The 144,179-nt window shown below is 44.8% G+C and overlaps 1 protein-coding gene across 1 annotated transcript; it reads right to left on the bottom strand.

Annotated features, from left to right (window-relative positions):
• Nucleotides 1-38,677: 38,677 nt before the first annotated feature.
• foxo1a (forkhead box O1 a) lies at nucleotides 38,678-124,040 on the bottom strand. The gene is made up of 3 exons (XM_038819136.1): nucleotides 123,084-124,040; nucleotides 42,982-44,325; nucleotides 38,678-39,357 (listed from the first exon to the last, which is right to left on the bottom strand). Exons 1-2 carry the CDS (start codon nucleotides 123,648-123,650, stop codon nucleotides 42,994-42,996), a joined length of 1,899 nt encoding a protein of 632 aa, XP_038675064.1. The 5' UTR covers nucleotides 123,651-124,040; the 3' UTR covers nucleotides 38,678-39,357; nucleotides 42,982-42,993.
• Nucleotides 124,041-144,179: the final 20,139 nt, after the last annotated feature.

Here is a 144,179-nt window from a genome sequence, read left to right as displayed (position 1 = left end):
AAGAGAATGATGATGTTCCATAACTGGAAATTGAAAATGGGGAGGTTCCTATGAACAACTGAAGAGGAAAACGCAAACCAGGAAACATGGAGAATTGAACAGAGGATCCGACAGGCAGATCACTACTGCCTTAAATAATCTCCTTACATAACTCGGTGTCAAATGTTATTAGATATCATACCTGTAAAGCACCTTGAGATATTTTTACTCTGTCAAAGGCACTATAGCAAGTTATTGTTTACATATACTTTTAAAACAGGTCTTTCTAAACTGTGTGTATATTCTTGCTTCTAAACTTGAATCCGAGTCCTCATTACATGTGTTTACAGCAATCTCAAATATGTTATCAGAATTTAATTTATCAAAACACTTGTGAACGTTGAATATTTGACCAAAATCTCTCCTGAGCCTTTTCTTCTCCAAAATAAAAAACCCACGTTCTTCAACTCTCCACATAACCAAGTGCCTTCCGTTCAGTTCCGAAGAAGCGTCATATTGGACTCGAAATGTTGTGGTTGGATTTTCCATGCTACCCGTCGCATGTTTCACAGCAGCAGAGACAGCCCACCATTGGCCAGCGGCGGGATATTCTGTTTCCGCCATTGTCAACGTGGTATCCCGTTGAATTCACCCCTCACTGCCAGGAATTGGAAGTGAGCCTGGAAGATCCCGCTGGCGTGAATGGTCGGAAAATTCCTAGAGTTGTAGCTGGTACTCTAGGTGTGGTTCTACCAGTGCCATGTACAGGTTCATTTTCACATCTGGGGATTAGAGCTCCATCCCACTAAATATAGATCCCAAGATCTGGTTAGCTTTTCATATTCCTGCTAACTGCTGTATATTGGTTTTCCAGGAGCAGCTCTTTCTCCTGTGCTGTTACTCAGTAACAACAAAGGTTATATTCCCATGTGTTAAAAGCCCCACTGATGTTAAATGCAAGGGTATACCAACACCCAGAATGGTAACTTGGCACACCAGTTCTTAGTGGTGAATATTTTCAATTTGGTATACTGTGAAAAAAGATATGGAAACCAGGGAGGAACAGTCCAGTCATTTTGCAATCAATTAATAAAGAAAATGTATTAACTTAAAAGAAAAACACATGGCAAGAAGGACTATAATAGATCACAACAGAATACTAACTCTACTTATGGCTATACACACACAGCATCTAATGAAGTTACCCTTTTGTTCCCAACTATCTACATGTCCTGAACTCTAAGACGCACCTTTTCCCAAATAACATCCAGTATTATGTAACTCTACGAGCTAATTCCAGCAGATAGTTACCATACCCAGATTATTTGCCTATGTTGGTAAAACTGTCTCCAGTTTCACCGACAGTGTTATCTCCTCAGTTTGAGTTTTGGATTTTAACCAACCGTCCTTTGATTTCAAGGGGACTGTTCTCTGCAGCTTAGTGTGGTTGTGGTGTTGGCTGCCCACTACTGTGTGCCTTTCTCCTGTTATTGTGCTACGGATACATCATTCTTTCCCTTTGATGTTACCCTGTAAGCGCCAATTCCCTATTGTCTCCACGTTGAAGTCACCTCTTCTACACCCCATTGTTCTCCCTCAGTCACATGGGTGAAAACGTGCTTTCTTCACTAGTATGTTAATCTGCATATTAAAACACCCCTTCAGACAGCTGCCCTCATCAATTCCCCCTTTTACTTATCCTAATTTCACGTTTTTTGTCTTAATTTTCCCCAATTTGTAGCACATGGGTTATTTGTCTTTCATCCATTTATTAGGTAGAAATTTGGGTGCACCCATTTCTAGATACTTGGAGGGGACGGAGGGGGGGGGGGGGGGGGGGGGGTGCGGACATAGTGACATCAATGCCCCTGAAGAGTGAGGCCTGAAACACCTCAATAGTGAGGCCTTAATTATCTTGTTTTTTTATGAAGCCAATGTGACATGAATGCACAGCTGGTCTTTCATATTAATAATAAAACCTCTAGCATTCACAAAAAGAATTTGAAAGTATCCATTTGCTCCCTGTTCGAGATGCTGATATGCAGGTTTTTCCAACGGCCCAGACATCTCTCAACATTGGTGGCATATACGGTAAATTTTGTCATCCAGGTTGCCGATCTCACCATTTCTAATTTATGCCAAAAGTTCCTGTTTTTTAACTAAGATACGCTGCTATGCGCAGAAGCATAAATCAAGCAGCCGGAACCGCTCCAAGAGCTGAAGTGGCAGCAACTTCACCATTGGCGGGGGTTCTTAAGTTAACTTGAATCGACAATAATCTTCAATTATAGAATCCTTTTTTGACTGTGGAGATTATTGTCAGTTTCACTATTCTGTATAATCTATCAATTCAGGCCACTCCAAGTCACTGTATTTTAAATTAATAATTTAGGATCAAAATAATGATTGACTTTTATTTCAATAAGTTATCAGGTCATAAAATGAGCTATACAAATTAAAATTTGTAACTCATTGGAAAGTCCTGTCATTGTGCACAGTGCACACCAATCGTATGGGGTGCTGCTTTTCCTCTCTGAGGAGATGGGCTTGTAATGTTTGAGGTATCCATACATCAGTTTACCCAGAGCTGGTTAGAATTTCAGTGAGTAATAAATAATTTGAATCAAAGTGGCAGTGAGAGGAGAAAAGTCCAAAGATGTGCACGTTAGGTGGATTGGCCATGCTAAATTGCCCCTTAGTATCCAAAAAGGTAAGGTGGGGTTACTGAGTTACAGGGATACTGTAAGAACACTATTCACAACGCCCTATGTTGCTCTTGTTTGGCCCTTGTTTCACACTGTAACCAATCACTATTTGTTGATGTACCATTGTCAATGTACTTTGTTGATTATTCTTTGTCTACTATGTACGTACCATATATGTTCCCTTGGCCGCAGAAAAAAACTTTTCACTGTACTTCAGTACATGTGACATTAAATATCAATCAATCAATCAATTCTATGAAAAAACTCAAAGGCAGTTAACTGCCTTCCAACACTTTTCAGTGAGGAAAGGAACTGCTCAAAGGCCCCACATATGGGGAAGGCAAGTCCATATGATGCAAGTCATTTATTCCATAATTTATTCCTTATGTTGCACCACTCAGAAGGTTTCTCTGATGGAAAGGCATCATCCGGGCTACAGGAACAATTTTAGAGTAAAAGGAAAAGAGGGAGGAATTTCTGGAATGAGTTCAGGGAGACTTCCATGGCCAGGGTATTCTCAGTCCAACTGCTAGATGTAGTGCTGGAGAATGAAGTGGGCCAAGTAGACAATGTGTCTTTCGGGTAACACTTGGTTAAGTGTGTTCATTGTATCATGAGTTTTAGATTAGTAATGGAGAAAAGCAAGGAACAATCTAAAGTAAAACTTCTAAACTGGAAGAGGTCTTACGTCTTTGGAATGGGAGGGAATCGAGCCAGGGTAAAATGGGACCAAAGACTCACAGGAGAAGCTGCATGTGATCTTGAAAGAGATTATCCAGGTAAAGTTTAGGTACATTCCAATAAGGACAAAAGGTCAGGATATCAAAGCCAAGACACCTTGAATGACAACAGGTGGAGAACAACGATGAAACCAAAACCAAATGGTGTACAATGCAAGTCAGGTGAATTATTAAGTTGAGAACGAGGCCAAATACAATAAGATGTGAGGGGAAGTGAAGACGTAAATAAGACCTGTCCCACCACTTACTACCAGCTTACTATTACATCCCGTAGAAGATTTTTGGTTTTTCTTTTATGTTAACTGCCATTCTATCCTCACAATCTCTCATTGCCAGTCTTGTTTCCTGCTCATTTCCTCTCACAACTTAACATAATTTGCTTGGTTCTTGCATCGTAAACCTCATTTTTTGTTTTGTCCTTGAAACAAAATGGGCGGTATATTCTTAGCGACACAGGGCAAGGCTAGAACACATAATAAGTTCTTTGTATTTGTGTTTCTCAGGATAAGGATGCTGACAAAATATACACAGAAGTGGAGATGGTGAATGGTAGAGGTGAAAATTGGTAGGCAGGAAATACTGGAAAGGCTGACTATATTCAGACTGGGTAAGTTACCCGGTCCGATGGCTTGCATCCCAGATTGATAAAGGGAGAGAAATGGAGATAACAGAAGGACTTTCTATAATCTTTCAATCTCTATTAGATATGGAGAATGGCAAATATGACAGACACCCTTATTCAAGAAATGGTGTACCGACAGTTCTTGTAACTACAAGTCAAATATTTGAATTAATTTAGGAGATCCAGCACAGATTTCTAACAGGCAAGTCATGCTTGACCAATCTCATTGAATCTTTTGACAAAGTAACAGAGACGGGAATGGAAAGAATGTGGTCGATATAGATTTTAAGGAAGTGTTTGACAAAGTACCACGTAAAAGGCTGGTTAACATAGTTGAGGCTCATGGAATAAGGGGATTAGTATCAACTTGGATGAAACAGATTTGGCTTAAATTGAAGAACAGAAAATCGTGATAATTTGTTGTTTTTCATAAAGGAGGGTGGCACACAGTGATGTTCTCCGTATATATATATATATACACGCACACAAGTGACTTGGGTACAGGAATGCAAAATAACATTTCAAAGTTGGCTGATGATACCAAACTTGGAGGTGTGGCAAAGATGGAGGATAATACCTCGTGTCGCGTCTTTTCGTCTGACGTCACTTCGTCCAACGACACTTCGTCCACGTCTTTTGGTCCAACGTCTTTTTGTCCAATTATCCAATTACAAATTAACTCCGTATAAAACCATTTAATTGATAAAATGCAAGTACAATACAGCAAGTGAATTTAATTGCTAAAATGCAAGTAATTGATAAAATGCAAGTAAAATGCAAGTTGAAAAATGCAGTTAAAAAATCTAAAAATGCAGTTAAAAAATCTAAAAGTTTACTAATTACTTAAAATTCCCGAAGTTACTTAAAATTGATGTAAATTGTAAGCAACATTCCTCAAGAAATCATTTTTTGTTGTAGAATCATATTCAACGACCAATCTTTTGAGGCGTTCAGTTATTTTCTTATATCGCGTACATGAAGTCGACTGATCTCCCCGAAGAATTTGAGCCTTTTTGCCTATTATGAACCCTTCCTCTTCCTTCAGAGTTTTGATTAACCTCCAGATATTCAAATGAGCTCCACCCGCCGAACGCTTTATCGCAGAATGAAACCCCTCAGCAACATTATTTGTTCTCGGTAGATCTTGTAGAACACGCTGATTAACATTCCATACAGCTGTCGGGAATGTAGGTGTTTCTCTCCTTCGTCTGGCACCACGTCCTCTCACAATGCCTATGTAAGTCAAGTCGAAGTAAACGACGAATTCAGCAGGTATTTCTTCATCGTCTATCAAATCTTCATAAGCCTCTTCGACATCTTCAACGGGGAGGAAAGCTAATGCTGAAAAACATCGAATTTTAAGACAGAATTCAGAGTCTGTATTGTATTTTTCTTTGAGGCCTAAATCGGTAATTTTTCGAAACACAGATTGGCTCAAATGAAACAAACATGCCACGACAGATGAATTAAGGAATGATGAATTAATTGCCTTGTGAACTGCAACTTCGAAATCTGCCATGATATCAATCGGATCTGCATTAGGTTGCATAATTTTCAATTGGTCAAAAAATAATTCGTATGTCTGCTTTCTTTTATTCGGCAGTAATGCAAAGACCCGTGGAAAACTGCTTCCTTTAACTTGGTAAGAAGTCTTACAACACCAGGTTAAAGTCCAACAGGTTTGTTTCAAACACGAGCTTTCGGAGCACGGCTCCTTCTTCAGGTGAATGTAACTTGTACATGAATGTACTTTAACTTGTACATGAATGCAGAACAGTTGAAACCACTGTTATGGCACAATCTTGAATGTCCCATCGCATGCCCAATGACGATATGATGCTAAATCCTGAAGAGCACTTTCTGATGCGAATACTAGTAAGCGCTGTTGATCCTCGGCGCCCGAATAGTATCTCAGAAACTGTTCGCCATTGTCAAGTTTACAATATTTGTCAGGTATTTCAAAACCGTGTCTAGCCGCTGGATTAGCGGGAAATCCAGAATTTTTTTTTCGGCACCTTTGAATAGTCCTTGAGACGACGGGCAACCTAGGGAGTTGAGAGCAGGTATTTTGTGATAGCTGCGTAAACTTGGCCGCTAGTATGCTACGCGAACTTGCTGCTATGTTTTCCACTGCTTCATGCTTTATTTCGCAACTGCTTTTCTAGCATTTAACGAATCAACATCAGCTGGATGAAGGTGCTCATTAGAGAAATAAATAATTTTCGGCTCATTGTTTTCCGTTACCGTGTGAATCCGCACTGAACACAGCCTTCTTTTCTCACATCTCCAGTATTCTTTTCCTAGGTTTGGACTGCTCGAATGAAAATCGTAGATGTAGTTATTTCCATCAGCTACCTTCCTTTTGCTCTTCGTTGACACAATGAACTTTGCCATTTCGGGGTGGGCGAATTAAGAAAGGGAACGATAATATCTATCCTTTAACGAGGCTCGTTAAAGGAAAGAGAACGATAATAACTATCCTTTAACGAGGCTCGTTAAAGGAAAGAGACCGGTAATAAAAATCCTTTTTTGCATATTATACCTTGCTATGTTCATTAGAGAAGATTTCTATTTACAAAAAGTTAATGTGGGGAGTGGAGTGGAGTGCTAATAAGCAAGTTACAAAAAGTCAAGTTACAAAAAGTCTTTGACAAAAAAAATCATCGGACAAAAAGACGTTGACCAAAAGACGTGCGGACAAAAAGACGTTGGACCAAAAGACGTGGACGAAGTGTCGTTGGACGAAATGACGTCGGACGAAAAGACATAGCACCATAATACCTATAACTGCATCAGGACATAGATGACGAACAGACTAGTGGCAGGTGGTATGTATAGAAGCATGAGCAATACATTTTGGCAGAAGGGAATTGATAATATAGACTGAATGACATAATTCTAAAGAGTGTACAGGAACAGAGGGATCTAGGGGGTCATGCACTTAGACCTTTGAAGGTAGCAGGATTAGCAAAGCATGTGGGATCTTGGGTTTAAAATAGGGGTGTACAAAAGCTGGGATGTCATGGTGAACATTTATAAAGCTCTGGTTGGGCCACAACCAGCAACCCAGTTCCAGTGGCCACAATTTAGGTGGGATGCAAGGGTCCTTGAGAGAGTGCAGAGGATATTTACCACAATGGTTCTAGAGATTAAGGATTTTCGTGACAAGGTTGGTTGGAGAAGCTGGGATTGTTTTTGTTGGAGCAAAGGAGGGTGAGGGAGATTTAATAGAGGTGTACGAGATTGACAGGTTTAGATAAGGTAGATAAAGAAAAATAGTTCCCATTAGTTGATGGTACAAGGGCTAGACATGCAGGGGGGATATGACTTTTTACACTGACCGGTAATGACCTGGAACCCGTTGGCTAGGATGGTGATGGAAGCGGTGACAGTTATTTTGAAAGGAAGTTGAATGGACACTTGAGGGAACTAAACTTGTAGGCCTATGGTGATAGTGCAGGGGAATTGGATTTACCACATTGCTCTACGAGAGGCAATATGGACTCAATGGCCTTTTTTTGTGCTGCAACAATCCAATGGGTGAGATTTTCCAGTCTCATCCATGGCAGGGCTTGTTGCGAGTGAGAAAAGATCATTTGGCATTCCAGCCAAAACTCCATTACCTTTCAGCAGCACTGAATAACCTCAGCCAGGAATGAGGACAGAATATTTGGGCCTATGACTTTAACTTGCTGTCAGAATAACAGGAAGACTGTTATTTACATGCAAGTGTTGCAGAAACATCAGGTGAGCGGCAGATGCATGGTTAAATATCAAAATCCAAAGGCGAGCATCAAATATACCATTGTGAAAGCAGAAGTGCATTTTCCAGCTCAGTATTGAATTGCATTGAGCAATGTAAATTTGTTGTACTTGCACAGCAGATACAAACTAAAAAAAAGTAGACGTGATAGTCCCAGATGACCATAGGCTGCTTTCCCCTGGAGGGGGAGAGCTGACTGGTGGTGATTTAACCTGAGGATCACCAAACCTCAGGCGAGGGGAAACATTGAAAAGGCAGAGCCTTCATGAATAACCTCAGCCGGTACGGAAATTGAACCCGCTCTGTTGGCCTCACTCTGCATGTCAAGTCTTGTCCACTTCAGACTAAATACCCTGGCGCGAGAATTATTAACATGCTGCTGGTGAACCTCTCTGACAATGAAAATAATTTGTTTTCAAGTGTGATGTCTCATTCCTACAGGTTTCAATGGTCGGAGATTTTTAACTCATACAATATATTTTTTTAATAGTTTCGCTTTTCTTTTGTCCTCTTTTCCCCTCGCTCTCTTAATCTCATCTTTCTTTCTCTGCACTTATCCTGTCTTGAATTTACCCTCTCTAATATACATTTCCTTTCCAGCCCTTGCACAGTTCATTTCACAATCGTTCAATCTAATTCGTGAGGAGGTATAGCTACTGGCCCCGTTCACATGGGTCCCAGGTATCTGGTTTCCCTTGATGTGACCTTATCAGTTCTCACCTTCACCCACTTGTCACACAACACATTTGCTAACCTAAGCAGACAAGAGCAAGACTAACCAATGGCCGATGCCATTAGATGTACAACCACAGCAAATTTGGACTTGACATTTCCAGTGTGGTCATAGTTTAGAGATGTCACAGACTTATCTATTTGCTGCGTTAGTATCTGCACAATCCATCATCCATCATATCCGTCTCTGTACGATAACAAAGCTTTTGTATCTTTTCCACCAGCTTTAATCTATATTTTCTTGGTTCTGAGGCACTTACCCCTCCTTCCATTTTATTAATTTGGATCCTGCTCCACTGTTCTCAGTAACCTTTGTGCTATTCAGCACTCCAGCAACCAGAGATCACCACTGACTGGACCTTCTGATGTTCCCCCAATATGAATCGTCACTTTACCAACCAGAAGCAAATATGAAGCTATCCAGAGTCCGAAACCTGATACGGCTGTATATATTTCCTTTAATGTTTTAATGCACTGTCGAAGATTAAAAGTAAAAAGAATACAGTTCTTTACTTTCTGAGTACTTGTCTATTAGAGGGACATAGGTTTGCAGCATGGAAACACGCCCTTCGGCCCAACTTGTCCATGCCGTCCAGTTTTTACCACTAAGCTAATTCCAATTGCCCGCATTTGGCCCATATCCCTCTATACCTATCTTACCCATATAACTGTCTCAATGCTTATTAAAAGACAAAATTGTACCCGCTTCTGCTACTGCCTCTGGCAGCTCGTTCCAGCCACTCACCACCCTTTGTGTGAAAAATAGCCCTTTTGTATTTCTCCCCTCTCACCTTAAACCTATGCCCTCTAGTTTTAGACTCCCCTACCTTTGGGAAAAGGTGTTGACTATCTACCTTATATAAATCCTCATTATTTTGTAGACCTCTATACAATCACCACTAAGCTTCCAATGCTCCAGGGGGAAAAGTCCCAGTGTATCCAGCCTCTCCTTATAACTCAGACCATCAAGTCCTGGTAGCATCCCAGTAAATCTTTTCTACACTCTTTCTAGTTTAACAATATCCTTCCTATAATAGGGTGACCAGAACTGTACACAGTACTCCAAGTGTGGCCTTACTAATGTCTTGTACAACTTCAGCAACACGTTCCAATTCCTGTATTCAGTGTTCTGATCAATGAAACCAAGCATGCCGAATGCCTCCTTCACCACCCTGTCCACCTGTCACTCCACTTTGAAGGAGTTATGAACCTGTACTCCTAGATCTCTTTGTTCTATAACTCTCCCCAACACCTGACCAATAACTGAGTAGATCCTGCCCCGATTTGATCTACCAAAATGCATCACCTCAAATTTGTCTAGATTAAATTCCATCTGTCATTCATCGGCCCACTGCCCAATTGATCAAGATCACTTTGCAATCCTAGATAACTTTCTTCACTGTCCACAATGCCACCAATCTTGATGTCACCTGCAAGCTTACTAACCATGCCTCCTAAATTCTCATCCAAATCATTAATATAAATAACAAATAACAGTGGACCCAGCACTGATCCCTGAGACACACCACTGGTCACAGGGCTCCAGTTTGAAAAACAACCCGCTACAACCATCCTTTGTCTTCTGTTGTCAAGTCAATTTTGTATCCAAATTGGCTACCTCACCCTGGATCCCATGAGATTTAACCTTATGCAACAACCTACCATGCGGTACCTTGTCAAAGGCCTTGCTAAAGTCCATGTAGACAACTTCGACTGCACTGCCCCCATCTACCTTTTTGGTTACCCTTGAAAAAACTCAATCAATTTTGTGAGACATGATTTTCCACTCACAAAGCCATGCTGACTGTCCCTAATGAGTCCTTACCTCTCTAAATGCTTGCAGATCCTGTCTTTCAGAATACCTTCTACCAATTTACCCACCTCAGACATTGGGCTCACCAGTCTGTAGTTCCCAGGCTTTCCCCTGCGGCTCTTCTTAAACAAAGGCATAACATTTTCTACCCTCCAATCTTCAGACACTTCACCTGTGTCTGTCGACGATTCAAATATCTCTGCTAGGGGGCCTGCAATTTACTCTCTAGCATCCCACAATGTCCTTGTGTACATTCCATCAGGTCCCGGGAATTTATCTACCTTGATGCACTTTAAGACTTCCAGCACCGCCTTCTTTGTAATATGTACACTCCTCAAGACATCACTATTTATTTTCCCAAGTTCCCTAACATCCATGCCATTCTCAACAGTACATATCGATGAGAAAAATTCATTTAGGATCTCACTCATCTCTAGTGGATCCGCACATAGATGACCTTTTAGATCCTTAAGAGGCCCTACTCTCTCCCTAGTTACTCTTTTATCCTTTATGTATTTGTAGAAGGATTCTCCTTGGCCTTATCTGCCAAAGCATGTCCCATTTTACCCTCTTGATTTCTCTCTTAACTCTATTCTGACAACCTCAATACTCTTCAAGGGATCCACTTGATCCCAGCTGCCTACGCATGTCATATGAATCCTTTTTTTTTTGCGCCTTTCTGAGGTCCACCTTCTGGAAGCACTGACCACCTGATGGAAACCTTCCCCTCAGCAGTCAATCAGCGTGGCCGCTCTGCTGCACGCTTGCCTTCACTCGAACATGGAGGGTGTCTTGCTGAGGTCCACTTTCTGGAAGTACTGACCGCCTGATGCAAACCTTCCCCGCAACAGTGTTGGCCACTCTGCTGGATCATGTTACAAGTATTGCGCTGCATTACAGTGGGAAACGGAACTCTGTTAACTGGCATTTTTAAAAATAATTATTATTCAGATTTCACAAAATATCAATAACTGAAAATATTAACAAAAAAAATTAACAACTAAGAAAAACAAAAAAGAACAAACCCCCCCCCCCCCCCCCCCCCCCCCCCGGGCTGCTGCTGCTGCTGGCCTTTTTTCCCTACCGTTCTGCCAGGAAATCCAGGAAAGGCTGCCACCCGCCTGAAAACCCCCTGTACTGATCCCCTGAGGGCAAATTTCACCCTCTCCAATTTAATAAACCCCGCCATATCGTTGATCCCGGCCTCCACTCTTGGGGGCCTCGCATCCTTGCACTGAAGAAGAATCCTCCGCCGGGCTACTAGGGACGCAAAAGCTAGAACACCGGCTTCTTTCGCCTCCTGCCCTCCCGGCTCCACTGCAACCCCAAATATTGCGAGTCCCCAGCCTGGCCTGACCCTGGATCCTACCACCCTCGACACCGTGCTTGCTACCCCCTTCCAAACTTCCCCCAGCGCTGGACATGCCCAGAACATATGAACATGGTTCGCCGGGCTCCCCGAGCACCTAGTACACCTGTCTTCGCCCCCAAAGAACCTACTCATCCTTGTCCCGGTCATATGAGCCCTATGCAGCACCTTGAACTGTATGAGGCTAAGCCTCGCACATGAAGAGGAGGAGTTCACTCTTTCCAGAGCATCTGCCCACGTCCCCTCCTCACTCTCCTCACCCAGCTCCTCTTCCCATTTACCCTTCAGCTCCTCCACCGAGGCCTCGTCTACCTCCTGCATCACTTGGTACATGTCCGAAATCCTCCCCCCTCCAACCCACAACCCCGAGAGCACCCTGTCCTGGACCCCACGTGGGGGCAACAGAGGGAACCCCGCCACCTGCCGCCTGGCAAACGCCCTTACTTGCATATACCTAAAAATGTTCCCCGGGGGAGCCCAAAATTCTCCTCTAACTCACCTAGTCCCTCAACCTCCTAACACCTGCCCTGTGCCAACTCAGGAACCCGCCATCGATTCTCCCTGGAACAAACCGGTGGTTCCCCCGTATCGGGGACCCCATCGAGACCCCCACCTCCCCCCTGTGCCGTCTCCATTGCCCCCAAATTTTGAGGGTAGCCGCCACCACCGGGCTCGTGGTATACCTCGTTGGATGGTGCGGCAACGGCGCCGTTACAAGCACCTCCAGGCTCCTGTCCACACAGGACGCCATCTCCATCCTCTTCCATGCTGCCCCTTCCCCGTCCATTACCCACTTACGCACCATCGCTACGTTGGCAGCCCAATAGTACCCACAGAGGTTGGACAGCGCCAGCCCCCCCTATCCCTGCCCCGCTCCAAAAACACCCTTCTCACCCTCGGGGCCCCTTGCGCCCATACAAATCCCGTAATACTCCTGTTGACCCTCCTAAAAAAGGCCTTCGGGATAAGGATGGGGAGGCACTGGAACAGGAACAAAAACCTCGGGAGCACCGTCATCTTGACTGACTGCACCCTGCCCGCCAGCGACAGCGGCAACATGTCCCATCTTTTAAACTCCTCCATTTGCTCCACCAGCCTTGTAAGGTTAAGTTTGTGTAGGGCCCCCCAGCTCCTGGCCACCTGGACTCCCAGGTACCTGAAGCTCCTCTCCGCCCTTTTTAGTGGGAGCCTACCAATCCCCTCCTCCTGGTCCCCCGGGTGCACGACGAACAGCTCGCTCTTACCCAGGTTGAGCTTTTACCCTGAGAAGTCCCCAAATTCCCTGAGAATCTTCATCACCTCCGGCATTCCCCCCACTGGGTCCGCCACATATAGCAATAAGTCATCCGCATAAAGCGACACTCAGTGCTCCTCCCCACCCCGCACCAGTCCCCTCCAGTTCCTCGACTCCCGCAACGCCATGGCCAGGGGTTCGATCGCTAACGCAAAGAGCAAGGGGGACAAGTTACACCACTGTCTCGTCCCTCGGTATAACCGAAAATACTCCGATCTCCTCCTATTCGTGGCCACGCTCACCATCGGGGCCTCATATAACAACCTGACCCATCTGACAAACCCCTCCCTAAACCCAAACCTTTCCAGCACCTCCCACAAGTACCCTCACTCAACCCTATCAAAGGCCTTCTCCACATCTAGCGCCACCACTATCTCCACTTCCCCTCTACCGCCGGCATCATAATAACGTTCAAGAGCCTCCGTATATTGGTGTTCAGCTGTTTTCCCTTCACGAACCCCGTCTGGTCCTCGTGGATGACCCACGGCACACAGTCCTCTATCCTTGTGGCCAAGATCGTCGCCAACAGCTTGGCATCTACATTTAACAGCGAGATCGGCCTGTATGATCCACACTGCAGGGGGTCCTTGTCCCGCTTAAGGATCAAGGAAATCAGCACCCGGAACATAGTCAGGGGCAAAGCCCCCCCTCCCTTACCTCATTAAAGGTCCTAACCAACAGGTCTGCATACATTTTATAGAATTCGACCGGGAACCCATCCGGCCCCGGCGCCTTCCCCAATTGCATGCTCCCTATCCCTTTGACCAGCTCCTCCAGCTCAATCGGCGCCCCCAGTCCCTCCACCTGCCCCTCCTCCACCTTCGGGAATCTCAGCCAGTCCAAGAAGCGCCCCATTCCCCCTCCCCCCCCCCCCCCCCCCCCCCCCTCCGCTGGGGGTTCAGACCGATACAATTCCCCGTAAAAGTCCCTGAAGACCCCATTGATGTCTGCCCCCTTCGCACCACATTCCCTCCCCTATCCTTAACTCCACCAATCTTCCTGGCCGCATCCCGCTTACGGAGCTGGTGCGCCAGCATCCTACTCGCCTTCTCCCCATATTCATAAACCGCTCCCTGTGCCTTCCTCCACTGAGCTTCTGCCTTTCTGGTGGTCAGTAAGTCGAACTTGGCCTGAAGACTACGCCGCTCCCCCAGCAATCCCTCCTCTGGAGCCTCCGTGTATCTCCTATCCACCCTCAACAACTCCCCCACGAGCCTCTCCCTCTTTCTCTGCTCTCTCCTCTCCCTATGGGCTCAGATGGAGATCAACTCCCCTCTAATCACCGCCTTCAATGCCTCCCAGACCGTCCCCACTTGAACCTCCCCATTATCATTGGCCTCCAGGTACCTCTTGATACATCCTCGAACCCACCCACCCACCTCCTCATCTGCCAGCAGCCCCACCTCCAAGCGCCTGGTCTCTCTCCTCCCCCAGCTCGAGGTCCACCCAGTACGGGGCATGATCCGAAATGACTATCGCCGAATATTCGGCATCCTCCACCCTCGAAACCAGCCCCCTGCTCATAATAAAAAAATCGATCCGGGAATAGGCCTTATGCAAATGGGAGAAGAATGAAAACTCCCTGGCCCTTGGCCTCACAAACCTCCAAGGATCCACCCCTCCCATCTGGTCCATAAACACCCTCAACGCCTCCTACCCGTCCTGGACCTGGATCAATCCAATGGGGGATCCAGCACTGTATTGAAGTCCCCCCCCCCCCCCCCCCCCCATTATCAGGCCCCCCATCTCAAGATCTGGAATGCGGCCCAACATGCGCCGCATAAACCCTGCATCGTCCCAGTTCAGGGCGTATACGTTCACCAGTACCACCCGCTCCCCCTGCAGCTTGCCGCTCACCATCACATACCTCCAGCCGCTGTCCGCCACCACATTTGACGCCTCAAACGACACCCTCTTTCCCACCAGGATCGCCACCCCCCGGTTCTTTGCATCCAGCCCTGAATGAAATACTTGGCCTACCCATCCTTTCCTCAGTCTAACCTGGTCTGCCACCTTCAGGTGCGTCTCCTGAAGCACGGCCACGTCCGCCTTCAGCCCCTTCAGGTGCGTAAACACATGGGCCCATTTGACCAGCCCATTCAGTCCCCTCACATTCCAAGTTATCAGCCGGATCAGGGGGCTCCCTGCCCCCCTCCCCCACCGACTAGCCATAACCCTTCCCCTGGCCACCACTGGCCAGCGCCCCCCGCTCGGCCCATTCTCCACGGCGGCAAACCCCCATCCTGACCCCCCCTGCATACTCCAGCTCCTTCCTGGCCATTCCAGCAGCAACCCGGTACACCCCCCTATCCCCCCCCCCCCCCCAAAGCTAGGACCCCTCCTAGCCGCGTTACTCCCTCCATAGTACTCCCGTAAGCCAGCTGACTCCTGCTGACCCCAGCAACTCCCGCCACACCTCCTACCCCTCCCAGCATGGGGCTACCCCTCCTCTCCAGTGCCCACCAGCAGTCTCTCCACCTCCCCCTCCTGCTCTCACGCGGGGGGAAAAAAAAGCCCGCGCATCTCAGCTCCAACCCCGCCTCCTCTAAGGCAGCTCCCATTGTCGGCCCAAGACCCTCGCAGGGCCCCAGCCCCCTTCCCACCATCAGCTCCCCAATTTACCCCCCACCTTGAGCCCATCCACCGAACCCACTGTAGCCACCGAAGTTGGCCATTCCCTCAATACAAAATGGAGGAACGCAAAGCTTGCAGGTTAAAATGGACAATGTTAACAGCACAAGCAGGCTGCACCAAGCCAATGTGTATTCTGTCTGCTAAGAGAGCAGACAGCACCGAAACGAACATTCCGCATACTAATGAGGCAATCTCCGGGATAGTTAACATAGTAATGGAACGATCCCAGGGACAATGGACACAAATAGGGAAGTGATTGCAAAAGTGTATGGGAAACCAGACACCCCGGCACCAGCGGGGTTCGAAAACAAAGCACCTGAAGGCCCGCCCAGCAACTGAGGGACAGCCTCAGTATTGGGGGGATTCAAACAAATCGATTGGGAAGAGACCCAATCGATTCCCAGCAGGTAGAGGGACCACCCAAAAGGGCGCGAAGCCCTAGAACCTATAAAAGGCAGGTCCCAAACTCAGTTCGTTCTTCTTGACCAGCCCTCCTCTCTGTACCAGCCCTCTCGACCAGCCTTTTACCAAAGAAGACCTTGACTGAGAGAGAGGAGAGGTCTGGGACAGCAGCCGCCAGCAAGTAAGTGTCTCACAACAATCGCTACCAGAGATAGACACTCCTGACCCCTTTTTAACCTGTACCAACCTGAAGTCTGCGGACCAGTGCAGAGCAAGAGGCCTTGTCCCCTGATCCGGCAGTTCCCTTTAAGATAAGTATTGGTTTATTTAGTGGTAGGAATAGTTTAATCATCTTAGCGTGTGCATGGGTAGTATTATAATTGTATTATAATAAACTCAGTTGTTTGAACTTACTAATTGGTGTATGGTTTATTGCTTTGAACTTGACCTTGAAACTTGTGGCGGTATCTTAACGATACCTGGCGACTCCAGAGCTAAGTAACGAAACAGAGCCAAATTGAGTGTTAAGCACACTCACCCAGAACGAGCAACACCACGCAAAAAGACAGTGCCCCGCCCACCCTGAAAACAACACAGAACCAGCATTAAACAGAAAGCCCCCCCTCAGAAAATAACACAGTTACATACAGACCCCCGCACCCAACCCTCAGTTTGAGTCCAACTTCTCAGCCTGCACAAAGGCCCACACCTCCTCCGGGGACTCGAAGTAAAAGTGTCGGTCCTTGTAGGTGACCCACAAACGCGCCGGCTGCAAAGTGCCAAACTTCACTCCTTTGCTGTGTAGCACCGCCTTCGTCCAGTTGTACCCGGCCCTCCGCTTAGCCACCTCCGCACTTCAGTCCTGGTAGATCCGCACCACCGCGTTCTCCCACCTGCTGCTCCGCTCCTTCTTGGCCCACCTGAGCACACACTCCCCGTCAACGAACCGGTGGAACCGCACCAGCACCGCCCGTGGCAGCTCATTCGGCTTGGGCCTCCTTGCCAGTATTCTGTGGGCCCCCTCCAGCTCCAGGGGCCCCTGGAAGGACCCAGCTCCCATCAGCGAATTCAGCAGGACGACCACGTAGGCTCCCAGGTCCGACTCCTCCAGCCCCTCCGGGAGGCCCAGGATCCGCAAATTTTTGCGCCTCGACCGGTTTTCCATCTCCTCGAACCGCTCCTGCCACTTTTTGTGGAGCGCCTCATGCATCTCCACCTTTACCGCGAGGGCTGAGGCCTCATTCTCTCTTTCAGAGGCTTGTTGTCGGATCTCCCGGATTGCCACCCCCTGGGCTGTCTGAGTCTCCAGCAGCTTGTCAATGGAAGCCTTCAACGGCTCTAGCAGCTCCACTTTGAGCTCCCGAAAGCAGCGTTGGAGAGTCTCCTGCTGCTCCTGCGCCCACTGCCTCCATTCCTCTAGGTCTCCGCCGGCCGCCATCTTGTGCTTCTTCCCTCGCTTTTTCTTAGGCGCTGCCACCGCTCTCTTGCTTGCCCCACTCCTGGTCCAGGCCATACACCGATGGGAAACTGCTGCTGACTCCTTCCCACATCGGGAATCGTCGAATAAGTACCGCTGGGGGCCTTAAAAAGAGCCCAAAAGTCTGTTCCTGGCGGGAGCTGCCGAACGTGCAGCTTAGCTCCGCATAGCCGCAACCGGAAGTCGTTAACTGGCATTTTTGATGAACGCTGCAAATAAAAACTTTGTTGCTGCCTGATTCTTAGAATGGAAAATAACTAGTACAGGTACAAGAATTCAAATACTTACGAAGCATAATGTCCGCAGATGGAAGAAGATAGTGTTCCAAAATGGAACAAGGATATCAATGGGAAAGGCTGTATGTAGTAAGAATGATCAGTTGTTAATTAGAAAGTTGAATTCAATCAAGAAGCAGCTTACAAAGAGCTTTATCTGGAGCGTTGGCCAACACAGATGCAAAACTCGGGCCTTACAGAAAAAGGGGAACAATTTGCTAACTGCTTTTGAAATGAAGGGTTGGGGGCAAAAGATCAGCTGGACAGAAAAAGTAGCAAATGAAGAAATGCTGAGGAGTGTGAACAAATAAAGAAAAGTGCCGAGTGCAATAGAGGGGGATTGCAAGGAAGAAGAGGAAGATAATATCAATGCTGGATGGCTTGAAAATTGAAGGAAGTTGTTTGATAATGAGAAGACTGGCACAGGACAGAGAGTGTCATGGAGAAAACTCTGGGCTGAATTATACAGTGTGCTGTGGTCCCTGATCCTCCAACTCCCCCCTACCAGTTCAACAAAGCCAGAGGCTTGTTGGTCAATGGATGAATTGCTACCCTGGGTCATTTAACAGGCAATTGGCCTTCAGTAGGCTGGAGGTGGGATTTCTGCCCTCTCAGTCAGGAGGTCCCACCTCAGAGAGCTACCAACCCATCAAAGTCTAGAAGCTCTCAATTGACTGGTAGCATCACTGGGAGCTATGCCCACTGCTGCTGCTGCTGCATTCGGCTGATGAGGCAGTGAGCTGTGGTGGATTGGGACATTATACATTTTCAGGGATCGGCAGGGTGGGTTGGGAACAGGGTTTGAAGGGTCAAAGTGGAGGTTACACTTTGGAAGGTCGTCCAAAGAGATCAGGGGCCAGTTAAGGATGCCGCCCCATGCACACCCGTCCACCAATAGTTAATGCAAGGAAAGCCACCAGGTCTGATACATACTGCAGTGGCAGGATGAGGCCCATGAGTGGGCATTAATTGCTCACTTAAAGTCCTCAATTGGCCATCTGGCGAGTGGACCACTTGACACTGTTCCCACGGCTGGATTGAACATGACACCTGTCTGTGGGCGGCATTAAACTCAGCACTGAGCTAAGCAACTGCCTTCAGATAGAACACAGAGAACAGATTTCATCTGAATCGGACCCATCTGAATAATATCCTCTTGCCCCATAACTTATCCCAACCCTCCTTTTTACACTTTTAAAACCATAACCTAATGTGTCTAATTTGTCCTGCTCTAGCAGCAAGTCACACCATAAATAATCCCCCTCATGGTATCACACTTCAACCTGAAAACTAACACTTGAAACTTTCTCTGCAAGACCTCCTACTTTTTAGTACATGATTGAGTCACCACTTCAAACTTTCAGTCGCTGGCTTGACATAACTGTTTGCCAGTTGGATCAGTGCTACTGCCACTCCAGCTAACACTGGCTGACAACATATACTGCAAATCAAAGTGAAGTCTTTCCTACGTATGGCTAAAGTGATCCTAGGTATGTCCTGAGAAGTTAATATATATGATATCCTGAAAGCAGCAGCAGCTCCACTGTGGTTAGGAGATAGCGGGGGAATAAAGGCAAAATAGGCCCCTTATACTTGTGTATTATGTGTGAGGAACATGGGGCGCGATTCTCCGCTCTCACGCCGGTTCGGAGAATAGCGGGCCGCGCATATTTTCATGGCAACGCCGGTCCGACGCCCTCCCGCTATTCTCCGAACCCCGCACAAACTACACGTCGGCATTCCCGGCAAAGGCCTCGAAAGACCCCCCGACACGACCAGAAGCCCGACTTATTGGCCCCCCGCTATTCTCCGGCCCGGATGGGCCGAAGTCCCGACGTCCTCACGCCATGTTTTCACGCCGGCCAACACACCTGCTTTTGAAGTTCGTCAACCAGTCGTGCTGGCTGACGAGAGCTTCGAGTAGGTGAGCGCACCGCTCAGCGCACAGCTGTAGTCTGGCCACAACGGGGAAGGCATCCCTGAGAATGGGAGTGTGTCCAGAGCGGGGGGGAGTGGGGGAGACTGAGGGGGGAGTGGGGGAGACTGAGGGGGGAGTGGGAGAGACGGAGGGGGGAGTGGGGGAGACGGAGGGGGGAGTGGGGGAGATGGAGGGCGGAGTGGGGGAGACTGAGGGGGGAGTGGGGGAGACTGAGGGGGGAGTGGGAGAGACGGAGGGGGGAGTGGGGGAGAGGGAGGGGGGAGTGGGGGAGACTGAGGGGGGAGTGAGAGAGACGGAGGGGGGAGTGGGGGAGACGGAGGGGGGAGTGGGGGAGACTGAGGGGGGAGTGAGAGAGACGGAGGGGGGAGTGGGGGAGACGGAGGGGGGAGTGGGGGAGATGGAGGGCGGAGTGGGGGAGACTGAGGGGGGAGTGGGGGAGACTGAGGGGGGAGTGGGGGAGACAGAGGGCGGAGTGGGGGAGACAGAGGGCGGAGTGGGGGAGACTGAGGGGGGAGTGGGGGAGACGGAGGGGGGAGTGGGGGAGACGGAGGGGGGAGTGGGGGAGACGGAGGGGGGAGTGGAGGAGACGGAGGGGGGAGTGGGGGAGACTGAGGGGGGAGTGGGGGAGACGGAGGGGGGAGTGGAGGAGACGGAGGGGGGAGTGGGGGAGACTGAGGGGGGAGTGGGGGAGACGGAGGGGGGAGTGGAGGAGACGGAGGGGGGAGTGGAGGAGACGGAGGGGGGAGTGGAGGAGACGGAGGGGGGGGGGGAAGTAGGGAGAGAGTGAGCGAGTGACTCGTCCAACCCCGGTTACAAAATGTCTGCCACCATGCCATGGCGTGCCGGTCACGAGGACACGGCCGCTGGTTGCCCTGGGGCTTACGGCCACAGGCCACTGACGCACCGGTGAAGAGGACGTAGTTAACTGCCCGTTAGATGCAGAAAGTGACCAGGGGTTAGGCTGGCCGCGTGTCAGCAGCGCGACCAGGCCACCGGGACACACAGGTATCCCGTGGCAGGCGGCTGCCGAGGTGTCGACTAACCTCCGTCTAACATGTCCCGTTTCGCTGCCCCCACCACCCTTCTGTAGGTTAGCACAATGTCTGCGAACAGAACGGCTATGTTCTGCGCAGTGGTTGGGGCCGCTGCATTGCATTTGGCGATGCAGCAGCATCCACAGCCACAACCCGCAGTGGATGCAGGGCCAGCTGCAGCAGCAGAGGGAAGGGCCGAGGAGTTGCCAGTCGTCGAGCAGCGTGGGTGGGAGGAGGAGGAGGAGGAGGAGGGGGAGGAGGAGAGAGTGAGGGTGCAGCCACGGCGCCAGAGGCGACGACCAACGCCGAGGGTGTACCGTGTCCGGATCTCTTTCCTAACAACGACGGACATCACCTGCAGGAGGAGACACCGGCTGAGTAGGCGGACGGTGATACATATCTGTCACCTCGTGGCGCACCTCGCCCCACGTGGAATGGGGGGAGGACACGCGATCCCGGTTGCCATCAAGGTGACGGTCGCTCTTAACTTCTATGCGACCGGCTCCTTCCAGTCTCCGAGCGGGGACCTCTCCGGTCCGGGATCTCCAAGTCATCGGTCCACAGGTGCATCCGGGATGTGACCGACGCCCTCTATGCCATTGCGGACCGCTACATCACCTTTCCCGAGGACCGAGCAACTCAGGACTCACGAGCTCGTGGATTTGCCAGCGTGGCCGAGATACCGATGGTGCAGGGGGCAATCGATTGTGTTCACGTCCCCATGCGCCCGCCTGCAGGGGACAGGGAGGTGTTCACAAACAGGAGGGGTACATACTCCATGAATATCCAGGTGGTATGCGACCTCCACATGACGTTCATGAACGTCTGTGCAAGGTTCCCAGGGAGTGTGCATGACTCCTACATACTGGCGCAGTCATACATCCCTGCGATGTTTGAGGGACGTCCCCCCGGCTGAGGGCCTGGTTGCTAGGCGACAGGGGTTATCCGCTGAGGTCTTGGCTGATGACACCTATACGGAGGCCTCAGACCAATGCGGAAACCCGATACAACGAGGCCCATGCAGCAACCAGGGGTGTGGTGGAGCGCTGCCTTGGCCTCCTGAAGATGAGATTCAGGTGCCTGGACCGCTCCGGAGGGGCCCTGCAGTACCAGCCCGACAGGGTCGCTCGCATTGTTGTGGTCTGCTGTGCGCTGCACAACATCGCGATGCAGAGGGGAGATGACCTGCTGCAGGAGGCGGAGGGAGAAGCACAACAACACACAACTGTCACCACCACAACCCCCCCACCCCCTGTCAGTGTACACTGCTCCACTTCGACATCACCCTTACCACTGGGTCCAGACGGTATGGCACAACATCGATGGCTGTGTCAGCGGGTGTGATCAGTGCCATGTGGAATGATGACAGCCCGCTCTGCGATGAGCTGTGAGCTCAGAATCATTAGAGAGAGTCTGACCCATGGCAATAGCTGAACCATCCACCTTGGTGGCCGCTGAGTTCGTCACGGACACTCCATCACGTGCCCGCGTGGGCTAGCTGCGGGAGGGGGTGGGGGGAGGGACATGGACTGCACACCCAGCACCGAAGTTTCACCGCTCGTCAACCCCAGCGACACTCGGTCACCATCACGATTCCTGTGGCTGTGGAACAATCACACGGTATTACAAGTAAGGTGGAACAGTGCGTTTAATGTTAACAATAATTTACAGGTGCCCTAGCCCCTACAACTAAACTGTGCCTTCACCCGTGCCAACTTACTCAGTGTCTCTCTTTGTTGCCTTACGGGCCCTACCACTACGTCTAAGTGATTCCCCAGATGATACAGCAGGAGTGGAGGAGGACTGCTGCGAATCGCCCCCTTCGACTAGTTTTTCCTTCGGCAAGCGTTTCCTGGGGCGACCCAGCCTTGATGGGCCAGGCTGCTCTGCGGGCGTCTCGGGTGACGTTGTGCCACCCTGCTCTGCCTGCTGCCCACCCGATGCACCAGGGATGGGACGGGGGGAGGCCGAGAATTCCGGGACGTCCCGTGATGGAGTTAATGGGACGGACCCCGAAACCTCCTCCTCCCTCGGGGAGCCCGGTGGCCCGCGGGCCTCACTTTGGGACAGAGGTGCGAGCGGGGAGGTGCCCCATCGCACCACCGACACCTGGCGCTGCCAATCCTGGAGGCCTGCAACGGTATCCACCAGAGTCCAGGGAGTTAGACATTCCCGCCAGGGACTGTGCGATCTCAACCTGTGAGTGCACGACGCCATCCAGCACATGTGTCAGGCGGTTGATGCTCTCCGCGACTGACTGCTGGGACTGTGCCATGGCGTGCTGCGACTGGGCCATGACCTGCTGAGACTCGGCCAAGGCCCGCAGCGCGCCGGCAATGTTGTGTTGGCTCTGGCGCATTGCTGCCTGTGAGAGGGCAACCCTGTCCAGGGCCGAGGATGACGCGTACACATTAAGCCCAACGCCTTGCATAACCTGACCCATTGCCTCCACCGCGGATGCCACCCGTGCGGTGTCGGCCTGGGTTGCTGCCATGAGCGGCACCACTCCCTGCTCATGGACGCGGTTCGACTCCTCTAACAGCGTCTGCAGAGTCTGGAAGACAGCCCTCATTCCGTCATTGTGTCCCTGGGTTTCTTGATGCATCGGCTGTGTGGGTGGATTGAGAAACTCCAGGAACTCAGAAAACGTCTGGGAGCCAGCTGGATGCTGGGCATGGTCTGCCCTCCGCCAGTCCGGGCCCTCGACTGCTCCGACCTCCACCTGCTGTACCTGCTCAGCTGTGATGTGCGACCCAGACTGTGACCCAGGAGCCTCATCACTAAATAGGACAACCGGGGTGAGTGTCTCTGGGATGGTGGATGGTGTGGGAGATAGCTGTGCCGCAAGCTCGAGGTCGTCTTGGGTGGACTATGTCATCGGCCCGCTGAGAGGCCGCAGGGCGTTCGCGGGCCATTTCTCTCTCTCCCTCTCTCGCCGCCCTCTGGGCATCCTGCTCCACAGATTCGGTGGGGGAGAATGGGACTCCCCGCTGATCGGGCACCCTCTGTCGTGCGGCCCTGGGTGAGGTGGGGGCAGGTGCCTGTGTCCGTCTGGAGGCAGACGGCCCTGGTCGTTCGGCATCACGTCCTAGGGAAGAGAATGAAACGGGTTATTTAGAGATGCTCGGCCGGGCGCTGGACGGTCCCAGTGGGCAGGGTGTGTGAAGGGACAGAGGATGGGGGAGGTGTCCAAGTGGGCAGGGTGTGTGAAGGGACAGAGGATGGGGGAGGTGTTCCAGTAGGCAGGATGTGTGAAGGGACAGAGGATGGAGGAGGTGTTCCAGTGGGCAGGGTGTGTGAAGGGACAGAGGATGGGGGGAGGTGTCCAAGTGGGCAGGGTGTGTGAAGGGACGTGATGGGGAGGTGTTCCAGTGGGCAGAGTGTGAAGGGACAGAAGATGGGGGGGGGGGTGTTTGTCATGCAGGGTTGTCTCACTTGTTGCAGCTCCGCCAACCTCGCATTGCGCAATCTCCCGGGTGGCAGATCCCCCAACAAGGTCCAGTGCCCTCTGCTCAAACGTGGTGAGGGGGTGCAGGATGGTCGAACCCCTCCAGTCATGTTCCGCTCATGAGTGTTGTGAGCGGTCTTGTCCTGTTGGGGGAGGGGGCATAGGTAGATCATTACAATACGACAGGTATCAGCAGTCCGTTCAGATACTGGCACAGTTTGGGGGTCAAGTTGTAATAAGACCATTGCATCTCTCCACAGGGGCCAGAGCGCTGGGTCTGTGACTACTTTGTGAACCACCCTCAACTCACTCTGCCCCAATCCCCCTCCACCCCCCGTGCCGGGGGGGAGGTGGGTGATTAAGTAAAGGGGGGAGGGATGGTTGTGACCCGGGGGCACCCTCTTGGCACTTACCCTGGCAGCCCTGGTGAGGTCGTGCATCTTCTCCCGACATTGGTCTGCAGAGCAAGGGGTCTGCCCCACAGCACTAACGGCGGCAGCCACCTCACGCCAGGCCTGGCGCTCTGCGCTGGCAGGGTGGCGATACCCTCTACGCGGGCAGATGATGCCCCTCCTCTGCTCGATTGATTCGAGCAGCGTCTCCACGTCAGCCTCCACGAATTGCGGGGCTGCTCTCCTTTGCTCTGACATCCTGGCCTACAGTTTCTGTGCTCGCCCGCGCCTTTTTACGGCGTCGGGCGGCCTCACGTGGGCGTGTTCGTGTCGTCGCGCGTTCGGGCGTCATCGCGCACGTGATTGACACGGCCCCGTTCCTAGCCCATTTCCCGGACGTGAATACATCGGGAACGGGGCGGTGTCGGGCCGTCGCAAAAGTCGGCCGTTTTCACGGCCAACTTTGCAATTTTCCGCGGGTGCGGAGAATCGAGCCCATGATTCATCTTTCCACATTTCTGCTGTTCGACAGCATCGGCGCCTCACTGTTTTATTTTTTTTTGGTGCTGGCTTCCCTTTGGTCCTTTGCCTACTGCCACTACTTGTGTGAATTTTGGCAATTAGGCTATTCAGCCCCAGGGGTGGTGGTCAGCGTTGGGACCAAGCATGAATTCCTTACCTCACCCAAAAATCCAGGAACATTAGTAGCCACTTGACAGAAATCAAAAGCAAGGAAGCCAGGAATCATCTCCATAACGCGGGAAAATTATTATATCCCTAGCTTTGGCCGCTCCAGCTGAAACCTGCTATGGCAACACAGGCCAAGAGGTATTGAGCAGCAGTTATTCACTAGCTAAACCGGCGAGCTACCCCCCCCCCCCCCCCCCCCCGCCCCCCGCCGCTAACCCCCCCAACCACACACACACACATGCCCCTCGCTAACCCACCCCCGCCATTCAATCATGGCTGATATGTTTCTCATCCCCATTCTCCTGCCTTCTCCCCATAACCCCTGATCCCCTTATTAATTAAGAACTATTCTATCTTTGTCTTAAAGACACTCAGTGATTTGGCCTCCACAACGTTCTGCGGCAAAGAGTTCCACAGATTCATCACCGTCTCGCTGAAGAAATTCTTCATCATCTCCATTTTAAAGGATCGTTCCTTCAGTTTGAAGAAGTGCCCTCAGGTTCTAGTTTTCCTACAAGTGGAATTATCCTCTCCATGTCCCCTCTATCTACGTCTCTCAGTATCCTGTAAGTTTCAATAAGATTGCCTGCTCATCCTTCAACACTCCAAGGAGTCTAGACCCAGAGTCCTCAACCGCTCCTCATATGACAAGCTCTTCATTCCACGGATCATTCTTGTGATCCTCCCCTGGACCCTTTCCAAGGCCAGTGTATCCTACCTTAGATACAGGGCCCAAAACTGCTCACAATGCTCCAAATGGGGTCTGACCAGAGCCTTACACAGCCTCAGAAGTACATCCCAGCCCTTGTAGTTTAGCCCTCTCGACATGAATGCTAACATCGCATTTGCCTTCCTAACTGCCAACTGAACTGCACGTTAACCTAAAGAGAATCTTGAACTAGGACTCCCAAGTCCCTTTGTCCTTCTGATTTCCTAAGCCTTTCCCCATTTAGAAAATAGTCTATGCCTCCCTTCTTCCTAACAAAGTGCGTAACCACAACTTTTCGACATTGTATTCCATCTGCCACTTCATTGCCCACTCCCCTAGCCTGTCCAAAACCTTCTGCAGCCCCCTGCTTCCTCAATACTACCTGCCCCTCTGCATATCTTTGTATCATCCTTGTATCAGGGTTGTCAGAGAATAATTAACATTTCTATTTCATCTATATCTAAGTTTTATAAAGCCTCACCATACATTAGATCATTTCGCCTTCATGGCCGGCACAGACATGATAGTCTGAAGGGTCCTTTTCTGCGTTGTAAAACCCGATGACAATCAGTCATATCTTCTATGAAATTTGGAAAAAATAGCCTGAATTTTCGCTCCTGTGTCAGGAGCGCTGAGTCAGTACATTTCCTGGCCAGATGAAAGTGCGCGACACGTTGGGATTTTCTTCCTAGGATGGGGGAAGAGGGGGTTTTCTGAGAGTCAGGCTTGGCCATCCCAGAATGAGTGCAGCGGTTTCCAGTTGTGTAGGCAGGCTGGGCAGAAGGTAATAATTTGTGCACTAGGAATTTGTTAAAGATTTTTTTTTAAAGCATTAAAATGAGAAAGGCCCACTAGTCTTCAGCTCTTACCCCTCAACACCCCTCCTCCCCCCCCCACACACACACACACTCCATGCCCCATCCATGCCAACCTAGACCACTCAAACACCAATATCCCCTCATAACCTCCATGCCAACCTATGCCCTCCACACCAAATTGGTTCCAACTTATGCCAACACATGCCCCACCCACCTATTACCATTTCCCTTACACCTACCATACCATGTCATCCAAATGTTCACCATTGGGAAACCCTAGAACTTTATCTCAACTTGTCTGCTTAAGTGTCTATTGCAGACGGTTTGGAAAAAAAACGCAATTCATTTCAAACACATTCACTTATTTACATTCCTTCAACTACATACTCCTTTATAAGAACAAACATTTCATTCAATTGCTGAATTCTTATAACAACAAGCATTGAAATTTATCGTCCCACTTCAAAGCATCTATAAACTCCTGGGTGCTTCAACTAAACTGCGAAACGAAAGGCACCCCACCATGATAATTGAAGGTTGTGAAATCAGTCATGCAGCATTAACCAGTCATAGTAGCCCCCAGGCCTATGTTAATTGAGAGTGAAATAGCAAGCAATGATTTTTTTCAAAAGAGCACAGTTTTGTCAAAGGAGTAAAAGGCAGGAGTTTTAAATGCCTCAGCAGCTTGACAGTTCAAATGATTTTATACACTTTATCGGTCTACCTTTAACAATCCCAAAGAGCACCTAACCTCTCCCAAAAGGTATCCCAGGATGCCCCACCACTCCAAAGGACTCTGCAAAGTTTAGTCCTGCTCCTACCAGGTCTCATGATGCACATCATGTTTCCTACTCATAGCTAATTAAAATCAGACTTGGCTGAAGGCAGCTGCTTGTTTTATATGGACAGCTGTCTCCGTGAAACCCAGTCACAAATCCCAACCTGGCCCCATTCTTGCCCAACAAATATGGTAGTTGTAGTGTTCAAGGGCTCTTTGCCATTGCAAATATCCAGGCTTATCCAATTTTCCCCGATAAGGAGGCTCTTTACCAGAGACTGTTCTCTTTTCTCATTTCTTGGGATGTAGGCATCACAGGCAAGACATGTGTTGCCGCCCTTGCACAGAGTGGCTTACTAGGCCATTTTAGGGGACAATACGAGTTAACCACATTGCTGTAGTGCTGGAAGGTCAAATGTAGGCCTGACCAGGTAACAATGGCAGACTTCCTTCCCTAACATTGGTGAACCAGATGGTTTGTTTTACAACTAATCGATGATAACTACCATAGTCATCATTACGGAAGCTAGCTTTATATTCCTGTTTTATTAACTTGATTGAAATTTCGCCAATTGCCTGGTGGGATTTGAACCCTTGTCCCAGAACACAAACCTCAGTCTCTGGTAATGTCCAGTGACATTACGACTAAAGACCAGTGCGTGTGAAAACTTTTTTAAAAAAAGATGCAGGTGATATTTTTCATTTTGATTTGTAAGAATGGGTCAAATATTTGGCCTAATCTCACAGCATTGTTTAAAAAAATTGAAGATCACATCCTTACTGATAACCTTGCTACTGCAGTGTAGTATCTCCGGAAAGGGACTTTGTAACGAAATGTGCTTTAACATGTGATATCGCAGTGAGACAGAAAGCTGGAAGGAGTAGTTATCACAGATGTAATGCCAAAGTCCTGAGTTTTAACTTCACTATCTCAACTCCATAATACTCTACAAATACAGATAGCTTGTTGGAACCACAGGAAACCAAGCAAAATTGCACAATATTTATTCATACAAGTCTTCACATTTATGTGGCTTGCAGCCCTCCCCACCCCCCCTCCCAAAAGCTAGCAGCAGAGAAAGATTTGTGCCCCATAGATCATTTCTATTATCCCACCAAACTCACTCTTGAATATATTGAAGTTATTTATCTAGTTCCTAGCTAGGGAGGCTTATTGCCACAGCATTAACTGCTTTACTGGGAAAACTGTTAAGATGGGACAAGAAAATCATCTAATTCAAAACCGGCCAATGTTAAAAACTGTATCGTCCAGCCAAATGGTCAGTCAAAGTCAAAAACCTTGCTGTTATTTTCATCACCTAACATTGTTAACTGGGTTGAAATCCAAATCATGCTTCCCCATCTACCCCCTCTTCTCCCCACCACCCCCCCTCCCAAGAACTTCGGTCTGAGCTTTTTCCCACAACTACACGTTTTTGGATCCAAGTTATCCTTGTTAAGGTCAGAGTCATTTATGGCACAGAAGGAGGGTATTCGGTCCATTGACTCTAGCCAGCGTCCTGCAGAGCAATCCACTCTCTTGTTCAATCCCCAGAGCCCTGCAAGTTTCTTTCATTCAGAGCCCAAGTCCTTCGGTTATCGCACACTCTTTAGAATTGTGCCATTAAGTCAATATTGCCTCCCCCTATTCTTTCTGCCAAAATGCATCACAGCACACTTATCTGTATTAAAACTTATCTGCCACTTGCCTGCCCGTTCTGCTAGTCTATCCATGTCCTTTTGCAAGCAATTTGTATCATCTATACCGCTTGCCATGCCTCCAATCTGGCATCATTAGCAAATTTTGAAATTTTACTGTGCAGAAACTCATCCATATCATTATAGATAATAGAAATATCTCTTACAGGAATTTCCACTATCTTCTAGTCTGATAAAACAACCTGTGACAACTCGTCCTCAAGCCAGTTATATTGTCGAATTGGGCTCAAGACACTAGCCTCTACTTTGTTAACCAGCCTTTCTTAAAATCCAATACACAAGATCCAGTGCTATTCCTTTGTTAACCTTCTTTGATATTTCATCAAAAAATTCTATTAGTCAAACACGATCTGTCTTTGCAAATCCATGCTGGAATTCCTTAGTTAACTAAACAAGTGCCTGTTGGTTTTTACCGATTATGGATTCCAAGGCTCAGATTTTAAGCAGTCATGGAGACTTCACATCTTAGGCAAAATGGCACCAGGATCCCAAATCCAGGAGGTCCTACCCCATTTTGAACATCCTGGGCGGGATTCTCCGACCCCACCGCCGAGGGGGGGGGGGGGGGCAGCGCGAATGCCACCCTGCCGTGGCTGCCGTATTTTCTGGCACCGGTTTTCGGGTGGGGGCAGGATTCACGCCACGCCGATCGGCGGCCATTGGCAGCGGCCTCCCCAGCAATTCTCCAGACCCCAATGGGCCGAGCGGCCGTCTTTGGCCAGTCCCACCGGCGTGGATTAGACATGGTCTCACATGGTGGGACCCGGCAGGTAGGTCGGCTGGGGCGGTCCCCGGGGGATCTGACCCCGGGGGGCCCCCACGGTGGCCTGGCCCGCAATCGGGGCCCATCGATCTGCGGGCGGAACCTGTGCCGTGGGGCACTCCCTCCTTCCGCATCAGCCCCGATAGGGCTCCACCACGGCCAGCGCGGAGAAGACAGCCCCCTGCGCATGCGGCAGAATACGCCAGCGGTTCCGCGCATGCGGGGGATCACAGCGGCCCTTTGGCGCATGCGCGGACTCGTCAACCCCTCCAGCGTCCCGAACCTGGAATTGCGGAGGATTCCGCTCGGCCCGACACCGGAGTGGGTCACACCGTTTTTGACGCTGGCATAGGGCCATCACGCCAATTCTGGAGAATCCCGCTGCCTATTTTGGCTGGTCAGAGAAAGGGAGCAGGTGTGATTTCAGAGTCTATAGAATTTTGGAAGATGGCCACCAATGCATCGACTATTTCTCGGAACTCATCTGCAGATTATCAGGTCCTGAGGATTATCAGGCTTCAATCCCTTAATTTCCCCATTTCCCCAACACCATTTCCCTACTCATAGAATTGAAGGAGGACATTCGGCCAATCGAGTCTGCACCAGCTCTTGGAAAGAACACCCTACTTAAGCCCACGCCTCTACCCTATCCCCGTAACCCAGCTAACCTTTTTTTTGGGACAAGGGCAATTTATCATGGCCAATCCACCTCACCTTCACATCTTTGGACTGTGGGAGGAACACCCGGTGGAAACCCACATCAGACTCCTATTTATTGACTACAGCTCAGCCTTCAACACCATAATTTCAGCCAAGCTCATGTCAAAGCTCCAAAACCTAGGACTTGGCTCCCCACTCTGCAACTGGATCCTCAACTTTCTGACCTAAACCACAATCATTAAGAATGAACAACACCACCTCCTCCAAATAGTTCTCAATACCGGGGCCCCGCAAGGCTGCGTATTTAGCCCCCTACTTTACTCACTGTACACACACGACTGCGTGGCACAATTTGGTTCCAACTCCATCTACAAGTTTGTTGACGATAGAAGCATAGTGGGCTTGATCTCGAATAACGACGAGTCAGAATACAGGAGGGAGATAGAGAACCTAGTTGAGTGGTGCAGCGACAACAATCTCTCTGTCAATGTCAGCAAAACTAAAGAGCTGGTCATTGACTTCAGGAAACAAAGTACTATAAACACCCCTGTCAGCATCAACGGGGCTGAGGTGGAGATGGTTAGCAGTTTCAAATTCCTAGGGGTGCACATCTCCAAAAATCTGTCCTGGTCCACCCAAGTCAATGCTACCACCAAGAAACCACAACAGCGCCTATACCTCCTCAGGAAACTAAGGAAATTCGGCATGTCCCCACTAACTCTTACCAACCTTTACAGATGCACCATAGAAAGCATCCTATCTGGCTGCATCACAGCCTGGTATGGCAACTGCTCAGCCCAGGACCTCAAGCAATTTCAGAGAGTCGTGAACACAGCCCAGTTCATTCACAAACCTGCCTCATATCCATTGACTCCATCCACACCTCCCGCTACGTGAGGAAAGTGGGCAGCATAATCAAAGACCCCTCCCACCCGGCATACTCACTCTTCCAACTTCTTCCATCAGGAAGGAGATACAGAAGTCAAAGAACACACAAACAGACTCAAAACCAGCTTCTTCCCCACTGTTACCAGAATCCTAAATGACCCTCTTATGGACTGACCTCATTAACACTACACCCCAGTATGCTTCATCCGGTGCTTATGTATTTTCCTTTATTCCCTTTTCTTCCCATGTACTTAATGATCTATTGAGCTGCTCGCAGAAAAATACTTTTCACTGTACCTCGGTACACGTGTACACAAACAAATCCAATCCAATCTGCACAGACAGTGACCCAAGCTGGAAATCGAACCTGGGACCCTGGAGCTGTGAAGCAACAGTGCTAACCACTGTACTACCGTGCTGCCAGTACTAATACTGATTTTCCTTCCCGCTCACTAAACCGGTGTTGCCCAACATTCCTGGTGTGTACTCCGAACTCTCAATGCAAGGAGAGGGTGGGAATTTTCCAAGAGTTCTATTTAATCAGACAGGCCTCAACAGCGCCAAGAGGACATTAGTGATTGCTGCCAGGACTGCAAATAAGCCCAAGACGATGGCCCAGAGCAAAGCAAGTTGGGCAGGGAGCAGTTTACGGATGGGGGCTGGTGACAGTTGTTTATTTCACAAAGCAGGAAAGAAGGAAGAGGTGGTGGGGAAAGCATATTAACAAGACCAATTGACTCTTGATCATCGACTTAAATGACTGCTAAATTTGGAGAGTTCAGGGATGGCAGCCACTCTATTTTATGTGTCTCCCCCCCCCCCCCCCCCCCCCTCAACGTGACCTGGCACTAACCCCGCCACCATTTCACCCTGTCCCATCCAGCTAGCATAATACCCACTTTGCTGCCTAAAACCCTAACCACTTCACTCAATCGGGGTGAAAATAACGTCCCAAAGCTTTTAGTAAATGTTGGTAAATTAACAACAAAAAAAAGGGGGCATGAGCTTGGCTTCCCCCAAAGATCTTACCCTACAAACAAGGATTCCTGTTCCGTAATGCCGAAGAGGTGCAGTCTGGAGCTTGTAAAGCAGAGCAGAGGTTCGAAATGTCAATCTGACATTCCTCAGAGGATTCAACCATTATACCAATCGATATTAAACTCCCCCAGTATCACCACTCTAGTTCTTGCTCATCTGATTTCCCTGCCAGATTTGTTCTCATGTCATTTCACTCTTTGGAGTCCTATAGAGCACTCCTAAGAGTGTGATCTCTTTTTTTCCTCCTCTTTTGCTCTTCTGCAAATCCTCTCCAATTCAATGTCATTCGATAGGATGGATTCCCAAAATGGTATGGAATATTCTGGGTAGGATCCCCACTTTAAAACAAGTATAATTTCATCACAACATTGCCTCTACCATAGATATTGAAGAAAATTGGTCCCTAACTTTTCAGTTCATTCCTTAAACATCAGGACACCATTTTAGTGACACAGTCCTTGGGTACAGGCTGTAAACTTGTGCAGTTCCTAAATATATTATCCAACATCTCGCCCATTTTGAGAGAATTTTAGAATATATGTATCTAGCCCAAGTACTTTGTTGACATTTAACTCTAGTGTTGCATCAGCAGAACAACCAGGATAGTAGCAATGGCTCTCCAAATGGATATAGGCATCATTGCATAGCCAACATGAATGGTTCAAATCTTGTGCCACTGCTCACATATAACTAAAGAGCACTTCAGGATGCTACTTTCAGTCGGACCATGCCCAGTAACAAGTTAGTGGATGACAAAGAATCCACTGTTATTGGATGTCTGGTCAGATTTATGCATTTATTTCACCACTGATCAGAAAACATCTTTTATACTCAGCAACAAATACAAAACCAAAAGAATCAGTAGACAGACAAATGTAATGGCAGTATCAAAAATAAAATAATGCTCATGCCAGTGCTATATTAAAGAGACACACAGTAACTTCACTGAAGCCTACTTGTGACAATAGACTATTATTATTACTAAAGCTGGTTAAGAATGGCCTGGACATGTCTACTCCCACTTTTCCACAATGTACCAATTTGGCAGAACAGAAGTAGAATTCAATTTTTCTTTGTGACCCAAAGGGCTAAAGATTTATTATGGACACAATGCAGGAGGTTCAAGGCTTAGCAGTAATCAGGCCTCAGTCCTTATTGGAGGATTAGAGGCATGGGGGCAGCATCTCCTTTCAGAGATCCAATTTGGGCCTGCTGCCTCACCAGCAGCAGCCCTCGAATAAATCAAGGGGGCAGGGAGTGGGGTGGGAGGGAGTATGGCAGCACCAGCCCACAGAAATTCACATGAAGTTAAGCAGGGAAAAAATATTTATATTTTTGACAGCTGGTTAGATCGCACATTGGCCAGGTAGTGTTGAACAAAGCAATCTACAATGCCAAAGTTCCTGCAGAGATCCCAAAATAAATATTAGGCCCTTCATTTGAAAATGAAAGTCTAAAAAACGGTTTCAAGTGGTGTCACGCACACCTGGGAAGCTGTCCCATTATGGCACTGCCCATGCTGCAGGTACAGATAGGCTGTGGAATGTCACAGCTTGAGATTTTCCTTATTGACCCCATTGTACGCCCTCAAAACTGCTGCAACAAGAATGTGATTTTCTCATCTCCCCATTTCAAGGGGAGAATACAATTCAGATGCAAAACCAGAAAATACTGGACAATGTCAGCAGGTCTGACAGCACCCGAGGAGAGAGAAAGGAGGTAGAGTTTCGAATCTGGATGATTCTTTGTCAAAGCAACTCGGATGATTCAACGTAAATCAGAAAAAAAAAACGACGACAGTAACACAACTCTGATTCTGTAACAGAATTTATATACATTTATTATGGCTCCATACAATAACAGCAAAGATTGTTCTTGTGTCTTTTAATGTACATTATCAGGCACTTGTCTATGAAACAATATATTTAGTTACAGCCTACATTACTGAAAGGATATAAAGTGGTGAAACTTTCAAGTGCTGCTACAGTCTGTAGTACTGAAGCAAGCATTATTTACATGGGAGTTTCAGGTTGCTGTTGGTCTGCGGAACATCCATCAAAAGAAGGGTCAGTTTCGTGCAAATTGGTAATTTTCAATTAAAAAACACTCCTATTGCAATTTTAAATTTATAAACTAGATGCAATAGATAAGTTAATAAATGTAAGTACTTAAATGTAATTAATGATTCATAAAAGTAAAGTTTATTAATTCTTATTAACAGTTTAAGTGCAATTAATTTTCTATTGAAAAACAATTGGTCCAAAGATGATTTCTTCCCTCTTCCTAGGGATGCTCTGCTGACTTTGCCCAGTCATTCACAGCAAGCAGTACATAACATCCATTAGTTGTACTGAAGAAAATAGTATTGGTTTATCAAAAGCAGTATGATTTTCATCACTAACTTCTAAATAAACTTATATACCATGTATGGTTACATATGACTATATCCAAAACAATACATCTTTCTGTTACATTTAAAATATCGGAATAACTCTATTTTATAATATACTTTGAACAGTACAAATCTGCAAAAAATTCAAAATTAAGACTTTCTTTGCATAGGTAAGATCTGCACATTTCACAGAGCAATCATTTACAATTAAGGTAGTTCTACTCAAAGCTTTCTGAGCTTCTATATTATGACCGATAAAATACAGTTATTAAACTGTATGAGCATCTAGCGTAACACTTTGTGGTACTTTAAATTTAGTATAACATTAAGCAGAATGAAAACTTGTGTAAGAAATCAGATTGTTAAATAATTAATCCAAAAATAAAGTAACAAAAAAAAAAAACTTACAACTATACATTAGTCCCTGCGCAAAAATCCACATCAGGCGAAACTGATTTAGAAAACTCATACTTTTGAGTTTTGTTGCATATTTACAAAAAAGCAAACACCATCACTTAATAGCACCCCCTAGGATGTAAAAATCTAACTGCGTGCATACAAAAATCTTATTTTAATCCAGTTAATATATAAAAAAATCTGAAGGTGCACGATGCCCCTAATTTTTTTGTGATTCTGTAAACTCGTGGGAGGAAAAAAAGACAGATCTCATATGACCTGCAGTACTGGTTTTGTTTAAATGTAATTTTTTAAAAATCACATTGACAATGCAAATCTCATGATTTTTCATTCTTAAACTATTTACCTATTAAACATGTCAGTTTGTGACCAAATAAAACCTTACTATAACACTGAATGTCATCTGATCGATCTGTCAATTGTGCGCTGTAACAAATTTAATGGATAGAAGTATTTGCACCTTTTGGTCGTTTCCATTTCCTAATAATGTCACATTTTAGATTGAATATTTTCAATAGAATGACTTACATCTTAAAAGTTTTTTTCCTGCCATGCCCAGTAATCTCAGGACCATGTGCCCCAGAGGTACACCCATTAATAAATCTCTACCACTATGAAAAGTAACTTAGTAACTACAGCAACTCTTCGTGTCCCCATCAGCAAAGTGACTTGTCTTTGCCAAAGGTATCTCCATAGAAACTCAGCTGAGATTGAAATTCAATTTTAGAGAGAGAGAGAGAGAGAGAGAACAAACAAACACAAACTTGGGTGTATATTGCATCATTTTACATCCATTGAAAATGCAACCACTGTTATTACGTAATTAACACAGCAGTCATTTTCTGCACAGTGAAATCCCACACCCAAGAAATCAATGGACGACCATGTAATTTGTTTTGCTGTTCTGGTTGATGGAGAAATGTTGGCCAGGAGAACGTGCTGTTTTTCTCTGCATACGCCCTTATGATCTGTGACAACCACCCGAGCTTGCAGATGAGGCCTCGACACAACATGCCACTTAATAGATAGCACCTTCAACAATGCAACATTCTCCACTGCTACAATGAAATGACAACCAAAAAGCACGTACTCATATCTGTAGGCAGCCTCCTGACTGAGAAGGAGAGCTACCTGAACTAAGCTGGTACCCTGGATCCTAAGCAGCAGCCATAAAAATTGATCGAGAAAATTAGATCTGTCCTCACAATTGAATGAACATCAATGAGCTAGGATTACAACATGGGTACCGTTCCTTGCAGAGTGTGCCTGGAAGAATTCCTTTCTTCTCACTGAGAACCATTATCCTGATACCAACAATAACAGGCATGTTACAGGTCTTACTGGTGTACACTACTGTACAGTGTGACATTGCCGGAGTCAGGTTGCCTGCTCCATGTTAAAAAAAAACTGCACCCTCTGATATATCTGAGGAATGTGCATAGAAGGGCGATGCATGGCTATCTTAGGAACATCATCCAAGAATTTGGTGGTGGGTTGAGCATAAGATAATCTACAGGGGAGCACACCGTGCATAAAATTGACTCCACTATCCATCTGGAGAAATTGAGTTTCAAACTATTTGTGGACAAGCAGTCATTCCAATGTTTTATCAGGGTGAACCAAGTACCCAAAAGCAATTTAAGCTGAATGGATTTAAGAAGCCGAAGCTTATCACATACACATCAAGAAAACCTCCTGCACCGAAAACACGCTGGTACTGAGCCACAAAGAATTACATCTATTATACTTGCATATTTCAAAAATTTGGGGACGCAAAAAGGTGGGTGCCAATCCAGCATTAAACAATTCATCACCCCTAAAGAAGCTTCTTCAGCTAACACTGAAATCCCTTGCACTGGGATTTTTAAACATTGGGCCAGTGGAGATCAGGAGTTTAAAATGTACTACTTTGGAATCAATTTGTAGAAATTAAGTGCTGGTTTCATGGGCTGGAGCCACAGCAAGAAATATCTTTGCTGGGTCTTCTTCTAAAGTCAGTCAAATAGTGCCAAGTAAAACATCTGCATTTGGTTGAAAAATTGTTGCATAGGCCATCAAGGTTAACTTCCTCAATGACGAGATGTTTCTCAACATCAAGGCAGATTGTGGCATTGTGACACTCATGCTTGTATCTAAAACTGAAGAACCACGGTGGAGATCTAGTATGTCAGTGCCAAATAATTAACTTTTTCATTTCAGGGATCTTTGATTAGTTTTAACAGAGGGCATCAACAGGAGCCATTTCCCTTATACTGAGGCGGTCAAGTGCAATCTTCACGCTGCCAGCATTTTGCCTTGGCCTTATGCTTCGGAGAACACCTGTTAAGGCCTTATAATGTCAACGTTCCTCCATGTGGTGTTCCTCAGACTGCAGAAAGAGCAGGCATGGTGATCAATTTATGGAGATTTGAAACTACAAATAAAACCTTGTTTTCTAGCTAAAGCTGTAACAAAATTAATTTAAATTAAAGTGAGATTTAAGATACAGAAGTTGTGTAACTTTGTGTTCTTAATTTTAAAAACTGAACAGCAACTAGTTTTCAACTTTGCAAGATCACAACCATTGAGGACACTCAGGAGAGGAAAGAACCTTGGGTGCTGCTGAAATGGTCTTGTAATTTATATAGGATGGTAGCGACAGGTTGGCATAAGTTGCATTCCCATGTTTACAGAGCTGGTGGATGTGAAGGTTCAATTTAAAGGATTGAATAGCTATTTACAAACTATGTAGCAATGGTTGGGAACATTAAAAAAAACACTGTAAACACTCACTGCACTTCAATAATCAAAATCGAACATCAAAGCTTTTGCTATTAGAAGAGCCTGTTTATATATGCCATGAGATGTATTACAAATATCTTTGAATATTAAACTCTTATCTGACCGTCATTTCAAATTAATCCACCAGATTGGAAATCTGTCGGATTTGGATCAGCCACCCATTTTACACCCTGCCTGATGACTTTTCCACCAAATTCACCAGCATGTGAAAGACACAGCCAATGTGATCTAGTTACCTGCCAGTTAAACCCCCCCCCCCCCCCCCAACCCTCTTGCATTACAGTTTGCAGTCTTTACAAGTGGACAAAAATCAATGGTAATGGATCAGATTTCTTTTCAAATTCCTTGTGTATTCGGAAAAGGTCATGTGCGTATAACTTCTGCATGTTGGATCATGGATTTACTGTTGGGAATATTTTGAAATGGGCCCATCGTCTAAAGTCATTCACTAAAACCAGTACCCCATGTGCAAGTACAAGCCCAGTGGTCTAATAGAGAGTCAGCAGCAACAACATATTAGATATGCAGGCAGTCGGTCCCAAGGCTTAGAGGCAGAATTATTAATACAATTATTTGTTATGACAAACTGGCAAGTTTTGAAACAGAATCCAACCTTATTGCAGGTCAAGTCCTACTTGTCAGAAGTGAAGGACTTGCCACCATCATATAACGGTGGTGTTTAAAATAAAATGGCAAGCTTTATTTGCACTGAAATTTTCACAATACAGTGCTGGAGTCAGGAACAGAGTTTGTTACGGCCATAGTTAACAACCAGATCAGGCCCATGTAATGCTCATAATTAAGAAGAAAACGTGTTAATTAAGCACACAATGCACATGTGTTTGAAATGACATTCTGTAGTGAGTTTGGCACTTTGTAACCAAACAGTTCCAAATTCCAGAGTCCTTATCTAGAGCAGCACATAACCTGCAAACATTGGGCAAACATCCTGTGCAGGAAAATGTTCCATGCTGCCAAGTATGATGAAAGGGAAAAGGGAGCATTTATCAAGAGATTCAGTAAGGGTGAAGGCCATCTTTTCCCAAATTCCTGATGTCAATCCAGTCTGGGTGCCTTCAGAGAAATCTAGTTTAATGAGAAATAGAAAAATAGCGTCAGGCACAAATTGTCATAAACCTACTGAACTGCTGCAAATTAAACAAAGTGAAACTAACACTTGCAATAATCCAGAAATTAGGCTTTATCTTTACATTTGATTTTAATTTATCAACCACAGTTGAGAGTCATTTTTTTTAAATGCAGGACTCCAATGAATTCAAGAGCTGGGCAGCTTAGAAATCAAACCAAATTTCTTGTCAAGAGAAATTCAAAGCGGCTCTATTTCATTCCGAGCAATCTGGCCAGGTTTGGCTCGTCAACCGGCCGAGTTTTAATTGCCCATTTTAATCAATGCACTTTTGGTGATGTGCTTTCAGCTGCTAAAGTCCCAACGTAATGCAAATCCCTCCTTAAAAATGTTGATTCTCTACTCTTTTTTTTCCCCCCTGCCGCTTTGACAAAGCTTTTGATCAATTCCTCTATGTGGCTCTGCATCAAATATTGTTAGATAACACTCCGATGAAGCAACTATGTTAAAGGCACTACATAAATGCAAGTTGTCATTGTATAAAAAAGTAAAATCGCACAAAAAAGTGAATAAGAGCTCTCATTTAAGATAATATTTCCACTACAGTAAATTATACAAATCAGAGATTAAGACCCTAACTAAATCTAATCTCAAGGATTTAATCAACTGTTCTAAACGACTTGAGCTTTGCTCTAGTCATTTGAAATTCTCAATTAGATTACAACCTTGTGAAATGGACACTCAGGTATGAACTGTTTTGTCAGTCTCCAAACAGCACTATTGCCAAACACCATCCATTAATTACTTTAGCAATTTCTATACTTATTCTTTCATACACAATGTGCTCAAATATATATACATTCAACAATTTAGAAGCCATATCCAACAGTAATAGTCTACCTGCAAGAAACATAATATATACATTCTATAATTTAATGCTCATTTTTTTCAAATATAAAATTGGGGTCAATTAGAACACACATTTAAAATTGCACATTAAAGTTGCAGCACTTCTTTTTTATGTAAATTTAGAGTACCCAATTATTTTTTTTCCCAATTAAGTTGCAATTTAGTGTGGTCAATTCACCAGCCTTTTTTTAAAAATATATATATTTTACTGCAAACATGCATCAAAACAGGTTACAACAAATTAACACCCTGGGAGACATCCTTCCCAACAATCAACTATACAGTCTGTACAGAATTTTCCCTATTTTCACCCCCCCCCCCCTCCCTCCTCCCCTGCGACGAATAGCTCCTCAAACACGGTCACAAACATCCCCACGTTTTCTCAAACCCCCTTGCAAATCCCCTTGCATCATACTTTATCTTCTCTAACTGCAGGAAGTTGTACAGGTCACCCAACAAAGCCGCTACCCCTGATGGCCAATCCACCTAACCTGCATATCTTTGGGTTGTGGGGGTGAAACCCACGTAGACACAGGGAGAATGTGCAGACACCACACAGACAGTGACCCAGGGCCAGGATCAAACCCGGGTCCTCAGCGCCGTAGGCAGCAGTGCTAACCACTGCACCACCATACCGCCCTAAAGTTGCAACCCCTCAATACTTAACTGTATCTAAATGTACCTACAAGTATCCTCACTGAACAAGCATTGTACTGCAAGTAGAAAGGAGATACTACCATGTTCCCTTTTCTTTGGAAAGTTGATAAACCAACAATAAATTGATGGCCTGCAATGTACAAAAGTACGGAGCAGACTTCACAAGTGGTGAGGTGATGGGGGCAAACCCATGTCCCAATCCCCTGTGGTCCCATGGTCTGAAGGAGGATTGAGCTTTCTTCCCTATATGTGGTTGGGAAAGGATGTTAGATACAAGGAAAAAATAAATAAAAGATCAAACTTGCATTTATATTGGTGTTTTTCATATCCTCAAGATGTCCCAAGACACTTTATGGCCAAATTACTAATTTTTAAGTGGTTGTTTTGGTAGCTAATCATGGCAGCCAATTTGTACACAGGAAAGTTCCATAAAGATCAAATGAGATAATCGCCAACTGAACCATTTTGGTGATATCAGTTGAGATAAAAATTATACCGTAAGAACTATTTGCTCTTCTTCAAATTGTGTCATGAGATTTTTCATATCCAGTTGAACAGATCGGACCCTGATGCCAAGTCTCATCTGGAAGACAGCATCTCTGAAGCAGCCTTAGTGGTGGTCTCAAGTGCCAATTTAATAATAATCTTTATTAGTGTCACAAGTAAGCTTACGTTAACACTGCGGTGAAGTTACTGTGAAAATCCCCTAGTCGCCACACTCCAGCGCCTGTTCAGGTACACTGAGGGAGAATTCAGAATGCCCAATTCATTTAACAAGCACATCTTTCGGGACTTGTGGGAGGAAACTGGAGCACCTGGAGGAAACCCACACAGACACGGAGAGAACGTGCAGATTCCTCACAGGCAGTGACCCAAGCCGGGAATCGAACCCGGGTCCCTGGTGCTGTGAAGCAACAGTGCTAACCCATTTAGACCGGGTTGCTCAACTGTGCAGTGGACTGAACCTCCTGAGGCAAACTGTCCGAACAGGCGGGAGTTTGCCAGCCCAAAAAGAATGATAGAATAATGAATTAATGAAAAAAAAGAGATACAAAAGTGTTCTTTCAGTGCGTGTGGTGGGAGAAAGCCATCTTAATTCCAACCTGGAAAATGGTTTTACGCTCAGTGATTTTTGACAAGTGCAAAAGTTTTGCAAGTATATATCTTTTTCTGTCAAAGCTCAGAAATTTTGTTTCTTTGCTCTTGCACAGAGCAATGCATGAACTGATACTCAAGGCTGAACCAGCACCCACTCAAACAAAAAGATTCTTAGTTTGCACTACTGATATGAGATAGCACATGCATTACAAAACCACCTTTAAAAATTCAGAAACTGCAGTGATCGGTTCTTTGCAATTTTATTCACCAGGTGGAAACCAAACAAGTGAGGAGTTAAGCTAACCAGGTGACTTACCCACCAAAAGCACCAACTGAATTCCACTGCCCCCAAGCTTCATCTGCTTCTTTGAGCCTGCAGCAAACTGGGGAGTTCTTTCTTAAATGTGTAGATTGGAGTCAAATGACATTGAAAACTCCCGACTACTATTTTATAAACGTGTGCACGTTTATTTTGGGGGGGGGGGGGGGGGGGGGGGGGGGGAGAGACTTTCCCATCAGGTGAACTCAGGATCAGAAACAGAAGAAGCTGTTAATTTTTTAAAAAATCTCTTGGGGTAAGGCCAAGAGGGGAACTTCTCCTCTTGTCCTCGAGCTAAGCTCAGGTTTCCTCCTGCCGTGGAGCCCTAATTGCTGCTTCCCTTAATCTGCCGTTGGGCAAAATCTAGCCAAGTCCACAGGTTAAATTTCTTCTTGTACTCCCCCAACCTCCACAATGGCATTTCATTTGCCCAGATACTGATTTTACATAAGATTTTGTTCATTGTGTAGCCCCAGGATAGCGAGTTAAAGGAATACTCTGTATACAGCATCCCACTACCAGTCCTATTTATTTTCATGGTCATCACCAAACTCAGTGATATGTTAGAATTTTAATTTAATTAACATTCATAAAACATAAAATGGAAGCATGCAGTTTTGCTGCGAGATCCAATACCCACCTCTCTTAAAATTTAGCCAGATACCCAGCTGTGTGTGGATGCCTTTGCACTGTTTGAATAGCAGTCAAAGTTAAAATCTAGAGTATCGCCATCCATAAGGTCATTACGAATAATGGACTCAACATCACAGTCCAGCCTTTCAATGAACATATCGTCCAAATCACTAGGCAGCCTCTCCTGACTCACAGCAGCAAGATGCATTCTTCTGTAATCACCATTACTGTTGATAGAACATGGATCCATTAAATTTGTTTGCAAAGACATAGGCACTTGCAGCTGACTTTTTGGTGTGGACAGATGTCGGATATTTGAAGGATGAGTCAAGATGCTCACTGGATGAGGTATGGCACGGCCGTTCATTGCGATTGAATGTTGACTATGTACTGGATGTTGCTGGACGCTGTGGTTCATCATCTTTGTGTGAACTGCCTGATTGGTATAAGTTGTAGGGATCATCATATTTTGACTGACCATCCGACTACTGACTTGTGATACCACAGTATCCACTTGTGGTAGCATATCAGTATGAGGTGGGGAGTCAGAAGTTAGTAACTCTTTAAGGAGTCCTGTTGGACAGCTATATTGGGTGATTGGTCCAAAACTTTGTTTTTTCTCTTGAAAAGTCTGCAAAGGAATTTGCTGTAGGGAATTCATACTGCTTTGAGCATACAGACATTTTCTGTAATCTGGTGTTGGTGAACCAATGGCTGTGTTCTGGGGTGGAAAAGAATAGCCAGTGCTTTGCTGCATTAGTGACACTGATGAAGGCTGGGTAGATGCTACCATTGATGAATTTGGGGACAAAAGATTTAAGTTATCCAAAAGATCCTCCATTACATTTTCAGTCATGGAATTGTTCATAGAACTAGTCATCTCACTTAGACTTGGTAGCGTGGATGCCATTTTACTGGAGGTACCAGGGTAGACTAAGGGTGACATTTGATGAACCTCACCATCTCCAATATCTTCTTGTTCTGGCATAATTGGTGAAAGCCTTCCACTTAATGTGCTAGCATTTGAGCCAGTTCTCGTTCTGAAAGTGGTCCAGGCATCAAAGTCATCATTACTGTGGGAATTGGGACTTCCAGGCCATTTTGAGAACTGTGTTCCGGGACTATCAGCACCGCCATCCTGGCCTGCCTGAAGTGCTGCCTTTTTCTTAGCTGCTCTCCCTCTGCTTTTAGCAAACTTGCTGTTGTTATCCATGGATGCTGCTCTTCTTCTTGGAGATTTTCCACTCTTTCCTCCTTCGGGATTCAGCATCCACCAAGAACTCTTCCCAGTTCCTTCATTCTGAACTCTTATAAACTTGCTGTGCAGTGACAGATTGTGACGTATCGAATTCTGCAAAAAATAAAATACAAATCATGGAGTCAGAACCACTTCTTCTGTGCACTGCCATTAATAGTTTGCTACATAACCTCACAATTCCCTTTTAAGTTCCTGCCTAAACAGCCCCCAGATTGGTGGCGATTGTGGGGAGAGGGTGAGGGGTAGAAGAATTAAAATATTCCAAATTAACCAGTAAATCATAGGGGTACAATAATGTATAGGTTTTGCATTCACAGTTACTCAAACAGGCATATCTAGAAGCAGACCCTCGAGTCCATGTGTCCAACTGCCCCATGTAGTTGTGGGCTAGTAGAAAAAAAAAACTTTACATGAGTAATAATATGGCTCACTGATGAAAAGGTTATGAGGACTTAGCATCCCAAGGCATTTATATTGCTGGAGGAACTAAAATTGTTGGGTAATGGAGCATTAATATACAAAAAACGTACACATTATATAGATTATACATGTACACAATATATTTTCCTATACATCGGTTTCTTATGCATTGATGCTAATTGATGGAACAATTCAAAACGATCTTATTCTATACTAGTAAAAGTGCAGAATAATTTTCATTTTTTCTATGGCTTTAACAATTATAAAAATGGGCTGCCTTAAAGGTGGAACCCACATTCATTATGACCAGAAACACCATAACCTAAAAAACAAGCTCTGGTTCAGTGTTTGCAATTAGTAATCTGAGATTCATAGTTTTCTTTGCTTCCCCCACCCACCATAAATATAGGTTTCTACCAACATATTGCTAGTGGCTGGAATGTAGACCAAAGTGGGTCCAGGGGTGCGTACAGAGAGGGGAAAATGTTGGTAGTAGTTAGCATAAAATGTTCATCATGATCATATGTCTATTTAGGTTTTCGTTTGTACAGTAATTCAGTGTACATGCGGAAACTGAAAGACGAGCTCCATCTCACCATTGCCTCTTTCGATCCTCAAGTTGTCAAACTATTTGTCCAACATAAGAGGATGAGCAGAAGAAATACTGGAAACAGTCTCCACTAGCAAATTCCATTATCAGATGGTTTACAAACGTATTTGACCAAAGTGAACTATCAAACACACATTCACGCTGTTGCTAAAACAGCTTATTTTAACTTCCATAATATTACCAGAATCCAGCCCTGCCCCAGCTCACCTGAAACCCTCATTGCCTCCAGATTTGACTATCCCAATCCATTCCTGGTCAGCCTGCTACTTTCAATCCTTCATAAACTTGAGATTATCCAAAACTCTACTGTCGGTGCCTTTACTTGCATCATGTCCCATTCATCCATCACCTCTACATTCACTGGCCTACAGTGGTTCCACTTAAAATAATTCCTCGAGCTTAAAAATGATTTTAATTTTCAAAGTTCTCCATAGCAATATCACTCCCTATCGCTAATCTTTGCCAGCCCTAAAACCCTCTGACATCAGCATTTTCCCAATTCTGGTTTCTTGAACAACGCAGATTAAAATCTCTCCAAGCCCCTCTCTTTACTCATTTAAGATACTTCTTAGTATCTCTCCACAACCAAACTTTTAGTCATCTGGCCTAAAAGCTCCATATGGCTCAGCATCAAAGTTTACTTAATAGTACAATGCCATAAAGCACTTCAGAGGTGCCATATTAAAGGGCTCTGTATAAATGCAAGTTGTTATTATAGTTTGAGATGAACCAGAATTCAAATGCAATGTGTGGCAACAGTGTTAAAACCAGCATTACGCCATTATATTCCAACTAAAATATCTGATTTCCAACGTACAGCAGAATAAAGAGCTTCATGGCCTAGCATCTTCTATTTCACCACCACAAAACAAGAAATACTGATGGTACAGCAAAAGAAAAAAAGGCTTTAAAGCACCAACAGAACATTGAGAAACTTGCCTTTTTGTGTTATAAATCTGAATTAAAATCTGGTCAAAAGCCCTACACCTACACCAGCAAGTAGATTTGGGAAGAATTCTGAATACAATGAATTAACAACGTCTTAATTGCTGGCCAATGCAGAAATGAATCAATATACATTAAAAGGAAAAGTTTTGCATTCATGTAGCGCTTAACACAACTACCAAATGTCTCAAAGCACTTTTGAACTGCAGTCGCTTGCAATGTGGGATTCACTCCAAAGTATAATTGATCACCTATCCAGTAACTTATGGCTGCTTGACAACAATGTTTAAATCTCCAGGCAACATCTAATTTACCTTGCTTAGCGTCATCAGGTCTGGTCTCTAAACGTTTAGCAAGGGGCTAAAAGATTCAAGCTTCTGCTAAATATTCTCCTCTTATAGATAAGCATCAACAGACTGCTGAAAACTGGCACGTCAGTATGTGGAAAGTAAAAGACTGGTTTAACATTTTTAAGATCACTTTGCACAGCTCGGGCTTTTAAGATGTCTTTGTTCTACTGTATGCAAAAAACATAAGCAGCAGGACAAAGGACATTAAATGGAACGAGATCCACTGAGGTCACAAAATTGCCTTTTCTACACACAGTAAGCTGTTGATGGTGTATGTGAGCCTCCCTTCGCTTTTTAGTAAAAACAATTACAGACACCTACAGGAGGAGCCCTGGCTCAATCTGCAATGGTTAGATCAATGGGCAAGTTACAGGTCATATTTTCAGCTCGCAGTGCTGTCTCCTAGTGCTGCCAAACAATAAAGAATATTTTTTCCCTAACAGGAAAAGGTCTGCGGGGTTGCTATATAAATTCCTGTTTTTCCAGCACAGACTGAAAACGAAGCCATAATTTACCAATTTATTTTTGGTGGGGGGGGGGGGGGGGGGGGGGGAAGGAGAGAGAGAGAGAAGAAAATGATAAAATGATTAGGAGGTAATCTTATGAAATTATGTCCCGTTGTTAATGATGTTGTGTCTGCTGACAACTCCAGACACAAATACAAACCCATGAATGTCTAGCTTCTCCAAAGGGAACTTGGCAAGAGAGATAACCTGGCTGACAGATTTTTGCATTTTCCTCACTTTTCATGTTGCTTTCTGCCTGATACATAGCTTGCCATGAACTTCCACATGGGACAGCAACTTTAAAATAAATAATAATTTTAGTTGTTTTCACTTGCCTACTTCAAACACAACAACTATTGGATAATAGATGCAAGTATTAAAGCCTCAACAGTATAGAATCAATTAATTTAATGGAGAATGTCAATATTTCCTTGCTGGATGTCAAAATATGATTCAGAACCCTACCGGAGCAAAGATAAAAACATATAATGGCTTTAAAACCATGTGTACAAAAACTGGCAGCAAGGATAAACTAAATGCAAGCATCCGTTTCATACTGTACCACTGTATTTATATAAGAGCAGCATTGTTCATGACCATGGTAGAGATAAAAGGGGATGAGGAACAGCGAATAAAATACATTGATGCTGACAGCTAGCCTTGTTTCAGGGCCAAATTCTTTGTACATTTTCATTTGATTCTGTTATTGAGATAATGCATACTACCCACAGACAAAATTCAAGTCTGTACTGGATGTTTTTGAGAATGGCATGCAAAATTTGGGTTGCACAGTTGAAATCCTTCATGGATGAACTTTAATGACTCGACGACTATTCAAAATAGCAAGGGAGGTTTTTGATGCTTATACTTGCTTCCAAGCAATCTCGACACCCTTTTATATACAAAATAAATCCTGTCTACCGATTTACACACCAAGGCGGACATTGGAACAGGGGAGCAGCTGTAGGTCCATTCAGCCAATCAAGCCTGATCTGCCATTCAATTTGATCACCCACCTCAAACACTGCTTTCCCGCGCTATTCCCATAACCCTTGATGTCACTCGTATCCAGAAATCTATTGATTTCTATCTTGAACATTCCAAACATTCCACTTAAGCATGTACCAAGACAGAAATCTCAATACACTGCTGTGAGGTCAGTGTGCACTGTTATATATAGGCTTTTAGTGGTTGTTGTTGAAGGACCACACCAACTATTCTGATAGGTGACCAAGTTCTCTTGCTAGTAATTACATCAAAAGGGCAATTCTGGTGCCCTAATCACTTTTATTAAATGTCTGAAGTCTCTAATGCACGTAGCTCTTACTACATTAATAGATTAAATATAAAGCAATGAAACTCATTGAGTCAAAACACGCACCATTATTACACAGCTATAAGGCCATCAACCTAACTCCGTTTCTCTCTCCACAGATACTACCTGATCTGCTGGGTATTTCCAGCATCTTCGGTTATTATTTCTTAATTTCATTGCATTTCTTTAAAAGTAGATATTTTTTTAAAAAGTCACTTTGGGATTGGGCCAATCAGCATTCCCCAACATTAATCTTGACCCTGCCTCCTATCCTTTATTCAGTGATAAAAGGCAAGGGTAAAGTCTCCATAATCCCAGATGACCATAGGCTGCATGCCTCTTCGAGGGGGAGAGCTGACTGGTGGGGGTTTATCCTGTGAATCACCACACCTCAGGCAGGGGGGTAAGGTTGAGAAGATGGGGCCTTCCATGAATTCAGTGGCGCAAAACAGGTGATAGCAGAGTGGCCACTCCATTATATGCAGGGCGTGTTTTTCTCCGATAATTGGCAAAGTCTGATGTCAAGGGTGGGGGAATAGCATCAAGGCTGCCAACAGCAATGGCAGCTTTGTGTGTCATATAGTGCTGCATTTAGTGCAAAAAGGCAGCAGACAAGGATTCTGTGATGGATCACTGATGGGAAGCCACTGATTCACCAACCTGATGACCCAGGCACCATATTTATAGGCCGCCCAGTGTACAGCAAGGAAAATCCTTCACCCAGGTGAATCTCCCTGGGCACCTCATGATTCAAACTGGCATCACCCACCCCGCTGAGTGTGGTGCTCACCTCCGAGCTCCCCTTGGAGTACTGCTCGCCAGGTGCATGCCTTCTGAGATTATTAGTGAATCCGGCTGTTCTGACATCATGCTGCAGTGGACACATTATTTGATGTGGGGGTATAATTCTGGCGTATGGGCCTGATAATAATATGTTAATCTATTCCAATGAGGTTTCTGACATTGACCGGTAGGACAGCCCGTCACTGGACTGAGGGGAGCACACAATATGTTATTGCTAATTTGAGAAAATCATTATAAAATCTGGTGCCATTAAAAAATGCGGAAAACAAAAAGCTAGATAGCAACTACAGACAGCTGTCTAATTAATTGGAGCTTAGTTACTGTTAATACACTTTGGTTGATGACTGCTGTGCAGACAGTGTAGTGGAAGTTCCAGTACTTGCAATTTTGCAAGTTTTTATAAAGTTCGAAACATTTAAAAAAACTAAATAAGATAAAAGGATAGAAGTTTTTAAATCTTACCCAAGAAGTCACTCCCGTTTCTCAACAATAAATGAGGACAATGACAGAGGACATTGATCAGGATGACAGAAAAATACATTTTTCACAGCTAATCTGTTGACTTGTTTAGAGATTGCATTAGGCAACTAATTATATTCTTTTATGAGCCAATGCAAAGGAATGTACTGCCAGTGTTACAAATTGCACTGTTGCAGCCAATTAAGCAGACGTCCTATGGAGTGGCAGATTAGTTACAGCCTTAAATATTAACTCTATTTCTCACTCTAGATCCTGCCAGGTCTGTTGAGTACTTCCAGCATTCTGTTTTTATTTCAAATTTCCGGCATCCGCAATATTTTGCTTTTGGTTTAATGTGCAGTACTTAAACCAAAAGATAACACAATGATGACATACCAGTAATTTGGAGGAATGTGTGGCCCACCCCAACACATTTGCCCAGAAATTGCTGGAAAAAATAATGGTGAACGCCTAGCATTTAAGAACGTGTTAAAAAAAGGATACTTGCGGCGGAAGAAGAGATACACAGCGAGTTCCGATTTACCAAAAACTGCTGGGCAATATGCATCGCTCTGCAATTAACCTCATCGAAATGAAGAAAATTACCATCTTGCCATGAGGCTTTCCCAATGTGCATCATAAAATTGCACTGTTAATACGAATTAATCCGAATGCAGCTACGTAGGGCTCATAATTCATGCTATAAAGGACCCCATTAATTATGTAATTTGTGGGTCCGATAATGACATTCGATTTTGGGAGGACTAGAAAGGACAAAATGAAATTGTGCAATGTTACTCCCTCAGACAATAATAGTGTCTAGAAGGTTTTTTAAATTAATTTTTCTCCTCTTTCTCCCTTTTCTATATCTAATTTGATTCTAATTCATCCAATTTGTCATTTGCTCTGTGTTTTCCTCTATCCTTACATTTCCTTGGTTAAGGAGATAGGCCATTGGACCAAACATCCACAAAGTCCCAGGTGCCCCATTGATCTGCATTTGCAGCAAATTGCAACACACAACCGTATGATCTGAAACATCAAGTTCTAAAATATCCAATTCACAATGTTTACTGCAAGATGCACCAGTCCCACAATTTCTAGGCAATCATGTTTAAAAATATGATGAACGATAACGCAGAATGGCTGCATATAAACCTCTCGGGACATCTTCACGAGGAAAAGGTTGGCCTCTTTGGGTTATGGAAACACAAGACATTTTTAAGAAGCTGTCGTTTAGAGTTCTGCTTATATTCTTGGTGACATTTTCCAAAGGAGACTAAGTGGGGGAAATCGATATGAAGCACTAGAGGAATCATTGGCAAAGGTCGAACATGGCAAAGGCGACAGTGAGATCAAAGACAACAAGAAGGAATATTGGCCCATGGTCACACTAACAGACAACTTCATTTTTTGATCTAACTTGATAATGGTCCTTCCTGACAGATTTGCCCCGCTTATGGAGGAATCATTTTGTCTGTACTTCTGTTTATGCGGTTTTAGTACAAGGAGCGATCAATTCTCCTGTTGCCCATTTCCTTGCGATTTTGTGTTGCCAAGATGTACCCATCATTAAAACATCTCAGTCTGTGGAAGTGTCTGAACAATGCATCAAGAAAGAATCGTACAAGATTTAGTTTTAAAATTGGAATTGCAAATAATTTTCCAAGCTGGAAATTGATTCCATGCTAAAGATTGCTCTACTTGGAAGTTCATATTTAGTTCAATTGAAAATCTTATGACACCTAAAGTCCTTGTAAGTTTGCTATAATAGTGGCTGTGAACAGTGAGCCGATTGCAAGAGAAAAGATCACGCATTGGCATGGAAAGTGAACTATAAACTGTACTTCAACAATTAATGACAGAAAATTATAGATAAGTACTTTTTCTGAATAGTGCAATATAGTAATTTTTCTTGTAATGAGATTTAAAATCAAAGACAGCACTTCAAATCATGGCACAGCTTAATGAAAGATCTGGGAAACATCTGTATTTCAGTTAATATCACGGAGTTAGAGAACTTGACAGTCAAATGAATAAATTACAAATTCTCTGTCATTTACAAGCAGTGTCGAGTAGTCTGCAGATTAAAAGATGCACAATTAGAGTTGTCAACTCTAGTTGGGCGTATTTCTGAAGGCTTCAACACCAATTAATTCACTCGTCTCCCGACTCCCCAAAGCTTGCCCACCATCTACAAGTCAGCAGTGTGATGGAATATTCCCCACTTGCCTGGATGAAGGCAACTCTTAATAATACAAGCAGCTCGACAGCATTCAAGGCTAGGCAGTGCGCTTGATTGGCGCCACTGGCAGAAGTCTTTATCATCCACAAGAGGCACAGTAGCAACCCGACATGGCTGCTTCAAGGGCACTTCTCAAATTGACCACCTAGAGGGATAAGGGCAGCAAGAGCACTGGGAACCCTCCAAGTCAGACACCATCCTGATGTGGAACTATAATCGCCATTCCTTCACTGTTGCTGGATTGAAATCCTGGAAGTCCCTAACAGCACTGTGTTTGTGGGTCGACACCACAAAGACTGCAGTGATTCGAGAGAGTGGCTCACCTTCACCTTCAAGGGCAATTAGGAATGATAAATAAATGCTGGCTTTGCTCGCATCCCATGATCAAATGATTTTTAAAAAAGCTTGGCCTCCCATTGTGAACTTTCCACTCGCCTAGCACTCGATTCACCGCCGTTCCATCGCCAACTAAAAGGGCCGTGGCTATTAAAGAGGCAGCTATCCCCAAAATTTCTATAACTAATAAAAGAAAGTGTTCAAAGAAAATGAAAAATAAGAAAGTTTTGCTTATTATCCCTATGCTTTCTCTCCAGTGTTGCTTACTGCAGTGTCCTGGAGTCTGATCTTCAATTTCTGGAGACTCCAGGCTAATCCTGGAGGGATGGAAAACCCATATTCAATTAATCAGCGAGGCTTTCCGATCTGCCCTTCCATATTCCCTCTCATTATTGAAAGGCCACATCCCAACTTTTGAGTGTGGGTGGAGGTGGTGTGGTTGTTTTTGCTTATACTTGGATCAGTAGTAATTGCACACTGTCATGACAGCATTTTTCCTTTTGTTAGCTTCTTGGCTCGGCTTTTAAACAACATAAAATGAGCGCTTGGACGAAATATATGACCCGGTTGAATTTAAATCATCTTTCTTCCAGGGAGATACATAATCCGGTTCAGTGTCTCCAAAAATGTAGAAACTACATGAAATGCAAAAAGTGAGGCACTGATCGTGAGCAAGTCAGTAAACTGCTTCGCTTCTTTTGAAGAAAAAGATGTGCAGCATAATTTATAAAAGAAAACTCCTCATACAAGTTACTGGATTTCAGCATTGCCCGTCATAGGACACTGAATTGTTCCAAACCATTCTTAGCTCAGGAGCTTTCCTAAACTCTGTTGCTCCATCCTAACAATTTTCAGATTTTGACTCCAAGTCAGTGTTGAAAATCCTAAACAATATGGGGCCAAAATCAACTTCTGTGGCATACCACTAACAACTGCGGACATACAAATAACGCACCGTACATTAGTCAATAACTAATTCAGTCTAATGTACTGGCCATACCACAGACAATGTATGCAGTAGCTTTTGATATCAGACAGGATTATTCAGTCTCCTGAAAGTCATTGTTTGGTCCCTATCTGCTAGGTCTTTAACCTCTTCAGAGAAATCTAGAATTAATTAAAATTAGTTAAGCACAAGCGGCCAGCCCTAAAACCATGTTGACTATCTCTAATTAACCGCCACCTCAAGGTGACCTCTTCAGAACTACTTAACTGCACAGTTTCAAATATTTTGCTAGCAAGCTAAAGCTTACAGGTCTGTATTGCAGACAGTTTATCCTTAACCCCTTTTTAAAAATGAGGGTCATATTTTCTCCCTTCCAAACTTATTTTGGAGTGTGTAGCATCACTAACAGAGCCACTGCAAAAGGAGGTTGCAGGAAATTGATGGCAATACAACATTTTAGGACAATGGGGTTGAATTTCAGAAGCCCTAACACTACTTACTGCAGGACTTGCACAAAGCTTCAAGTCAATTAAGGCTATAGAACTGTAAAAATAAAGTCCCCAACCAGAGTTCTGGTTTGCCTTCAATATCAAAAAGCTTATGTCAGAAAATAGTTTTCAAGTGTTTTCTTTATCAGAGGGCGTACGTTATTCTTTTTTGTTTAAAGCAGTCTGCAAAATCCAACTTTGGTTTTATTTGGTATCAGAATATGGTTGCATCAAAACAATGTGTAAATTCTGTGTTCCCGTGCTCTCATGGTGAAGTTAGGGCGAATTTGCTGAATTGCCAACTTACATCCATCAAGCACAGCTCCCTGTTGGGAGCACAGGAACACTAAGTTTGCTTTACATGGTCATTTTACACTACATGTCTCCGTGGGTTTGTAACTGGAGGCCAGTGGAATACATCACTGATATCCTGCAGTTACAACTTAAAACAGGCACACTCACCACTTGTTTGCGTCATTTCTCTGGGATTTCCTTGCATCGTGTGCCAAAGTTACGGCAAACGATCAAGAGAACATGGACAGAAATTCTTCCGCAATCTGTTCGTCAGTTAAGAGATCATGGTAAATGATTTAAGTGACACTATAGATTGAAGAACTCGATTTGATAGCAGTGTAGTTTATAATTAGTAACTTTTATTGGGAAGTGTTAGTTTCTAAACAAGATACCATGTTCATGGATTAAGATTGGATCAATTAGAAGTCAGATGTCTGTGCTCAGATACAGTTCAAAAGAAGGACAACCATACCTGAAGTTGTAAAAACAAAACAAATCAAAACACAGGTTTTCAAAATGATTAGAAATGCAATTGAAGAAATCTGTCCCACAAAGACCTTTCTACGAACAGCATGCAACTAAAAAGCCACACGTTTCCTTTACAGTAGGGCTTAACTACATCCCACAGGAAACCCCTACACGGGAGGAAGCTGTCCTCCTGTGAAAGGAAGGGCAAAGCCCACCATTCCTGCAAAACTGCAAAAACAAAAGTCCCCAATGGAAGAGTCTGGTCTGCCTGTTTTGTCCTAAATGATGGAATTTCAAAATGATTATATTGCTAAAAAAAAACAACTTTCCATATGTTTTTCCCCCCTTCAGAGAGCTGACATTATTCCCTAAGCAAAGTCAGCAGAGTCTAACTTTGACTTTATTCAGAACGTTGTCATGTAAAACAGGGTCGGGGGCAAATTCATGCTCACAGCAAGGAATTGTACATCACACTGAAAAATTTACCCTACACTACATCTGTCAAGGAATTGTACATCACACTGAAGAATTTACCCTACACTACATCTGTCAAGGAATTGTACATCACACTGAACAATTTACCCTACACTGCATCTGTCCAGGAATTGTACATCACACTGAAGAATTAACCCTACACTACATCTGCATGTGTCAAGTTTTGTAACTGATCAGTGGGATCCATTACTTGATATGCTATGATTATGACTTAAACAGATCATGCACCGCAGTCCGTGTGAGTGCAAGGTCAATCCTCTCTACAACACGAATCATAAAACTGAAATTAAAACACAGAAGGCAGTCATTTGAATGATCATGTTTGTACTAGCTTATCAGAACCATCTACGCTAATCCTATTACTCTGGCCACTCTCCATATCTGTTCAGATTTATTTTGTAATTGGGTGTATTCATGTCAATGGCATACAATTGTTTCAAGATATTTTCCGGCTGTGCTACATACTCTTAGAAATTCTTTCCTTTCTATATAAATGTACCTTTTTGAAATTTTGACATAGGTCAATCTTCCCAGTACTGTGGTTCTGGCTGTAACACACATGAGACAGAGCCTTTAAAGGAATTGAGGGATTGCAATTCTAATCAAAATGCTGCAACCTATAGCAAGGGAAAAGATGAGATTTGGTTCAAAACTCACCTGCTCCTGTAACTAAAATGAGACTGAACAAATGAGTTATAAGAATGCGATTTACATATTTGGATCTCTTTTACAGTAATCCCAGCCCCGTTATTCTTAGAAGTTACAGTTGTTACCTCTAAAAGTTATGAATGTACAACAAAGGTGAATGATTAGTGAGGGGGCGGGGATGCAGGCAGGGTTGGAGAAAGTGGGGAAGTAGATCCAATATGGCAAATTGGGGGTCTGCAGAGCAGAGCTTTCAATAAATATTACTGTTAACAAAGGGTGTCCAGAAAAGCCAGTACAGAAGACAGTGGGAAAGAACAAGACTCAAAGCGATAGAGGCACGGATTAATTGTTTCAGCGGTGGTGCGACAGCTAATGTTCAAAATGTGAAAGAAACATCAATGGCAACTTGCAGCAAGTTGGAGAGCAGCACAGCTCAGGATCAAACAGGACGCCAAGATTCCACTCCTTCAGTGTTTTAAGTTTGAGGTGCCAGCCACTGAACTTGATGGATCGAAGACTAGAGATATGTATTTGCTGGCAGGAGACCAAGAATATGATTTCAATCTTATGAACATGGAACTGAAAGAAATTTCTAATCATCCAGGGGTTGATGATTCAACAGTTGGAAAGCACAAAAACAGCACCAAAGTTGATGGCGGAGACAAAGATTTATTGAGTGTCATCAGCATATATACGAGGCTATAGGTTGCATGCTCTAATTAATATGAAGATTCTATATAAATTCCATATGCTCCATTACCCTAATCTCAATAACTCCATACTTCATTGTACTGAATGATGTGGTCACCCAAAGACTGACAACTTCCTGCATCTCCACACTTCTAAGCAAAAGCTAACCACCAATGAAGTAATTCACTTGCTTATCCTTCTGAACTGTGGCCGTTTCACAGCTAATTCTTATTCCTGTGGTCAGAATGATCCATGCTTACTTTTGCAAGTTTAATTTCAATGCCAAGAACGACAGGCAGATGCTGTAGTTAAGAACTCAGTTCAAGATGGAAACATTTAGTCCTACTGAACTGCAAGCAACTTTACACTGGAATAACTAAATCACTTTTATTAACATGAAACTGTCAGAAGACAAAGATAAACAGTGTTGCTTTTCAAAGTTTTGCTAAAATTAACATTCCCCCAGCACAGTACAGCAAAAAAGTAGAATGCATTCCTTTTCTGCACAACTCAACTGAATGTATTTTCCCTGACGATGGTTTTTAACATCAGTAGTCTTAATCGAGTCTTCCAAGAAGTGTTTTATTCCCACATATAGAAGCAGGAACAGAGACTGATGCACATTTTCACTTCTCCCTTTGTAAAAGCAAGTTGACAACTTGACAAGTGGAAGACAAAGAGCTATTTGCAAGGACAGAATTAAAATAGCAATGGGGCAATTGAGGAGGTCGGATTTACCTGCTACATCCAAGTTCTTCCCTGTACTGGCTGAATAGTGCAAAACTAATTCAAAGTACCACATCCCACTCATGAAAAGTCAAAGTAACTTCCCTGTCCTTCGATTTTTGTCTTAATCACCGTGTTTAACAATATATGTAGGTGACCTCTGCTACTAGGCCAGCAGCTACCAGGTGCACAAGTGCAGGCTCGAAGCAACTTTTGTTATACCTTTATAATAAATGATCCAGGCCTTCAATGGACAGCCAGTGCAAAAAGATCCAAGAATCCTCCAACGAGTTGTAGAGATGGCGAGGGGAAAAAAATCATGCATTTCTTTCCAACACAAGACAGGGTGTTGGCATTCAACCCACGGACCACAAAACGTCTTAAAAAAGTTACTCAACCTGTGGTATACATGGCATCCAAAATGGACAACTGAACAGACTTTGCCTATTCATGCTTTACTACTTGGAAAGTATTTTCCCACCAATTCAACAGCAGACACATAAACCCCAACAGCATCGAGTCAGCGTGAACTCTACTAGTTAACACAGCCAGTGCCATGACTAGTGGCATGAACATTCAGGGTCAGGGTGCTCCTCTGGTCACAGAAGCACTGCTGACTCATGAGCACATCATTATTGCAAAACTAGACCAAGAAAGTACAAGGGTGCAGTGTTAATATTCCGCAGTTTATTTTGGTTGTATAACGATGCCTTCTGTTAAAGCTGTAATTTTTACAGTCCTCTAAGCACCGCACAGCGAGTTTAAAAATACACAAAAGATTGCAGTGAAGTACTGTATGCCAGATTCCGATCTGACCCACCCAATAAGAACCATTCATGTTTTTGTCCAATAATAGCTTCAATGAACTGTACTGCCAAAATATATTTGTTTTATTAAAAAAAGGTATAATGGAACCATGTGTGTAATAAATCAGCCTAAAATCCAAAATGATTGAGACATGGCATATCAGAGTCCCGACTATCGGTTATTGTGAAAAAACAGACGTGGAGACTTTAACAGTTACATTTAAGTGGGCCTCACTGTAAATAGAAATCCTGATCACCCTTGAAAACAAAAGGTTGAACTCGAGTGTCAAAATCCCAGAGAGAGAAACCCTGTTATCATTTATACCCAAGTTTTATTAAAGCTACATCCAAAAGAGACAAATTCTTTGCCAAATAATAATAGGATTTAGGGAAAACCCTGTGCAAGTAAGAGGTACTTATGATCACATCATCAGTCATGGCTCAGTTGATAGCACTCTTGCCTATGAATCACACAATCCAGGTTCAATACCACCCAGGGGTTGAACACCAAAATCAAGGTTGGCACTGCAGTGCAGGGCTGAGGGAGTACTTCACCATCGGAGTTGGAATCTTGATGTTAAACAGAGGCCCCATCTGCCTGTTCTGGCAGATGCAACGAATCCCATGGCACCATATCAAAGAAAAGCAGGGGGAGATATCCCCAGTGTCCCAGCCAGTGTGTATCTCTCAAATCAACATTTCAAAAACAGATTATCTGGTCTACGCAGATCTGGCAGCCAACATTAAAACACGGTTTTGCCGTAAGTGGCCTGGGAAGCGTTGAAGGCAGTAGTAAGGGGGGAGGGGGGGGGGAGGAATTATCTCATTTAAGGCTCAGGTGAGAGGGCAAGAGAGAAGCAGCAGCTGGCAGAAGAAATTTTGGAGGTGGATGGAAAGTATGCAGAGGACCATACTCCAGATTTTCTGGTGAGAAGAAAGGAATTACAGGCAGGATTTGACCTTGTATCCACAGGAAAGGCAGTTCGGCAGGTGAAGCGGCTGCATACGAGTGTGGGGAGAAGGCCAGCCGCTTGCTGGCGGGCCAGCTCTGCCAGTGAGAGATTTTTCGGGTTCAGGATAGGGCAGGGGAGTCTGTGGTGGCAGCAGAGCAGATGAACAACGCATTCGAGGAGTTATGACAAGTTGTAAACTTCGGAGCTTCTGGAGGATGAGTCAGACATAAGGGAGTTATTGGGACAGTTGGGGCGTAGAAGTAGGAGGAGGAGGAGAGGGCAGGGTTGGAGGAGCCAGTGGGGATGGAAGAGGCGTGGGTGGCAATAGGGAGGATGCAGACAGTTAAGGCATCCAGGCCGGATGGTTTCCCGGTGGGGTTTTATTTTAAAAAAAAGGGGGGGGGGGGGGGGGGGTTAATAGTAGAACTGCTTAGGAGATTTGGGGCTTTTTCAGGCTACAGATTAAACAGTGAGTATTTTGTGGTGTCTTCACCAGGGATGGGGGTAGGTTTGGGGGGGGGGGGGGGGTGCAGTTCTATTTGGCAGTGCAGGTGGCTCGGGATTGAGCCCCACTTCATAAGTTGAATTTCGCAAGTCTGGTGGATAGGGTCAAGGTGGAGACGGGACAGCCTCCCACTATCGTTGGCAGGCAGTTAAGATTAATATTTTACTGCAGTTTTTATTTTATTTCAGTGCCTACCGATCTTTTTGCCGAAAATTTTTATGGGGTGGAACGGTTGATTTCATCATTTGTGTGAGCAGGTAAGGTAGCAAGAATAAGCAGAATGTTGCTTCAGAGCGGGAGACGGTCAAGGGCCTGGTCCTTCCAAACTTGATGTATTATTATTTGGGCAGCACAGTAGCACAAGTGGATAGCACTGTGGCTTCACAGCGCAGGGTCCCAGGTTCTGCGTGGGTTTCCTCCGGGTGCTCCGGTTTCCTCCCACAGTCCAAAGACGTGCAGGTTAGGTGGATTGGCCATGATAAATTGCCCTTAGTGACCAAAAAGGTTAGATAGGGTTATTGGGTTACGGGGATAGCGTGGAAGTAAGGGCTTAAGTGGGTCGGCGCAGACTCGATTGGCTGAATGGCCTCCTTCTGCACTGTATGCTCTTTGTTCTATGTTCTAATTATTGGGTGGTGAATGCGGAGGTGGTGCGGGGCACGGGCCGGAGGCTTTGTCGGTGAGCATGGAGGCAGGCTCTTGTAAGGGGTTAGTGCTGTGGGCTCTGGCAATGGTGCTGCTCCAGTTTGCCCCAGGGAAATATTTGGGGAATCCGGTGGTGATGGCCACTTTGAAAATATGGAGGCAATTTCGCCAGCACTTTAGGTTAGGAGGGGGTTCAAAGTCGATGCCATTGAGAGAGAACCATGGGTTTGGACCAGCGAGGATGGATGCTAGGGTGAGATAGGAGGGGTAATGGAAATGAAGAATCTATTTCTAGTAGGTCGTTTTGCGTGTTTGAAGGAGTTGGGGGAGAAGTTTAGAATCCTACGAAGGGAGGTTTTCAGGTATATGCAGGTGCGGGATTTCACTTTTCTGGTGGTATCCCCTCCTCATTGTTGGAGGAGGTGCTGTCGGGGGGGTCCATCTCGGTGATCAATGGGAGGATTTGGGAGAATATGGCCAAGTGGGAAGAGGAGCTGGGGATGGTGCTGGAGGAGAGTTTGTGTGTGAGGTGTTGTGGAGGGTGAATGCTTCAACCTCATGTGAGAGGCTGGGGTTGATACAGCTAAACACAATACATGGAGTGCACCTGATGAAGTTGAGGATGAGGCGGTTGTTTTAAGACATGGGCGAGACTCGTAAGCGATGGGGAGGGGCCTGGCCAATAACACACGTGTTCTGGTCCTGCCCCAAGTTGGAGAAATTTTGGAGGTTGTTCTTCGGCATCATGTCAACAGTCCTCCTGGGGGCAATATTTGGGGTGACTGACTTGCTGGAATTGCAGCCGGGGGGGAAGGACAACAGGGGGACAGGACAGCGAGAGTGGGGGTTCCACAAGAGATGGGCTTTGTCTGTACTAAATTTCAAGGAGTGGTCACCGTCAGCTGTTATGGGGGGGGGGGGGGGGAAGAAGAGAAGAGGTTGTGTTGTTTTTTTCTTGGCTATGTTGTATTTAAAATGTTAAAATATTAAAAACTTGAATAAAAATATTTTCCCCCAAAAAACTGCACTTCAAAAGTACTCATAGGTTACAAACACTTTGAAACATCCTGTGGTCATGAAAAATGCTATATAAATACAAGTTTAGTTGGTTACAAATGGAAACAATATGCAGGCAACTGATCTTTCAATCAATAGTTTTAGTGTGATTTATGTAGTGGTAGTTTGCAGGTCGAAATGGAACTTACCAATTTAAGAGCAGTCAGTAGACCCTGGTTAAACAGTAGATCGGCAGTCATCACAGCATGGTGACAACAGAGCTGAGAGCACATGTACATTAATGCACACACAAAGCTCTTGGGGTGAGGGGGCGGGGGCAGGTGGGAAGAGCTCAACAGACTTTAGGCCAACATCCAAAATGTTTTTCAACGTTAGCCATACACTAAGATAGGCAGGCCTTCCAGAAACAAAACTGCACCATTTCGACAAATTGGTAGCGAAAAGCAGAAATAGCAAAACCACAGGTCTTTCCACTCTCTCTCTTCAGACTCGAAACGTTAGCTCCCTTCTCTCTCCACAAATGCTATCAGACCTGCCGAGATTGCCCAGTATTTTCTGTTGTGTTTCAGATTCCAGCATCTGCAGTAGTTTGCTTTTATCTGTCCAGTAGAGCCCCCGATGCTTGATTCTGCGCAATTAAAGATCTTGCCTGAAGCACGCCACAATTTATTTACACTTGATTTATTGGGGATTGGTTCAATTTTTCCAACAATGAAATTACTAATACTGCCTTCATCGTTCACCGGATCTTTCACAAACTTCTTTGGACCCCAAATCTCAATGGGAACAATAAACATAACTTGATTATAATTAACGTTTTTGTTTTTAATAAATCTGATGAATGAAATGAAAAGGTGAATCCAATGTACCTGCCTTAGTTTCATGACACGGAGAATTTTTAAATAAGCATTGTGAACAGCAATTCCGAGACAATGCTTATTGCATCATGGCACAGCATTTGTTAAAATATTGAACCTCCGCAGTTCCTTGAAGGATGCAGTCTCAGTGCACAGTTTGAAACACAATCGTGGAATTCCAACAGTGCAGGAGGCCATTCGGCCCAGCAAGTCTGCACTGACCCTCTGAAAGAGCACCCGACCCAGGCCCTCGCCTATAACCCTACCTAACCGTTGGACACTATGGGACAATTTAGCATAGCCAATCCACCGAACCTGTACATGTTTGGACTGTGGGAGGAAACCGGAGCACCCGGAGGAAACCCACAGACACAGGGATGAAGTGTAAACTCCACACAGACAATCACCCACGGCAGGAATGGATTCTTACACACGAGCAAACGGCTACTGATTTCTCCTCATCATTACATTTTTCTAACTTGCACACAACAGAATCCTCTATGATATACAGCTCAATTTCCAGCGTCTACCAATATAATTTGATAACTTTTAAGTTGAACATATTGAAGTAACTGCCAGAAGTACTTACAAATCTAGGAAAATGTATAGATTTTGCTTGCCACCGTCTCCTAATTGCAAGTATGGACCTACCTTTTAAAATGGTCTTTGAAACAGTGCATTACGTGTGCACAAAAGAACGCAATGACAAGACCATGCTGTGTCATTGCTGGATTGGTTGGCTATCCCTAACAAAAGTGAAAATAATTAGCACTGAATATGTAAGAGTTTTAACTGATATGCTGTGCATGAGGTGTTTAGATTATTTAAAGGACAGTGTTAGTATAAAAATACGCTAAACAATCTCATTGCCATCACTGCATCCCCTACTTACCAACACCTTGAGGGTTACCATTGACCAGAAGCTGAACTGGGCCAGCCATGTTGCTACAGGAACAGATCAGAATCTGTGATTACTGCACAGAATAACTCACCTGACTCCCAAAGCCTATTCATTATCTATTAGGCACAAGGCAGGAATGTTGACGGAATACTCTCTACTTGCCTGGGTGAGTGCAGCTTCACCAGCACCATCCAGGACAAACCAGCACGTTTGATTGGCACATCCATCACCTTAAAACATTCACTCTTTTCTCTTCCCCCCCCCCCCCCCCCCCCCCATCACCAATGCACAGTGCCCCCCCCCCCCCCCGCCCCCCCATCACCAACGCACAGTGGCAGTAGTGTATACCATCTACAAGATGCACTGCAGCACCTTCCAATCCCGCAAGTTCTACCTTCTGGTGGGGCAAAAGCAACAGATACGTGGGAACACCACTACCTGCAAGTTCTGCTCCAAGCCACACACCATCCTGAATTGGAACTATATCACCATTCCTTCTCTGTTACTGGATCCAAATCCTGGAATTGGATTCCAGATAGAGAGGTGGTGGCGTTAACAGTAATGTCACTGGACCAGTAATCCAGAGGCCCATCACAGCAGCTGTGGAATTTAAATTAATAAATCTTGAATTAAAAGCTAGTCTCAGTAATAGTGAGCATTAAACCCCTGTTGATCGTCGTAAAAACCCATCTGGTTCACTATGAGTCAAGCAACAGCCTGACATTGCCATGCATGACTCCGTGGGTATGACCATTTCCCAAACACCACCACATTATCATCCCAGGGTCCAGTTCCACTGACAGACAGACCCTCCAGAGTTGATGGCACAATGGTATACAGTCTGAGGGAGTTGCACTGGAAATCCTCAACTCTGGAGCTCAGGACATCTCATACCATCAGGTCAAACATGGGCAAGAAATTTCCTATGCTCCCCACCTCAGCTGATGTATCAGTACTCCCATGTCGAACACCATTTGGAAGAAGCACCAAGAGTAACAAGAGCACAATATATATTCTGGGAGTAGGACTTCAATGTCCACCACCAAGATGATTCTTAGTACCACTATTGACCGAGCTCTAAAGGACATAGCTGCTAGACTGTGAGAGGCGGTGAGAGAAATACAAGGGAAAAACCTACTTGACCTCATCCTCACCAATCTACTTGTAGATGCATCTGTCCATGACAGTATTGGTAGGAGAGGGCAGTGCGATCAAGCAGCACTGATCTGCTCACTGACGCTCAGTTTGGTACCAGGAGACTGACCACATTACAGCCTTGATCTAAACATGGCCAAAAGAGCTGAATTCCAGAGGCGAATGTATCTGCCCTTGACATCAAGGCAGATTTTGACCGAAATGGCATCAAAGACCCTAAGTAAAGTTGGATTCAATGGAACTCAGGGGGAAAACGCTCCATTGGTTGATCTCATACCTTGTACAAAAGTAAATGGTCATAGTTGTTACAGACAATTATCTTAGTCCCACGACATCACTGCCGGAGTTCTTAGGCCCAACCATCTTCAACTGCTTCATCAATCTTCCTTCCATCATAGGGCCAGAACTGTGGCTACTCACTAATAATTGCACAGCATTCAACATCATTTACGACTCTTCCGAAGCTGAAACAGTCCATGTTTGAACACAGCAAGATCTTGATAACATTCAGTCTTGGGCTGATAAATGGTAGTAACATTGGCATGAATGATCATCTCCAATAAGAGAGAATCCAAACATCATTCAATGGTGTTGCCATCACCAAATCCTCACTAGCAACATCCTGGGGGTTACCATTAACCAGTAACTGAACTGGACAAGTCATATAAACACTGTGATACAAGAGCAGTGAGTAACCCTCCTCCAGACTTCCCAAATCCCATCTAAGACCATAAGACATAGGAGTGGAAGTAAGGCCATTCGGCCCATCAAGTCCACTCCGCCATTCAATCATGGCTGATGGGCATTTCAACTCCACCTACCAGCATTCTCCCCGATAAGACCATATACCCTCTCTACAAGGCACAGGTCAGGAGTCTGAAGGAATACTCCCCACTTGCCTGGATGAGTGCAGCTCCATTAACAGTCAAGAAGCTTGACACGATTTAGGACAAAGCATTTTGTTTGTTTGGCTCTCCATCCAGAAACAAACACTCAGTCCCTCTACCGCCAACAGTGGCAGCCCTGTGTACCATCTGCAAGATGCACTGCAGCAACTCCTCAAGGCTGCTTGGACAGCACCTTCCAAACCCACAATATCTACCACCTAGAAGGGCAAGGGCAGCAGACATATGGGATCGTCAGAATCATCTGCACATTCCCCTCCAAGCCAAAACACCATCCTGACTTTGAACTATGTCATCATTCCTGTACTGGCGCTGCATCAAAGTCCTGGAACTCCCTCACTAACAGCACTGTGGGTGTACCTACACCACATGAACTGCAGTGATTCAAGGCAGCAGCTCATTACTACCTAGGGCAATTAGGAACAGGCAGCAAATGCTGCCCCAGCCAGTGACACCCACATCCTGCAAAGAATAAAAAGATTTCTGGCTGGTGCATTCCTCTCTTTCACCTCTTCAGCATCCTAATTTTAATTTCTCCATCACTGGCGGCTACGCCTTCAGCATGAAGGACCAAAAGATCTCCTATGTTGCATCATTCTCATTAGGATTTTAAATTGAAGCAGCAAACGGTAGGCGATTCCCATTTATTGCATTTTACAAAATTTCTGTACTTTATTTGAAGCAGATTCCCATTACTTAACTCCTCAAATCATGGTATATGGTGGTTACAAATAATTTTTCTTTTAAAAATCAGGAAAAGGGACATTTAACAAATGTTGGTTGATGGATGTAGATTAGGGCTGCTAGTCATTTTAAAAAGCATCTGAAACATTACTGACTCAGACACTAGACCAAGAATAGGTGGCATACAAAACAGTGTTATATTGGTGCCTTAGTGGGTGGTCTGATGAGATTCAAGTCGCCATCTCTTGTTAGGGTAATGGAAGAAGACAGTTCCACTACATTTAATTTGTGTTATTCATGCTTGGAGCCGTTACTAGCTACAAAGCAGGAAAAAATGTTCAATTTCCCCTAGTTAAAGCATTCCTCAACTCTGAACAATAAAAAAAAAGATCAGAGAAAGCATATAATGACATTCAGAGGACTTAGCCGCTGCCCTGATAAATTTCGAGAACTAGTTTTGAAAAACAGTGCAAACTCACTCCATTTGCAAAACGCAGCAAACATTTTAAATGATTCTTGCTTTAGAAGCACAAATTCCCAAATGTTATTGGTTTATAGTCGGTTGTTCTGCGAGTAGCATCACCTGACATTTTGATGCAAGCCTAAAGAGGCAAGATGAGTAGTGAGTACCCGCATGTGCAGCAGACAAATACTGTAGTTAACAAAAATTAGCCTCCCTTCTGTCCACATTTATATTAAAGGCCAAATATAAAATTCAGAGAGTTTCAAGAGAACAGCAACTTTTACCTTTGGCTTTTAACCACACAGGTCTCGGCAGTGCAGATGGACCCGACATGTAAATATCATCAGTGAAAGGCGAGAGTGAAGGAACATTAATTGCACCAATGTGAGAAAATTATTTCCGCGGGTTCGGATAATATCTATGCGGAAAGTATATATTTCTGGAAACGTACAATGTCAGACCAGCATAAAGCTATAGCCACACAAAGGATAAAATCTGGAAGCAATTCTTCCCATAATTTTAGGATTATTCTTGGAATTTGAGCTAAACCAAATCCAGGAAAGACTTCACAGTGTTGCAAGAATGCGAAACACATTGCCCCGGAGGACCTTGGATGCAAATTCAATTGGTGTTTAAATTATAAAGAAGCAGGAAGTATAGGTATTAGAGATACAAGAAAAAGGCAGCGAGTTGGATTACAAAGAAAGCGGCCATGGCTAATAATGAGCAACCTCAACAGATGCTCTACTTCTGCATGTATGTCCCTAAAGGACATAAACAGACTAAGATTTCCTTTCCATTTTATTGCGTCTATTATTTCTCCCAGAGGCACCAACAGGTAGATGTTGCAAAGATTATCTACAATAATTGGAACTGCTGTCAAATTAATCTGTAATTAAGCGAACACCACACACAAAAAAAGGGATTCCTATTCATTATTCTGTCCAGTTTACAATTCAATACACAAAAACTCTGATGCCTTCTTTCCCGAAGCACCAATTCTTCATCATTATACAGTGGGTGGGGGGGGGGGGGGGGGGGGGGGGGGGGGAAGGTTCATATTAGAGAATCAGAGCAATGTGGCAGCCAGCACCGCACTTCCTAACATCATGCATTGGCAAGTATAAACCCCCTCACCAAAAAGCTGCTAATAGCTGCCATCTGAGGATGTGAAAATATTGCTTTGAAATTTTTGTCTTCCTTGGCCAGAGAACTATACAAGTAAATTAGTAGATGTTAACCTCTGAGGATTGTTCTGTGCTCGAAATAAAAGTTGCCCAAAGCCTGAAGTTAGCTGGTCAACAGCAAAATCATGATAGAAAAATCCTCAGAATAAAAAAAGAAGAGTATTTTCTCAGCCAGTGTATCATAATGCACACTGTTTGCAGAGAGAAAGAACCCATTTGTACTGACTTATTAAACAGACAAGTTAAAAAAAATCCAATATTGTACATGTCATTCATATCTTTTTCTAAGGAACTAAAGGAACTAACCTAAGGAACTAAAGGAGCTAAAGGGAGCTAACTTCTAGAGATCTTACTGCGGCAAAGCATATAAATTATAAGGCCATCTGATTCTTAATTTCAAGACTGTTGCCCATCATGGCCAAACTACCATGCATCAGGACAAGAATTCAGTGCAGTGTAAACCGTTATCTGACATTGCTGTTAGGTTACAACAATTTAAAAAGACTGGAATGAGGGTAATAGCTCATAAGGACAGAAAGATCACGTTTTCTTTTTGATGAGGGGTTGAAGATGGCAGCTTTGAAAGAGTGAGAGAGGGAAGGTATTTAAGGAGAGGATCATTTACAACATCAATTAGCATGGGGACCAGAAAAGCAATTCCAAGAGATGGACAAGAATCTAACGGGAAATGCTATGGCAAGAGAATCCCAAACCTGGTGGGAAAGACTCAGGGGTGGGGGAGTGAGAGGAAGAGTGACAAATCAACAGATGGTCTCAATCGTAATGACAGAGCTCAGAGTTTTGTGCGCTTTTTTCTGGAGGCCAGGTTGGAAACAGCAAGGGAATCTTTGTAAGATGGTGACTGACAGTGGGGGTGAAGGAGAAAGAGGGGAGAGGAGAAAACTGTATATTTGCCCTCCAGAATGATTCTGAAATAGTGGGCAATTTTTGTAGAAAGGAGCGAGTTTCAACAGCTCTCGATGTGGTTAACCTAAATTTGGTGATGGATAGCTAAAGCAGTTAGCCACTAGATGTGCTTATCTTTGAACTTCTCAGACTTACACAAATAAAAATAGAGGCCATACCAAGGCAATAACTGAGTTGACACACTACAATGCATATGGGAATGTTGTTGATGGGGAGTGAAACAACTAAACTTTGATCAAGTTTCCAAGGTCACATGTCACCACTAAAAGGTTACACTCTTCGCGAACACAGATCTTTAGCAGTTATGAACATCCATAGCGGCATAATGGTTAGCACTATTGCCTCACAGCACCAGGGTTCAATTCCAACCTTGGATGTCTGCAAGGGTTTCTTCCAGGTGCCCCAGATTCCTCCCACAGTCCAAAGATGTGCAGGTTCGCGGGATTGGCCATGCTAAATTGCCCCTTAGTGTCCAACGGTTAGATGGGGTTACGGGGATAGGGCGGGGCATCGAGTCTAGGTGCTCTTTCGGGGGGGGTCCCTGCAGACCCGAATGACCTCCTTAGCACTGTAGAGGTTCTTATTCTACTCGCTATATTGGCCATCTTTACTGCAATGACTGATCAGATGGGTGAATTTCTGGGTCAGTGTGTATTTTACATACCTGCACCCCATAGGTACGGGCAAGAAATTCCAGCCGAGCCAGTGAAACCTCACTTCTGGGCTGTTGGGCCGGGGGTGCAGCAGAGAACCACTGGTAGCAATTGTGATACAACTCGGTGACTACCCTCTGTTTAAAAAAAGGGGGGCATTCGAGAATCAGTTTGGGGTTTTACGGTCACTTTACTTACAGGGTTTTAAAAAACAGAATAAAAATTCTCACCGATTATCGGTCCAGGTTCCTGGATTATTAAAATCAATAACCTATTGTGGCTGCACCTATAATTGTGGCCCTACATCCCATGTCTAATGAGGGCTGTGGTGTTTATGTACAGTATTGAAATATGGGTTTACAGAACATAGAAAAATACAGCACAGAACAGGATCTTCGGCCCACGATGTGCCAAACTTTTATCCGAGATTAAGAACAAATTAATCTACACCCCATCATTCTACCGTAATCCATGTACCTATCCAATAGCCGCTTGAAGGTCCCTAATGTTTCCAACTCAACTACTTCCACAGGCAGTGCATTCCATGCCCCCACTACTCTCTAGGTAAAGAACCTACCTCCCCCCTATATCTTCCACCATTCACCTTAAATTTATGTCCCCTTGTAATGGTTTGTTCCACCTGGGGAAAAAGTCTCTGACTGTCTACTCTATCTATTCCCCTGATCATCTATAAACCTCTATCAAGTCACCCCTCATCCTTCTCCATTCTAATGAGAAAAGGCCGAGCACCCTCAACCTTTCCTTGTAAGACCTAATCTCCATTCCAGGCAACATCCTGGTAGATCTCCTTTGCACCTTTTCCAAAGCTTCCACATCCTTCCTAAAATGAGGCGACCAGAACTGCACACACTACTCCAAATGTGGCCTGACCAAGGTTTTATACAGCTGCATCTTCACCTCACGGCTCTTAAATTCAATCCCTCTACTAATGAACGCTAACACACCATAGGCCATCTTCACAGCTCTATCCACTTGAGTGGCAACTTTCAAAGATCTATGAACATAGACTCCAAGATCTCTCTGGTCCTCCACATTGCCAAGAACCCTACCGTTAACCCTGTATTCCGCAGTCAGATTTGTTCTTCCAAAATGGACAACCTCACACTTTTCAGGGTTAAACTCCATCTGCCACTTCTCAGCCCAGCTCTGCATCCTATCTATGCCTCTTTGCAGCCGACAACAGCCCTCCTCACTATCCACAACTCCACCCATATTCGTATCATCTACAAATTTACTGACCCACCCTTCAACTCCCTCATCCAAGTCACTAATGAAAATCACAAACAGCAGAGGACCCAGAACTGATTCCTGCGGTACGCCACTGGTAACTGGGCTCCAAGCTGAATATTTGCCATCCACCACCACTCTCTGACTTCTATCGGTTGGCCAGTTCGTTATCCAATTGGCCAAATTTCCCACTATCCCATGCCTCCTTACTTTCTGCATAAGCCTACCATGGGGAACCTTATCAAATGCCTTACTAAAATCCATGTACAATACATCCACTGCTTTACCTTCATCCACGTGTTTGGTCACCTCCTCAAAAAATTCAATAAGACTTGTGAGGCAAGACCTATCTCTCAAATCCGTACTGACTATCCCTAATCAAGCAGCATCTTTTCAGATGCTCAGAAATCCTATCCCTCAGTACCCTTTCCATTACTTTGCCTACCACCGAAGAAAGACTAACTGGCCTGTAATTCCCAGGGTTATCCCTATTCCCTTTTTTGAACAGGGGCACGACATTCGCCACTCTCAAATCCCCTGGTACCACCCCTGTTGACAATGAGGATGAAAAGATCATTGCCAACGGCTCTGCAATTTCATCTCTTGCTTCCCATAGAATTCTTGGATATATCCTGTCAGGCCCAGGGGACCGGTCTATCCTCAAGTTTTTCAAAATGCCCAACACATCTTCCTTCCTCACAAGTATCTCCTAGAGCTTACCAGTCTGTTTCACACTGTCCTCTCCAATAATATGGCCCCTCTCATTCGTAAATACTGAAGAAAAGTATTCGTTCAAGACCTCTCCTATCTCTTCTGACTCAATACACAATCTCCCGCTACTGTCCATGATCGGACCCACCCTCGCTCTAGTCATTCTCATATTTCTCACATGTGTAAAAGGCTTGATTCTACCCACCAAAGATTTTTCATGCCCTCTCTTAGCTCTCCTAATCCATTTCTTCAGTTCCCTCCTGGCTATCTTGTATCCTTTAAGCGCCCTGTCTGAACCTTGTTTCCGCAGCCTTACATAAGTATCCTTCTTCCTCTTAACAAGACATTCAAACTCTCTTGTCAACCATGGTTCCCTCACTCGACCATCTCTTCCCTGCCTGACAGGGACATACATATCAAGGACACGTAGTATCTGTTCCTTGAGCAAGTTCCACATTTCAATTGTGTCCTTCCCTGACGGCCTATGTTCCCAACTTATGCACTTCAGTTCTTATCTGACAGCATCGTATTTACCCTTCCCAAATTGTAAACCTTGCCCTGTTGCACGCACCTATCCCTCTCCATTACTAAAGTGAAAGTCACAGAATTGTGGTCACTATCTCCAAAATGCTCCCCCACTAACAAATCTATCACTTACCCTGGTTCATTACCAAGTACCAAATCCAATATGGCATCCCCTCTGGTCGGACAATCTACATACTGTGTTAGAAAAGCTTCCTGGACACACTGCACAAACACCACCCCATCCAAACTATTTGATCTAAAGAGTTTCCACTCAATATTTGGGAAGTTGAAGTCACCCATGACTACTACCCTGTGACTTCTGCACATTTCCAAAATCTGTTTTCCAATCTGTTCCTCCACATCTCTGCTGCTATTGGGGGGCCTATGGAAAACTCCCAACAAGGTGACTGCTCCTTTCCTATTTCTGACTTCAACCCATACTACCTCAGTAGGCAGATCCTCCTCGAACTGCCTTTCTGCGGCTGTTATACTATCTCTAATTAATAATGCAACTCCCCCACACCTCTTTTACCACCCTGCATAATCTTACTGAAACATCTATAACCAGGAACCTCCAACAACCATTTCTGCCCCTCTTCTATCCAAGTTTCCGTCTTAGCCAGCACATCATAGTCCCAAGTACCGATCCATGCCTTAAGTTCACCCACCTTATTCCTGATGCTTCTTGCGTTGAAGTATACACACTTCAACACATCTCCATGCCTGCAAGTACTCTCCTTTGTCAATGTTACCTTCCCCACTGCCTCACTACACACTTTGACGTCCTGAACATCGGCTACCTTAGTTGCTGGACTACATTCCCTATCGGTTCCCATTCCCTATCGAAGAGTACTAGAAAACCTTCCTCTCAGGATATTGGTGCCTCTCTGGTTCAGATGCAACCCGTCCTGCTTGTACAGGTCCCACCTTCCGCAGAATGCGCTCCAATTATCCAAATACCTGAAGCCCTCCCTCCTACACCATTCCTGCAGCCACGTGTTCAACTGCACTCTCTCCCTATTCCTAGCCTCACTATCATGTGGCACCGGCAATAAACCAGAGATGACACCTCTGTCCTGCTTTTCAACTTCCAGCCTAACTCCGTAAACTCGTTTATTACATCCACACCCCTTTTCCTACCTACGTCGGGGTACCAATGTGCACCACGACCTCTGGCTGCTCACCCTCCCCCTGAAGGATCCTGAAGACACGATCCGAGACATCCCTGGCCCTGGCACCCGGGAAGCAACATACCTTCCGGGAGTCTTGCTCGCGACCACAGAATCTCCTATCTATTCCCCTCACCATTGAGTCTCATCACTATTGTTTTTCTATTCTCCCGCCTTCCCTTCTGAGCCCCAGAGCCAGACTCAGCGCAAGAGACTTGGCCGCTAGGGCCTTCCCCTGGTAGGTCATCCCCCCCCCCAACAGCATCCAAAATGGTATACTTGTTTTGAAGGGGAACGGCCACGGGGGATCCCTGCACTGTCTTCCCATTTGTTTTCTTTCCCCTGACTGTAACCCAGCTACTCTTGTCCTGCACCTTGGGTGTGGCTACCTCCCTGTAACTCTTCTCTATTACCCCCTCTGCCTCCCGGATGATCCAAAGTTCATCCAGCTCCAGTTCCTTAACACTGTCTCCGAGGAGCTGGAGTTGGGTACACTTCCCGCAGGTATAGTCAGTGGTGGTATCCCTCACCACCCACATCCTACAGGATGAGCGTGCAACTGCCCTAGCCTCCATCCCCTCTTACCTTACAGAATACAGTTGCACTGTGGACCAACTGAAACTCCGCCCTCCGACTCTGCTCCCAGTTAGCTGTACCCTCGGTAAACCCCCGGCTCCCTTCATGCTCTTTGAGGAAATGTAGGAAATGAGATGAAAGGGAGCACCTTACTCCCTCCTCACCTAACTCCCTCAGTCACCAAACTCTCACTATAGCACTCAAATGCACCCAAATCCAGCACTCCGTTCTATCAAAAATGGACAACTACAAGTGACAGTGTTCTTGTGGGAGTGGAGCAGATTACAAATTTTGAATCTTCAAAAATCACAAGCTGCAAGGCATTCAGGGGTAGTGACTGCAGCAGCTACCTAGCAACCATACCACATATGCCAAGCCATGGCCACAAATCTGATTACCAAAACAATCTACAGTGTGTTACTTCATAAGAGAAACATTACACTAGATTCCAATCCAGCTGGTCTCTGGTGGGCTATGGAACCACAATTACTAGAAGAAGCTGCTTAACAATACAAACGAGGTTACACCTGGCAGATGGTCACCGCCCCAAGTCGCTGCTGCAGATGCTGATTTTCTTCAGGATCGCACTGAGGTTGCAGATGTGAACTGATAAGAGGCTGCACTTCTAATAATTAAAACAAAGTTTCTTCTTGTTCATGAATCATAAGAGCCACACCCTATACGGAGGTTAGAATCTGTGCATCCCATCTACACGCCAAATCACCACAACAGAACGTTAAATGAATCAGGACCACACCCAAGAATTTGTAAATTAATGGGTGGAGATTAACCCAGATTTACAATCAGTAAAGGTGTTCATGCGTGGTTTCTTTTTAGTTGAAATGAATTTGGACAACGCCCCACACAGAAGACATTTGTAACCGTGTCTCCCGTCAGTAACATATGTGGTGCGACGCAAATATCCTTTCTGGGAAGAATTTTTTCCCATTTCTATCCCTTTTATGGTTTTATTTTTCTTAGTTTATGCTTGTTGATTAATTTATCACTTTCACTCTTCTCCACAAATCTCTCTAACAACTGCTTTATTTCAGCACCATTTTAATTGGTGCGTCATTGGTTAGCTTTTGTTTTACTGCACAGTTTTTATACACTGATCTCTTGCAATATAAGCATCACCTCGTATCAATTTTTGCTATACAACTGAACAGCATTCTACAAGCACCTTCCATGCACCATAATAGGGAGTGTTCAGATTCAGGTCATTAAGGTTAATTAACAATTCATTAATAAACGCCCAGCCCCAATCACACCCATGGCTTAAAATAATTTACTTTCTTCCCCACAACTTGTGGGTTTCCAAATTATTCAAACCTCTGCCCTGTGGTGATTATTGGGGTAAGCAATTAACTGCCAAGTAAACTATATTACTGGTGAGATGGCTGCACATTTACTCCAATAATGCTGTATTTGACATTTCAATAATACACCAGCACGGTAGCATAGTGGTTAGCACAATTCCTTCACAGCTCTAGGGTCCCAGGTTCGATTCCCGGCCTGGGTCACTGTCTGTGCAGAGTCTGCACGTTCTCCCTGTGTCTGCATAGGTTTCCTCCGGGTGCTCCGGTTTCTTGGCACAGTCCAAAGACGTGCAGGTTAGGTGGATTGGCCATGCTAAATTGCCCTTAGCGTCCAAAATTGCCTTTAGTGTTGGGAGGGGTTACTGCATTATGGGGACAGGGTGGAGATGTGGTGTTGGGTAGGGTGCTCTTTCCAAGATCTGGTGCAGACTCGATAGGCCGAATGGCCTCCTTCTGCACTGTAAATTCTATTTTAAAAAAACACTGATCCACAAACCCATTAATCCACAAAGAATGTGGTGCAGCAAACAACTAGAATTGATCATCAAGCCCACTCTTCCACAATCTACCTTAAAACTCATCTCTAGTCTCCAAAAGTAAAATTTAAGAGAACAGTGGTTAGCACTGCGACCTCAGTGTCAGGGACTGGGGTTTGATTCCGACCTCGGGTGACTTACTGTCTGTGTGGAGTAGCACATCCTCCCCATGTCTGCACGTTTTCTCTCCGGTGCTCCGGCTTCCTCCCATAGTCCAAAGGTGGGCAGATTAGGTGGATTGGCCAAAGGTTAGATGGGGTTACAGAAAGAGGGCAGAGGTAAGATGCTCCTTCGGAGGGTTGGTGCAGACCTGATGGGCCGAATGGCCTCCTTTTGCACTGTAGGGGTTCTAATCTATGATTCCGACTCCCACATCAGAAATTACAAACATCATTCCAATCATTCCCATGAAGAAGCTGTTGAAAGATTCACCTGCAAGGCCTGGAAACAGCTTTTGTGTGAAAACAACAGAGTCCAATCACAGAACACAGTAATTTACAAAGTATCTTACTTTACAGTTTCCAAAGAAAGAAAATACTTGTTATTCAATACGGAGTTATACTCCATTACACAAGCTTTCTGTAATAAAAATGGACAGCAACAGCTCTGGGGTGGTTCCAATTCCAAGGAAACCTTCATAAACTGGAAAGCACATTACAGGAAACCTCAAGAGGTCAAAGCATTAACAACATGATAGTTTTGATCTAGAAGTAGCAAGTTGGAGGTTTTGTGGTTTACAGTAGATAGAGAAACAAAGGATTATATTGAAGTGAAAGGGTAATATGAGTTCTTTGTGGAAATGTTTCCCCCAAACAATTTAACAAATCCTGGGCGGCATGGTGGCGCAGTGGTTAGCACTGCTGCTTTTGGCGCAGAGGACCCGGGTTCCATCCCGGCCTTGGATCACTGTCCATGTGGAGTCTGCACATTCTCCCTGTGTCTGCGTGGGTCTCACTCACACAACCCAAAGATGTGCAGGTTAGGTGCATTGGCCAAGCTGAATTGTCTCTTAATTGGAAAAAAAAATAATTGGGTACTCTAAATTTATATTAAAAAATTATTTAACAAACCCATCTGGAGACGATAGGCAGAATCTTTTGTTCTCACTGGTGGCAGGAAAGGCATGCAATTAGGTGAGTTGGTGGCATACCAGAACTTTACCACCTACGGCCGAAGTACGTTTTGGGTGGGAAGGCCCATGGTCAATACCACCCACCCCACCCTTGTCAATTGCGGCCCTCAAGTGGCCAATTATTTACCACTCCATCCCACTATTGCCAGTATTAATCCAGTGGCAGGTGGTTTGCCGCCATACAATATACACGGCAACTAAAGCCGTGGGGGTTGTCTATGATCAAAGGTCAGTGCCTGATCAAAGGATAGGACATTGGAAGGGGACTACATCCCTCTCCCAGTGACCCTCACCTTCCAAACCACACACCCCCCAAAAAAAAAAAGATTTTACTTACATGTGGCCTGGGTTGACGGCAATCCTGGGACTCGGTTGCCTATCGCACTTCCACCCTGGAGGTCTCAACTCCAGAGGAAAACCTGCCATTGGCCTTGCCACGGTCTTGTGATTCAGTTCAGTGGGATTTCCCAAAACAAGGCAGCAGTGACAGTCTCCCGCTGGTTCTCCTGCCAGCTGTCAAGACCCCTGGTACATCAATTACATTCTGTCCAATGAATGGACTAGCGTGCATGCTAACCAATCCTAACCAAGGCCTAAAAATAATACATCTAACTACAGAAACATATCTTTAACCAGGATACCATCCTAAAGCCAAATTAGATGTGACGCCGGAGGGATTCATTTTCCTGCCCATCAAGGCAGTGTGTGATGGAACTGGGAAAAAAAAAGATAGACCCTGAATACTAGATTACTCCTTCTTGAGAATGTGGGCAGGCTGAGGAAGCTTGTGCCGGGTGTTTTACATGATACGTATTTGCCAACAGTTTAGATAGGCTCATGCCACTTTGAAAGGACACTCAAGCAAAGTCTAGATCCAATGTTGCTAGGAATTGAGCAGTACATAAAAGGCAAGTTTCAACGGGCAAAAAGACGAATCATTCAGCAGTTTTAGGTCATTTCCGTCCCAGTTCTAGTTTCCTTTTCTGTGGGCACTTAGTTCGCATGAGCCTTTGTTTTGAATTTCTTTCCTTGCCCCCAACACTAATACCGTCATTAACTGGTTTCCTAATGGAAGTCACTCATCGGTTATTTGCAAGAAAAGTAGGACCACTGAAAGACAAAGCAGGGTGCCAAAGACAAAATGTGTGCGCATCCTCTGACACCCACAGTCAAAGGTAAACAATACCGAACTTTGACAGATGATTAGTGCATGTAGATGCTCAAACTTTGTAGGCAGGTTATGACAGTGCAGGAGATAGCACATATACATGTGAAGGCTTGACTTATTGACTGGACAGATGGCACATGTGTTACTGCATGAAACAGCAGGATTGCAGTGTGATCAGTGGCTTGCAAAGCCTGCTTATCCAGACTCACAAAAAAGGCGGCCACTGATCACATTCGCAGTCAGTGCAACATCTACCAGAAACTGATCTCAAGAGTCAGGATTACAGAGTAGATCTGTTGCTGACCTGCACTATAAAGCTGGCAGAGCCACTGACAGTATACTGTTTCAATGTAGCCCCAAGCTTGCCCTCCTCCCCTCCTGGCATGCTTCAATGTGAGCTATTGGGAAATGGTGCTTTGGAGTGGCACAGCAGGTTATCCTCAAGCAGCATCTCCTCAACTTTAGCATCCATCAATCAGAGCTGGATTGCTCCATCATCCACTTACAGACACATGCTTGCACAAAAGGATTTTCTTTCCCATTAATGTTCTTGTGTAATCCCCTGTCCCCACTTAATGTTCACTTACATACCAGTTTCCACGGCACCGTACGTGCCCAAATCTTCACCAGCATTGGTGAATAATTCCGCACTCATTTAGTAGGTTGCAATGAACTCTTTACCATTCTGATGAGATGCCATAGGAACAGGAATAGACAATTTGGCCTATTGAACCTGTTCCACCATTGAATGGCTGGCCTGTGGCCTAATTCCACATACCTGCCTCGCCCCATACTCCAGTTCTTAACCATCTATTAACCAAGCAGAAAAAATCAGGCCACAGCCGAGAAGGCATCCTAGAAGTATCTGAAAAGGGCAGCACGCGGCGCAGTGGTTAGTACTGCTTCCTCATGGTGCAGATGACCCGGGTGTCATCTGGCCCTAGGTCAGGCATTGTCAAACTCAGGGGTGCGACCCGTAGGTGGGTCGCGGGCGGATGTCGGGAGGGTCGCGGAGCGGTCCGTCGCGGCACTCCCGATCGTGCAAATCTGCATGCAACAGCCGGCTGTAATAACGCCGGCTGCAGGTGGCCTTCAAACTGGCTGCGAGCATGTAAAGAAAAATGCGGCCGCACTGCACATGCGTGCCAGATCATCGGCACGCATGCACATAGTTTTGCGCATGCACCCCGATGATCTGGCACGCATGCGCAGTGTTTATTTGATAACATTTTACAGGAATAAAATGAAGAACTTTGGACAGATGGAGACTCCATACTATCCGACACTGGAAGGCTTCCCCGTCATCCAGATTCCATTGTAGGAGCGTGTACGAGGGCCAAAGGGACCCAAAACCATTTCCTCCATTTTTGTTGTGGTGATGCTGGCGTTGGACTGGAGTGAGCACAGTAAGAAGTCTTACAACACCAGGTTAAAGTCCAACAGGTTTGTTTCAAACACTAGCTTTCGGAGCACTGATCCTTCCTCAGGTGAGGAATCAAGAACTTATGAAAGTGGTCTCAAGGCCATAGAACGACACCAATGTTGTGCAAACCGAGTGGGAGGAGTACAATGGAGAGAGGGAAAGAGGCAGAGAGAGTGAGAACCAGACAGACACAGAGAGAGACAGACCCAGTCAGACAGAGACAGAGAGAGAGACACAGGGAGGGAGAGACAGAGAGAGAGAGAACCAGACAGAGACAGAAATGAAATGAAATGAAAATCGCTTAGTGTCACGAGTAGGCTTCAATGAAGTTACTGTGAAAAGCCCCTAGTCGCCACATTCCGGCTCCTGTCCCGGGAGGCTGGTACGGGAATTGAACCGTGCTGCTGGCCTGCTTTAAAAGCCAGCGATTTAGCCGAGTGAGCTAAACCAGCCCCTAGAGAACCAGACAGAGACACAGAGAGAACCAGAGAGAGAGAGAGAGAGAGAACCGGACAGAGCCAGAGCCAGAGAGAGAGTGCGCCAGAGACACAGAGACAGTCACAGAGACAGTCACAGAGGCAGTCACAGAGGCAGTCACAGAGACAGACACAGAGACAGACACAGAGACAGACACAGAGGCAGTCACAGAGGCAGTCACAGAGGCAGTCACAGAGGCAGACACAGAGGCAGACACAGAGGCAGTCACAGAGGCAGTCACAGAGGCAGTCACAGAGGCAGTCACAGAGGCAGTCACAGAGGCAGTCACAGAGGCAGTCACAGAGGCAGTCACAGAGGCAGACACAGAGGCAGACACAGAGGCAGTCACAGAGGCAGTCACAGAGGCAGACACAGAGGCAGACACAGAGGCAGACACAGAGGCAGACACAGAGGCAGACACAGAGGCAGACACAGAGGCAGACACAGAGGCAGACACAGAGACAGACACAGAGACAGACACAGAGACAGACACAGAGACAGACACAGAGACAGACACAGAGACAGACACAGAGACAGACACAGAGACAGACACAGAGACAGACACAGAGACAGACACAGAGACAGACACAGAGACAGACACAGAGACAGACACAGAGACAGACAGACAACTGGCCCTACAAGATTTGTCTAGCATTAACATATTCTTTGACTTGGGTTTTGTTCTATTGTACCACGTTAGCTTTCAATACTATGTTTGTACGACAACAATGACTCTACTTTCATTTGCTTTACTCTTTTTCGCACGTGCAAACAATCAAATTTCACATTTGTACGCCACTGAAGAAACACGGGAGCCCTATTACCTCAAAATGCTGCTCGACTCTCCTGTGACTGGCAGATCTGACGATTGAATCTTCATCATGCAGAGCTACAGTGAATGCTAGATAGCATCCAATAAGTGTTAATCATAGAATTTACAGTGCAGAAGGAGGCCATTCAGCCCATCAAGTCTGCACCGGCCCCTAGAAAGAGCACCCCACCCAAGCCCACACATCCAGCCTATCCCCATAACCCAGTAACCCCACCCAACACCAAGGGCAATTTTGGACACCAAAGGCAATTTAGCATGACCAATTCACCTAACCTGCACATCTTTGGACTGAGAGGGGAAACCGGAGCACCCGGAGGAAACCCACGCACACATGGAGAGAACGTGCAGATTCCGCACAGACAGTGAACCAAGCCGGGAATCGAACCTAGGACCCTGGAGTTGTGAAGCAATTGTGCTAACCACCATGCTACCCAGTTAAAAAGTATATAAAAAGGTTGCTGAAAAAGTTAGCTTTTCACGACAATAAGACTTGATTAGCTACCTAGTGATCAAAAGATACATTAACCCCTACTACACGGTCAACATCAGTGTCACTGCCAGTAATACGACAGCCACATACTTTGTACATGACAGCTAGATTACAGAAATGAGAGAATGAGGCAATTCTCGCAAGAAGGTGGAGAAAAATGTAATTCTTCAAAATTAAAGCGTAAAGCAATTTAAAATGTAACTCTTCAGTAACACATTTGACACCACAGGTTAAACACTTTTGCACCCCCCCCCCCATAAATAATTATTTTACTATACTACTTGTCTTGCCATTATGCACAAAGTTAAAATGACAGGCTGTATAGGCCAACCACATCCCGCCACAGATTTCCTGTTCTGCTTTTTCATCATTCATCACTCCATTTCTCAATAAAATGAACTTCTTGGCAGTGTTTAGGTCGTGATAATGCCACTGGAACAAAAATAGAATGAGATTTACTCTTTCAGCCTTGTAAAAGTCAGACAATGGCAGACTTTGCAAATTGATCGCCAGATGAGAAAAACATCTGACCAAGTACCACAATTCTGAGTATTCACAAAGTAAAAACGTCACGAAGAATGTCATGAAGAAGGCGGCAAAATTATTTTTGATATGAGCTTTAGCACAGGGCTAAATTGCTGGCTTTGAAAGCAGATCAAGCAGGCCAGCAGCACGGTTCGATTCCCGTACCAGCCTCCCCGAACAGGCGCCGGAATGTGGCAACTAGGGGCTTTTCACAGTAATTTCATTGAAGCCTACTCGTGACAATAAGCGATTTTCATTTCTAATGATTTACCCATGACCAATTATGAGCAGAGGAAAAAGAAAATATTCATTTTCATCTACTAAAACAATTGGAACATATAGTTGGAAATATCAAAACAAAAAATCAATATTTTGAAACATGCAATACAAAAAACCTAAGTAGCAACATCACATTTTAGGAGCAATACTTTTAAACTGTATCTACTCAGTAAAAGCTGAGAGAATCTTGTGCTCTCCCATGTGGTTACTTTAGTGATGGAGGGACTGAATCAGGTGGGTGAGGACCTTGGCACGTTCCTGCCTCTACCCCAATTTTAGGTCCATGGCAAGACAACCCATTGATAGCATTCCTTCCTGCCAATTCAGGCCCTTAAATGGTAATTAATTCCAACTTTAGGGCATCATCCTCACCGCTGCCGCTAATAACAGAGCAACCGGAACGGAGGATCAATATGCAGGAGTTGTTTGCAGGCTCCGGAAAGGAAATGGAGGACATGACACCTCTCGTTCAAAGACATTCAGTACATGATGAGGGAGTACAAAATGAGGGATCTAACATCTGGAAGAGACCCCCCCCCCCAAGCCCTCCCTTAGAACCATGCCCTTTCCCTTGCAGATAAACCCCCTCCCCTACAAGTCCCTAATGCCACTCACCTTTGGTCTAGAATCCATCAACAATTCTCGGTATCAGATGGGTGCCGTACCAGCAGCAATGCCTCCTTGGTGGCTCTGTCATTCAATACAGCTGCAGTACCAGACTGGCAGGCTGCTCTGGTGGGTGGGTCTTCCACCTCTGGGGCCCTTGCTCCAGGGGGGAGGTGGTGGTGGCTGTGTGGAGTCTGCACGTTCTCCCCAGGTCTGTGTGGGTTTCCTTTGGGTGCTCTGGTTTCCTCCCACAAGTCCCGAAAGACATGCTTGTTTAGTAATTTGGACATTCTGTATTCTCCCTCTGTGTACCCGAAAAGGCGCCAGAGTGTGGTGACAGGGGCCATGGGGCTTTTCATAGTAACTTCATTTCAGTTTTAATGTAAGCCTACTTGTGACAATAAAAGATTATTTAATGTCAGCGAATTGATACGTTTGCTGGTATCACTAAAATTTCATTGCAGCTTTTAAGACCAAATTATTTCCTAAAATGTACAAAAGTTTTTCTCTTTAAAAAAAACGTATACAATTAAGAAAAAAACTTTTGGCAAGACCTTCTGCTTGCAATGGCTTTTGGTCGCAGTGAGTCTTATTCATACATCAAGTCAAAAGTTTTTAATCATTTTGTCAGTGTGAAAATCTCCAAGTTTCAAAAGTTACAAAGGGGCCTAACCAGAATAGGATTGTGCAGTTGGCGTGAGGTGAATAGTAGGATACAGCTGATGGTATGCATTGAACACGGAGATTTTTCTGTTTGGTATTCATGAATCAAATGCTATCTTGTGTTTATTCCTAACCATGTGGTAATGGAACACCCCATTTTGTAGGACGGTCACTGCCAAATAGTACAGAATGTACTACTTTGCTAAGCCAATTCTGGCTTCTGTTCCAGTTTAAGATTGGTCATAATGTCCCTGGCTGGTTTCTGTCGTTTTCTGTAGCACCTGCCATTCGCACTGAACCTCAGTCCATGAAACAAACTCGATAAAAATGTACTTCTCTTTGAGAGGAGAAAAGATATTTGTCAGATCTCATGCTACAATCTTCACACGTTTATAAGTTAGAAATATATACCTACAATGCAGGCTCAGAGCTAAATGTGAAATGTGATGCTCATAAAAAGCTCCAGATATATCTGGCACCATTTCTCAAGTCAGACACTCATCTATTCATTTGCAGAAGTGCAGACAGTGCAACAGTAACTGACAACAGCATAAAGTAGATTCAAAAAAGTAATACATGTTCCACTCCACACCCTTTGAAAGTAAATATTTTTCTAAAATATCAAAACCTACATGTGATCAGGAAAATCTATGGGCGGGATTTACATGGAGGCAGGACATCCCGCTGGCAGGCCACCTCCGCTGCCACAAAACATGTGGCGGGGGGTCGGTAAATCCCATTCAATGTCATCTGTTCTCCCCAGGAGTACTAGTGGCAGGACTGAAGAACAGATGCTTCAAATAACCATTCAACTGGCTGGTTCTCAATTTGAAAAAAAAATACACATAAATCTCCCAATTTTCATACAACACTGGACAGCCAATATGTTTAAACAGTTGGATGCCAGAATGCCATCATGATATGCAAAGGATCATTATTAGTTATTTTTATTTATTTAGTTATGGGTAAAACTCTGGTTAGGCCACAACTGGAATATTGCATTAGGTTCTGGACATTGTACCTCAGGAAAGATGCACTGGCCTTTGAGGGACTGTACTGCTGATTCACCAGAATTATACCAGGACTCAAAGGGATAAATTAGGAACGCAATGCTTAGACAAGGAGTCTATCCCCTTGACTGTCGAAGACTTGCGGGATTATCTGAATGAGACATCATTAAATAATTTATTAGTTTCTCACTAACTATCCAATTTCTTTTCATGGGGAGACCAGTATAAGAGAGAATAACCTTAAAATTAGAGTTGTTATTCCTGGAAGAAGTCAGGAATCATTGCTCCAGGCAGAAGCTAGTTGAAATCTGTAACACTCCCTCAAAAAGCTGTTGAGAAGAGGACAATTGAAAAACTCAAAACTGAGATGTATAGCTAGGTACAGGTATGAAGAAATATGGGAGGGAAAAAATAGGCAAATTAATTTGGAGGTACAAATCAGCCATAATCTAATTGAATGGCTGGAATCCTACATTTGTTTGCATGGTCTCCTCCAAATGTCATGGTGCTGTCTACACATGGCTCTGTCTACACAATTAAGTAAGTAAAGGCACCATAGTCCCGGATGACAATAGGCTGCTTTTCCCTTGGAAGGGGAGGGCTGACTGATGCCGAATTAGCCGGAGGGTCAACATGCCTCAGGCAATGGGAAAAGTTGAGATGGAGGGGCCTTCAAGAATAATCTCAGCTAGTATGGGAACTGGAATTGCACCATTGGCCTCTCTCGGAATCCTCACACAATAAGACAGGCAACTATCGCCAGACTGCAGTCATTCTAACCATCTCCAAACTGACCTCTGGGAAAAGTGAGAATGGCATGTGAAAGCAACATTGCAAAGAGCTACATCTTACTAACCCCACTGTGGAAAAACGTTGGTTGCTGGATGACAACATCTTTCAAAAAATTTGCAAGACAAACGAACATCCTGAATCTTTAAGTGATTGATAACCCAGTGTGGGTACAAGACTGCGCGGCATTTTATTACCACGGTTTCCATCACTTGTCAAAAATTACAGGTTTCATTACATTAGTTATTCAACTGAAAACTTTTCACCATTTTTTCCGCACTCTGCAAGGGGCACGGTAGCACAATGGTTAGCACTGTGGCTTCACAGCTCCAGGGTCCCAGGTTCGATTCCCAGCATGGGTCACCATCTGTGCGGTGTCTGCACGTTCTCCCAGTGTCTGCGTGGGTTTCCTTCTGGTGCTCCGGTTTCCTCCCACAGTCCAAAGATGTGTGGGTTCGGTGGATTGGCCATGCTAAATTTCCCTTAGTGTCCAAAAAGGTTAGATGAGATTACGGGGATAGGGTGGAAACGTGGTCTTCAGTAGGGTGGTCTTCTAAGGGCTGTTGCGGACTTCATGGGCCAAATGGCCTCCTTCTCCACTGTAAATTCTATGTTCCATGTTCTAAGTGCTGAACACCAAACACAAAATTGCTTGAAAACCAGGTTTCTATAGAATATACATGGCCATTAATTCACCACATTGTCAAAGGCTTTAAGCTTCTTCATCAATTAATCAATCTGGAGATTGAATTGCTGTGCAATTGTTACTGAGGAAGAGTTATCAGTAGTTAAATTTATTGCCATCAAATCACTTGATGATCAAGTCACGGGATAACTGGCATTGAAATAGGACCTCAGATAATACAACGTATTTACACAATTAGTTAATAAGGAATTCAACACCCTCCGTAAGAAGGATGCGCAATAATGCACCATTGGTTGTAATGAATTTTATTTCTTAAGTAGATTTTAATAAATGTTTCAAAAATCGTTGGTTCCTTGAATAGTTAATATTTGTGAGTTTCCCCATTATTAATTTTACAGAGTTTTTATTAGTTCTGCAATATCTTATTGCTGGTTTCTCTTTGCAAATATTAAACTGCTTCCTTAAAATCTATTTTACCCCTTTTTTGATTCTCCCAGATCTACATGAATTCAGGAGGTACATTATAAAAATAAAATTGAGCCTCATCAACCCATTTTGTGCTGAGGTTCTAAATTCAAGTAGAAGTTAGAAATAGCAGTGGTTCTTAGAGTAGGAGGGATAAATAGGCGGGTAGTGTCCATGGGAGAGGAGCGGGTATGTGCATTATGGTTTGGTTGAAGTGCTGGTTTTCCGTTGATGTTTGCATATTTCTGTAATCTGTAACTGTTTACAATGCCAAAAAAATACCTCAATAAAATTGTTTGTAAAAAAAAGAAATAGCAGTGGTTCTAAGTACTGGAGTCCCACTCAGTACTTCTTCCCATCCGACCTTCAATGTAATCCCTTTAACAGGTCTTCTTTCACAAAACCAGCTTTCAGAACACTGCCAATTCAATTCTAAACAGTTTTTTTTTTAAAACTTTCTACTGTTGCAAATTCTTTGTACAGTCACAATCAAGGAAAATGGGGATGAAATACGACCTTGTGGAATCCCAAATATTGCCAGTGTGAATTTGGTATATGTGATGTGCCAGTATGCTCCTCTTGATGGCTCAGCATGTTCAACCACTGAACCGCAGCGCCATGCAGATTAGAAAAGTTGACACCGTCTCCAAAACCTTTGCCAAGTTTTCCATTCTTAGTCACAGTGTGAACCTCTGGTTCTAAAACTAGCCTGGTCAATCTAAGGGGGTACAGAAAATAAGGCAGGACTGTTGTTTTGGAGTCCTGTTCAACAAATTCTGATTTAAATACAAGCGAGAGTAAAGGCAATCCCAGAATTTTGGCCAGCTGCAACTTTTCCACCTTCAGTTCTTCACTCCAACACGCTCGAATGCTCAGTGTGTTAATGGCACACATGGCACAATGGGTAGCACGGTGGCATAGTGGCTAGCACTGCTGCCTCACTCCACCAGGGACCCAGGTTCCATTCCGGCCTTGGGTGGCTGTGTGTGGAGTTTGTGCGTTCTCCCCATGTTTGTGTGTATTTCCTCCAGGTGCTGCGGTTTCTTCCCACAGTCCAAAGATGTATAGGTTTGGTGGCTTCGTCATACTAACTTGTCCCTTAGTGTCCAAAAGGTTGGGCGGGGTTACAGGGTGCTCCATCAGGGGGTCGGTGCAGTCTCAATGGACCACATTACCCTCTTCTGTACTATAGGGATTCTATCTTTGCCTCCTTGGTGGAATCAGTCTCCAGTGTCTCAAATAGCTAGAGAGGTGGGGGTCGAAAATTGGAGCCACAAAATTGAGAAGTAAAATCATTTCACGCTTGGGAGTGTAAACAGTGTAATACGGCTGAAACAAACGAATGTTTAGCAACAGACTACTGGCCCACATACCCTGCCGAGAAATGTCTAAAATTGAAAATTCTCCACTTTTGCAGTGGCCAGCCTTAACAAGTGAAAGACGGAGCACAAGCAGAGATGGTATCCCACCAATGGCTTCAACACAATCTACTATTGCAGTGCTCATAATTATAGGAGATTATTTTCACTTCTCTCCAGAGACATCTCACCACCAAATGAGGAACAAGCATGCAACACTTAATAATCACCAAATTACTTTACACACTGCAGTTTTAAAATCTAGCAAAGCAACTTGCATTTAACTCTTCACAGTCGCAGTGAAACACGGTTGAAGATTTGTCAGAGGACTAATTTAGAATCGACTTGTCAGGGACACGACAGAGATAGGAATTCATCACAGATGAATGGTTTATGCAAATCAGAGACCGTTAAAATATATTCAACCGTCTTTCACCACAAGTGTGGGGGTACAAATTAGGTTAAAACTGTAAAAACCAAAATGAGTAAATTTGGATAATAAGCACTCCCAAATGGGGTGGTTGGGTGGGGGGAGGGGGACGGCACAAAGACAAATAGCTCATAGAAATATGATCTAATGTAAAAGAATTTGTGTAAAAAAAGTATTAAGAAGCATTTCACACGAGTGCAGCTCCCGATGGTCCCAGGGAGATACTGAGGGAGTCCGGTAATAATAGCTTCATTGATAATTTGAGAATTTGGAGGCAGTTTCAGCAACACTTCGGGTTGGGGGCAGGGTCAAGGGAAATGCCGATTCGGGGGAACCACAGATTTGAGCCAGGGAAGTGGGATGGAAATTTTCGGAAATGGGAGGAGAAGGGGATTAAGACAATAAAAGATTTGTTTCTTGGGGGTCGGTTTGCAGGATTGAAGGAGCTGGGAGCAAAGTATGGGCTGGAGCAGGGGAAATGTTAGTTTTGCCAGGAAGGATATACAGAGCTTCCCGGTGGAGCTGGCCTCCACATTGTTGGAGGAGGTGCTGATGACACGGGGACTGGAGAAGGGGGTAGTGTTGGCTGTTTACGGAGCTATTTTAAAAGAGGAGAAGGTACCACTGGAAGGGATCAAAGCAAAATGGGAGGAAGAGTTGGGAGAGGGTATGGAAGACGGGTTTTGGTTTGAGGTGCTCCGGAGATTAAAAGCCAACACCTCGTGCGAGAGATTGGGGCTGATACGGCTGAAGGTAGTATTTACTAAATACCTCACAAGGGTGAGGATGAGCAAGCTCTCTAAGGGGGTAGAAGTAGTGTGTGAATGTTGCGGCGGGGGACTCGCAATCAAGTTCATATGTTTTGGGCCTGTCCAAAGCTGGAGGATTACTGGAAGGAGGTGTTTAGGGTAATTAAAGTGGTGCACGTGAAACTGGACCCAAGCCCTCAGGATGCAATAATCGGGGTGTCGGACCAGCCAGGGTAGGAAACGGGCGCGGAGGCAGATGTTGTAGCCTTTGCCTCGCCCAAAGGCGGATCCTGTTGGGATGGAGAGCAGCCTCTCCACCCTGTGCCCTGGTGTGGCGGAGTTGACCTGTTGGAATTCTTGACTCTTGAGAAAGTTAAGTTTGAACTGAGGGGAAGGATGGAGGGGTTCTACAATTCATGGGCATTATTCATTATGCACTTTCAAGAATTGGATAACATCGAACATTAGTGGGGGGACCGTCATGTGTTAATGGCGACTATGGGTGATTCCAGATTCCTTTTTGTTATTTGTTTATGTTAACGTGCAGGCAGTTGTTTGACACTTGGTGGGAGGATGGGACTGTTGTTGTTGATATGGGGATTGACATTATATCCACTGCTGCTTATTGTTTATTGCTGGCGAGTGCAAATTTCGGAGAAAATGTGAAAAAGGAAGAGAATAAAATTATTTTTTTTAAAAAGCAGCATTTCACAAAATTTCTTTTCATCTTGCTCACAACTCAACACCTATTCTAGTCGAACAATGTCTAGCTACACAACTCGGCATTTACACGGGAGCCTCAATATATACTGGAGGAATTCTTATCAGGTGGGGGTTGGGCAGACAAGGTGATTGCAAGGATCTAGGATCGTCAGAAGAGAGGAGATTGGAAGTCGAGATGGGGAGGTCAGGGAAACACAGGTGATCACAAGACTGGGAGGGTTGGTGAAAAAGAATACTTGCAAAATTCTTTCATGAGGCATGGGCATCTCTGGCAAGGTCAGCATTTGTTACCCACCCTTAATTGTCCTAGAGAAAGCGCATTATCGCCTTGAACTGCTGCAGTCATCTATCGCAGATAAATCTAGAATGCTGTAGAATCAAAGTCACGATGCAGGTGGTGGTGTCTCCATGCATCTGCTGCCTTTGTTCTTCTTGGTGATAGACGTCACGAGTTTGAAATGTGCTGTTGAAGCAGCATGCTGCAGAATGGTATACACTGCTGCCCACTGGGATGATGGCACAGCATTGCTGCCTCACAGATCCCGAGCCCAGGTTTGATTCCAATTTTGGGTGACTCTGTGGAGTTTGCACTTCCTCCCCATGTCTGGGTGGGTTTCCTCCAGTTTCCTCCCACAGTGCAAAGATGTGCAGGTTCAGTGGATTGGCCAGGCTAAATTACCCCAAGCTTGGATTGTGGGGATAGGGCCTATGTAGGGTGCACTTTCCGAGGGTTGGTGCAACTTGATGGGCTGAATGGCCGCCTCCTGCACTGTCGGGATTCTATGATTCACTGTATCAGGACTGAATGTTTAAGGTAGTGGATAGGGTGCCAATCAAACAGGCTGCTTTGAATGGTATCAAGCTTTTTGAGTGTTGTTGGTGCCACACACATCCAGGCTTGTGCCTTATAGGTAGGGGGTAACCAGACGGAGCCAGGAGGAGAGTTAATTATTTTGTGTCGCAAAATGAATGCAGTGGCTTATTTTTGCAGCTGTTTAGAATCAACTACACTGCTGTGGGTCTGGAACCATGTACAAGCAGCACCAGATAAAGGTAACAGATTTCCTGGTGAACCAATGGGTTTTTACAACAATTGACAGTGGTCGCATGGTTACCATTATTGAAACTAGCTCAAAATTCCAAATCATCGAGCGGAATTTAAATTCCAGCAGCAGCTCATGGCCCCAAAAGCAAAGCCTGGGCTTCTGGATTACTGCGCCACTGTCTCCTCGCCTCAATTTCCAGCTCTGACCTGCTCTTTGTAGCCACGGTATTTATATAGCTGGTCCAATTCAGTTTCTGGTCAATGGTAATGCACAGGATGCTTTGGGGATTAAGCAATGGTAATGCCACTGAATGTCAAGGGAGATGGTTAGATTCATGGTTGGAGGTTATCATTGCCTAACATGACTTGCCACCTAATAGCCCATGCCCGAATCTTGTCCAGATCTTCTATATGGATACTAACTGCTTCAGTAACTAAGTTGTGAATAATGTTGAACATTGATCCATCAGCGAACATTCCCACTTCTGACATGGGTGGGAAGATCATTGATGGCGTGCTGGAGATAGTTGGTTCTAGAACACTACCCTGAGGAACTCTTGCAGTGATGCCCTGGACCTGAGATGACTGGTTTCCAAAAACCATCGTCCTTTGTGCTAGTTATGACTCTAACCACTGGAGAGTTTCCACTCCAATTCCCATTGATTTCAATCTTGCCAGAGTTTCTTGATGCCACGAATGCTGCCCTGATGTCAATGACTGTCACTCTCACTGCTACTAGAGTTTGACAACCTTGGGACATAACAAACAACTGTCAAAAAAGGCCGAATACATTTAGTTTACAATCTTGGATTTCTTCTTCCAAGTTCATCCACAACTTTGCTCCTCACTATCTTTCCAACATCAAACAGCTTTATCTGCCATCTGTTCTTCACATTAGTCTATATTGCACCCCCAGCACAGTGATGCACTTTCACTAAATCTTTCCATCGTATTACCTCGCATCATTTTCCCTAACTCTTTTTCTACTGCTGCTGTCGCCTCTGAGAAGTGATTCGGGACATTTCAATACATTTATAAAAATTTACATAATGCACATTTCCTTTCCAAAGAGGAGGTAAACGTGAAGCAGCCCACCGAAGAATTTGAAATAACGATGGATAATAATAGGAGCGCCTGTTTCCACATTTCCCATACCTGGCAAGCCATCTCTCCAAGGCGGACATTGATTTGGAGATTCAACATAGTCTCCATTCTGTAAGCGCATCCTTCAGATGCTCAAGGACGAAAATCTTTGATGACCACCACATCCGTGCTGACAACAAGATCCTCGAGTACAAGGCAGGCGTCTTGCCAACTCTTCTATACTGCTCAGAAACTAGGATTGCATACAGATGCCACCTCAAGACCCTGGAAAGGTACCAGCAATGTTGACTGAGATTCTCTGCATCAGCTAGGAGGATAGGCATATTAACCAGTCCCTGAAGGAGCCAAGAGCACCAGCATCAGGACCATGATCATGCAAAACCAACTCCGCTGGGTCGGACAAATGCTTAGCACATCAGAGTCCTGACTGCCAAAGCATAGAACATTACAGCGCAGTACAGGCCCTTCGGCCATCGATGCTGCGCCGACTAAGGCAAATCTTCTTTACTCAGCTCAAGGAAGGATTCTGAACTGAGGACGACATAGGAACCATTTCAAAGACACCTCAAGAAATGCAACATAGACAACAACACCTGGAAGACCCTTGCTCAGAAGTCACCGACTTGGAGGAACCTCCTGATTGAAGGGACACAATTATTTGGAGGACACACAATGGTAAGGGAGGACCAGAAAAGGAGCCCAAGAAAGGAATATCAGCGGTCGAGTCCAAGGATCAATCCCACCACACAGAATCCCACCACACAGAAACACTTGGCAAGATGCAGTGCTAGAATTGGACTTAAGTCATCCAAGAACCCAGAGAACCCATGACCGAGAACACAGAGTTTCTCTTTTTATACAAATTTAGATTTTCCAATCATTTTTTTCCAATTAGGCTGCAATTTAGCGAGGCCAATCCAACTACCCTGCAGATCTTTGGGTTGTGGCGGTGAAACCCACAGAGACACGGGGAGAATGTGCAAACTCCACACAGACAGTGACCCGGGGCCAGGCTTGAACTCAGGTCCTCAGCACCATAGGCAGCAATGCTAACCACTGTGCCATCATACTGCCCTTGAACACCGAGTTTCTTAGGTGGACAATCATACTCACAGGCGAGCGATCACCGAAGAAGAAAATACATTAAAATTTATATAGCGCACTTTTTCCTTTCCAAAGTAGTAAATGAGAAGCAGCCCCACCAACAATTTGAAATTATGATGGGATTCAATAGCGCACTTGTTTTCACTTGGAAGCAAATACGGAACAAAGCAGTTGCGGTGGGGTGGGTAGAAAGCGAGCAGTAGCCACAACTACAAGATTGTCATTAACAGATCAAAGATTTTGGAGCAATATTGAGAAAACGCACATTAGCTGCCACGTTGAAGAGGTTGAAGAAAATAGCATTGACACACTTAAGGGACACCTGATGTATGAAGAAGTGAAGTGATGTGGAGGCAGCATGGAAATAGGCAATTACAGTGAGAGCAGGCTCAAAGTGGAGTATAAACACTGACACAGTTGGAAATAATGGTCTGTTTCTATGCTGTAGATTCCAATTGTATGAAGCTCAAGAATATCTTCATTCTGTGGCACATACATGGAGTTTTTGCTAGGGTTCCAAAAAAAAAAAGTACTTCCTCCCATTTTCTTTCATGCCAGAACAAAACAAGCTGGAGATATTTTAAAATATGTCTCTGGCACCCACCATGAGAAGGTGCTCAAAAGCAGCCTGGGAAAACTCAATTCTGTGAAGCACTGAAGAGTCTTTTTTTAAAATATATTTGGAGTACTCAATCATTTGTTTCCCCCAATTAAGGGGGAATGTGCAAAAGGGGGAACGTGACCAATGTGCAAACTCCACACGGACAGTGACCCAGAGCCGAGATCGAAACCCAGGTCCCAAGAGCCTTAGGCAGCAGTGCTAACCACTACGCCACCGTGCCGCCCAGCTCTGAAGAGTCATACGTACTTCAAATGTTAACCTGGTTTCTCACTCTCCAGCTGCTGCCTGACCTGCTGAATTTTTCCAGCATTTACTGTTTTAACTCAATCTGGTTATTTTTGATTCTGTCAATGCTTCTTCCCTCCAGTCACAGGAGACCAGCAACCCAGCAGGTGGGTGACTGCAAGCAATCTCCTTCAAGACACAAGTGCTGGAATTCTGTCTGGCTTAAAACATAACTTTAGAATGAAGTCCTTCCGATTAATAAAAAGCCAAAGTTGCTCTCCCTTAGAACAGTTAATACAACTGAATGGACAAACCTCAAGTCTGAATGCACGCAACAAAACACAAGTGTTTACAATATACAAAACATCAAAGTCAGACTAAATTACAGTCAGCTCAACATAATTAAATGTTGAAAAGGAAATAAACAGAAAACTCCATTTGGATAAACCACAACTACCCTCCCATATAACTACAAAAGCCACCAAAAACCCAAGCAAAATTTGAAGAATTTTTCCCATAAGACTGAAATGACAGGCAGAAATAGAAGGTTACTTAAGGCCCTACTTCTCTGGGCTCAACTGGCTCTGAAAAGTTGCTCAACCACATCTAGAGTCATCAAATATTTCAATCAAGAATAGTCCCTGCTCTTTCCAGATGTATGAATTGAAGAACTCTACAACTCAGCATTGTTCATTCCTTGATCCATGTAACCTTGTACTGTGTAGAAAGCTAATGATCATGAAATCCAACACACTAAAAGAAGCGTTGAACAAGTCCCTTTTACTGCACATGTTTCTCTTGGCTGGACTCCCCCTGCAACTAGTATCTTTGCAATTCAAGATACATATGGATTTTCGTTGAACAATATGAACAAGGTGCCAAGTTACCTAACGTTACTCATCTGACTGGGAATTACCTGCTGCTCCAGTATTTGCTGGCTTCATGCCTGTGACGTCATTGTCTGTCAGTCATTTACTGAGTCATAAACTACCCACATTCTGAGGGTGCACATGCCCTAACAAGGTCACCTCCAACTCTTATGGTTACTGCTATTTCGTAATTAACTCCCGTCAATGAATGAAAAACGTTTCGTAGATTTACTCTTGACGCAGCTCTACACCAAAGACATTTCCATCATCTAACTTTCTCCCAACTTCTACATACACCAGACTGCATGCGTCAAACAGAAATAAAATCATTCTAGTTCATTTAGTGTCAGGTAGTGTTAGCCGCTACACAAAGCATACTGGAAAGCATGTTGGGAGATAGTAAGTGAAGATGAAGTTAACGAGACACCTCAACTTCACTTTAGTATTAAACTTCTGCAAGGACAGTTTTAAATGCATAATTCATCACTTAAAAGCATTTTATTTGTTCATTCCAAAACCAGTTTAAACATGGGTGAAGACTGGTGCAATACTGGTGTCGCGGGTTGAAGGTTCATAGCAGAATCCAATGGAAACAGAAACAGTGGGTAGAATTTGCATTTTCCTTTTGTGTACGACTCCAAGCTCCCGGTCGCTGGGCATTTCAATTCTCAATTCTCCTTCCATTACCTCTCCACCTTCGGCCTTCTATGTTATTAGACCAAAACTGAAGGAACAGAACTTCAGCCTTCCATTAGACACTTGAACTTGACAATAGATCCCACTTTCTCTTTGACAGTAGTTGCTATCAATGAGGGATGGGGTTGAGGGAACAGGTTAATAGCGAAAATGGAGAACACAGCCAAAACATGACGGCAGAGTGATATTCACCCCTTGGTATTGGCCTGATTTTTCCTTGCACAACATTCCTGAGCCATTGCCAGTTTTCCCCCTTTCTATTTATCCATACAATGAATACACACATTTTAGAATTCACTCATTTTCCCTATCTCCTGCCAATCTGCAATTTAACAATTGCTTAAACTCCACATGCGCATTCTCACTTCCCTAATTTGTTTACTTTTTAAAAACTGTTCATCTACAAAACTACCCAGTTGAGGCAGGGTCTTTAATCTTTTCATATTTCTGTGGGGCCCTGCCCTATTGGGTATTTCCTGCAGTTTTTTCTGCTTTTATATTTTCAGCATCTGCACTTGTATTGCTTATGATTTACTTTCATTTTTACTTTCAGTGTGAACAAAAACATCTGTGGGCAAAAGAGAAGTGAAGTGAAGTGGCTATTTAAAAAAAAACTTGCTTTTGTGTTGATGCTCACAGACCTGTCTTAGGTCAAAGTTATAAGGGGGAAACCATAATAGCTTCAGACATAATGCAAAACATTAGTTATATGCCACAGTTCAGAGTGCAAGATTGCACTTAGATAACAATACTACACACAACCATCTTCAGCTGCTGCAATTACCTTCTTTCCATTACAAGGTCAGAATTGGAGCCATTCGGTGATGATTGCACTCTATTCAGCACCATTCACAACTCCTCAGATACTGAAGCTGTCCATGTCCAAATGCATCAAGACCTGACAAGTGGCAAGTAACATTCACATCATATAAATGCCAGGCAATGACAACTTTCAATAAGGGATAATCTAACCATCACCTCTTGACACTCAATGGCATTATCGTCAATGAATCCCCCATTATCAATATTCTTGGCGTTCCCATTGACCAAAAACTGAACTGGACTAGCCATATAAATACTGTGTTTACAAGAGCCGGTCAGAGACTTGCAATTCTGTAGTGAGTAACCCAGCTCCTGACTCCCCAAAGCCTGTCCACCATATAAAAGGCACAAGTCAAGAGTGCGATCGAATACACTCCCTTTGCCTGCATTAGTGCAGCTCCAACAACACAAAATAAGCTCGACAACATTCAGGACAAATCAGCCCACTTGATTCACATCTGCAATTCTGTAATGAGTAACCCAGCTCCTAACTCCCCAAAGCCTGACCACCATATAAAAGGCACAAGTCAAGAGTGCGATCGAATACATTCCCTTTGCCTGCATTAGTGCAGCTCCAACAACACAAAATAAGCTCGACAACATTCAGGACAAATCAGCCCACTTGATTCACATCCCTGCCACAAACATTTATTCCCTTCACCATTAAGGCACAATTGGCAGCAGTGTGTACCAGCCACACAATGCACTGCAGGAACTATCAGGGCTCCTTCGGCAATCCCACAATCAATCGAGAAGGACGAAGGGCAGCAGACACACGGGTACAACATATATACATAGAAAATAAAAGCAGTAGGTGGCCATTTGGCCCTTCGGGCCTGCTCCACCATTCATGATCATGGCTGATCAAACTCAATACCATGATCCCACCTTCCCCTCACATATCCCTTTAGCCCCAAGAGCTAGGTCTAATTTCTTCTTGAAATCACACAACGTTTTAACCTCAACTACTTTCTGTGGCAGTGAATTCCACAGATTCACCACTCTCTGGGTGAAGAGATCACTGAAATCTTAAAAGATTCGCCCCTTATCCTCAAACTATGACCCCTAGTCCTGGAATCCCCCACCATTGTGAACATTAGTTCTGAACCTGGACGTTCCCCAAGTCACCCACCACCATGACTTGGAAATACACCATTTCTTCACTGATACTGGGTCAAAATCCTGGAACAACTCCCTAATAGTACTATAGGTGTACATACACCTCAGGGACTACAGTTTAACGTGTTCAAGGAACAGGTACTGCGTGTGTTTGATATGTCCCTGTCAGGCAGGGAAGAGATGGTCGAGTGAGGGAACCATGGTTAACAAGAGAGGTTGAATGTCTTGTTAAGAGGAAGAAGGAGACTTATGTAAGGCTGAGGAAACAAGGTTCAGACAGGACGCTGGAGGGATACAAGATAGCCAGGAGGGAACTGAAGAAAGGGATTAGGAGAGCTAAGAGAGGGCATGAAAAATCTTTGGCAGGTAGGATCAAGGAAAACCCCAAGGCCTTTTACACATATGTGAGAAATATGAGAATGACTAGAGCGAGGGTAGGTCCGATCAAGGACAGTAACGGGAGATTATGTATCGAGTCTGAAGAGATAGGAGAAGTCTTGAACAAGTATTTTTCTTCAGTATTTACAAACGAGAGGGGCCATATTGTTGGAGAGGACAGTGTGAAACAGACTAGTAAGCTCGAGGAGATACTTGTTAGGAAGGAAGATGTGTTGGCCGTTTTGAAAAACTTGAGGATAGACAAGTCCCCCGGGCCTGACGGGATATATCCAAGGATTCTATGGGAAGCAAGAAATGAAATTGCAGAGCCGTTGGCAATGATCTTTTCGTCCTCGCTGTCAACAGGGGTGGTACCAGAGGATTGGAGAGTGGCGAATGTCATGCCCCTGTTCAAAAAAGGGAATAGGGATAACCCTGGGAACTACAGGCCAGTTAGTCTTACTTCGGTGGTAGGCAAAGTAATGGAAAGGGTACGGAGGGATAGGATTTCTGAGCATCTGGAAAGACACTGCTTGATTAGGGATAGTCAGCACGGATTTGAGAGGGGTAGGTCTTGCCTTACAAGTCTTATTGACTTCTTTGAGGAGGTGACCAAGCATGTGGATGAAGGTAAAGCAGTGGATGTAGTGTACAAGGATTTTAGTAAGGCATTTGATAAGGTTCCCCATGGTAGGCTTATGCAGAAAGTAAGGAGGCATGGGATAGTGGGAAATTTGGCCAGTTGGATAACGAACTGGCTAACCGATAGAAGACAGAGTCATGGTGGATGGCAAATATTCAGCCTGGAGCCCAGTTACCAGTGCCCTACTGCAAGGATCAGTTCTGGGTCCTCTGCTGTTTGTGATTTTCATTAACGACTTGGATGAGGGAGTTAAAGGGCGAGTTAGTAAATTTGCAGATGATACAAAGATTGGTGGAGTTGTGGATAGTGAGGAGGGCTGTTGTCGGCTTCAAAGAGACATAGATAGGATGCAGAGCTGGGCTGAGAAGTGGCAGATGGAGTTTAACCCTGACAAGTGTGAGGTTGTCCATTTTGGAAGGACAAATATGAACGCGGAATACAGGGTTAACGATAGGGTCCTTGGCAATGTAGAGGAGCAGAGAGATCTTGGAGTCTATGTTCATAGATCTTTGAAAGTTGCCACTCAAGTGGATAGAGCTGTGAAGAAGGCCTATGGTGTGCTGGCGTTCATTAGCAGAGGGATTGAATTTAAGAGCCGTGAGGTGATGATGCAGCTGTACAAAACCTTGGTCAAGCCACATTTGGAGTACTGTGTGCAGTTCTGGTCACCTCATTTTAGGAAGGATGTGGAAGCTTTGGAAAAGGTGCAAAGGAGATTTACCAGGATGTTGCCTGGAATGGAGAGTAGGTCTTACGAGGAAAGGTTGAGGGTGCTAGGCCTTTTCTCATTACAACGGAGAAGGATGAGGGGCGACTTGATAGAGGTTTATAAGATGATCAGGGGAATAGATAGAGTAGACAGTCAGAGACTTTTTCCCCGGGTGGAACAAACCATTACAAGGGGACATAAATTTAAGGTAAATGGTGGAAGATATAGGGGGGATGTCAGAGGTAGGTTCTTTACCCAGAAAGTAGTGGGGGCATGGAATGCACTGCCTGTGGAAGTAGTTGAGTCGGAAACGTTAGGGACCTTCAAGCGGCTATTGGATAGGTACATGGATTAGGGTAGAATAATGGAGTGTAGATTCATTTCTTCTTAAGGGCAGCACGGTAGCATTGTGGATAGCACATTGCTTCACAGCTCCAGGGTCCCAGGTTCGATTTCGACTTGGGTCACTGTCTGTGTGTAGTCTGCACATCCTCCCAGTGTGTGCGTGGGTTTACTCCGGTTTCCTCCCACAGTCCAAAGATGTGCAGGTTGGGTGGATTGGTCATGATAAATTGCCCTTAGTGTCCAAAATTCTATGATTAACCTAGGACAAAAATTCGGCACAACATCGTGGGCCGAAGAGCCTGTTCTGTGCTGTATTTCTCTATCTTACAGTGGTTCAAAAGGGCACTTCACCACCTTTTTGAGTGCAATTAGGGATGGACAATAAATGCCAGCCTAGCCAGCACACCCACATCCCATAAAACAAATAAAATATTAACTAGAAACTTATGCTGAACGTTTGTTTCTGTTTGCCAAACAATAAAATAATAATAAGTAATATTTAAATCCATTTTTTTTTTAAATTCTGTTTATTTGATGCAGTTATAAGTCAAATATCCTTCCACCTGCATTTGATGGACATGGCCATGCAGCAAAATAAAACCTTTTGGGATAGATTGCTGCTTTTTTGCCGATTGCTGAAGTGACCAGTGACCATCAGGATCTACCACAGGTGCTGCAAGTGAAGTGATAATCAGGCGTTGCTTTTGGTGTTGGCGCCTGTTGCCCAGCCGTGGAACCACTGATCATCACAGCCGACAGGTGATGTCACCATTTTCCTCGGTCATCAGCTGATCTATTCCAGGTGCTACGCACTATGTTTAGGACCATCACATTACACTTGCAAGCATCCTTGAACTGAAGGTTGGGCGTCCTTCTGCTCGTCTGGCTTCAGCTACCTTGCCAGACAAAACAAAATATTAAGGTATGAGACTTGTCCTTCAATGTGCAAACTTCCTGGGCCAGCAAAGTAGTCATTTCTGCTTAGCTTGAGGAGTGTTATCATACTTGGGAGCTTGCCTTTGAGGGGACAAAATTATAAATGTGGCATTCCTTTGATGAGAATGCATTGCAAACAGGGAGCGTTGTTGATCTCCCTTTCTAGAGAACTGCAAGTGGTTCATGATTCACAGCCACGGAATGACTGACAGGGTATCAAATTGTTGTGGTGGCGGTTTTATTATATAAATGGATGCACGGGATATATATGTTGGGGAGAATTTCCTCTAAACTAGTTGTTTTTAATCTCTGCATTACATCCGATTACCATAATGGCCAACAGCTTTTATGGTTCACTGCTCTTCAGAACACATGCAGTTAACAGTGTTTCATGAAACTAAAGTTGTATTTTGGCTCCACCTACTATCTTATATGAATTGGAACGCATGAACTAGTCACAAATGCAGCCCTGACATTTTGTACATGCTACATCTGCAGCAGAACATCCTCAGGAAATAAGAACTTAATCTTCATGAAATGTGTAAAAATAATGATCCCATGATGACCATTCACAACTACGTTTACATAATAGATACAACACTCGCAGATAGTAACCAAAAATCAAAAGCTTTCAAGTAAACATTCACTTGAATCTAAAAAGTATTATACAATTCAGTTCAAATTGTATTTTACTACTTATCTTAACATATTTTTGCTTTTACTCCTTGTTTGGCACAGGGTAGAGACTGATCCTACCGATTACATTTCAATTTGCATAGCTGCATTCTGAAATTATGAACTTCTTCTCACCTCTGAAACTAGTTGGGCAGCTTCTTGGAACCATAGAACATTTAGAATAAAAACAGCCCATTTGGTCCAGCACGTCTGCACCAGCGTTACCCACCTCCCACAACACCAAGGAGTTACTTGGTTTAATTCCAATAGACGCCTCTCTCCCCATAGTGTTTCTTTAAGTATACAATTCCTTTCAGAAGAACTTATAAATTCCACTTTAAACTGTTTACAGTAGAGAATTCCGCATTCTAGCTACCTTACATATGGAGGGGTATGTGTTCTAACTCTCATTGAAATCGAGGTATGTGTTCTAACTCTAATTGAAATTTCAAAATAAAAGGAACCATCAGACCACTGCAATATACCAAGGAAATTTCGTTCAACCTCTGCTGCATGAAGCCAGTCCCAATTTGAAGCTGCTTACATCACTTAGAGGCAGACATCCCAGTTTCAACAAAACGTATTTCTTCACAGTAAAAACTTTGATGGATGTGCATCAGGAGAAAAGATTTGTAGCAGAAGTGACGGAAATGCTCACTACTTAATAATAGGTTGTTATTTCACACATGGTCAAAGTCACCTATTGCAATGCATGCCATTTTCCTGTTCACATTCATAATAATAATAACAATTTATTGTTCACAAGTAGGCTTCAATGAAGTTACTGTGAAAAGCCGCCAGGCACCACATTCCGGCACCTGTTCGGGGAGGCTGGTTCAGGAATTGAACCCGCGCTGCTGGTCTTGTCATTACAAGTCAGCTGTTTAGCCCACTGTGCTAAACCAGCCCCTAGAGTCTGGGTTCACGGTCTTCAGTGCACAACTCCCAACTGCAGGGATTATCCATTGGCATACTCGAAATCAATCTTGGTCAATACAACATGGCTTTGAATGTCCATCAAGTGGTAACATACCTCAGAAAATGGACACGTGCAACAGACTCGATGGTGCAAGACATCTGATGTCTTCAGAAAAACCCATAACATGGGAATGGACTTCAGAGCAAAATGTTAAGTTTTCATAAAAGGAAAAGGATAAAAAGTTGAAAACTTACGCAACCGAAAACTTAAATCTATCAGAAAGATAAAGCCTTACAGAACTCTACCCACAACATGCAGTTGACTCAAAATCTTTTTTGCAGTGGGTGTGCATACAAAAAAATACTCCGACTTAGAACTCTTGTGGGATGAGCATCATGGCACAATTTTTTTTAAAAAACATACAGCAACTTAGTAACATTATTCTGTCTCTCCATGCAATCCAGAAATAGACCAAAACAGAAACACAACACTGCATCACAGTGTGAGGCCACTCAAAAGCAACGTTTTAGGGCCGTATCTAGGAGATTTTTTTGTATGATCAAGAATTATATTAAAAATGAATTTAAGAAAATAGTTAAGATGTCAGCTGTGGGGGGCGGGGTTAAAAAAGGAGGTAGGTGAGTTGGGGAGTGGAAGTCTCGGGTGTTAGATATTTATTTGAATTCCTGTTCACTTGCTTTTTTATGGTTGTGTTTGATGTATATATACCCACAAATGCCTCAATAAAATTTTTTATTTATTTTTTTTTTAAAGGAATTTAATAATTAAAGACAATGAAGTCCCTCCAAAATCATCCTGCAGAGCTCCAGTCACTGCCGATTCCTTAAGGAATGAACTTCCTTAAGCAAGTTTCACTTTTTGATTTTACTTTGAAATCTGCATGGAGCTAACACTGTCAACTTCAATGCTTGTAACTGTATTATAATACATATGAACAATATTCAATGAAAGGGCAGCATGGTGGTGCAGTGGGTTAGTCCTGCTGCCTCATGGTGCCGAGGTCCCATGTTCGACCCCGGCTCTGGGTCAACGTGTGGAGTTTGCACGGATTTCAACCCCACAACCCAAAGATGTGCAGGGTAGGTGGATTGGCCATGTTAAATTGCTCCTTAATTGGAAAAAATGAATTGGGTACTCTAAATATATATTAAAAAAACAACATTCAATGAAAAACAAAAATTATTGCTCAGTAAAGTAATACACTGGCCTGAATCATCTGCCCACAGGAGGAGGAGAGGCAGGCGGACTTGAGGATTTGGTGGGTTGGCATCAGGACCGATACCTGACACCTTCTTATCTCCACTGGAAGAAAGTTCTGGGTTGGGAGGACCAAGGTTGACTTTACACACCATCTCAACTGAAGTCCTTTTTCCCACCTCTGCTGTAATCTTTCCAGCATCAGAGGGCTTACAGAAATGCAGCTTGCAAGACTGGTAAATTGGTGTGTCAGCTTTGGTGTAGGGAGGTGGGAGCACCTTGATCTGCACATGATAGAGGGCATGGGGCAGGGAGGGTAACTGCCACACCCCTGCCTTGCTGCCAATCACCATAGCTCGCTTTCCGTCCCTCCCAGGCTCAGCTATGACCTCATCCATGGCACTGCCCTCTTGGTGAACAAAAACTTTCTTCCAGGGTCTTCAGTCTGGAGGAAAGCTCGCCGCTGTCCACTTCACTGACTTTATGGGGAGATATGGCAGGCGCTCATCCTAGCGCTGGCTTTTTCAGGTAGTGAGCGAGACACTCGCAAAGAGATTCCACCCTCATCATTCCAATTTCACTAATTCAGCTCTATGGTCAGAGAAAGAATGGACAAAATGTTGTTGTTTAACTATCAGGCATCTTCTACTGCGATAGAACCCAAGCAGTGTGCCAGTCCAATGGCTACGGGTTATCCCAATATGATAGCCATTTGTGGGTCAGAAAATAGAATTTTTACTTAAGATCTACCTTCACTTTTATTTGCAAAACTAACGTGTAGAATCGGGGCTCAATACACCATTTTTGCAACATTACAATATATATCACCACACTCTAAACAAGGAGGTCAGCAGCGAATAAAGCAAATAAAGTCATGCACCAACAACTCTGGACAATAACTGCAAATGTAAATGCAACGCACGTACAATGCAGTTTTCAAAAGTTATTTAACGGTGGGAGAGTTAGCACTGGAGGGCCAGAACACATTTAGCAGTTAAGTTACAATATTATCTTCAGCACCTCAGAAGTCATCGAAATTCAGAATTCTGATTTAATTACCTTTTTCTAAATAGGATACAAAATCTCAGGATAGTGCTTGCATACATGCGCCCATGCTAAGCCCAAATAAAATAATTACTTTGGGCTCTACCTCATTGAACTGACAGCAGGTATACCGTGGAAGCTCCATGGGACTCTGCTGAGTGGAAAAATACTGAAGCTGCTGGTTAACTTCGGTTAAGTGCATTATGCAGGATCAACTCACTGGTGGTTTATTTTTCCTTAATTTATGAAATCCCACTGCGCGTCTTGTAAAATTAGCCGGTGTATAGTATAAACAAGTTTGAGATTTTTTTTCAAAAAAGGATCGATGCAAGTCATTTCCTTGACCTGTTCATCAAGTCTTTAATGCCACATAATAAAATTTGTTACGACTTGCGGCGTCTCTTCTTCCCCAGATGTTGTGCCTCATCACTTTAGTGTCTCATTTCTTGGCCAAGCCTCACAAGTAAGCACAGGGAATCGATGTCTGCGATTTATTCATTAGAGCAGAGCTCATGGTCAAACGCAATCATTTCATTGCCCAACACTGATACATGGGCTTTCCTGTAACGGCTCCTGGAGAGTAGTCTGTGACAACATTTCTTTTTTTCCTCTCTTGCAGTGGTGAGGATACGGCGGCCAATTTTATTCACCTCCGCGTGCACTCCCACCCACCCTAGTCATTCTTGGTCAACCCATTCACCATGAAACGGGGATCAAAGCTGGGGATTTTATTAATTTCAGTGTCAAAGCACTACACCAGTCATTAAGACCACACTAACATACAACATTTCAACTGGCCAATATGACCAGTTAAATTAAAACAAATTACTACAGCTGGTAGAATCTGAAACGAAAACAGAAAATACTGGACAATCTCAGCAGGTCTGATAGTATCTGTGGATCGAAGGGACCTAACGTATCGGGTCTGGATGACTCTTCAAAGCTAGAGACAACTGGAAACAGGATAATAGTTATACTGTTGTGGGGAGGCGACGTGGAGCAGTGGGGCTGGATAGGGGGCCAGCAATAGGTCTAGATTGACAAAGACGTTATGCACAAAAGACAAAGGGAATGTGACAATGACTAACAAGGGTGTCGATAGTGGCACATTAAGAGGTCAGAATGTGTTAATGGCAGAACAGAGGTAAGCTGTGTGCTGGTGGGTTCCAATAAGGAAGAACAACAAAATAATGATTTTTGCCAATAAAATGATCAGATTTCAAAAGAAAAAACCATGATGAAACTAATTTACTGCTAAACTAATGTGAACACAAACAAAGCAGAAACAGTATTGATAGGAAACGGGAAAGTTGTTTTAATGTGCCGAAACATTAAAATGCAATCATTTTATTGTTTTTGAAGTCAGTGAAATAGCTACATCAGACAGAATAGAAAATAAATTCTCACAGTACATAGAGAATCAAAAAGGAAAACAGAGTGGCATGAGAAATTATTTTGAATCACTGAATAAATCTACTAGATAACACCACTTCTAGTTTTTTTTTAAACTCATGTGAGAGACCTTTTATTTTTTTAACAAATAGATAATCAATTAGAAAATTCTATACTATCAAAGACAGACCGAAGCAAAATAAAACTGCTTATTTCTTTCAGTGTCATTGTAATCACACAAACAGTGGTCCCATGGAAAATTGGGAGACCTGCTTCAATGATGTAATCTACTTTCATTAAAATAAGTTTGCTATACGTATTACAATTTATACATCGAACAATGGATTTTAAACTCATGTCACTGTATTGGAGAACAGCAGCAATCAGCTTTTGAATAGAAACCTAGCTTTCAACTTGGAGGGTGGTAATGAAAATGCAGAGCGTGAGGGTGCGAGAGAGAAAAGAGAGCAAAAAGAGAAAGAGCAAGAAAAAAACAAGAGCGCAAGAGAGGAAGGATGTGAAAAGTGAGGTGAGGGGGAGGAGCCAGAGAGCAGAAACTTGAATATATAGGAGAGGGGAAACATTTGCGTGTGAGAAGACCACTGAGAACACTTGTGTGGAGAGAAAAAGCTGAACGAGAAAAGAGAGGCGCAACAATAAAGCCTTTTAAACTGGTTCTCATAACGACATTCACAAAAGCAGCTTCATGGAAGTCTCAATGCTCGGATCATAGAACAATGTAACTCAAAGTACAAATAGCTGAAAAACTCACTGTCCAGCCTAAAGTCTATCTCGCTGACAAGTTCAGCGAGCTCACATGAAAACTAAATAATAAACCCTTATTCAACCTCACGCCAGTGAAGAGATTTCACACACGCAGGCCAACAGACAATATTAAATGTGTGCTAATACACAAGTATGAAATGTTTGCTCTCAAAGTGGAGTTATGGGATATCAGTGCTTCTCCACTGTATTTTCAGTCAATTGCTAACTAACAGCTGCTGCAGAATTCTTATAACCAGTAAAAACACCAACATTTACTTCATTCTAAATAGTCACGTGTGAAAATATCATTGTTTGGATTCCTTCATGAAACAAAAAGATGGAGATAAGCATAACATTTTGTGGGGTATGGGGTAAATGGGGAGAACATAAGTTTGTCCTTCAAACTGCCATTCAGCAGCTTCTGCTGAAAAATGAGTATATATAAACTTGTGGGAGAGCAAAGTAGTATAAGGAGAGTACAGGAGCAAGGAAATCTTGGGGGGAGGGTCTTACATACACAAATCTGACAAGATGATGAAGCCACGAGAGAAAATCATTTAGGATCTTTGGCTTATTATTAGAGACATGGTGTATGGAAAGCAAGGAAATTATGCCAAACTTGATAATAGAGCATTGCATTAAATTCCCAGCCCCACATTTGGATGTCAAGAGGTTATTTACTAGAAGGGTACCAGGGATGAAGGAATTCAGTTATTTGTTGAGACCAGAGAAGCTCACTTAGGCAGAGGTAATCAAGGGGAAATTTAATAGAAGTTCTCAAAATTATGAAGGATTTTGATCAGAGGAGAGGAGGAGATGGTGTTTTCATTGGTTGGTATTACAAACTGACAATACACCCATTTTCATGCTGGTTAATAGGTAACATTTGCTGACTTGCACAGCTACAGTAATACTTTTCATTTTTTTTAAATTATAAAATGATTTATAACATTAAACTTGACCATTATTACTATTCAACTTGAAATGAAATGAAAATGAAAATCGCTTATTGTCACGAGTAGGCTTCAATGAAGTTACTGTGAAAAGCCCCTAGTCGCCACATTCCGGCGCCTGTCCGGGGAGGCTGGTACGGGAATTGAACCATGCTGCTGCCTGCTTGGTCTGCTTTAAAAGCCAGCGATTTAGCCGAGTGAGCTAAACCAGCCCCTTAGGGGGAAAGTGAGGAGGAATAATGAAAAAAAACCATTCAACGACTATAGAACATACGGTCCAGTTTTCCAACATACACAGGGAACAATGATACTGGTTCACATAACAAGCAGGTGAGACTCCTTCCTGGCAACATATTTACTGTGACAAAGGCAGAGCTTTCATATTTCTCCTGTGTACTCTCAAGTCCCAATGTTAAGGTTTATCAAGTGAAACCTGTATTAGTCAACCCACTCATAAAATTTGTCATCCATATATAGTTGCAAAGATTTTCCACTGCAAAAAAAAAGGCTTGGTGAATCTAGTCAGGGAGTCAGGGATGGAGAATGAATGACTCACTGCAATCGTAATATTACACTTCCACCAACAGCACATTTGAACAGGAAATTCTGCTTTATACTGATAGGGTTGCCAGCATCTCAAGTAAAGTGTTAATGTTCAGATTGCTCCAGTAGAAACTGAAAACCTAATGAGAAAATGCATAGCCTTCTCTAGTAAAACCACAATGCACAACTTTGTTTGCCCAGCCTCCCCTTAAACATGAACAACTTTTCCAAAATCCTACAGACAATTATAATCTTATGATGATTTATTCAAAATCACATCCACTGAGATGACGATTCAAAATGAATTGCATTCAACCTATGCCTAGCCTATACAGAATACTGGGCAGGTAACAAAAAACATGTGGATTGCCTGTGCATTATAGAAACCTTGCAATTTCACCTGCATTGGCTTTAAATCGAGCATTCTCTACGATGGTCATCTGACCCATAACGCTGGTTCTGCCCAAGTAACAAGCTGAAAACTCTAGGATGTTGACGGATAGATGGTCATGTGTGCACTTGCTGTCAGTCACACTTCAGACACTTACAAACCAACTGCACTTTTATTAAAAATGAATAATGAAACAAAAAAAAAAGTGTAGAATCTGCAGAGAAATTCTCAACCGAGTGCCTTTGCCTTTAAACGCCATTGTTGGGGCACTTATTCAGAACATCTTTTGTTAAGGTTGATAATATCTGCTGGAATCAACAAATGCTCAGAAACGTTTTAAGGCACACCTGCTGTTTTTATGAATCAACACTGACCATATTTGGTTTCAACTAAACCTGGTCCTCTGCGATAATCCACTGCATTACATTACATTTATGTCATTGCATTACATTGCATGTCAACGCAGATGAATATATCAGCAAGCGAAGGGGGCCAACATCTAAAATGGATAGATTTCACATTACTGAGATCTAAGGAAGAACAAACTTGTATTTATACAGCACCTCCAAAACCTAAGGGTGTCCAACGGTGCTTCACAGCACAGGAAATATCTTTTGAAGTGTAGTCACTGTTATAATGCAGGGACACACAGCAAGTCTCACCAATCGCAATGAGATAAAAATCCACAGAAAAGTTACAGCGGAGAAAAAGGCCATTCAGTCCATTGTATCTAGGCTAGCCAAAAAAGTATTTAAAAAGCTGGGTGTTCACTTTAATCCCACCTCCAGTACCTGTTCAGTCATCCTGCAGGTTACAACTAATGACTTGAGCATTTCTGCCTCACCCACCAATTCAGGCTGTAAGTCCGATTCCCGCCACCATCTAGGTGAAAAGGTTTTTCCTCCTCGTCTCCGATTATTCTGCCAACCACCTTAACTCTATACTGCCTGGTAATTGAGCCCTCAGCTAGGGAAAACAAGGCTTTCCTGGCTATTCCATCCAGGTCCCTCATAATTTTGTACATCTCAATTAGGTCACCCCTCAACCTCCTCTGTTCGAAGGAAAACAACCTTTCCTCGTCGCTGCTATTTTCAAGCCCTGCCAATATTCTTGTAAATTTCCTCTGCACCCCCTCCAGAATAATTTTGACTTTCCTGTAATATGGTGACCAGAAATATACACAAAATTCCAGCAGAGTCAAACTAGTGTTGCATTTTGTATGCAATAACTTTTGTATTCAATAACTCATCCAATAGAAGGAAAGCATTCCACAGGCTTTTTTTAAACCACCTTATCCACCTGTCCTGCCACCTTCAGGAACCTGTGGACATGCACTCCCAAGGTCCCTCACTCACCTCTACCCATCTCATTATTCCCCCATTTACTGTATTCGTATTCTCAGTGCCCAATTCATTTTTTTCCAATTAAGGGGCAATTTAGCGTGGCCAATCCACCTACCCTGCACATCTTTGGATTGTGGGGGTGAAACCCACGCAGACACGGGGAGAATGTGCAAACTCCATACGGACAGTGACCCAGAGCCAGGATTGAACCTGGGACCTCGGCGCCGTGAGGCAGAAGTGCTAACCACTGTGCCCTGTGTATTCGTATTCTCAAGCTAAGTTTGTACTCCTCAAATGCATTACCTCACACTTTTCCAAACTGAATTCCATGTGCCACTTTTCCACCCATTCAAATTATCATCATTCTATCAAATGATAGTGACCAGATAATTGTGAGTTAGTGATGCTAGCTGTGGAATAAATAATAGCCAAGATGCTAGACGAACACAATTCTTCTTCAACTAGCGCTATGGGATCTTTTGTCAACCAGACTTGGAAGATGGGGCGCTGTTTTAAATTCTCTTTTATATGATTCAGTTTCTGGGCTGGGACTTGAACACATGATTATCAAATACAGCAGCGCTACCAATGAGGCACCTTAATAAACAAAATAAGTAAAACTGGAACTATTGTACTGAACTATCCCGTAGAGGAGTGTTCATCATAAAGCTCCTGTACTTCCTTTGAGAGAAGTAGCAAAGTGTTTTTTTAAAGGGGCGGGGGGGCACAGTGTGCACGTGAAAGTGACATCCGATTGGCAAAATTAAAAAGGAGAACTGAAACAAAAAAAGTGTAAAATTGTCCCAGGAGGGTTTATTATCACAAATCACAAAGTACTGCACTCAAGCTATCCAATTTGGTTGGACATTAGGTAGGAAACACTCACATTCATCTCCTCAATCATATTGTCCCTTTCTGTCCGCATTGTCACCATAAATGCCTAATGCGTACCAACCAATATGGTCAAAAATGGTCAGATCTAAAGTCCAAAAACAATGTGGTTGGGTAACCAGTGCTGTAAGGCACTCATGTACCAGCCCAGTTTCCTGAAACGTTAAAACGGTCAACATTCTATTAGTACTTAAAAAGCTTATTCAGTTCACAGCACAAGCTCCTTGAAAATTCACGGTTTAGCATTGTTCTCCTCATCTTTAAAGCCCACAAGGTTCCTAGGATTTGTAATTTACACATTGTTTTTTAAGAAATGATCTTGCTTCCCCTTTCCTTCCACTCTTCAATTCTTTTTCCAAAATATACCTTCCTCAGTGTCGGGAATGGTACAATAAGGAATGGCATAGATCGTGGAGACCAACGGCTGAATTCCAGTAACTTCGCATAGGTTCAGGTCGCATTCAGGTCAGCAGTGGCTGACTGCGCAATCAGTTTCAATCTTCAAAGGCCCATGGAAGAAAGCAATATGCAAGTTCCATTCCTCAAAATGTTAAATGGGAAAGGAACAGGATTGGTTGGGATTACAAGCAAACACTCACTCCTAAGAAAGGTCAATCCTTACCATCCAGGCTCTCTCACACAGAACAGACAACTGAATAAGATGCTGGAGGTCTGTCAATACCCATGGAAACATATCCCAATGGAAGTTGCACCTTCAAGAGAGGAGGCAAGGAATGAGGGCAGGAAAGCGTAATTTCCTTTAACAATCTTGAAAGCAGTCAAATGCACTGTTTTGTGCATTTTAAAGAAAAAGAGAGGGGTACACATCCAACCATACACCATGAAACCCATCCAAACTCCTTTGAGACTTACAAACAGCAAAACTGATTGCAAGATGAGGCGAACAAGATTGGGCGTGCACAGCATCTTGAAATTAGCATAGAAATGAATCTATTTCAGTAACTGCATACCGCCTTCAGCATTAATAGATTTAAAGCCTTTTTCCCTCCAAAAGGCTACAGGGATCTTACACTCCTTTGTGGCTTTCTAAGTCTCACATCTTAGAAGTCCAAAATGCATTTGACCTTAAAAGATTAATTTCTGTTGAAATTTCCTCTTCTCAAAACTAGGTCTCCTATCTGCATCACAGAATGTCACAACCACAACTTCCAACGGATTTCTCCCAGAATAAAGAGATCAAAGCTGACTTCTCCTGGTACCCGTTTAACAGCAGCATTGGCACAGGACTACAAGGATATCGGCCACCTTGCTCTTTGCAATCATGTTCCCATTACCAAAAGTACACCCAGGCCTCTTCCCCTGTTACTTAATCACCCATGCCACATCTTATGTTAACGTGCTGCGAGTGACATCTTATCAAGTACCAGAACCATACTGAGAACACTGTCTCCATAATATTATAAGCTATTTAATTTATGCTGCCAGTTCTTTGAGGGGTGAAACAAAAGAAATTGTTTCTAAACAGAGCCCCAACACTAATCTAACTTAACATAGGGGCTCAGGAAGTTATGTTTGCCTATTAAGTGGCTATACCACAATGTATATACTAAGCCCACAAGTCACCATAGCCACAGTAACCTCCACATCATTCATATTGCATTAACGGTTACATGAAAATGATCTCAACGTAATTCCTGTGGTACAGTAAATGGTTGCAAGAGATCACTGCATTGCTGTCCTAATCAAGTAGTACAAATACTCCTTTTGTGGTCAGCTGTGGCTAACTTGAACTCTTGTCTTGGGAGTCAGGAGGTTGTGATGTTCCACTCCAGGCTAAACTCCATGTAGTATTGAGCGAGTGCTGCATTGTCACATGCTTTTCGGGCGAGACTAAAAGCCTATGCCCTCTCAGCTCTCACACCTCGGGTGGATGGAACAGATCCCATGGTGCCATTCTGAAGAGGAGCAATGGAGCTACTCCTTGTGTCCTGACCAATTTTTAATCCCTTAAATCAACATCACAATTGCCATGTGCAAACTGGGTGCCGTATTTCCTACTTGTAACCTTTCAGAAGTACATCATTATAAAGCATTTTGGAGATGTCCAGTGGCTGGAAGTAGTGCCATATAAATTTCTTTCATTTAGCCAATTCAAAGTGCCCCTATAGAATAATAATTACAAATGTATTCATTCCCAAAATTCAGACTTGGAGAGTTGTTCAAGAAAAATAATACAATTACTATATATTACAGTGAATCACTTGCATATAGAAAGTCAGCACAGAGCAAATTTCGCCTCTAGGTATAGAAATGGCTATCAATATGGAAGCAATGTAAATTAGAAAATTCTATTGCAACTTTACCTACAAACATACCAGAATAGTGCCTAAATAAGGAATGTACACCATACAAAGCAAATAGGTTCTAAATACTACTAACTTTCAGCCAAGCACCACAGCTAATGGGCTACTTCCAAATCTGTTATAAAGGTGGCGTGACAAACTGAATACGAGGTTACCAAGGGCAGCAGGGTAGCATGGTGGTTAGCATAAATGCTTCACAGCTCCAGGGTCCCAGGTTCGATTCCCGGCTGGGTCACTGTCTGTGTGGAGTCTGCAAGTCCTCCCCCTGTGTGCGTGGGTTTCCTCCGGGTGCTCCGGTTTCCTCCCACAGTCCAAAGATGTGCGGGTTAGGTGGATTGGCCATGCTAAATTGCCCGTAGTGTCCTAATAAAAGTAAGGTTAAGGGGGGGGTTGTTGGGTTACGGGTATAGGGTGGATACGTGGGTTTGAGTAGGGTGATCATGGCTCGGCACAACATTGAGGGCCGAAGGGCCTGCTCTGTGCTGTACTGTTCTATGTTCTATGTTACCATGCCCAAATCTGCAAGCAGCAGAGTTTAGGAATGCAACCAATGCCCCTAAATTAGTCACCAAATGGTCAGAAAGACAATTTGCTCCTGTTCAAATGTCTTCCCACTGAGTTCTGTGGCATGAACTTGTCTTTTCCAGATGCAATGATCCCTGTGTAACATGTGCCTCTGTGCCTTATTTTAAGTGGAGTGCTCGACTTGCGATGTGGATGGAAAACAACAGTGCCTTGGTTTGCACCTGCTACAGCGCAGTATAATTCCATGCACTTTCCCCCCCAGCTTTTGTGGATATGCTTATAAATTAGGGGGAATGCTGTATACATGGGGATAAGTTTTGCAACTTTGTGCACTGTACATATCAGGCCCAGTTTGCTGCAGACCCTATTTTGCAAAGTGGCACTGCAGGAAAGTATGGGTATCATTTAAAATGTATTTAGTGAAGCCCTATGCCCAAACTTACAACTTCAGAACAATATCATCACTTGTAACCAGGGATCAAACCTTAAAAGACGGATCACAGTTTTAGCAATTGGCCGTCCGTTTTATACAAAGACATAGTCATAAACCTCCTGCTCATGGTCAACGTAATGTTATATATTCTTGATGAGAAAGAGGAGCTAATGAGTAGAGAACTCCCAAAACTGACATTTACAGACTCTTTCCCCACTTCATATGTATCTGAATGTTTGAAGAACAGCTTTAACTGACTCCACTTCAGAAAAAGAGTGGCGGCCTTCACTTCAGAGCAAGGGAAGTACTTCCAGTAAAAGTCAAGGCAACCATACCATGCAGCTTTTTTTCAAGCTAGTGCAGGGAACAGCCGTCACATCTGGCAATCTACAGTGCACACATTAACGAGCGAAAAAACACTATGTTTGCAACTTCAACAATGTCCCCCATGACAAGAGGACATCAGCTGGGCAAGATGCAAAGCTTCCATCAGGTGTTAGGATTCCCTCAACTGCAAGGCACTGAAAACGACATTCAAAATGAACAGAGCTCCCATCAACCACATGGTCTACACGACTTGAAAAGGTGCAGTGCATTCAATTATTATTGAGGAGGTGTTTGATCACAGAATCATTGTGCCCGTCAATGGTTTTAAAAGGAGGAAAAAATTCAGTAATAGCTTCCAAGATAACAGGACCGTTTTCTGCACTTAACATCCCAAAATGTGGATGGCTGGTTTAGCACAAGGCTAAAGAGCTGGCTTTTAAAGCAGACCAAGGCAGGCCAGCAGCACGGTTCAATTCCCGTGCCAGCCTCTCCAAACAGGCGCCGGAATGTGGCGACTAGGGGCTTTTTACAGTAACTTCATTTGAAGCCTACTTGTGGCAATAAGCTATTTTCATTTCATTTTCAAAAGCAATGGAGCACCTCAGCCAAGACGTCTACGTCTGCTTTTTCCCAGATATCATCTCCAGCAGAAAACTGAATCATTATTTGAAAATGAACCTACAAGAATATGCAAGAATGTCGATCATGATGGGCTCAACAAGAAATGTGGTGCAAAGGTGAGGAAGAGCAAATACCTTATTGTCACACTCCTGCTAGCAAAAAAAACTTGAGTCAGGTGTGAATAATCCAGACAACAGCATGGGGCAGGAAACTTCTCCTTTACTAACATTTCAGCCACAAATAGATTTATGCTTCTTTTGTGCAAGGCAAGTCTTCAACTTTACTGGTCCACCTCCAGGTTGGATTTCATGTTACTAGGCCAACTGTGTTAGAGGCTAAACTCAACAGACCCAGTCTCCTGTCAGAAATACAGCACTGCAACCTACTAGACACCAGCACCAGTGAACCACCATCAAAAGCCAATTAACTCCTACCAGTGTTGTAAAATCAATGTTAGTCATCAAGTACCATGCGTATCAGAAACTGTAGTGTGCACACACAAATGGTTTTCCCCACCCTCGAACTGATAAGACATGATGTGACCAGTTAATGTCCGTCAGATTTAATGAGCTTACTCTGACAAAGGGCAATCAGATTGATTGACGCCCATCTACTAAAGTTCACAAATTGGAAATAAAGAAAAGCACAGAAATCAAGTTGCTGCGTGGGTCACTATCATTAAAACAAGTTAAAGATGGTGCTTTCATTATGAAAATTTGGAAGATCTGCATGAAATATCAATTTTGGACAACATCCATACAAAACAAAAGCTTGCCCACTTCCAATGCTGATAAAAGTATTATATTGGCCACTGTGAAAGATAATCATTTGTAATATTTATACAATATACATACTTTACTAGTATTATCCATAAGCTGGAAAATTTGGACAGCATAGATATTGGCATTTATTGGTAATATCGTATAGTGTGTATGCATGATGGGAAAGGCAAACCATTTGGAATTGATTCATAAGAATTTGACAGCATAAAGTAAGAGGGCAAGAAATGTTATCTTCCATAGTTCTATTAGGTTGTAAGACTACAGGAGGTTGAATGGCAGGTGCTGAGGACTTTAAGCCAACTCCATGGCTGCTGCACAAAACAATTGCTTGAGCACACTGATAGATATCCCCTTGTATTTAAAACAGCTCAGTGGGCCTGCATGGTAGTGTGTGTGTGTGTGTGCGCGTGTGGTTGGGGGGGGGGGGGGGGGGAATCATTCCCCGATTAAACAGGAGGGCAGAAGGAAGTTGATGCAGAATGTCAATGTCATTAATGAGCCAAATGTCATCCATTATCCCAGAGCCAACACAATTTGAGTGCTAGTGCGGAATAAAAATGGGGGGGGGGGGGGATGCAAAGCATATTTGAAGCTGAGTCCTGATTAATAGAGACCATTACTAAGTGCGTGATGATTGAACTGCGTCTGAGACTAGCATTGCAGTTGGTTATAAATAGAATGTAAAGATGTATTCATTCGCCTTGACTACTCATGCAAGGTCATTGAACTTCTTGGTAATATGGCATGTGTACTTGGGGCTTGACTCCCGATATTAACCTACAAAGCCCTCTGTTGCAACTGTCATTAAAGTTTGTAGCTGGAGGGCCTAATCCCCCCCCCCCCCCCCCCACACACACACACCAAGGTCTCCAGTGCAGTGCCCAAAGCTATGGAGCCTGCTTTCTTCAATGCTATGCCATTCTTCATTACTTTGTAGGTCAGATTCATTTCCTGTACGACTACCAGCACCTGCTCCAGCCACAATGCACTTTGCCTTTAAGCTAGGATTTTGGACCCCTGATGTTGCATGCAGAGAATGAAAAACATGCTTTTTGCTAGTTGCACAAAACAGTCAATCAACAGGTAGGCAGCAAATGGCATGATAGAAATAGAAGGAGGAGGAGGAGAAAATTTGGTCCTTCGAGTCTGCTCTGCCATTCGTTATGATCATGGCTGATAATCCAACTCAATAGCCTGATCCTGACTTTCCTCGATATCCTATAGAAACATAGACTATATCAATGATACCTGCAATACACCAACACATTATCACCACACATAAAAACCTGTGCAAATGCCCTAGACTTTTCAGCTTAAATATGGTATGTACAGGATTCCCTAGCTTCTTCCTCCTGTCCAGCCTAGAGCCTTTTCCAGTCTTAGTTTTTTCATATTTATTTATTCACAACTACAGGATGTCCAATTTCTATCTAATTAAACATTAAGTTAGTCAATTGAAAACCATTACACGAAATGAGGTAAGTAACCAGACAATTTGTTTTAATGATTCTAGTTGAAGGATAATGCTGACCAGAATACCAGGAAAATACCCTTTGTCCCTCTTCCAATAATGCCAAGGAATCTTTTACAATCTACTGGGGAGGTGTACCTCAGTTTAATGTCTCATCTGAAAGACAGTGGGTGAAATTCTCTGGCCTCCCCAGTGTTTCTCAGTGGCAGGTGGCGATTGGCGGGTTCTTGCTGGTCCTGCCGCTGTCAATGGGATTTCCCACTGAACCCCCCCTGCGCCACCGGGAAACCCGCATCAGGGGTGCGGAGTCAGCAGGACAAGATGATCCTGCCAGTATAAACAGCTGGATGATCTCACCCAGTATCTCTGACAACATAGGTCAATGAGGTCTTGTTTATTCTTACTCTGGTTTTGGTTATGTTTAATGTATATACAAAATGCCTTAATTAAATTATTATTTTTTTTTTTTAATGAAAATTGCTGTAGTGGGTCTTGAACCCAGAACATTCTGCACGAGAGAGTGGCACCACTAAACAAAGCTTGGCATCATGCATACCACTCATGATGTGAAGAAACTATCAAGTGATTATGTAGTTGTATCAATGCTCAGATGGATCGTCATTCTTTTTTAAACCATTTGAAAACAAAACATTTTCCTTTAACAAAAAGATTATTAGCTAGCTGGCTGTCCCACACTAACTCAAGTTGAGCATACTAACTTAATAAAAAAATCAAGATGAGTGGTGAGAAGTAAGGATTCTGTTTGGAATTGAAACCGAAGGCTCAAAGGCTACAGTTGGAATGTGGGACGTACTCAGATCTTTATCATATGAGCACAATAACTGAAAGTATGACTTGAATTCATTAACCTCCCATGCATGTGATGATTACAAAGATGAGTCAATTGTCGGTGATTAAGTATAGTACTCCATAGTATCAGTGGGTGGAACTGCCAAAGGGATGAAACTGGTTCAAATCAGAACCTCACCTGATTAGACAGAAAGAAACCAGTCGTAAGCCTAAAAATTCCAATTTTGGGCAAGTCAAGCCAAATTAAATTAAAGCTAATTTGGATAACGGACCAAGCTAAAGATTTTAGATTGAAAATAATCAGATAGTAACAGAGGATAAATTACACAATGTTAGAAATGTGCAGTTCAAATGTTCACAGCAAGTTAACCATTCAACATATTTTTGGTAACCTAAACTTACAAACGGTGCAGTCAGTGAATTGGCAGCTGTCACTGAATTAGCAGCATGCACATCACTACTTAATTCCAATTATAGCTGTCAACTGTGTAGACATGGGTGCGCCCAGAACCACAGGGAGCTGTCAGACTGAAGCATGATATCTCTTCATTTGTTAACCAAGTTCGTGTTATATCTGGGCAATTAGAATGGCAAGTGATCACTTTCCACTTATAACGTAACCCTCATGACGGGCCGGAGGGTGAACAGAATGAAGGCACGATCATCTGCGGAAGAGAAAATGGGTTTCTCTCCGAATAATTTATGTAGTATCTATGTGGACAGACCACCTAATCCTTCTGGCTGAAGGTAATATGAATGTAGAGATGCAGGAAATTCACTGAAGGCAGAGCTGAGATGCAAAGCGCTCTCATAATTACAACTGTAAATGGTTAATAGGACTAAACCACAATTACCCGAGTAACTGAATCAGTTTGGGCGAGACAAGACACTTTCATGTTCATTTAAACCACTGAAAAACTGAAATGTAGTTACTATGACTCATTGCAGCCAACACTCTTCTCCTGCCCTCACAATTGCTCCTAACACATCTAGTCAAGCCATCATGATTGACACAATATAGCAAATTTGTATCTACTACATTTTTGCTCTTGCATGTGGTATATATTTGGCAATGTCTACTGCATTTTGTAACAAAGTAACAAAATCTGAAACCAAAGAGAAAATGCTGGAAAATCTCAGCAGGTCTGGCAGCATCTGTAGGGAGAGAAAAGAGCTAATGTTTTGAGGCCGAATAACCCTTTGTCAAAGCTAAAGGCAGAGAAAGTTTACCAACGAGAAAATGCTGGAGAATCTCAGCAAGTAACAAAATCTAACTGGTTTATAGGGAGAAGACTGCTGGCTCATCTAGCCCATTTTTCTACAGTATTCCCTTGGTACACTTTACATGCCATTGCTGATTAAAAATTCAGCACCTGGCTGAATTTTGTTTTAAAGTCGTGAAGCACAATTCTGCAGAACGAAAATACCCTCAGCAGAAATATATTGCAAGGCAACAGCAAATCTTTAATTACACTTCTGATGACCAACAGGCCTAACCGTGCTGCCATGAGTTATGATCCTGTAGCCAGAGACAAAAAAAGATTTGTGCTCACTGCCCTTACTCGTGCACACTATTTTTTTTTATGGTCCCAAATTAATCAGTAAACAGTATTACTAAACTTTAGATGCAAGCGAGCCACAAACTTTTTTTTGGATATTAACTGCAATCATAGATACTCATATGTATATCACGCTATTAGAAGCATCAATAAAATTGTCCACAAGGGCTATATTATAAAGTTAAATCATATTCCATAAATTAAATATACACCTTAACTCTCGAGGGTCAACTTTAATAATCAAGCTTTTAAAACCTGTGCTTTAACCAGTCAGTAACACCATGACTGTTAATTCTTCACTGGTTGACACTGGGATCAATTACATTACTTCATACAAAAACAATTATAGAAAATAACCTGATGGTATACATATACCTACAAATACAACATTGATACTTGGATTGCAATTAATTAGGGAGATTTATAATTTAGTTATGTAAAGGATTTGAATTTTATACCCATATTTAACAGCTGTTTTTCCTATCATAAGATTGCAATCATAATATGTTTTAATTAATTAACCCTGAAAATAAGCTGTACATTTGAATGTTCTTTTAGTAAGACTGGTGGATAAATTTCTAATTAAAATCAAATCCAGGAAATTTCCTCAACTCAAACATATCGGGAACCTTTGCCTCGTTGATCGCCTAAAGGCGGATCCTGTTGGGGTGGATGTCAACCTCTCCACCCTGTGCCCTGGTGTGGGGACCTGCTGGAATTCTTAACTCTTGAGAAGGAGTTTGAACTGAGGGGAAGAATAGAGGGGTTCTACAATTCATGGGCGTTATTCATTAATTCATTATGCACTTTCAAGAATTGGATGGCACTGATCATTGGGGGGGGGGGGTGTTGTGTATGTTGATGATGACTATGGGTGATTCCTGATTCCTTTCTTATTTCATGTTTGTGTTGACATGTGGGCTGTTGTTTGGGGGTTGGTGGGAGGATGGGATTGTTGTTGTTAATAAGGCGATTGACATTGTATTCTTTAGCGTTGATTGTTTGTTGGTGGATGCATATTTTGAAGAAAATGTGAAAAAGGAGAATAAAATATTTTTTTTTAAAACTAAAATATAAATCGGTGAAAGGAGGGGTGCATATTTATGCAGAAATGCCTCTCCACAAGTATCCAATGATTATACTATGTTTCTTTGTGTACCCACTCCAATATTACAGGCGTGAATTCAAATACTGAGAGAAAAGACAGTTTTGCTGTAAGGAGGCCAGAGGTCTGAATTACTACCCAAAATAATATGCAACTGATCAACACACTAAGCCTTTCCCAAGTTTAGACAACACCATTCAAGGGCTATTTTGGGGAGAGGGAAACAAACATAGGTTAAAGAAAAGGTGAAAGTATTACATTCTGCCAGCAGCTGTTAATTTAATGTTTGAATCAGACAGTTCTATTTTGCATAGCAGCACTGGTATAATGCAGCTTATGTTTGTAAATGTTTTGTTTTAAATTTGATTTATGCTCAAGAATTAATGCTTTAACAAATGTTGGCAGCTTCTAGTTGGCTCTGATTTACAGCTATATCATTCTCCTGAATCAGATTTTAAAATAGAGAAAAGGTACAAAATTATACAATACTTTAGTACTAGAGTCAGTAGCCTTTCTGCCCCCCCCCCCCCCCCCCCCCCCCGCCCAAAAGTCTGGAAGAGGCAATTACTAGGGGACATAGGTTTAAGGTGCGTGGGGCAAAGTTTAGAGATGTGCAAGAGATGTTTTTTTTTCACACATAGGGTAGTGGGTGCCTGGAATTCACTGCCAGAGGAGATGGTGGAAGCAGGTACGATGGTGATGTTAAGGATGCGTCTTGACAAATACATGAATAGGATGGGAATCGAGAAATACAAGACCTGGAAGTGTAGAGCATTTTACTTAGATGAGCAGCATGGTCACTGCAGCCTTGGAGGGCCAAAGAGCCAGTTCCCGCGCTGTACTTTTCTTTGTTCGTTACCAAAATCATTGCATTGCACAGGCAAACTGACTGCTTCTGTATATTTTACACTTTAATACTATTGTGGCATTATTCCTCTCCTTTAATGATCACTCATTCAATGGTCAGATCGCAAGATTTTATGAAGTTGTCTTTTGTCAGAGATGCAGAGTCAGAAAGAGCAGATTGTATTCTCCCACATGGTCTTGTTGCATCCAAGGTCAAGGATCAGTGCACAGGATGTGGCCCTAATGCCAAAAGGAAAACCAAAACGAAAAAGCAGATTCCAACAAAAGCACAGTAATCTGATCGGAGACCTTCAGCAGCACAACATGCCACTGGGTAACACAAAATCAGCATGAATCCACTTGACAATGTAACATAATTCAAGCCATCAGGTCATATACATCAATGGCACAGTAGATGACTGAATGTAATCACCTGATATTTAATGCCTCATCATATTTTGAAAAGTGCCAATATTTAAAAAGAAAAGAACATTTCACAGGTGCAATTAGAAGTTCTGCTGGAGCCACCCAACATCTGCACCTGCCATGGCTCCAAAACGAGTAAGAAGGCGGGGAATTTTGTTTTTTTTTAAAAAGCCCCGTGTATAAAGGTCAGTCAGTGTTGCCGTTCAGAAGACCAGGTAATTCCCACCTTTACAATATAATTAATATTCCAAGCTGGCAAAAACGTAAACACTGGAACAGTTCAAACGGGTTCAAGTGAGTCAATTCTGAAAAAAAAATGTTATTTTCCAAACTATAAGGAAATGCATCACGGCTTATTGTGGCTGTTTTGCCGGAAGATGTAAAAATAACGAGCCGTTCCGCTAGCCGTTGCTGTTTTCCTCTCTCTCTATGTTCTCAACAAAAGGGTATAAGGCAGAAACGTCAAAACAATTTCCATTCCGATATCAAAAAACAATCCACCGCGACGCAGGCACGAGAAAATAAAAAGTGCAAAAAACACATGAAACTGTTCCAAGTTGTTGGAAAGGAGCGAGTCGCAATCTGGAATCGGCAGTGTTTCTTATTTATCTGAAGCCCTTTCCCTGACACTGTGTGTGAGTTTTGTTTTTAAAATAAATGTCACTCCCCTTCTCCAAAGCATAACTCGCGGCAGCTTGGTCTCTAGATGGAAGGTGATTTTAAAAACAAAGAAATCGAGGTAACTCTATTCAAGATCTTTGCCTGACTGTGTTTCAGTCAATGAGTCACTCCCCCTCCCCCTGGCCTGTCACAGGGTTGATTCCCTCCCTCCTCCCCCCCCCCCCCCCCGCCCCGCCGGAAACATCCAAGCACGACAGCCCGGAATGATCGACAGCGCGCTCCGTCCAATCGGAGCTTGCAAGTGACGTCGCCGGACCAATCAGGTCAGGGAGTCAGGGCGAGACAAAACCAATGGCCAGCAGGTTGGGGTGCAGGCAGCGACAGACACGCGTGCGACGGTGATTGAAAGGGGGGGGGGGGACACCAGACCCCTTTCCTTCGCAGGGAGCGCCGCCCGGTGTGATTCATCCCATTTTCATCACTGGCATTACAAAATGACCGAAAAGAAAATCATCCTCTCCTCTCTCTCCCCCCGCCCCTCCCCCAACACACACACAATCAGACCAAAAGTTAGGGCTGGAGGACAGTTTCTGTAGCTGCTCGAATATCCCAATAGTCTGTCTACCCCACGTCTCTGAGCGCTCGACACAGCACAACTTTTCGCTCGCCTCTGCAGCAACGCGGGTTGCAAACTTTTTAGCTCCAACGCGGAGTGTGTCGCTATTAAAAGAAAATCACGCCGCCAACCATTTCACTTTTTTGGAGCCGAACGTGTTAGGTGTTTTTTTTTTTAATTGCATTTTTAATATAAATTGCGCGCATGTTTCGTATCGTCAAACTCCAAACTTCCTCGGTTAGCCCGCTGAGGTAATCTTACAAACTACAGACTTGTCTGGTTAATCTTTCTCTCTCTTTGGAGCTGGTGCTGTCTGATTTCTGTATTTCCAAATATTTTATTTCAGATGCGGAGGCAGGTTCTCCCCCCCGCCCGCCCGCCCCGTCTTGTCGGCTGTTGAGAGACACGCTGACTGCCCGTTGCGCCGGGACCTACCTACAGCCCTGACTGCCACACAGCTGTGTTGTTTCTTGGGAGAAAAGCGACAGCCCCCAGAACAATTAACATTGCCTCCTGCCTCCAGACGTTTCCGATATTCACTTGTTCACATAAACCCAGTGACAAATCGAGGCTAGTATCTTCCACCCCCTCCAATGCTAGCAATACCGAGTATCCGACACTAACCCATCTAAATAGCACGAAACTTCGGACGCACGTCAGCCAATATCGATTTATTTACAAGTCACTTGCGTGCCACGGCTATAAAGTTTTGACTATATATATATATATATATATATATATATTATTTATTTTTTTAAAAGGGCAACGCATGTTTAACAGCGCAGTATTTCCTGTCTTTGTAACCGGGCTTTGAAGTTTGAGTGGGGACGGGTTATTTTCCAGCTGTCATTTGGAAATCCATCGTCCCAAACTGACAAGTATTCGTCTGAGGACAGCGCCGCCATCTCATCCGCTTGCGTAATGGACAAATTCCTTGATTACTTCAGTAGCTCCACTAGAATCCTGTTGCTCTCGCACATGTGTTATTCCACTGAACACAACATTACCCCAACACGAGTGGCAAAATATGATAAAATCGCATCCCAGTGGGCTGCACAATCTGTGTTTAGTAGTAAAACAGTTTTAAAAGTGATTCAGAGGTTCGTTTTATCGTCTTAATGGTTAAAACGCTCAGATTTCTTTTTGAGTCATTCCTAATCAACCCCATCAGACTTCCTTCCTCCTGGACAACAATTGGCGCTAAGTGGAGGACTCGGAAAGTATAATCTTACAATATTTGGGAATTGGATTTATCTTTTTTAAACCCCCCCCCCCATATTTAAACGAGTGAATTGGCCGCATTTAGTACCTGCTTATGCATCTATTACACCCACAAAAAGTTGAAAAGGGCATGCCAAAACCAAATATTATTTTGCTCCCACCTTCCATCCAGCAGAACTGTTGCTGTCTCCCTTATCCTTGAAGTAGGGAACGCTCCTGACCATCCAGTCATAAATCTGGGACAGGGTCAGCCTCTTCTCCGGGGAGCTCTCGATGGCTTTGGTGATGAGGTCGGCGTATGACAGGTTCCCCCAAGCGTTTCGCCGGGACGAGCTGCTCTTCCTCTGGGCCGCAGAAGCGGCTCCAGCCGAGGGGACCTGTTGCTGCTGTTGTTGTTGTTGCTGCTGCTGCGGATGCTGATGGTGACAGCCGTCCTGTTGCTGGCACTGGAAGTCGCCGCAGCACTCCAGTCCCAGCACGGCGGGTTTCTGCTCGAAGTCCTCGTCCTGCTCCTCCAGCACCAGAGCCGGCGACACCGAAGCGCTCACCCGGCCGGCCCCTTCCGGGGTCAGGTTGAACTCGCTCCCTTCTTGCTTCACCGACGCCGGCGACGAAGCGCAGCTGAAATCCGGCCGGGGCAAGGGCCAGGTGCAGGAGCGGGGCCGGGACTGCGGCTCGAAGTCGGGGTCGATCTCCACGACCTGTTGCAGCGGCGGTGCCTCGGCCATGACTGGAGTTTTGAAGTTTGTTCTCTCTCCTTCTTTCTCTCACCCTCCCACCTTCCTCGCTTTGCACAACACACGAGGAATAAAAGAAAGTATGTGTGGAGGGGAAAAAAGTTACTCCGTCACTTCATAAATGGGCAGGAGAAATAAAGTCTGTCAAGGCAACAAAAACTCCCCCCACCCCCCAAAAACAAATAAAATAAAGCGATTCCCACAACAAAAACAAACAGGCACCGAGTAGGAAGCGGGCGATTTGCTGCCACAAAGCACTAATAATGCTCATAAACCTTCATGACCCTGCTGTACCATTTGTCCTACTTTCCTTCTCTCGGCACAGACAAGCGCTGTATTGTACTCCGGCCCCCTCCACCCCCCTTACACACACAGCCACCTAACCTGATGGCTCTGCGTTGAAGGCAGGGAGGAGCCCGCTTGATGGGCAGCCGGGGGCTCCAGTCACAATCACGGTTCGCCCACAAGCCGGGGGCTGGCGGCCAATAACACAGAGGGAGAAGCGGGAACCTCCCCTCTCCCTCTCTCCCTCCCCACCCCGTTTCAAGTTAGGTTGGTGAGGAGGAGCTTGTTGCTCAGAAAGGTCCTCCCACCAACACGAGTAAACACATGGCGGGGAAGCTTACTCACATAAAAACAAACACACACACAGAGCCATTTTTGACAGCCACACTGGACTTTATTCCAGAAGAATACAGCAACGCGGGGAGCAGAGACGTTCTGAGTCCCCACTAACAGAAAGAAACGCGTTTAAACACCCATTGTAAACATTAAGAGCTGGCCTCGCACAAAAAAAATCAATCGCGTATCCAGTCACGAAATTAAAAGACGGCTGTGGACGTTGCACCAATTCTAAACTTGCCAAGTCTGCGTGGACCTCTCTGGCTCCCCGAATCTCACATCGATTGGGACAGTGCGCGGAAGTCCCCCCCCCCCCCGGAGACGAGACGCCCTGTTCTTCTGCCGACCCTGCCGTATTTCTGGAACAAGTGGTTAACCGACATCAAATATTGACAAGATTTCTCCTCCCCCCCCCAACCTTTCCCAAAAAAACTGAGTCACTTCCACACCAACAAACGGACCCAGACAGTCGCCCGCAGTTCTATGAAATTACTTCAATCTGGGGTTTGTTTACTTGGAGTATATTCTGCGTTTTGTGGATTAGAACGGAATCCCTTGAGTTCAACCTGAGTTCACTCTAATTCTCTCACCCACATCAATGCGGGGGAGGGGGGGGGGGGGGCAGTGTTGCGCTCCGTCCCCCCCCCCCCCCCCCCCCCCAAGACCCCACACCTGTTGAAAGGAGAGATGTTTATTTACCTGCGAATTCGAGAGATTTGGACGCGTTGAGTGAAATGGCGATGTGGTGTATATTTTACTAATAGTCATTCAGAGTGATTTTGGACTTGGGAGAGCCAGGGTGGGTTTGTAATAAATGTAGTCATGTTTTGGCTTCGTTTTGGAGCTTATTCTATAAGCAAGCGCTGGAATTCGACACCACAAGTGCTGAGAAGCCCCCCCCCCCCCCCCCCCGTATCACTTATCACGTCAAGCCAATATTTTCTTCCGTCAACAGCGTGTCAGTCAAACGATTCCATATTAGCAATCCACAACAATCCACCCACCGTGTTTTCAGCCTGTGTCGGGGACCTGTGGCTCCATCTATTCGCCAACCTTTGCAGTGCTGAATCCCAGACTGCCAGCGGGGAGGTTGGTTACTTTAACATCTGCCCCTGATCTGATTCTGGATGAGTACAGGGATCAGGAGGACTAACTCAATTAAGATTAAATAAGAACACATTTTTGAAGGATGCACAAAAAAGAGGATAATATAAAGGGGTTAAAACATTATATCAAAATCTCAGAATTCCTCCAGTACAGAGGGAGGCCGTTCGGCCCCTCAAGTCTGCACCTACCCTTCCAAAGTGCACCCTACAGAGGCGCTCTTTCCCCGCCCTATCCCCATAACCCCACCTAACCTTTGGACACCAAGGGAAATTGGTCATGGCCAATCCACCTAACCTGCACGTCGTTGGACTGTGGGAGGAAACCGGAGCACCCGGAGGAAACTCATGCAGACACGGGGAGAAAGTGCAAACTCCACACAGTCATCCAAGGTCGGAATCAAAGTCGGATCCCTGGCATGGTGAGGCAGCAGTGCTAACCACTGTGCCACCATGCTTCCCATTTTTTTTCTCAAGTAAACCACATTCACTATTAAATTCCTTTGACACATCCTGGAAGAAAATCGCCCCACGCGTGGAACCAATATGATATTGCCTACATAAATTGCCCAATAATGATGCCAAACATTTTCCAAAATATTATTTAAACAAGCGAACGCTGCCACTTTGGAGATCTTGTGGCTCTGTGAGTAACTCCCTGCCTCTGAGCCAGAATGATTAACACTGCTGCCTCACAGCGCCAGGGACCCGGATTCAATAATTATAATATTAGTAATCTTTATTAGTGTCACAAGTAGGCTTAAATTAACATTTCAACGAAGTTAATGTGAAAATTCCGATCTTGGGTGTCTGTCTGTGTGGAGTTTGTATGTTCTCCCCGTGTTTGTGTGAGTTTCCACTGCGTGCTCTGGTTTTCTCCCACAGTCCAAAGATGTGCAGGTTAGGTGGATTGGCAAAGCTAAATTGCCCCTGGAGTGGGGTTACGGAGATAGGGCGGGGACCTGGGTACGATGCTCCTTCAGAGGGTCAGTGCAGACTCGATGGGCTGAGTGGCCCCCTTCTGCACTTTCGGGATTCTATGAACCTCCAGGTTCGAGTTTACCCCAGGACCTGATGGTCAAAGAAAATGCATTCATAACGCGGTCAAACAGGTTGAGTATGTCAACCTGCAAATCCTTCCAAACACGGCAATGGCTGGAGTTAAGAGTGGGAGAGACTCCTGGTCAGCCACGGTTGATGTGGAATGGCGCCCCTCAAGCTATAAGCCCTTGGCGACTGTCTAGTGACTTGTTCTGGGAATTACTAGCTATGGAGACAGGCTAAAGTCTGCCTTAGTGCACCACGAGGTGCGGGAAGAGAATTGGAATGGAACACCCCAATTTAAATTCAGGACAGAAAAAATGTGTGGGGCGTGCAAGAAGTGTCCCTAATGCCAGAGAGATAAAGAGAGAGAATTCGTGGAGCATCTTTGTCTTCTGAGTTATTTTTATCCGAGCAGCAGGTATTTGCATTAATGTGGCTAATTCATCTTCAGTGATGGATTAATAAGATTGACAATATTAAAAGTTTATTATAAAATTTTATTTAATATATGCACAGTATTGCAATATGATAATTTAAAGCTGTAGGGCGCACAGTGTTGTTGTTTTTTTTTAAATGTTTTTATTCCAAATTTTTCAATAATGTTTACACAACACTACAAAAAAGAGAATAATACAAAGAAAACAAAGCAATATATCAACAAAAACCACTTAACCCTCTATCCAGCTAAGAATTTAACAAACAAAACAAAATAGAGCATCTGCCCCTAACTAATAACGTGAAAACAGCCCACCCACCCAACTCTTGGCTACCTGGATACCCAAGTACCAAAAGCTCCTCTCCACCATCTTAAGCGGTAGCTCCCCCAATCTCTTTTCCTGGCCCCTCGCATGCACCACAAAAAGCTCGCTTTTCCCCACATTTCATTTGTATCCCGAGAAGTTTCCAAAATCCCTCAGAATCTGCATAACCTCCCCCATCCCCTCCACTGGATCTGCAATGTACAAAAGCAGGTCATCCGCATACAGTGAAATGCGGTGTTACTCCCCCCGGACCAATCCCCTCCAGTTTCTGGATTCTCTCAATGCTATGCCCAACGGCTCAATCGCCAGTGCAAACAGCAGGGGGGGACAAAGGGTACCCCTGCCTCGCTCCACGACATAACCTAAAATACTCTGACCGCAGCCGGTTCGTCGAAACACTCGCTACCGGGGCCTGGTACAACAATTTGAACCATCCTATGAATTCCTCCCCAAACCTGCCTAACACCTCCCACAAGTACTCCACTCGATCAAAGGCTTTCTCCACGTCCATTACCGCTAACACTTCTGCCCCCCCCCCCCCCCCCCCCCCCCCCCGAGAGCATCATGATCAGAAACCCGTCTGATCCTCATGAATCACTCCCGGGACACAATCCTCAATTCTAGTGGCCAGGATCTTGGCCAACAGTTTAGCATCTACATTAAGAAGCGAAATTGGCCTATAGGAGCCGCATTGCAACAGTTCCTTATCATACTTGAGGATAAGCGAGATCAAAGCCTGCGACATCGTCAGGGGGAGGATTCCCTTTTCCTTAGCCTCGTTAAAGGTTCTCAGCAACAGCGGGCCCAACAGCTCCGAGAACTTCCTGTAGAACTCAACGGGGAATCCATCCGGCCCTGGGGTCTTGCCCGCCTGCATACTCCCCAACCCCTCAGCCAACTCCTCCATCCTAATCAGAGCCCCCAATCCCTCTAACCACCCTTCCTCCACCTTTGGGAACCTAAGTTGGCCCAGGAACTGCCGCATCTCCCCCCCCCCCCCCCCCCCCCCCCCGGGGGTTCTGACTTGTATATTCACCATAAAAGTCCTTAAAGACCTCGTTTATTTTAGCTGGACTCCACACTGTGTTCCCCCTCCTATCTATAATTCCCCTAATCTCCCTGGCAGCCTCCCTCTTCTGCAGCTGATGTGCCAACATCCGGCTTGCCTTCTCTCCATACTCATATACTGCTCCTTGTAGCTTCCTCAACTGGGCCTCAGCCTTCCCCGTGGTTAGCAAGTCAAACTGCGTATGGAGGCTCCAGCGCTCCTTCAACAGCCCCTCCTCAGGGGATTCCGCATATCTCCTATCCACCCTCAGAATCTCCCCCACCAATCTCTCCCTCTCCATCCTCTCCCTCTTCTCTCTGTGGGCCCTGATTCAAATTAACTCCCCCCGACCACCGCCTTCAGCGCCTCCCAGACCACACTCATCGACACCTCCCCATTATCATTGGCCTCCACAGATCTTTGGCTGCACCCCAGGACCCGCCCACAGACCTCCTTGTCCGCCAGTAGTCCCAAGTCCATTCGCCACAACGGGCGCTGACCTCTCTCCTCCCCCATCTTCAGGTCCACCCAGTGTGGGGCATGGTCCGAGTACTCCACCCCTTCCACTCTCCGGATTAGCGTCCTGTTTATCACAAAAAAATCTACCCGCGAGTAAGCTATGTATACATGGGAGAAGAAGGAAAACTCCCTCGCCCTTGGCCTAGCAAATCTCCACGGATCCACTCTCCCCATCTGGTCCATAAGCCCCCTCGGAACCTTAGCCGCTGCCGGTCTCTTACCCGACCTCGATCTAGACCGATCCAACGACGGGTCCAGAACCGTATTGAAGTGTCCCCCCCCCCCAATTATCAAACTATATCAAACTACCAGATCCAGGATCCGACTCAACATCCGCTTCATGAACCTTGCATCGTCTCAGTTTGGGGCATACACATTCACCAGCACCACCCAGGCGCACAGTGTTGTTAAAAGGTATTACCTTCTGGCAGCACGGTTGCGCAGTGGTTAGCATTGCTGCCTACGGCGCTGAGGACCCGGGTTCGAATCCTGGCTCTGGGTCACTGTCTGTGTGGAGTTTGCACATTCTCCCCGTGTCTGAGTGGGTTTCGCCCCCACAACCCAAAGATGTGCAGGGTAGGTGGATTGGCTACACTAAATTGCCCCTTAATTGGAAAAAAAAATTGGGTACTCTAAATTTATGAAACAAAATAAAGGTATTATCTTTCAAAATGAGAACATTCCTATATTTTTACATTTAACCATTGGTTATTTTTGTTGTTGTCACCTCTTGTCTGCCTGCAGAGTACAAACAGTGGAAGGTAATTTTGTCACCCGAATCAGCTAATTCAGCAAAGAATTGTGACAACAGTGTTTACAAAATGAATATAAAATTCTGGGTATAATTTTAATATTCATGACATATAGATTTGTAGTAGGAGCCTGGAAAATGTCACAGTGCCAATTTTCTCTAGTTGTTTTCTCTTTTTCACTGGTAATGTGCATAGCTAGATTATTTGAGACACAGTAAAAGGGGTGCAGTACCTCCTGTGTTCACAGTCAAGTTCAAATTACAGTGTAGCAAAATGCAGAAGCACAGAATTGTTACAGTGCAGAATGACACCATTCAGCCCATCAAGCCTGTGCCTCTCTGGAAGAGCATTCTACCTAGCCCCATATCCCCGTAACCTTCATTCTGTGATTCTGTGAATTGTCTGTGCTGGTGTATGTTCACCCAGATTGCACTTGTGCACTATTTCAGATTTTTCATTCATGTGTTAATTTGTTATGATGGACTGGGCTGCAGTGGTCGAGACATTCGTCTTTCACCTTCAGGACTTGGATTCAAACTCAGCCCACACAGTAGCTCTGATTATGAACTCATTTACAAGAAGGGAGTTTGGGCAGTTTGAGATGAGGCATTAGCTGGATGGACCCCAAGCACAAAGCTGTCTTTGATTTGTAATCTCATTTGGGAATGTCACAGAATGGCTGGAGTGAAGATTGGGCACACATGACCTCGATGCAACAAGGAATGCATTCTGAGGTTGGGACTGAGTTAGGGAAGAATTGCAGCAAGCCTTTCCTCTGGTATATAGTATACCTCAGTGTTCTTCAAAGCCGGGGGCGCGACCCGTGGGTGGGTCGCGGGCGGGTGTCGGGTGGGTTGCGGAGCCGTTGTCCGCGACGCTCCCGATTGCACAAATGCCCATGTAACAGCTGGCTTCTCATAACATCGGCTGCAAGGGGCCGCGAAAATGTAAAAATAAAAATTCGGCCGCATTGCGCATGAGCACATGATGATCGGCACACATGCGCATTCCGCAAACATGTTAAAAAATTTGGCCAAATTGCACATGCGTGCACGATGATCGACGCGCATGCGCAAATCGGGCATGCATGCGCAGTGCGGCCGCTATTTTTTTAAACGGTTGCAGCTTTTTGTTTTACAAGTCATGTAGTGGTTTTTATTCATTTATTCATTTATTTTATTCATTTAATTTTTATTTTTTTCATTTATTTTATTCATTTTATTTTTTTACAAGTTCAGAGGGGTTTTATTTTTTTTTCATTTATTTTACTCATTTTATTTTTTCTTTACAAGTTTGGCGGGGGGGGGGGGGGTATTTGATAACATTTTACAGGAAAAAAATTCAGAACTTTGGACAGATGGAGACTCCTTACTTTCTGACACCTTCATCCAACAGGTTCCATTGGAGGAGCGCGAAAATGGGTCCCCGGAGAAAAAGTTTGAAGAACACTGCTATACCTAACCCGAAATGTGAGATTGTTCCATTCCTTTGCACTAACTTCAATGATTTCCTTCACCTTTCCCATCCTCCACAAAATTGACAAGTGGAAAAATAAATATATTTCTAACCCCATTGCACTTCAATGTTTTTTTGAAATTGTAAAACTGTCATTCACAAGAGTAATGCCAGCCTACTAGAGGAGCTCTTTCTTTGTTAATTTCTTCCTTCTTGGCTGTTGCAATATGCACATGCTTCAGGTGGGAAGCCAAGAATGTCTATTTGCTCAGAACTTTGTTTTCAGATTGGCACATGTCCCCAAGATGTTATTCACATTGTTGCTTCTGTGTTTTTTTTTCTAAATATAGTAATTCTGACTATTCTGGGCAAGAGTTCTAGGTTTTATCAGTCCAAGAGTGCATTGTCACTAATTAACTGTCAATTATTGACAGATTGCGCCCTGTAATCTGGATCAACACAATTACAAAAAGGTAGTTTTGTAACAAATGTTCTCCCGATCCTGCTGACAAGTAACAACTTGTATTTATATAGTAACTTTAATGTAATAAAAATATTCCCCAAAGGCATTGAACATGTGATTTCAGAAAGAAATTTGAAACCAAGCCTCATAGGAAATTATTGGGGGCGATTTAAAGGAGGGGACCGAGGATGAGACCCACAGAGATTTAGCGCTTAGGTAGCTAAAGGCATGGCCATCAATGGTGCTGGAAAGAAAATGGGGGTGGGGAATGTTGGACAAGAAAAATCTGGAAGGGTGCAAATAGTAGAGGGGTATTGGGTTGGTGATAGGGAGGGACTAGACCATAGAGGCATCTAAACACAAAGACGGTCATTTCAAAATCAAAACATTGCCAACTGAGTGCCAATGTAATTTTGCTGGCACAGGATTGTGGGTGAAATAAACTTTGTGTGAGTTAGGATATGGGCAGCAGAGTTTTGGATGGGCCCTAGTTCGCTGAGTGTGGAAAGTAGGAAGCATGCCCAGAGAGCATTGGAATAGTGGAAGCTGGACGTAGCAAGGGCATCGGTGAGTTGAGGCATGCACATGAGTTGAGGCAGAGACAAAGACAACCTCTATTACAGAGCTGGAAGTAGATAGCATTGGTGTTGAAGAGGATTTGATGTTGATAGCATTGCTCAGTGTCGAACAGGATGACAAGGTTGTGGACAGTCTGGCTTAACCTTGGACAATGGTCAGTAAGGGTAATGGAATTGGTGGCTAAGGAATAGAGTTTGTGGCATGGCTTCTAACTTCACTTGTTAACCAAGTTATGCTTTTGTGCTTGAGACAGCGTTTAAACAGCTCGTTAGCCTTTGAATAAATACAATTGCACTCAGACGTTTACATTTTCAATTATCATTAAACCCTCTATCCAATTTGGTAATATACACTCAAGGTCGATGTCTGATCCCTGCTTTGGGTTGCATAAGCTAACCACAGTTGGGAGGGCAGAGGGGTGCTATATTTCACTCTTAATGCCTGTGGTAGTCACCACCGATGTATTATACTGTATATATATGGGTTTTACGATAAGGCCCCTCTACTACAGGTACGGGGGTAGATCCCTGCTTGCTGGCTCCCCCAGTAGGTGGAGTATAAATGTGTGCTCTCCCTCCGTCAGCTGTTGTAGGAGGCCACACATCTCTGCGTAATAAAGCCTCGATTACATTCTACTCTCGTCTCGTCGTAATTGATAGTGTGTCAATTTATTACACAGAGATTTTTCAGAGGTGGATCTCCGCATCAAGCCGGATCACCTGCACCTGCATCCTCAAGCAGACAACACCAAAAAAGACTTAGAACATTGGCTAGCCTGTTTTGAAGCTTGCATCGGGTCTGCCAGACCCAATCCCAGAAGTACAGAAGCTCCAGATTCTGTACACGCGGCTGAGCTCCAACGTTTTTCCCCTCGTCCAGGACGCGCCGACCTACGCAGAAGCCATGGCGCTACTGAAGGAGGATTACACTCAGCGGACCAACAAAATCTACGCCAGGCATCTCCTGTCCATGCGGCACCAACTTCCCGGTGAGTCTGTGGAAGATTTCTAGCGTGCCCTGCTCGCCCTAGTGAGAGGCTGTGACTGCCATGCCGTTTCGGCCACTGAACATTCGAACCTGCTGATCAGAGACGCGTTCGTTACGGGCATAGGGTCTGACTACATTCGCCAGCGTCTCTTACAAGGGGCCACGTTTGACCTCGCGGTGACCAAAAAACTAGCGCTCTCGCTTATGGTCACCTCACGCAACATACAGGCCTATGCCCCCGACTGCGCGGCCCACCCCCACTGTGCATCGTGGACCCCGCCGACGGCCACCCCATCATGGACCCCATCAGCGACCGCCCCCAGCTAACCCCATGCCAGCGCCGCGCAGCAGCCAACCAACCCCAGGGGACCCAAATGCTACTTTTGCGGACAGTCAAAACACCCCCGGCAGCACTGCCTGGCGCAGAGCGCGCTCTGCAAGGCCTGTGGCAAGAAGGGACATTTTGCTGCAGTGTGCCAGGCCCGCTCAATTGCCGCTATTGTCACGGCACCCCCACGTGCGGCCAGTGGGCGCCGCCATCTTTCCCTCCTTGGACCACGTGCGGCCCATGGGCGCCGCCATCTTGCTCTACTCACAACACGTGCAGACCGTGGGCACCGCCATCTTGCATGCCCCAGTCCATGTGCAGCACGAGGGTGCTGCCTTCTTGCCTACCCCAGGACACGTGCGGCCCGTGGGCGTCACCACCTTACCCGGCTCAGGACCCCTGCCCGTCGGGCACCTCATCAGGCCGCTCATCGCCTGCAACCACCGACGACCGTATCTTGCCTCGGTCACGATTGATCAGTCTCGACCGCACAACCTCGCGACCGCTTCGACAAAGGTGAAGGTCGACAGGCATGTGATCTCCTGCTTTCTGGACTGCTGGAGCACTGAGAGCTTCATCCACCCCGATACAGTAAGGCGCTGCTCCCTCGCGGTACACCCCGCTAACCAGAGAATCTCCCTGGCCTCCGGATCCCACTCCATGGCGATCCGAGGGTACTGCATTGCCACCCTCACCGTCCAGGGCCTAGAGTTCAGCGGCTTCCGCCTCGATGTCCTCCTCAACCTCTGGGCTGCCTTGCTACTCGGCCTGGACTTCCAGTGTAACCTCCAGAGCCTAACACTGAAATTTGGCGGGCCCTTACTACCCCTTACTGTTTGCGGCCTCGTGACCCTGAAGGTCAACCCACCTTCCCGGATTGCAAACCCATCACCACCAAGAGCAGATGGTACAGCACCCAGGACAGGACCTTCATCAGGTCTGAGGTCCAGCAATTGCTGCAGGAAGGTATAATCAAGGCCAGCAACAGCCCCTAGAGAGCCCAAGTGGTAGTGGTGCAAATCGGGGAGAAAAACAGGATGGTCGTTGACTACAGTCAGACCATCAACCGGTACATGCATCTCGACGCGTACACCCCCCCAACGCATATCTGATATGGTCAATCAGATTGCACAATACCGGGTCTTCTTGACAGTGGACCTGAAATCTGCCTACCACCAGCTCCCCATCCATAAGGCAAACCGCCCATACACTACGTTCGAAGCAGACGGCCGCCTTTACCATTTCCTTAGGGTTCCCTTCGGCGTTGCTAACGGGGCCTCGGTCTTCCAACGGGAGATGGACCGAATGGTTGACCGGTACGGACTGAGGGCCACTTTCCCGTACCTGGACAACGTCACCATCTGCGGCCATGACCAGCCGGACCACGATGCTAACCTTTCCAAATTTCTCCATACCGCCACTCTCGCCAACCTCACTTACAACAAGGAGAAGTGTGTGTTCAGCACGAACCGATTAGCCATCCTCGACTATGTGGTTCAGAACGGAGTTCTAAGGCCCGACCCTGATCGCATGCGCCCCCTCATGGAACTCCCCCTCCCCCACTGCCCCAAGGCACTCAAACAATGCCTGGGGTTCTTTTCGTATTACGCCCAGTGTGGTAGTATGGCTAGAGAGATCATATTACCGGAGAACCAGGCTGCCATTGGTACAGCAGCCTCGCTGCCCATTGGCCCAGGCAAGTCATGTGCCTCTCTGCCAATTGGTTGTGGCTGGTCATGTGACTCCCTGCCGATTGGCTGAGAGGTTGGTAGCTCCGCCTACAAGGCGGGGTATAAGAGTTTGTGTTGGCTGGCAGTCGGCCTTTCTCTGTACGACCACTGCCTGGCTCACATCTAGCGTATTAAAGCCTGTTGTTTGGAACTTCACTACGACTCGACTCCAATTGATGGTGCATCACCCAGTGGGTCCCAAACTATGCGGACAAGGTCTGCCCACTCATTCATCCACCGTTTTCCCACTGATGGCCAAGACTCACCAGGCCTTCAAACGTATCAAGGCCGACATTGCCAAGGCCGCGATGCACGCGGTCGACGAGATGCTCCCCTTCCAAGTCGAAAGCGATGCATCAGACGTTGATCTGGCCGTCACCCTCAACCAGGCAAGCAGGCCCGTGGCATTCTTTTCCCGCACCCTCCATGCCTCCGAAATTCGGCACTCCTCCGTCGAAAAGGAGGCCCAAGCCTTCGTTGAAGCTGTGTGACATTGGAGGCATTACCTGACCGGCAGGAGATTCACTCTCCTCACTGACCAACGGTCGGTTGCCTTCATGTTCAATACACAGCGGGGAAAGATCAAAAACGATAAAATCTTGAGGTGGAGGATCGAGATCTCCACCTACAATTACGAGATTTTGTATCGCCCCGGTAAGCTCAACGAGCCCCTTGATGCCCTATCCCGAGGTACAGGTGCTAGCGCACAAGTGGATCGACTCCGGACCCTGCACAACAATCTCTGTCACCCGTTTTTACCACTTCATTAATCGCAATCTGCCCTACTCCATCGAGGACGTCAGGGCTATCACCAGAGACCCATAGGTCTGCACGGAGTGTAAACCGCACAGACTATGCGTGCCTGGTGAAGGCCTCCCGCCCCTTTGAACGTTTCAGCGTGGACTTCAAAGGGCCTCTCCCCTCCACCGACTGAAACACGTACTTCCTCAGTGTGGTCGACGAATATTCCCGATTCCCCTTTGCCGTCCCATGCCCTGATATGATGTCTGCCACCGTCATCAAAGCCCTCAACACCATCTTCGCTCTGTTCGGTTTCCCCACCTATGTCCACAGCGACCGGGGATCCTCATTTATGAGCGATGAGCTGCGCCAGTTCCTGCTCAACAGGGGCATCTCCTTGAGCAGGACGACCAGCTACAATGCCAGGTGCAACGAGCAGGTGGAATGGGAGAATGGGACGGTCTGGAAGGCCGTCCAGCTGGCCCTACGGTTCAGAAATCTCCCGGCCTCCCGCTGGCAGGAGATCCTCCCCAACGCAAGTCACTCCATTCGGTCGCTCCTTTGCACCGCGACTGACAAAACCCTCCATGAACGTATCTTTGCCTTCCCCAGGAAGTCCACCTCCGGGGTTTCGCTCCCAACGTGGCTGGCAGCTCCAGGACCCGTTCTCCTCCGTAGACACGTGCGACTCCACAAGACAGACCCATTGGTTGAGAGGGTACAGCTACTCCACGCCAACCCGCAGTACGCTTACATAGCATACCCCGACGGCCGCCAAGACACAGTCTCCCTCAGGGACCTGGCACCAGCTAGTTCCCCGCACATGTCCCCCTCTGCCCCGGCACCACCTCCCTTCCCCCGGTGCACCCCACCGCAGCCCCCGCTCCAGGACAATCCGTCCTCTCCTTGCTCCCACCCAGGGATGAGGAGGATTTCGACACGCTCCCGGAGTCACCGAAGACCAAACCAACGCCAGAGTCGCCACCAGCACTGCGGCGCTCTCGACGACAGATCAAGGCACCAGACCGCCTAAATTTGTAATATTCTCTGTGATTTTCAAAATCAACTTGTCTGTATATAGTTCTCCATCACCTCCGCTGGACTCATTTTTAACAGGGGGTGAATGTGGTCATCACCACTGATGTATTATACTGTATATCTTTGGGTTTTACGGTAAGGCCCCTGTACTACAGGTACGGGGGTAGATCCCTGCCTTCTGGCTCTGCCCAGTAGACAGAGTATAAATATGTGTGCCTCCCCGTACAGCAGCCATTTCATCAGCTGCTGTAGGAGGCCACAGATCTCTGTGTAATAAAGCCTCGATTACATTCTACTCTCGTCTCGTCATAATTGATAGTGCATCAATGCCCTGCCCAAAAGAAGACTCTCAATCAGATGCCAAAATCCTGATTGTTATCCAGCCATTCTTGCTGAAAACACCTATGCATATTAGGTAAGAACATGATGCTCCCACAATAAAAATCTCTTGATGAGACTCATTCTCAAGGCATGAACATGAACAGTGGTAGCTCGGGTGAGACATTGATGAGCAGTACTCCAGCCGTGAGTCAGTAAACTACAGGGACAAAGGATCAGAAAATATCCAGGAATTCCATCAACAATCAAATAAATAAAACTAGTTTGGAAATGAAAAAAATGAAAATCGCTTATTGTCACGAGTAGGCTTCAATGAAGTTACTGTAAAAAGCCCCTAGTCGCCACATTCCGGCGCCCGTCCGGGGAGGCTGCTAAATGGTTCTGCTACAGTTGGCTTCAATGTCCTTTGACGAGGGATCTCACTCCTGCTCATTGTCTAGTGACCCCTGCTGGAAAGTGTCCATATATTAATGTTAGGGGCTGGCTTTAGCTGTGATGCTCATCGCAGCAAAGCAGCTTGTTGACATTCACTGTTTTGGTTTACATATAAATAACAACCACTTGGATGTGTTATTGGAGGACCGCCAATTCTGGAGCAACCACATCCTCATTACAAGTCATCACCTTCAGGAGACAGAGCAAGAAAATAGAAGAAAGTTGAAGGGAAAAAAGTAAAGTATGATAAATGGGTGAAGTAAAACGCAGTGTCCTCATTATTCAGCTTTCCTCAGGCATCTCCCTCAGCAATGATGTGAATTAAAATATTATAAAGACTATTGCTACCAGGAAAAACACCAAAAGTAGAAGTGAAGTTAATGCAAAGTTTGGCATGTTCAAACAAGAAGCTCCCAATGACTAAAAGACGCCAGTGAGGTTTAATAATCGCCTTAGGGCTGCAGGAAGCTATTACCATTCCACCGCACACCATTGTAGCAGTAAGTACACAGCATGAACATTCACGATGTGTCATCATTCAGTCTGACTTAGTCATAAAAAACATAAAAGCTACAAGTTCTTAAAGACTGTGAGTTGTGGTATTCAGAAGGGAGGAAAGCAAAGGCCTGACGTACCTTGGTTGGACCTAGTTTGATCATTGGCCAGAGGTAGAGGCCAATAGGATATGCTTCATCCAAGCAATGTAATTAATCTCTTTATTGCAGGGCATGCTTTAAGTAGGGACCATTGCATTTTTAAGAGAAAAGTGAATAACTACTTTGAGAAGATCATCTATTGGGGGAGGGGAGGAGATTAGTGTTTGATTACTCTAGCAAAATGCTGGCAAATGCATTATGGCCAAAATGGGCTCATAGAACGGCTAAAGCATAGAAGGAGGCCATTCAGCCTACCATGGCCATGCCGGCTCTCTGGAAGAGTAACTGAGCTGCCACTGTCCCACCCTTTTCCCTTGGTCCTGCAATGTTTCTTTCCCGGGGCTTATCCAAATCTCATTTGAAAGCCATGGATGAATCTGCCTCCACCACATTCTCAGGCACTGCATTGAAGATCTAAAAATGTTTTTCCTCATGTTACCATTGGTTCTTTTGGCAATCTCCTTAAATTGGTTCCTCTGGTTCTTACCCCTTCCACCATTAGGAACAGTTTCCCTTTATCTACTCTTCTTAGCCCCCACATAATTTTCAGCATTTTTATCAAATCTCTTGTCAATATTTCTCTTCTCGAAGGTAAACAACCCTGTGCCTCTATAACCTGTCCAAGTAACTGAACTCCATCATCTGCAGAACTCCACCACCACCACCTGACTTCAGAGGCAGAGGGGTGGGCTGGCTTCACGACTCTCAGGAGCCCCATCACACTACCAGTGGTCTTTACCAGCGCCAGGTTGGTGACTCAGCATCTGGGGAGGTCACTCAGCAAACCTTCAGGTTTACCAGGGGCACTTGTTGACAGGAACTCTGTGTCCATTTGAGGGACCTGGCACTGGGGTTGTGTGAGAAGTGCCTTCTGAAAGCCACCACCCCAGTCATTGCTTCAAATTCCCTTCCCCCCCCCCCCCCCCCCTTTACTGGCAACCCAGACCCTACTATCCCCCCTCCCCTCTCCCATTACCTAAGTTCACATCTACCTGGGGATCCATCGCCGATCCTTCCTGCGGGGCTGGGCCTAGTACCGGCAGTTGCCATCAGTATCCTTAAACATTTTAATCTTTTCTTAGATAAACTTATTTTTTATTATAAAAAATCATTAATTGGACCTTTTTTCCCCCAATGGTCTCCACCTTTAGAGTTTTCGGTGTGGTGTCGACTAATCGAGATTGATAGCTATGATTAGTCACCAACTCCATTCACCATATCATATGGCTACCAAGGTGATAGAAGTAGAACAAGATGGATCTTAGGCTTTCTTCATCTAGCAATTCCGATATTCCTAACAGAGAATAACAATGACAGCACTGGGATTTGGCCTGGAAAAGTCACTCCATTTCACATAGGAAGCAGCAGTGATTTAACGTTCACCTAGTAGTTCAGTTGGTATATGCACTGGAAATGTATGTTTGCTGTTCTCAGATGGGGCAGTGAAGGATTACTACAATTACCTCACTACGCCCCAGCAAATGAGCAAAAAACAAAGAGGGATAAGCTCTTGATCACCATCCTGTGGACTGGAGGAAACTGAACATTTTCTCAGTTCACACAATGGAGACTGGCTGGAACCAGCGGAGTTGGTGTTGGTGGAATAGGAGCTGGGAAATTCAATACCTTCAGGAAGAATTGGATAGAAGAAATTTACCGGTTGCTTTTTAAAAAAGTCCAATGAACAATACACAAGAGCAGAAAAATAGAACATTAAAGCTAATCCAATTTCTTTTTGAATATAATGTTTCAAAAGGGTTCTCAAAGCTATGATGTGCCGCAAAGAATCAGAAAAGAAATAATCCTTTAAAAAATATTTGTTTTGTAGGTTGTCTAGTGCCGTAGTAAACTGACCTATGAACACGTTGTGATGAAAGTGGAAGAATGCTGTGTGACCATGTACAATGTGTTCCTGCCCTCAACTGCACTCAGTGAGACTCAGTTTTAGGCAAGACACTTTGCACATGCAGTAAATAGCCCACGGGCACTTTCATCTCTTGCTTCCAGGCCATTTATAAAGCAGCATTTGCAGAACAATTATCAGCTAATCCTTGGCCATGGAGAGAACATGGTGATCTAAAGATTGTGAAAGATAATAATTTTAAATATCAATTAATGATGGGGGGAAAGGATGCAAGTTTATTTTGCCTGCCTCCAGTTTGCAATGTTAGCCATTTTGGCTAAGAGGTAATAATAATAATAATCTTTATTAGTGTCACAAGTAGGCTTACATTAACATTGTAATGAAGTTACTGTGAAAATCCCCCAGACGCCTCACTCCGGCACCTGTTCAGGCACACTGAGGGAGAATTTAAAATATCCAATTCACCTAACAAGCACGTCTTTCGGGACTTGCGGGAGGAAACCGGAGCACCCAAATGAAACCCACGTAGACACGGGGAGAACGTGTAAACTCCGCACAGACAGTGGCCCAAGCTGGGAATCAAACCTGGGTCCCTGGCGCTGTGAAGCAACAATGCTAACCAGTGTGCTACCGTGCCGTATATTTGCCTGTCATTTTAGCATTGGAAAGTCAGATGAATGAGGGTAAAATACTTTCAAAATGAAGACAAGAAATAATATTTGAAAAATTCTGATATATTTAAATTGAACTTCTTATCTTTCTTTGCAATTTCTCCTTTTGATCAGTTAAGTGCAGCAGATCAGGGTTTAAACTGCATCTGAGTTCACAATGTCTTTGATGTTATGCAGCTGCAGAATCATGCTCATATCATTCCATCAGGGAAGCAACAGAACGCTTCCAATTTAGTTTAAACTAAATATTCAAGAGAACATGGAAGAACTGAGAAAGAGAGCGCAAGTTTCTAAAGATCCTTTAGGTGCCCATGCTTTTTTAAAATAATCTTTATTGTCACAAGTAGGCTTACATTAACACTGCAATGAAGTTACTGTGAAAATACCCCAGTTACCACCTTCCAGCACCTTTCAGATACACTGAGGAGAATTCAGAATGTCCAATTCACCTAACAGTACATCCTCAGGACTTGTGGGAGGAAACCAGAGCACCCGGAGGGAACACACCCATACACAGAGAGAACTTGCAGACTCCACACAGACAGTGACCTCAGTCGGGAATCGAACCTGGAGCTGTGAAGCAACAGTACTACCCACGGTGCTACTGTACTGTCCTGTGCTACTGTGCTGCCCTTGGTAAAGGAGTTGAAGCTTGACTAGGAATAGCTATCCAGAGGATCATTAAGAGCTAATTGATTATTAAATTGGCTGCTAGCTCTCCTCAATGATTTTGCACAACATTTTAGTGGCTTGGATTGACTTACTACCCTCTTCTGACAGCAACCAACTGATTGAGATTAAACTAGTAATTGGAGAGGATTTGAAGCATTACTTTAAGCCCATTTTACTGTATATTTGCTGTTGGTGGCTTTACAAGGATTTTTGAAACATATGGGGGGAACTTTCAGGGATACGCCCCAACATTATATCAACATTTATTCTGTAAATTCTCACGATGACTTCATCAAGGAAATGTGAGTGCTGTGCAACTCCACCTTATTGGATACCCTTATAGAAGCAATCAGAAAAACGGTTGTGAGTTCCTTGCTAGCACTTCCCCCACCCCACACATTCACCTGCAGGAGGAATAGGAGGAGGACTTGTGGCCAGGCAGAGCACAACAGCTGGCAAAGGAGAAAAGGACAAAGAACAAAGAACAGTACAACACAGGAACAGGCCCTTCGGCCCTCCAAGCCTGCGCACCATGCTGCTTGTCTAAACTAAAATCTTCTACACTTCCAGGGTCCATATCCCTCTATTCCCATCCTATTCATGTATTTGTCAAGATGTCCCTTAAATGTCACTATCGTCCCTGCTTCCACCACCTCCTCCGGCAGCGAGTTCCAGGCACCCACTAACCTCTGTGTAAAAAATTTGCCTCGTACATCTCCTCTCAACTTTGCCCCTCACACCTTAAACCTATGCTCCCCAGTAATTGACCCCTCTACCCTGGGAAAAAGTCTCTGACTTTCCACTCTGTCTATACCCCTCATAATTTTGTAGACCTCTATCAGGTCGCCCTCAACCTTCTTTGTTCCAGTGAGAACAAACCCAAGTTTATTCAACCTCTCCTCATAGGTCCTCCATACCAGGCAACATCCTGGTAAATCTCTTCTGCACCCTCTCTAAAGCCTCCACATTCTTCTGGTAGTGTGGCGACCAGAATTGAACACTATTCTCCAAGTGTGGCCTAACTAAGGTTCTATACAGCTGCAACATGACTTGCCAATTTTTCTACTCAATGCCCCGGCCAATGAAGGCAAGCATGCATTATGCCTTTTTGGCTACCTTCTCCACCTGTATTGCCCCTTTCAGTGACCTGTGGACCTGTACATCTAGACCTCTCTGACTATGAATACTCTTGAGGGTTCTACCATTGACTGTATATTCCCTACCTGTATTAGACCTTCCAAAATACATTACCTCACATTTTTCCGGATTAAACTCCATCTGCCATTTCTCCGCCCAGGTCTCCAAACGATCTAAATCCTGCTGTATCCTCTGACAGCCCTCATCGCTATCCGCAATTCCACCAATCTTTGTGTCATCCGCAAACTTACTAATCAGACCAGTTACATTTTCCTCCAAATCATTTATATATACTATGAACAGCAAAGATCCTAACACTGAACCCTGCGGAACACCACCAGTCACAGCCCTCCAATCAGAAAAGCACCCTTCCATTGTTACTCTCTGCCTTCTATGACCTAGCTAGTTCTGTATCCATCTTGCCAGCTCACCTCTGGTCCCGTGTGACTTCACCTTTTGTACCAGTCTGCCATGAGGGACCTTGTCAAAGGCCTTACTGAAGTCCATATAGACAACATCCACTGCCCTACCTGCATCAATCATCTTTGTGACTTCCTCGAAAAGCTCTATCAAGTTAGTGAGACACAACCTCCGCTTCATAAAACCATGCTGCCTCTCGCTAATACGTCCACTTGCTTCCAAATGGGAGTAGATCCTGTCTCGAAGAATTCTCTCCAGTAATTTCCCTATAATTGAAGTGAGATGGATTCCCTCCCTCGTGCAAGACGTTCCTCCTCTGGGCCTCCTCCACTAGTACCTTCAGTGTTGTGTCTGAAAATCTGTATGCCCTTTGCAATTGCTCCGTGAGCCATCCTGAAACCTGCTGACATTCAGCCAAATCCACATTTTCAGTGGCAATCAGTGCATGAAGCCAACATATACAGTATTGCTCCAAAAGAATTGGACCTAAACAGCTCTGGAGTTTTATACCTGCAGATTTCTGGCTTATCAGTTTTCGGGGAAAATGTGAATTTGTCCACTTAGGCAGAAAGAATAAAAGAGCAGCATTCTATTTAAATTGAGAATGATTGCAGACCTCTGAGGTACAGAGTAATCTGGGTGCCATTGGGCACGATTCTCCGGCCTCATTGCGCTCTCGCGAATCAAAGCTGGTGAATAGCGGGAGAGGACGGAAACGAGAACCGCGCCAGGCGTCAAACAGTTTGCAATGCAACTGGCCCACTCAAAACCAATTATCACCACTTAAGCTCTATTTTTGCGGAACACCCCAGGATAGGCGGCTGGCTCGTGACGGTAAGGGGTACCGCTGAGGACCTTGCTAATGATGCCAGTTCGGAGGCAGAGACCGAAGTGGAGACCCGATACAATGAGGCCCATGTGGCCACCCGGGCTGTCATTGAGCGATGCATCACTCCTCAAAATATGGTTCTGATGCCTCGACCGCTCCGGTGGTGCCCTGCAGTGCACCCCTCACAGGGTCGCCCGCTTTGTGGTGATCAGCTGTGCCCTCCACAACCTCGCACAGCTGAGATGAGTTGAAGATTGGTGATGGGGAACACGTTGTCATCTCCGAGGAGGAGGACGAGGATGATGAGGTAGCGCTGGAGCAGCAGGGG

The sequence above is a fragment of the Scyliorhinus canicula genome, chromosome 14 (assembly GCF_902713615.1).
Source record: "Scyliorhinus canicula chromosome 14, sScyCan1.1, whole genome shotgun sequence".
In the NCBI taxonomy this organism is placed as follows: Eukaryota; Metazoa; Chordata; class Chondrichthyes; order Carcharhiniformes; family Scyliorhinidae; genus Scyliorhinus; species Scyliorhinus canicula.
Note: the sequence above shows the minus strand (reverse complement) of the source record. Positions and strands in the feature narration are given on the sequence as shown.

Bases quoted from the DNA above. Each gene is read 5' to 3' on its own strand.
- foxo1a (XM_038819136.1), bottom strand. From the start codon at position 123,650: ATGGCCGAGGCACCGCCGCTGCAACAGGTCGTGGAGATCGACCCCGAC. The intron at 44,326-123,083 runs GTGGGAGCAAAA...TATTTTTTGCAG, and splicing joins ACAGTTCTGCTGGATGGAAG to AATTCGATACGTCACAATCT.